The 144179-nt window shown below is 43.8% G+C and overlaps 1 protein-coding gene and 1 long non-coding RNA gene across 3 annotated transcripts; one reads left to right on the forward strand and one right to left on the reverse strand.

The window, feature by feature from the left end:
- Nucleotides 1-72566: 72566 nt before the first annotated feature.
- Nucleotides 72567-113570, reverse strand: wnt5a (wingless-type MMTV integration site family, member 5a). 2 transcript variants are annotated; one of them, XM_041191891.1, is made up of 5 exons: nucleotides 113552-113570; nucleotides 102719-102849; nucleotides 101146-101393; nucleotides 97616-97908; nucleotides 72567-74877 (listed from the first exon to the last, which is right to left on the reverse strand). In XM_041191891.1, exons 2-5 carry the CDS (start codon nucleotides 102796-102798, stop codon nucleotides 74419-74421), a joined length of 1080 nt encoding a protein of 359 aa, XP_041047825.1. In that variant the 5' UTR covers nucleotides 102799-102849; nucleotides 113552-113570; the 3' UTR covers nucleotides 72567-74418. The 2 variants fall into 2 exon arrangements, with proteins under 2 accessions (XP_041047825.1, XP_041047824.1); XM_041191890.1 differs by lacking the exon at nucleotides 113552-113570 and adding an exon at nucleotides 112539-113003.
- A 221-nt stretch (nucleotides 113571-113791) lies between these two features.
- On the forward strand, nucleotides 113792-115717 carry LOC121280267. The gene is made up of 2 exons (XR_005943579.1): nucleotides 113792-113974; nucleotides 114744-115717. It is a non-coding gene; the product is annotated as an uncharacterized LOC121280267 (long non-coding RNA).
- The last annotated feature ends 28462 nt before the right edge of the window (nucleotides 115718-144179 follow it).

Genomic DNA, 144179 nt, shown 5'->3' on the forward strand with positions numbered 1-144179 from the left:
TCATGGTAGGTCTCTACCTACCAGCTCAGCCATTTGTTGGTGGCTTTTCAATGGCTGCAGGGCTAGGGCTTGCTTGGAAAAGCGGGAGGAGTGGCCCCTGGCAAGGGAAGAGGCCGCAGGATGAGGGCTGTACTGGGGAAGAAGGGTATCCCAGGGTGTGTGTGGGGACACATGTTGATCTGTGCACCAGGAATTTTGTTTTAGAACAAGGAGAAAAGAAATAAAACTAATAAGAGAAAACAAAAGGCAGGGGTAGGGGGAGGACAATTTTGGCTTTAAAAAAGTTATGCACGATAAGCCATGGCATTTTACATTTTTACTGCCTTTTCATATAAATGCAAAAGTATTCTGCAGGCAAAACTTAATTGCCCCTTGGAGCAGGCTGGGAGGCAGGGCACCACTTAATGCATGTTGTGGAAAGCCTGTCACCTTCCCAACTCCCACCCCGCTCTGATTAAGTCTCTCCTATCATAAAGAGTGTTAGTCACCCCTCTTGTACAGCAGTGGAAGAAAACTGGGAGATATTACAGATGTTGCCTAATCCAACCTGGAAGGATCCCGCCACATAAGCTCATGGCTGCAGTTAGCTTCGCAGCCACTGGCAGTGCCAGCTTCATCCTGCTCTGAGGCTGCAGGTCTGCCTGCATGATTTTAGTGAGTATCTCCTTTGTAAAATGCACAGATTAATCCTTGCTGAGGCTAAAATAATGCAAGTAAAGTTGAGCGAGAGGGAGATGTGTTTAACCGAGTCTTCGGTCACAAGGGAATATGAAGAGCTTGACTGAAACCTACATGTGTGCATAAAATAACACTTTAACAAAGTACTTTAAAAACTCAGATTTTCATATTTATATAATGTATTATTATATGTTGATCTATAATTTGCAAACCTTATAAACTGAATGTTACTATGCAGCTTTATTGCTGTTTTGTTTTTGCTGGTATCAGGAGTCATGTTAATTTTCAAGCGTTAAAATGGGGCCATTTTGGAAAATAGTTTGGGAAGCAGTGCACTGAGAAGCTTTTGCTAGTACTGGACTTTTGGCTGCCTTCAATGCTGTTTTATTGCAATCATTTCTTGGAGGAGTGGAAGCAGCCAAGATAGTAGGATTCTGCACGAGCAGCTGGGAAACAAGGCAGGGGAAGAGCACTGCACATGAGGCCATACTCACAGCAGGTTTTCAAGGAACCCTTCTCAAACCTCATCTTCACTGAGCACTAATCTGTGAGATAACTTCACTACACAAGGAGACCGTTGCAAAGCTATGAAACCTGCTGCTGCTATGTCTGGAGCCCAAACCTGAGCATAAACAATTCTACATGTGGCTGTCAAAGTGGATGTAATTTTTATGCAACTGGTTGCAACAAATGACATCAGTTTGTTTTTCATCATTGTATCAGGGAGGCCACTGAGACCACCAATGAAAGTAGGAGAAGCTACATGTCTTTCACATTGTGCAAAGTAAAGGAGAGAGTACTTGGCTTTATCCACAGTGTTAACTTTTCTAGGTTGCAATGTGTCATAAGCTGCATACACATAGCCTTGTATGCTCCCCACCACCACTCCTTCACCATCCAGCTTGTTTGTGACCACAGGCAATGCATTATGCAGGGCTGTGTCAAGTTTTCTGGCAGTAAACATGATTCATTATACCAACACCAGTTGTCTATGTCATCTTTATTCTAACAAAGCTATCAGGTCACAGGGTAGCTATCAGGGGTATCCCTTATAGGTATGGCTAATGACTCCTGTCAGGAATTCAGGCCCAACAGCAGAGGTGGCCTGCAACAACCATGCCGTCACCAGAAAGCAGATAGCCAGAATGCTCAAGCAAAGTTCCCATTACCTCATCCATTCAGGAATAGCTTTAGAGTACAGCACTGAGTGGGCAGGCAGACATGTGGCTGTCTGCTGCACATTGCAAAGCTTTGGCACAATGAGGAACCACCCTTATCACATGGGCAGCAAGAAGTGCAGAAAGAAGTGGAAGTCTAACTTAAAGCAAAAGAAGAGCATGAGCTGCATTGACTGCTAAAGCCCCCAGCTGTAGGAGCTCTCAGAGAGCAGCTCATCCAAGCTCGCTTCATGTGAACCAGCTCTTCCAATTCAACAACAAAATGTTCATCACCACCATCCTTATGTGCACTATCCAATTGCATTCTTTGAGTTCAGCCTTCTAGGTCTTGTCCTCATTTCACTGTCAATATTAAGCACAACCAAACTCAGAACAAAAAAAAATCCAACAACTCAATTCCATCTGTGTGTAATATTTAATGGGAATAATTAAACACTAACCTTGTGCAACCTTTTTTGTTTTCTGTGCTCATTTCCTTGTGCTCTTACACAATGTATCCCCAGGGTCTGCAGTTTGGGAGGTTGAAGGCTGCTAACCTTCCACTGAGGATACTTCAGATGGTTCTTGTGGTTGACCTCGAGTAGCTCTAGGCATTTAAGCTAAAAGCTATAGCATCTTGTTATGAGTCAGGTTTTATTCAAAAAGGGAGGGTGACAGAAAACTTAACAGGCCAGTTAGCTTAATATCTGTCATAGGGAAAATGTTATTAAAGATGTAGGGCACTTAGAAAAATTCAAGACAATCAGGCAGAGTCAACATGGTTTCGTGAAAGGGAAATCATGTTTAACCAATTTATTGGAGTCCTTTGAAGGATTTACATATACTGTAGATAAAGGGGAACCAGTGGATGTGCTGTCCTTAGATTTCCAGAAGGCATTTGATGAGTCAATACATCAAAGGTAATTATGGAAAATAACAGCTTATGGTGTAGGGAGTAGCATATTGGTATGGATAGAAGATTGGCCGGCTAACAAGAAGCAGAAACTAGGCATAAATGAGTGTTTTTCTGGTTTGTGGGATGTAATGACTGGTGTGCTGACAACACAAAGATAGGTAGGAAAGTAAGTTGTGAAGAGGACGTATGGAGGATACAAAGGGACATAGATAGGCTAAGTGAGTGGGCAAAGATCTGGCAAATGGAGTACAATGTGGGCAAATATGAAATTGTCCATTTTGGCAGGAAGAATAAAAAAGCTTATTATCTAAATGGTGGGAGATTGCAGAGCTCTGATATTCAGGGGGATCTAGGTGTCCTAGTGTCTAAATTGCAAAACATTAGTATGCAGATATAACAAGTAATTAGGAAAGCTAATATAATGTTATTGTTTATTGCGAGGGCAATTGAATACAAAAGTAGGGAGTTTATGCTTTAGTTGTACAGGGCACTGGTGAGACCACATCTGGAGTATTGTGCACAGTATTGGTCTACTTATTTAAAGAAAGATGTAAATGCTTTAGAAGCAGTTCAGAGAAGGTTTACTAGCGTGGGTTGTCTTATGAGGAAAGGCTGGACAGGTTATGCTTGTATTCACTGGAGTTTAGGATCGAACATTTAAAATCCTGAGAGGTCTTGACAAGGTGGATGTGGAGAGGAAGTTTCCTCTTGTGGGAAAATCTAAAACTAGGAGTCATGGTTTAAAAATAAAGGGTCACTCATTTAAGATGGAGAGGAGGAGAAATTTTTTCTCTCGGAGGGTCATGTGTCTTTGGAACTCTCTTACTCGAAAGGCAGTAGAAGCAGAGTCTTTGAATATTTTTAAAGCAGAGCTAGAATAGATTCTAGGGGCAGGATTTCCCCTCATCAGGCAGGTGCGGGGGGCAGACCTGGGAGCGGCCGCCATCCATGATAGGACCCCCACCGCAATTTCACACTGGTAGGCCGTGGGTGACCGGGGGCAGAGACCTGTCGGACGCGGGTCCGATGGTGACCCGGCGGCCAGTTTAAGAATGGCCCAGGCAGCCCCAGAAAGGCTGCCAGGGGAGGACTTCTGCCTGATTTTCTAATGATGGTTTCGAGTGCGGCTGCAAACACCAGGTGGGAGGGCAGGTCGGGTGGGGCAGTCGCCCCGTCCCACCCCTTCCCCCCAGCCCCCACCTGTCTGATGAATGCCTCGCTGTCCTCCTGGACCAGGTGGCAGCCAGGAGGGACACCCTTATTCCCAGGGATGGGAGGAGGAAGTCACCGCACCTCACCAAGAGGGCATGGGAGGAGGTGGCAGCGCTGGTCAACAGCTGTGACGTGGTGCGGCGCCCCTGGGTGCAGTGCCGGAAGAGGTTCAATGACCTGCTGTGCTCAGGAAGGGTGAGTACCGTGTTGGCATGGGTCAGTGTGCAGAAGTGTTAAGGTTTGGCCGTCCCACCGTGGACCTCAGGGGTGCTAGAGTCTGAGTGCCAACTGTCAATGACGCCGGAGCTGGACAAGGGAGTGAGTCCTGGCTGCTTGTACTGAGTGCCTTGCAGCTTGAAGGCCACTACTTGGTGTGCCCTGCGAGGTGTTCCTCAGCTGGGGTTGGCCAGGCTGCAATGGCGCTGCAGGCAGAGAGTGAACTAATCAAAGCTCCTCTGTCCTTTCAGGAGAAGATGAACCATAGCCAATCATAGAGGGCCCATACAGGCGGAGGCCCGCCCAGCCTGCTGCTGCTCTCTCAGTTCGACCAGGACACCCTTGAGCTGGAGAGATGGTACACTCCCCATGCAACTGGGCATGGAGAAGCATGGGTGCCGGACAATGGTCAGAGCGTAGTGCACAGAGGTAAGACTTTCGGATTGTGGAACTATTCTAGTGTAGTCTCTACACTGATGTGAGCCTCGAACCTGGAGTCCCTATTGATCATTGAAAGACGATGGCACCATGATGCTAATCTCCAATGTCTCAGCAGGATGCCTGGGATGCACAGTGACAGTGTGATGATTGAAACTAATGACATGTCCTTGTTCTCCCTTTTAGTTTCACCAGCACGAACTCGCTCTCTGTGCCCCGGAGGGCCACCCCTGACACCAGGGGATCACCGGGCATCATTTGCACCTGCTTCACACCAGCTCTCTGAAGCAGGCACCAGTGCAAATACCAGCACCTCTGTGGGCATTAGAGCAGTGGCTAGTATCTCGGTGCACGTTGGTGAGGGTACTTCACACTCGCTTGCGGTGCAGGCGGAGGCAGAGAGTGCCCAGGGCGACATCAGCCAGAGGACTGCTGGAGACCAGGATGATGCTCAGTCGAAGGTAGATGATGAGCCTCTGGAGTCATCCATTAGGCAGCAAATGCTGGATGTCCAGCGAAATGTGCGGAAGGATCTGGCAGAGATCCACGAGGGTCTGCATGCCATGGTCTCCATAATGGAAGAGTCCATGAGAAGCGTCATTGGTGAGTGCACTGCCTGCTCCATTGAGAGAGTGGTGACTCTCATGCAGAGGCAGCTCCCGGGACAGAATCAGGAGTTCCTGGGGTTGCGCTCAGACCTACAAGCCCTCACACAGGCACTGACCTTAAGTGGTCAGTGTCAGAGTGGGAGATGGATGAGGCACCCAATATCCCAGCTAGGTGCCCAACCATCATTGGTGAGCAGGAAGATCCAGAGAGAACTCACATTGGTGCATGACCTGCCTGTCGTCTCTGCGGTTCCTCTCAGGGTGCTCTGGATGATGGCAGCAGCTCCCCCGTCCCTCTGCCAGTGACCATGGCATCTGATGAGGCTGAGGCAACTGGGGAGGCAACTCCCTCCCAGGCAGGCCCAGCACAGGTTCCACTGGCCAGAGGACGCCTGCCAAGATCATAAAGGCCATCAAAGCAGCAGGGTCAGCAGGCTGGCTCCAATGCCAGTGCCAGCGAAGGGGAAGCACCTTGACATAGCACTCGTAAACATAAGTGAAAGGCACCATGAGCACAAGAGGAATAGGTCACAGGTGATTTTATGTTCATTTCTGTTTACTTTACCTATACAGGTCTGGGATTGAAGACCAGAAAAATTTATTTAAATAGTTTTGAACTGTCACAAGGAGATCAATTTTGTTTTTGTCATCATGGCCTGTGTATGCTTCACCTTTTTATGTTATTAGTGCAGGGAACGCCAATATGTAACGCTGAACGTAAGTGGCTCTGATCTTTATTGCACAGGCAACAAGTGTTCTTTGTGTTCAAATGAAAGGGTCCTTTCAGACATCTGGGATGAAGGAGGCAACCCTGGCATACTTTTGAAGCTTATTTTTGGTATCCTAGCTGAAGGAGCGTTGGATCAAGGCGTCCCTGACTCCCTGCAGGTTACCGAGGTCTGGCTCCACACCCTCAGTGTTCTCCTCACCGTGCTCATTTTCGGACTCACTACTGGACATCATCTGTGACCTATGCAGCTTTGTCAAGATCCTCGTCCTCCAGTGGGTCCCCCTTCTTGCCAGTGCCAGATTGTGGAGAGTGCAGTCTGCAACCAAGATCATTGACACCGGCTCTGGGGGGGTATTGTAGTGCACCCCCTGAATGGTCCAAGCATTGGAAGCCCTCTCCACCATTGCCCTTGTGGAGGCATGACTCATATTGTAATGATTTTCTGCCTCTGTTCTTGGATGGCAGAGAGGCATCATGAGCCACCTCTTCAACGGATAGACCTTGTCACCCAGCAGTTATCCATCCAGCACCTGGGCGTGCCTCAAGATATAGGCATCATGGGAGCTGCCTGGGTACCTTGCACAGACTTGCAGAATCTGCATCCTGTGATCACACAGTATCTGCACATTCATGGAGTGGAATCCCTTCCTGTTGACAAAGTCACCCGGCTGACCTGCTGGCACCGTGATGGCCATATGCCAATGGCACCCTGGATGCGGGGGAACCCAGCAATCGCTGCAAAGCCTCTGGCTCGCTCAGCCTGGCTGGCCTCGCCCATACGGAAATGAATAAATGTCAGTACCTGCCTGAACAGAGCTTCTGTCACCAGCTTCACGCAACTGTGGACGGCTGATTGGAGACTCCACACAGATCCCCCACTGACCCCTGGAAAGAGCCGGAGGCATAGAAGTTGAAGGCCGCTGTGACCTTCAGAGCCACCGGCATGGGGTGTCCACTCACACAGTCGGAGCTGATCTCAGGCCCAATCATCTGGAAAATGGAGGTCACGCTCTCCCTGGAGAGGCAGAGCCTCGTTCGGCATTGCACCTTAGACATATTGAGGCAGCTGCATCGCTGCCTGTAAACCTTGGCAGCAGGATAGGAGCATCTTCTGCGGCCACTTCCGCCTTGGACTACCTGCTGTCCCTGCGCCCATTGTGCCTGTGGCTCTCTTCCCACAGGTCCCTCCCCTGGAAGCTGCATAGGGACATTTGGCCCCCCATCTCTGCTGCCCCTCTCTTCCTCCTCAGAGACCACAATCCCCATTACCGGGGTAACAGAAGGCTGTCTGATACCTGGAAGGGTCCACACAGTCTGAATCCTCTGGGGGCCTGGCAGACAGCAATGAGTCCTGAAATGAGGCCTGGAAATACTTAGAATGAAGTCCCGAACAGAAATGAAGCTTTCAAGTTCCAATAAGCAACCAGCAGCAAACTATCTCCAAAACTCCTCAATACTCACACTGGCAATACTGCTGACCCTTTTTATCCCACCCTTGGATGAGGTTTATGAAAATATCAGCTGGCCGCCTGCTCATTTTGCCCATGCTCATCCAGGTACTTTTTAAATGATATGAGGCAACCCACCTCCACCACCCTCCCAGGCAGCGCATTCCAGACAGTCACCACCCTCTGAGTAAAAAAGTTTTTCCTCACATCCCCCCTAAACCTCCTGCCCCTCACCTTGACCTTTTGTCCCCTTGTGACTGACCCATCAACTAAGGGGAACAGCTGCTCCCTATCCACCCTGCCCATGCCCTTCATAATCTTGTATACATCGATCAGGTCGCTCCTCAGTCTTCTCTGCTCCAACGAAAACAACCCATGTCTATCCATCCTCTCTTCATAACTTAAATGTTTCATCCCAGGCAACATCCTAGTGAATCTCCTCTGCACCCCCTCCAGTGCAATCACATCCTTCCTATAATGTGGCGACCAGAACTGCACACAGTACTCCAGCTGTGGCCTCACCAAGGTTCTATACAACTCCAACATGACCTCCCTACTTCTGTAATCTATGCCTCGACTGATAAAGGCAAGTGTCCCATATGCGTTTTTCACCACCCCGCTAACATGCTCCTCCGCCTTCAGAGATCTAGGGACACACGCGCCAAGTTCCCTTTGCTCCTCAGAACTTCCTAGTGTCATGCCGTTCATTGAATACTTCCTTGTCAAATTATTCCTTCCAAGTGTATCACCTCACACTTTCCAGGGTTAAATTCCATCTGCCACTTATCTGCCCATTTGACCATCCCGTCTATATCTTCCTGTAGCCCAAGACACTCAACCTCACTGTTAACCACCCGTCCAATCTTTGTTTCATCCGCAAACTTGCTAATCCTACCCCCCACATAGTCACCTATGTCATTGATATAAATGACGAATAATAGGGGACGTAGCACAGATCCCTGTGGTATGCCACTGGACACTGGCTCCCAGTCACTAAAGCATCCTTCTGTCATCACACTCTGTCCCCTACAACTAAGCCAATTTTGAATCCACCTTATCAAATTCCCCTGTATCCCATGTGCATTTGCCTTCTTTACAAGTCTCCCATGTGGGACCATGTCAAAGGCTTTGCTGAAATCCATATAAACTACATCAACTGCACTAGCTTCATCTACACACCTGATCACCTCCTCAAAAATTCAATCAAATTTGTTAGGCATGACCTCCCTCTGACAAAGTTATGCTGACTATCCCTGATCAAACCTCGCCTCTCCAAGTGGAGATAGATTCTCTCCTTCAGAATTTTCTCCAATAGTTTCCCTACCACTGACCATGGCCTGTAGTTCCCTGGCTTATCTCTACAACCCTTCTTAAATAGCAGAACCACATTAGCTGTTCTCCAGTCCTCTGGCACCTCCCCCGTGGCCAAAGAGGAATTAAAAATTTGGGTCAGAGCCCCTGCAATCTCCTCCCTTGCTTCCCTCAGCAGTCTGGGACACAATTGATCCAGACCTGGAGATTTGTCCACGTTTAAGCCTGCCAACACATTGTCACTCTCTATATCAATTTTCTCAAGAACCTCACAGTCTCTCTCCCTGAGTTCGATACCTTCATCCTCATTCTCTGGGGTGAAGAGGGATGTGAAGTATTCATTCAACACTCTACTGATGTCCTCTGGCTCCACCCATAGATTGCTCCCTTGGTCCCTAATGGGCCCTACTCTTTCCCTGGTTATCTTCTTCCCATTGATATACTTATAGAATATCTTGGGATTTTCCCTACTTCTACCAGCCAGAGCTTTCTCGTATCCCCTCTTTGCTCTTCTAATTGCTTTCTTAAGCTCCACCCTGCACTTTCTGGACTCTACTAATACCTCTGCTAATTTGCTCCCCTTGTACGTGCTAAAAGCCTCTCTTTTCCTTCTCATCGTAACCTGAATATCTCTGGTCATCCATGGTTCTCTGGGCTTGTTACTCCTTCCTATCATCCTAGAGGGAACATGTTGAGCCTGTACTCCCATCCCAAGATAAGGTTAGGCACAACATTAAACATGAATTTCAAAATAAAAATCAATGTCAAAGCAATAAACTGATAATTTTTTTAAAAAGAGTAATTAATGAAAATGACCATTAAAAAGTATTAAAGCAGCAGAGTTAACCAATAAAACCTTCATGCCTTTTTGCTTAAGAAGCAGAGCTAGAGAGAGACAGACTAGGCCCCAAGTCCTGGTCACCAGGGAAAGGGTGGGAACCAGGGCCAAGTTAAGGAGTTGGGTTTAACTAACACTGACGTTGCATTTGCCTCTGGTGGCACACATCCCTGCTGGCCTCAGTGGAATTCATGCGAAATTGGGGGTCAAAGCAAATTGCCTTTCAGTCTGGGTTTTCCTCCTCTCCTGGCCTATTTTGTGGATAAGTTTTTGGGGTGGGAAGAGGAGGAGAGCAGGGTATGTTTCCCTGGTTCACTCCCAGTCTTAGGGTTCTCGCTCTCACCCACTCATTCACCCAAACTCACTAACTCACTCACTGACTCAGACTCAATCACACACAAACTCACTCACTCACTCACACAGACTCACTCACTCAAACTCACTCACTCACTCAGGTTCACTCTGTCAGACAGACTCACTGACTCAGGGTCACTTACTTACTCAACAGACTCACTCACTCACTTAGGCTCGCTCACTCACAGACTCACTCACTTAGGCTCGCTCACGCACAGACTCACTCACTTAGACTCATTCACTCAAACAGACTCACTCACTTAGACTCACACACAATTAGGCTCACTCACTCACACAGACTCACTCACTCATTCAGACTCACTTGCTCATACAGGTTCATTCACACTCAGACTCACTCATTCACACAGACTCACTCACTCACTCAGACTCACTCGCTCATACAGACTCACTCACTTATATAGATTCATTCACACTCAGACTCGCTCACTCACACAGGCTCACTCACTCCTCACCCGGGCCTGGGAGATTTGGACATCCTACCACCGAGGAGGTATTCGGTTGCTGTGAAGGGATGGGCTTTTTCACTCTGCCCTGTCGGAGACCCCAGAAGCCCCAGGCGGACGGGGGGGTGGGGGGTGGTGCAGGGCCTGGCACTGTTGCTGTGACTCAGCTGTTCCTCATGGCCTTCCCAGCCCGTTATGCCATCCTGATCCCTGTGCTCCTTTAGCAGACCAGCGCTTGTGGAAAGAGCAGGAGAGAGGGAGCATGAACAAAGGCGGAGAGAGCATGCATTTTGGAAGCAGAGAAGCCGCTCATCCTCCCATTGCTCTCTGCTTCTCCAATCAGAGATTGTTTTTCTCTGGAATTTTCTGCTGATAGGCTCACCAGCAGCAAACGTGGGAAAGAAATGGCCTTTGATTGGACCAGCAGCTCCTTGCAGCATCTCTCATTGAACTTACCCATAGTTTGAACAGTGGCTCCTTGGCCCTGATACAGAGGCTTGGCGGGTTGGATCTGGCCCAAAGATGGGATTTCGACAAGCCTGACCTAGAAGGGTAAGGAAAGCACATGCACGAGACATCACCACCTGGAAATTTCCCTCAGCCACACACCATCTTGATTTGGAAATACATCGCCGTTCCTTCACTGTCGCTGGGTCAAAATCCTGGAACTCCCCCCCTAACAGCATTGTGGGTGTACCTACACCACATGGACTGCAGCAGTTCAAGAGGACAGCTCCCCATCACCTTCTAATGGGCAATTAGGGAAGGGCAATAAATGCTGGCCCAGCCAGCAATTCCCATGTCCTGTGAAAGAATGAAGAAAAGGTTTAGCTTTTCATATGAAGAAAAAGCAGAAAGAGAAATGGGTGGTGAATGCAACTGTAATTTTTCATATAGAGTGTGAAAAAACCTGATACAATGGGTGGTAATTTATGGCTGCATCATGGCAGGGATGGGGCCGTAAAATGCCGCAAACCATCCAACAGTCCATTGGGCAGGATTTTCTGCTGTCGGGATCGTCCCGCTAAGATGGACTTTTGGCTGGGCTGCCAAATCTCCCACAACGGGTCCCACCACGACAGGGCCGAAAAATCCTGGTCATTGACTTTGGCGGGACCGTTAAATCCCGCTGGCGCAAAATTCTGCCCAATGTCTCCTCTGCTGTTAGTAGTCGTCATAACCATGACTGTCCCCCTAACCTGACGGTTAGTATGCTTTCTTCCACAGCTGACAGAATATGGCTCAGCCTTCTTGGGTTGCAGCCTTCTGGCACAAGTTTTGTATGACTTTCTACTGCAAGACTAAATATAAATAATAATATAGTATAATAAATATAGTATTGATAATAATTGTTATATCATGAAAGATCCAGAAGAAATGTGACAAGGCCACTGGGAAGGCAAATAAGGCTTTAGGTTGTGTAGTTAGGACAAAATAATGCAACAAGACTAAAACGACACTTAGGCTGCATAAGCCTTTGCTATAACTGGGGTATTGAGTCCTGTTTGAACCATATATACAGAGTTGCTCCTGAGAAGATTAGAGGAAGGCTGAATGAAAGGTGCTATAAGTTTCTGGATGGGTGAAATCTAAAATGCTATTGCATCCTCAAAGTAATGAAGCTGTTACCTGGATTTGTTAAATGGCATCCGCAGCATCAGATAAACCTATCTAGATATAACAGTCAATAGAGTCTAGAGGTTTTTACCTGTGAGGGCTTGTTAAGAAAAGATTCTTTCAGCACTTTTAAAAGTTGAAACATCTGGAGCCAAGGCTGGTGGATAGAGTTAAGATACAGGTCAGCCATGGCCTCATTTAATGCTGGAACAGAATCAAGGGACTGAATGGCCTACTCCTGTTCCTATGTTCCTATACTGCTTCTTCCTCACAAAACTTTCTGCTTCTTCCAGTCTTTCTCTTACTTTCTTCTTCCTTTCTTGCATTATGTCCCATGAACCAGTTCATAGGCTTCAGCCAATTTTAGTTTAGAGCAAAACATTGGAACAGGCCCAAGAGCAAGTTTAATTGACTTGCCTTCCTGTCTTCCCTGCTACCTCCCCCCTTCTGTGAGGTGAGGAATGCATCCCAACTTCATTTCAGCCACTCTAAATTAATTAATTTCAACATGAGAAAATATGAAACTATTGCTGTTGCTGATATTTAATGAGGATATCTAATTGCTATACTGAATGAATAAATGCGCACAGGTGTGATGGTTCATGGAGTTGTTGATTCATGGATAAGTCAATTATTAATGCTTCTATGTGCTTTCTATTACTAATGATATAGGCACACAGGTCCCATTGATGAGAAGTACAGTAGTCTAATTGTATTTTCCATTATAAAAAGTTCTTTAATTAGGAGCACAATACAGATTAATAAAGAAAAATGTTCCATTAATCCGGTTTGAAACATCCATCAGACCAAAGCGTATCAGCCTTCTATTATATAGTAATAATTTCTTGAAAAAAACTGTACAGCAAAATATTTAGAATAATTTGAAAAATGGACGGTTGAATGGGCTGAAGAACAAACCCAACATCTCCCTATAAACAGTTTAAATTAATCCTAATCTGGCCTGCAAAATATTTCTTGCCAACATGGTTGCTTCCATCAACATTCAACAAATATCAATACATAGGAGTCGATTTTAACCCTACCTGCTTGCTGAAAACCAGACTGGTAGGCAATTAAAATCAAGCAGGTAACTTACCTGCCTATATCTCACCTGGACCCTGCCACCTTCTATTTTAAACTGTTCTTCAGAGCAGATAACATCTAATGCTGACAGAGTTTTTCTTTAAATATACAGATTGGATTTAATGATGTTATCAGAACTCGATTACATGACCTGAGCTTACATGACCTGGGAACCCACTGCATCTTTCCAAACAGGTAAAGTCATGTGAGAAAATGATCAGAAGCAGAAGACGATGCTCAAGGTGAATGTTGTATTTTCTTTCATGAGGCTAGAAAGGCACCTCCAGGTCCCACAAAGAATGTTTGGACTCCGCTGCCCAGGTCAGCTACCCCTCTATGACCACCAATATCCTCCATCCTCCCCGAACCTCTGTGCTGGCTGGCTGCCAAGGTCCACCCAAATTTCTGCTGGTTGGCAGCCACTTCAGCCGGCAGTATCTTAAAAGAACCTTGCGGTCAAAAGCACCTCTGCCACAAATAGGCAACAATCCATAGAAACCAGTGTTTTCTGTCATAAGCCCTATGGCAATTAAAATCCTACCCAAACAGTAAGCATTTTCTGTATTGTTGCTCTGCATAAGAATAAAATAGGAAAATTATACTTGTTGTCTAGCCATATAAAAGATCATTTTCCAACTCTGCGTTCCTGGCAGCCTCTCTCACCAAAGGTCCATAATCAGAAAAAAAGAACACAAAACTCATGGGTGCAGGAGAGCTGAAAGAGAGATAGAAATTGCTAAAAAAAAAATACTCAGCAGGTCAGGCAACATTTATGGAGAGAGAAACAGAGTTAACATTTCAGGTTAATGACTTTTCATCAGAACTGATGAGCAGAATGCGTGGGCAGGGTGTGGAAAGTTACCCAAATAAGAGTTCTTCACACAAATGCATGTACATAAGTGTAGTAATAATGGTTTTATTTAGTGTGTAATGTACCTTTAAGAATAATATTTGTTAAACAAGATCAGATGATCTGTAGTAATCAACAGGAAAGTAGCGTGGGCTACCTCAGCAGACAGTCTAGAAATAGAGTTAGTATAATGTGAATAAACTAAGTGTTTCCACCCAAGAAGTGTCTGCAGATCAACTCTATCATTAATAGTACACCTTGGCCACCCTGCAACAAACTGGCGATGAGGATAAAACAGGATTGAACAGAAGAAATCAAGTCAGAAAGAAATCAGCCCTGTACCTCGCCCAGTTATTGTAAGAAGCAAGCTCTGTTAGAACTGAAGAAGTTATCTCCTCTCAAAATGCAACAATTTGGGAAAATTGATCCTTTTGAACCCGCCACAGATGATTGGTCTCAATACATAGAATGACTCATGTTCTTTTTTCAAGCGAACGAGATTAGGGGGGATGAGAAGAGGTGAGTGCTCCTCTTGAGTACTTGTGGGAGCAAAACCTACAGTTTTATTTGAAGCTTGATGGCACCCAGTGCCCCAGATTCAAAGAATCTCAATGAATTGGTGGGCCTCATGAAGGATCACTTCCAACACAAGCCGTCAGTCACAATGCAGAGGTTCAGGTTTAATTCACGAAACAGAGCCCCGGGTGAGGCAATTGCATGCTACGTGGAAAATTTGAAGAAACTAATAGAACATTGTGAGTTCGGTATGACTCTGAACAAAATGCTCAGAGGTGGTTTAGCGTGTGGTGTGAAAGAGGACACTATTCAGAAAAGATTATTGTCCAAAGTGAATCTGGATTTCAAGAAAACGCTAGAGATAGCTTTGACCATGGAAACCGCAGTAACAGATTCAAAAAGCAATACAGAGTGAGCATAAATGACGCCGACTTCCACATCGGGTGGGAAACATTAGCCATAAGAGGCGCGAAACGGCACAACTCCACCGAGAAGCGGGAAACAGCCACCGCTAGCTGAAGAATAAAGAAAAATAACTTAGCAGTGAAATTGAAGAATAATTTTAATAGAGGTGGAAACAATCAACCTTTTAGTGATTGGCAATTTAAAAAAATCAAATGCTTCTATTGTCATAGAAATGGACATATGATGAGGCAATGTAAGGAAAGATTCAAGCAGGCTTGTAAACAAAAGAAGAAGCCCAATGAAATCTACAATGTAGTAGAGCCTGAAACAACAAATTCAGACAGTTCTCGTTGTTTAATCTGAAAGTTGGAAAGAAAGAACCAATATATGTCACAGTGAAAGTAAATGGCAGATCTGTTAGAATGGAAGTGGACACAGGAGCTTCCACTACAGTAATTGGGGAACATACTTTCGGATATTTGAATAATGGTGAACATCAATTAAGTTTAGGAGAAACAGATGCCAAGCTAAAAATAAATACAGGTGAAAACATTCAAGTAAAAGGCATAAGCAGAATAACTGTCCATTATGGAAGCCAATTGGCAAAGCTACCAGTGTTAGTATTGAGAGGCAGAGGACCAAGCTTTCTCAGACAAAATTGGCTAAGGGAAATCCACTTGATTGGCCACTGGGATTCCAAAAGGAAGCTGGAAGCTTTCCTGTTTTGAAAAAGAAGTGTTTAAGGACTCAACAATCTGAAGAAATGCAGGCTATCTTAAGCCAAAACATAGGAGAACAGCAGAAGGAACTGGAAGAGACTCTGCTTGATGACAGAGTTCAAGATGAGATGAACAACTTTCAAAAGGGAAAAGAAAACCTGTTGAAAGAGCTTCACATACTCCAAGATTCCGTCAGGTCAAAGTTTGTACCTCTGGAAAAATATGAAGAGAAATAGAAAGAATTCAGCACTTCTCTAAACAAACTAAAGAATGAGTTGGCAGAGAAGGCACAACAATGCTCAATTTTCCATAAGGCAGCAAACAAACACAAAAAAGAGATGGAAGAGCTGAAGAATCAACTAAATGAAGCCAAAAAGGCTTTGGAAGCAAAAGTCACAGAATTTTCCAAGAAGCAGAAAGATAATGAAATTTTGGGAGACTCAGTCACTGAGCTCAGACAAGTTGAGCTAGCATCTGAGAGAAGTCTGGCCAATATTAAAATCAAAAAGACGGCCGAGATTAAAGTCTGCACTAGAAAGAAGGTACAGAAATACTAATAGGGCTTTAATTCTAGCAGCATATGAATACACTTTCAAACATAGGCCAGGTAATCAAATTGCAAATGCCGTGCCATTAGTCATTTGCCTTTACAAGAAAATGATGAGCATATCCCAGCTCCACAGGAACTTGTTTTACTGTTAAATTTCTTAGATTCCTCACTGGTATGTGCTCGACAGAGACTGGACAAATCAGGACCCAGTCCTATCTCAAGTACGAGAACAAATGCTACATGGTTGGTCACAGGAGCCCGTATCTAATGAAATTAAACTGTACTTCAACAAAAGGCATGAAATAATCAGCCAGGATTATTGTGGGGAGCGCGAGTGATGGTTCCTCCAAAGGGAAGGAAGCAACTTTTAATTGAACTACACAGTGCCCATCCAAGAATTTCCCGAATGAAAACCACAGCATCCAGCTATCTATGGTGGCCTGGAGTGGATGGCGAAATAGAGAGCTTAGTAAAGCACTGTGTGCAATGTCAGCAACTGCAAATATTGCCAATGACAGCTCCGTTACACCCATGGGAGTAGCTAGGTAGACTCTGGGTGCAATTACACATTGACTACGTCGGACCTTTCCTGGGAACAATGTTTCTGCTCATTGTCGATGCCCATTCAAAATGGTTGGACATATATGAGATGAAGTCACCAACGTCGGCCGCTACAATTGAGAAAATACGTAAGAGTTTTGCCATTAATGGGCTATCAGAAGTAGTCATTTCCAATAACGGCACAGCATTTACGAGTGCTAAGTTTCAACGGTTTATCAGCCTGAATGGTATCACTCATGTGAAAGCTGCACTATACACCCTTCCTCAAAAGGACTGGCCAAAACAGTGGATCAAACATTCATGGCAGGCATGAAAAAGCTAACTGGCAATTTCTTAGCAACCAAAGTAGTATTTCTTTTTCATTACAGGACTCCCCCTCACACAACAACCAATATCACACCTGCGGAGTTATTGTTGAAACACCGTCTCAAGACGAGATTGAGCTTAATAATGCCGAATTTAGAGGAGAAGGTGGAAAGGAGTCAGAGAAGCCAGAAAACTAGACACGACTGGCGTAGTTGCAAGAGGAAATTTACAGTGGGAGAGCCGGTATATGTGAATAACTTCGGGGAAGAACCAAAGTGGTTACCAGGTGAAATAAGTGCGGTGTTGGACCTCTATCTTACTACATGGAGGTGAAAGGATGGATCATCTGTAAACATGTGGATCATTTAAGGAAGAGAGAGATAAATCATCAAGATATGTTTCCACCAATGATCATGACCTGGTCTATGTTTCCTATTGAGGATACTCAACCCAAGGCTGACAAGTCTGATGTTCCTGTAAGAGTTGAGGATACAAAATTGCAAGTGCCCACCAAAGCACCTGATGTTCAGGCAGCTCTGGAAAAGGAGCTACCTGATAAAGAATCTGAAGCTGTAGAGCTGCAATGTTCCACATGTACCAGGAAACCACCTGAAAGACTGAACCTGTAAATTCTTTACCCAGTGTAAATATCATGTCTCCTGAAAAATAAGTGCTTGTAAATATAATATGTATAGCTGAGCTAAAGGGGGAGGACTGCAGTAATTATGGTTTTATTTAGTGTGTAATATACCTTTAAGAATAATACCTGTTAGGCAAGATCACATGATCTGTAATAACCAATAGGAGAGTAGCGCGGACTACTTGAGCAGTTAGTGTAGAGATAGAGTTGAAAGCATGTGTGTAGTTGCTGCTGACTATATTGTAAATAAACTTAATATTTCCACCCAAGAAGTGTCTGCAGATCAATTCTATCATTAATAGCACAACTTGGCCATCCTACAACAAAAGGAAAAAGCAAATGTGCTGGAAGCACAAATTCAACTTAAAGGGCCTGATGCAATAACCATTACTGAGATCTGGGCATATTTAGAAACTAATTATTTCAGGCTATAAGATCTTTAGAAAGGACAGAGAAATTAGGAAAGGAGAAAAGATAATAAAAGCAGTAGACAAAATGGATTTCAATCCTGGGAGGGGATACACTATAAATAGAATTAAGGAGCAGTAAAGGATTTGCAAGACACTGGTAGGAATCTACTAACTACACACCTGATGGTATTGAGTCAGTTGGGAGTTTATATATACAGAAATCAGGAAAGCATGTAGCAGGCATAAGATGGTTATAATGGGAGATTGCAATTTTCACAGGCTTGGAGCTGAATCTTCTCAGCCCATTGGTGAGATGCTGGAAGGCAGGAGGGCTAACAAAATGGTAGGGGGAGGTATCAGAAGAGGAGCCAAATGTCTTCTGGCCACAATGCCATATTGCCAGTGGCAAGAAAGTTGGTGACTTGGCTGCCCATTGAGTGGTGAAATGAGTCACATTAGTGGCCAATTAGGGGCCACTGTCCACCTCAATGGGCATTTTGCCCATGTCAGGAGGGCCCACCACTGTGTGGGGAGGCTGCTGGGTAAAACATGGTGGCCACCTAGCAGGTTCCAGGATACCCTCCTTCCTTCCTTCCTTTATGGGCACTCCACAACCCATAGAGAGTCCCACCCCCACCCTGCAAATGGCAATGGCCATCCTCTCAGCAATAGTACTCAACAACCACCACCCCCAATTCCCCCAAATCACTGAGGCCTGTCTGCTTATGTGTCTTTGAGGGCATCTTGCTATTGAGGTTCCCTCATCATGATTGGGCTGGCAGCTTTGGAGGTGGGAGGGGGTGCCACTGCCCTTAATCGGACGGAAGTTCCAGCAAGGCTGCTTAATTGGCCTGCACTGCAATATGCCGCCCCGGGTCCTGCCACCAGCCAAAGCAGGGTCACCTCCAGCTTGTGGCCCCAGCAGTGGGACTTCAAGGTAAGAGACAAAATTCAGCTCTTGGAGGAAGTGAAGCAGCTCAAGCAGTAAAGGCAATGAATGTAAACAGTGCAGATGGGACAGTTTTCAATAATGGGGTAAAAATTCACATTGTTGTGCCTGATTTGCAGGTATAAAATAGGTATCATAACAAATCAAGCAAGGGTAAGCCACACCTGGTTTGCATATGTGCCCAGGCCAGTACTAAATTGGACAGGGCCTTTGTTTCAAACAGCAATCATGGCTACTTGAAAGGCCTTACTTAGTGAGCACCTGCATCCATTTCCAAACCCTTTCTCGAAATTGGCTAAAAGTAGTCAGAGCTTGTGCTGGATAAGCTCTGACTTCTTTTTTTCAGGCTCTACAGCAGCCTAAAGTTAAGGTAAGCTTTGAAAAAGAATTACCACACTTTTCTTCCGCAGCCTCCGGCCTTCCCTTTAAGTAGTCTGCATTTTACAAAGGAAGCAATCAATGAGTTTTGTCACATTACTACGGGGCACATTTAGGGAAGCTGTTACACATTCATAGTGTTTCTCTCATGCTCCATCACTCTCTTTTAGCTCATTTCAAGTAACACGTTTTCTTCTGAAAGAGCTACATATTCAAATTTTCATAAAATTATAATACTCACTTCATTTACAATGACAGAGCTGCTAGTTAAAAAATGTTACAATAATTCTTTGTACATTTTTCTAGCAAGCATAATTAATTGATGGAATCCCTGGGCCACCCAAAGGTTTCAAACATTTGCTACAGTATTATCTACAGAAAGTCTGGCATTTGCATTAATAAGAATTTAGAAAAAGGCTGTTATTTTCTCAAATTGTACTGCACAAGAAAAATATATAGATTCTTAACCCTTTCTTAGGCAATTGCTTCCGCAAGAACATGTATTACAATCTTGCCTTTGGAACGAATTGTACAGTTACCACAGAATACCAAGTCAACGTTCCACTTCAAACTACTCAGCAGGACATTTTTCATAAATTTACAACTACTGACTGTGAAAATTATTCCCCCATGTTCACCCTGGCAGTTCTTACACAGATTATTTTACTGTCAGTACACTTAATAGTTTCCATCTTGCAATACTAAGCTTACAATATTCATCATGGACTGGACACTGTGCAGAGTGCACATCTTTTCTTTTAATACCCCTGTAATTCAAGCACCTTTATGTTCAAAACTGAGAGTATGTGAAAGAACATTGTTCCTTAAGAATTTTATCTCTCGTTGAGAGTGAACCAAGTCTGTCTCATTCATCAGCCCAGGAATTGGAGAACCAATTAATAACAGTATAGATATAGGTTCCTGCCAAGCAAATAAGCGATTGAACACAATCTCATAACTCATATTCATGGCTGCACATTGAGATGTTAAAAGGCTGTTTAACAGCATAAATTTTGTTAAAGCAGTACCTAAAAGTTTTAGAAAAAGATATGTAACATCCTAAAAGGAGCTTCCACATGCAGAAAATCAGATACCTTTTGGCTCTGTAGGAAATGATACAGAATATTAATAAGCATAATTTCAATTTTATACATGATAATTATATGAACTATACAAAAAGTGATTAGTAATCAAGAACCACCACAGTAGCTCCACATATGGAATGGCTTTGCTTTTAGAGTTCTTTTATGGTATAGTGAAACTCCTTTGTGCTCAGTAGAACTGCAAGTCATTAGTTAAGCAGTCCTGAATGAGTGCATGAAAAGGTTTTAAATCTACAATCTCTGCTCAAAGAATTTCCTCTAATAAAGGTTATAGGTTTAGTAGAAATACTGCAGTTAACTTTTCCCTTCTCACTCTGACTTAGATCTGCAAAGTTACATTAACTATTACTGTACCTACAGACTTAGTAGTCAAATGTAACAATGTTAAATCAAAATAGCTGGTTGCCAGAGGACAAATTTGTGCTACCATTTCTGTACTTGGATGGTGATTAGCAAAAGATTTAACATGATATGTGAAAGACCAGAGGCAACATGAGGAAACCTTTTTTACACAAGTGGTTAGGATTTGGAATGCACTGCCTGAAAGGGTGGTGGGTACAGATTGAATTGTAGCCTTCAAAGGAAATTTGATTAATATTTGAAGGGGAAAAAATTGCAGGAATATGGGGAAAGAGTAGCAAAGTGGAACTAACTATATTGCTCTTCAAAAGAGCTGGCACATATCTGATGGACTGAATGGTCCCCTTCTATGCTGTACTATTCTATGATTCTATAATGTGCAGGACCCCATTTCTACCTGGCATCAACAAAATTCACTATTGATTGGTTACTTATAATTACTTAAGAATGATAGTCTCTTTACTCTGATACTACTTAGCAAAAAGTATTATAAACACGTAGAGAAACTACAAAAACTGCCAGTCCTAAGCAATTATCTTAAACTATTCCTGGTGTTGGCTGAGATATAGCCTACTCGCTAAGAAGTTTAATTTGCTCTGTGCATTAGAGCTAGCATATTTGCTAATAGGGCATTATGGGATAATAATTTTATGATTTGGCATTAAATATTCCCCACATTCCTAAGACTGCACTGGCTGTAAATATCTCTAAAGCAGATTAACGCACAGATCCAGTGGAATTTGTACATTATGTTCATTCTTCCCACTTCAAGCTGGCACATAGCAACTTTTAGCTGAGGGGAATTGAGAGGAGCAGAAGATGCTTCGCAAAGGGGACATCTTTCAAGGATCTGCACAGTGTAGGTGTCACGTCAAGCATGTTGAGCTAAACCTTTCACTAAGAATTACTTAGATATTATGACAGATCAGATCTAAGCTCTGCAGTCTTACCACATCCAGTCGTGAATGCGGTTGACAATTACCACCTCACTGGAGGAGGAGGCTCTACAAATATCCCCATCCTCAATGATGGGGGAGCCCAACACATCAGTGCACAAGATAAGGCTAAAGCATTTGCTACAGTCTTCAACCAGAAGTGCCAAGTGGATGATCCATCTCGGCCTCCTCCGGAGGTCCCCAGCATCACTGATGCCAGTCTTCAGCCAATTGAATTCACTCCATGTGATATCAAGAAACGGCTGAAGGCACTGGATACTGCAAAGGCTATGCACCCTGACAATATTCTGGCAACAGTACTGAAGACCTGTGCTCCAAAACTTGCCATGCCCCAAGCCAAGCTGTTCCAGCTACAACACTGGCATTTAGCCAGCTATGTGGAAAATTGCCCAGGTATGTCCAGTACACAAAAAGCAGGACAAATCCAACCTGGCTAATTACCACCCCATCAGACTACACTCGATCACCAGTAAAGTAATGGAAGCAGTCATCAACAATGCCATCAAATGGCACTTGCTCAGTAATAAACTGCTCAAAGATGCCCAGGACCACTCAGCTCCTGACTGCATTACAGCCTTGGTTCAAACATGGTTCAAACAAAATAGCTGAACTCCAAAAGGTGAGGTGAGAGTGACTGCCCTTGACATCAAGGCCACATTTGACCAAGTGTGGCATCAATGAGCCCCAGCAAAGCTGAAGTCAATGGGAATCAGGGGAAAAACTCTCTGCTGGTTGGAGTCACACCTAGCACAAAGGAAGATGGCTGCGGTTGTTGGAGGTCAGTCATCTCAGCTCCAGGACATCACTGCAGGAGTTCCTCAGGGTAGTGTTCTTAGCCCAACCATCTTCAGCTACTTCATTAATGACCTTCCTTCCACCATAAGATCAGAAATGGGGAGTTAGCCGATGATTGCACAATGTTCAGCACCATTCACGACCCCTCAGATGCTGAAGTGACCCCTGTCCATTTACAGCAAGACCTGGACAATATCCAGGTTTGGGCTGACAAGTGGCAAGTAACATTCGCACAACACAAATATCAGGCAATGACCATCTCCAACAAGAGATATTCCAACCATCGACCCTTGATGTTCAATGGCATTATCATCACTGAATCTCCCACCATCAACATTCTGAGGGTTACCATTGACCAGAAACTGAACTGAACTAGCCATATAAATATTGTGGCTACAAGAGCAGGTCAGAGGCTAGGAATCGTGCGATGAGTAACTCACCTCCTGACTCCCCAAAGCCTGTCCGCCATCTACAAGGCAGTGTGATGGAATATTCCCCACTTGCCTGGATGAGTGCAGCTCCACAATACTCAAGAAGTTTGACACCTTCCACGACAAAGCAGTCCGCTTGATTGGCCCCACATTCACAAACATTCACTCCCTCCACCATCAACGCACAGTAGCTGCAGTGTACACCATCTGCAAGATGCATGGCAGGAATTTACCAAGGCTCCTTCGACAGCATCCTCCAAATCCACAACCACTACCGCCTAGAAGGACAAGGGCAGCAGATAGATGGGGACACCATCACTTGGAAGTTCCCCTCCAAGTCACTCACCATCCTGACTTGGAAATATATTGCCATTTCTTCACTGTCACTGGTCAAAATCCTGGAACTCCCTTCCTAACAGCACTATGGGTGTACCTACACCACATGCACTGCAGCAGTTCAAACGGCAGCTCATGCCCACTTGCCAAGGGCAACTAGGGATGGGCAATAAATGCTGGTCCAGCCAGCAGAGCCCACATCCTGTGTATGAATAAAAAAATGATAATGAAATGCATCATTTGGCCCACCAGTTGCTGGTGCAACATTGGCACTTATCTTCTGCAAAAGCAGTAGTCCTAATCCCACGTATCTGTAATATTTCCATATTCTTTTTATTCCCTTTTGCATGAATCACATATCTAACCTATTCTTAAATGTCAACATAGTATATACTTTAATCACTAACTTTGGTGATGCGTTCCACAGCCTCACAATTTTCTGAATCAAAAAAGCTATTCTTGTTCTCTGTCCTGGATCTCTTACATTTAATCTTATATCTAATCTCCCTTGCAGTTGATCTTTCAGCTGCTGGAAATAGTTTGTTTCTATCATTTGCAGGAGGAGGAAGGGCATCAACAAGAGCATACAGTGGTCCAGGAGATTCTCAGCCATCAGAGAAGGACTTATGGAACCTCCAGCCGTTGACACGGTATGAGTGTCACCCATCTGGTTCTCAATGGCTCCTGAAACCAGTGAAAGCGAAAAAGCAACATTCCAACAGCCCTCTCAGTGAATGTAACCATGGTAATTCAACTTCCATTCTACTGATTGCTTCCATACACCAATAAGAGATCAGCCAGCATGCAATTTAGCAAAGTATCATTAAGGTAACAGATTTTATCTGCTTTGTCTTCAAGAAATTCTTATCTTCCAGGCACAAAACAGGGGAAAAGTGGATGAAAAAGTAATTACTCAGTGAACAGGCAAAGGATTTGGAATCCCATGCTAAAGAGGTGGCAGCAATGTCATATTGCCTCCTGTCGTATTGGTTTCTGCTGAGCGAGGCCCAAATGTACATCTTCTTATTTCCAACCAGCCCTCTTGGATCAGAGATCTGAGAAAAGCACCGGTGCAAGATTTTTGGAGCCAACCATCTGGTAAATGTTTTCCTTCCACAGGCCAGTAGGATGGACACAGGAGGTACAAGCTTTCTGACTGCTGATTATCATCACCGCAGGCCTCTCCTCTCCCAGAACTAGGCACAAGTCTCTGCCAGAGGGCATTCCTTCAGTCAGCCACCTCAGGCCTATGGTAATCACCTGAACCCAGAAATGTGGGCATATAGAAGAGATGAAAATAAGTCCTGTGCCCTTGTACCATGTACAGTTCAACAATGGCAGATGCACCAGCTGCTGTGGTAGACCCAGTTTACTAGTTGTATGACCTTTGCTTGAATACAAGGAACCACTAACTGCACTCATCACCTTTTGCTCAGCTGCAAATAACATCCACCTTTTGATTCGGCCAATAAAGTTCTGGATCAAGAGTCCCATAACTGTTCAAGGGTAGGACAGGATGCAAGTTGGCTTCTGGCAGAATGCTAAACACAAGCTGGTTTAGGGTAGGTATCAGAGCAAAAATGGCCATTTAACTTGTGAGTCAAGTCTCAATCTGACTCCCCAAGTGTGGTGAAACCAAGTACTGTGAGTCACCTTTAACTGTACCATTTCAACTGGTTTTTAATGAAAGGAGAAAACAGATGATGTTTAAACTCTGAAGCCACATTCACTGCAGGCCAGAGAATCATGGCTACAAGGTTGTAGCCTTTTCTTTGACCCACAGGTCCTTCAAGAGCCACTTCCTTACTGGCGGCATGGGATCACAGAGTTAACTTGTGTAACACCAGTCTTGTCAGCTGCACTTCACACCCGCAGCTACCAGACTTAGACTAGTATAACATAACTGCAATATGAGCCAATAGGAGATATTTAGAACCAGTTAACGAGTGAAAATATCAGCAGCTGGAGCTGTTCCAGTTAGCAAAAAGCTGAAAAACATTTAGCTTATCATGCTGACTGTTAATTGGAGTGACTAAAGCTGCCAACTTCACTTTTAAGCCCTCTGAGCAAGAAATGCTTTGTAATTTTCAAAGCAATCACTTGTTTCTGGCATAGATGGACAAAAATTAAATCCTGCATAACACCCCAATGCTGAACATTTTCAGGATTATGTTGTGGAATGTAATATTTATAAAATTACCAGACTTCCCTCCTACTCGTGAACAGTACTGGGAGTCTAAGCCATTATGAATAAAGTATATTGCTTCAATGCTCAAATCTTAAAGTTCTGGTTATCATTGTATTCATCATCTCCTTGAGTCTCAGATTGATTATTCAGTATTCTGATCAAGTTAAGTTAATTGAGCAAAAGTTAAAAATATTAGTATAATATTATATAGCATGCAGAGGTACTGACAGACTGTGAAGGGAATCCATTTGATGAATCAAATCACCTTTTGTCATTCCTTATGTCTTAATATTCTTATTATAAGCTACATTTTTCACTTTGATCAGGTGTGTTCTGCCTATTACCCTCCCACAATTCAAGCAAAAACCATCCCAGCCCAATCATTTAAAATCTCTCTATATCATCATAACATTCAACAACATTCTTAACTAGATATCTACCCAACTTTTCATAAAAATAAAAGTTAGCAAAGAATTGATAACCTGCTGCATATTTCATATATGTACTTAACTGTGAGAAACCTCTTCTCACCTGTAGTCTTGTGAGTGTTGTACTCATGTCCTCTAATTCTACAATCATAGTGCAACTCATTTTGATATTCAATAATGACCTGGACTTGGACAGGGCATAACTTGCAGGTGAGATGAAACTCAGAAATGTAGTAAACTAGTAGTAAATGTAGAAAATAGTAATAGACTTAATTGAGAAAGTCATAGACAAGACTGGAAAATGGGTTGACAGATGACAGATGAAATTTGATGCAAAGAAGTGTAAAGTGACTCATTTTGGCATGCGGCGATATAATATAAATTACTGGTATAACTTTAAAGGGGGTTCTGGGACAGAGATTTCTGGGGATTTACAAACATAAATATTTAAATGTGACAGGACAAGTTAGGAAAGCTGTTAAAGAGGCACTTTAAAAAGAGAGGTATAGACTATAAAAGCAAGGAAATTATGCTAAACCTTTACCACGCTGGTTAGGGCTTAGATTTTTTAATGTATTCATTCATGGGATGCAGACATTGTTGGCTAGGCCAGCATTTATTGCTCATCCCTAATTGGCCTTGCTCAGGGGGCAGTTAAGAGTCAACCACATTGCTGTGGTCTGTGGTCACATGTAAAGATGGCAGATTTCCTTTCCTAAAGGACATTAGTGAACCAGATGGGTTTTTACAACAATCAACAACACTTTCATGGTCATCATTAGACTTTTCATTCCACCATCTGCTGTGGCAGGATTCAAACCCAGGTCCCCAGAACATTACCCTGGGTCTCTGGATTATTAGTCCAGCAACAATGCCACTATGCCACCACCTCCCTGGGCAGAATCTTCAGGTCGGCATGCAGGGGCAAGCCCAACACATCAACAGGTAAAATGAGACACAATGACATTGGGCATGCATCCCAATGTCATCACATGTATCGCAATGGTTCGTTTGCGCACCCACTGAAATGTTAAGGGCCCATTAAGGGATTAATTAAAGTACGTAAGAAAGCTGCCCGTCCAACCTTAAGGTTGACGGGCAGGCAAAATGCCCAAGTGGCCTTCACATTTTTCAGGAAAGCTCATCCATGGGCGGGAAGAGGTTTCCTGAAGCTTTTATAAAATAAATAAACAAAATTTCCAACCTTAACAAACATGTCCCAACTCATGTGACACTGTCACATGAGGGAACATGTTTAAATAATTTTTTACATCATTTACTGAACTGTTTTATTATCTATTCAATATTCCTGAGGCAGCTCCGTGCCTCAGGGAGATTGCTGTGCTCTTTTGTGCGCATGCGTGAAAAAGCGCAGTCCCCGACTCTCCATCCTCCCCCCACCCGCGCAGGTAGCGCTGAGTGCTACCAGCCGCAAGTTACGCTGAGCAGGCCTTAATTGGCCTGCCCGCGTAAAATGGCGGCACCCAGCCGATCACGGGTGGTAATCAGCTTTACGCCCACCCCACCCACTCCCACCCAGCCCGCCCGCCATAGGAAAAATCCAGGCCCCTGTAATGATGGAGTACTGTGGCCAGTTCTGGGCAGTACTGTTTAGGTAGGCTGTCAAAGCTTTAGAGAATGTGCAGAGTTACCAAAATGGTAACAGGGATGAAAGACTTCAGCTACTGGGAGAAGAAAAGAAACTGTGGTTGTTCATCTTTGAGCAGGAAAGGTTAAGGGGGGACCTTTTGGGGTGTTCAAAATCTTAAAATGTTTTGATAGAATAAATAAACAGAAATGACAGAAGGGTCAGTAGCCAGTAGACATGGATTTAAGGTAATTGACAAAAGAACCAGAGGTGAAATGAAGAAAACATTTCCGCGGTGAGTTGTCGTGATCTGCAACGCACTGGTGGGTGGTGGAAGCAAAGGCAACTTTCAAAAGGGAATTGATAAATTGAAACAGAAAAAAAATTGCTGGGCTATGGGGAAAGAATAAGGGAGTGAGACTAATTGGATAATTCTTTCAAAGAGCTTGATACACCAAATAGCCTCCTTCTCTACTGTATCATTCTATGATCCTTTGATTCCATAAACTTAAATTACCAGCATATCCTTACACTAACACCACCTTTCAACATTTTAAAGACTTGGATAATGACCCCTCTCCACATAATATTACTGAAAGGAAATAAGTTCGGTTCTACAAATATTTTTTATCATTTAGCAGCTATTGCACTTCTCCAATGTTCTCAAATTGTATTCGCAAAGGATGAAATAATATTGGAAACAATAGGATGGATTTCCCACCAGAGAGCTTTGCAGGATTAAACAAGTGGGGATCAGGGAGTTGCAATCTTGTCAGGCTGTTACAATGCACCACCCGGCAATCATTCCCATTTCCCTTGAGCAAGAACCATTATTTAGGAAAAGCAAAATACTGCGAGTGCTGGCTGAAATAAGAACAGATGATGCTGGAAATGCTCAGCAGGTCAGGGAGCATCTGTGAAGCAAGAAGCAAGGCTAATGTTTCAGGTCATTGGGGGAGGGGTAGAAAGCAAAAGATAAGGTCTGTGGAAGGCCGAAGAGATTAAATGACAAATATCTGTCATTTTAATTTTCTGCCCTGCCTCCACTCTGACCCCTCCATTCACAGCTGCCTACAATGTTCCGATGAAGCACAACAAATGCTTGCAGAACACCTCCTCGCCTTTTGATTAGGCACTTTACAGACTCCTAGATTCAACACTGAGTTCAACATTTAGAGATGGTAACCTCTATCCTCACTTTTCAAGCAGTGGCTGTTGGTATTGATTCTGCTATTCCCATTTACACCCTCCTTTAAGCCAATCTTTTGTTTCTTCACTTGTCCCATTACCATCTCTTTTTGCCTTACACCATCTTCCCTTTCATTATTTAATCTCTCGCTGTAATGGGTGCTGTTTTCGGCCCTCTAAATGCTTTGGTTCTTAATTTGGATACAAAGTCTCATCATAATTTTATTTTTTTGGAAGTCTCGCATTTTTATTCAGCACTTTACAGGCTTCTAGATTCAACACTGAGTTCAACAATTAGAGATGGTAACCTCTGTCCTCACTTTTCAGACAGTGGCTGTTGGTATTGATCCTGCTATTCCCATTTACACCCTCCTTTAGCACCCTCCCACCAAAGCATTTAGAGGGATGAAAATAGCACCCATTACAGCAAAAGGGATTAAATGACAAAGGGGATGATGGTGCAAGGCAAAAAAAGAGATGGCAATGGGACAAGTGAAGAAACAAAAGACGGCCTTAAAGGAGGGTGTAAGTGGGAATAGCAGAATCAATAGCAGTTATTACTATCTTACCAGAAAGATCCCAAATCTCAGTTTTTACAGCTCGTTACTTTGTGCAGCATCATATCCTAAAATTAGAGCTTTAGTTAAGCAAGATGTATTCAGGGCTCTAAACTGACCCTATTAACCTAGTCTAAGGACAATAGTTTTACAAACAGGTGCTCACACTGCAAAAAGGATAAATCTGATTTGCGCATATAGTACAAATAGACCATATACACAATAGCTGCTGTCCAAAGACTTCCCAACACATGTCAGGGCTTCCTCGCAGTTACTGAGACTCCCATGTGCTCACTGTTTGCAGTGTATGCTTCTAAGTGGTCGCTGAAATCTCACACACACCAGCCACTAATCTTTGAGAACTGACCCCTATTGAAATTAGAAATTACATTCTCACCAGGAGATCATTTACTGCTGTGGATTTCGAACAAAGAATTGAAATGTTTTTGTTCAGTGAAACAACAGCTAAGCTTTGCGTCCATATGGTAGTATAATGAAAGTTTCATATGTTAAACATGTGCAGCTAAGGGAAATGGATTTGAGACTTGGATACCAGCTGTCAGATTTAAAGTGTGAGAGGCATATTTTTATTTTCATTTTGTAAGTGGAGAAGAGGCTTTCTTTATGTGATATGATGGAACATCTGAAGAATTTAATGTGGAAAGATGTGCTTTTGGATAGGAAAATCTCTGTACAGTTTTATTTTATTTTCTCAAAATAAGATTCCACTTCATTATCATGTTGACGGATTAAATCCAAAACACCCTCATTAATTTTTAAATTCTAGGTGGTCTTCTGAATGTCGTTATGGGCCAGTGTAATTTATCACCTACTGTCCTGCTGTCTCGTACTCTGGAAAGTTTAACTTCAAGCTTGAATATAGGATATATGCACTATGGACAATTTCCTGTTATTAATCTGTTAAAAGAAAACTTCAATTTAAGTCACATGAAATAATCGTGGTTTCTTGTCATTCATCATTGTTCAGCTCAATTACCTCCTTAATTATAGAGTCAACTGCGGTTTAGTGGTAGTACTCCTGCCTCTGAACTAAAAGGTCCTGGGTTCAAATCCCACTCCAGAGGTTTTAACATGTAATCCAGGCTGGCACTAAGGTACACTGTTGGAAGAGTTGTCTTTCAAATGAGACTTTAAGCCAAGGCACTCACAGGTAAAGGATCCCACAGAGAAGAGCAGGGGAATTTTCAAGTCAATATTTGTCCCTAAAACTGACGATCACATAGTTTATTTAATTGCTTTGCACAAAGTAGCTGCCACGTTTCCTACGTTACAAGAGCGGTTGTAAAACGTTTTGGAATAGCCTGAGGTTGTGAAAATATTTGAGAAATGCAAGTTTCTCTTTCTCTACAAAAAGTTCTGATGAGATTCTTTAAAGAAAAAATCCATATTACAAAGTATCAAAACATGTAAAATTGAAGTTAAAGTAATCAGAAATCTCTAAATTCAGCTGTTCTCCATAACTTGCTAAACTGTTGCACTACAGTCTTATAACAACCTCCTCAGAATCTATATTAGTTAATGAGCTAGTTACATGAAACAATTAAATTATAATAGATTTCAGGATTCTGAAGTTGCCTCCTTTGGACAACTTGGCCTAAAATACTCAGGTCTTTGAGACTGTGTAAGATTTTATTGGGCTAGATTTTGCAGTCAGCAGTGAACACTGACCTTGAAGAAAGCTGCCCTTAAAGATCTAGCAATCCCTGTGACACAGACTTGCTCGTTGCCTAACATATAAAATGGGATCTTCAGGCGTGTGTTGCAGTGATGTAAGGAAACAAGGTATGCAGCTAATCACATTGAAGTATTCTCACAGACAGCAAATCAGGAAGTTAAAAGCACTGAATCCCTTCACTTTTAATTTAAATTTTCAGATAGCAAATTAAATGATCATGATTAAATTTAGAATGCCAGTATATTTAACAAATATATTTTAAAATTATGTGGATTTTTGTCATAATAGAAAAATTGCACAAATTCCACAAGTATGAAATGAGGGTGTTTAGCAATAATTATGAAGTTAGTACAGCATTAAAAACTCATTCAATATGTTGTAATTTTTTCAAGGATTTTTACAACTAGATTAATAGCGTAAAATTGGAAGTTCACACCTATTCACTCGTTGCTTAGAGGTTGAACTTTGAGGGGACCTCAACAGCACACACCTTGGAGGAGTGTGGAATCATTACAGCCGCTTCTGGATTTCTGTGTTATTTTGTGCATGTGCAGACTCACAAAGTTGCTGTCAGTTTCAGTGGAGGCACGATGCCGAACACTGACAGTTTTGGCATCATTAAAGACACAAAATCCCTGCTATTATGTACAACCTTTAGTTGGCTAATATGTGTTATATTATTTAGGACCAATTAAAGTAAGAAGAATTTCCTGGAGATGTCAAGAAAAATGTGTAATCAGAACTTAAAGCAAATGACTAGCATAAAAAGTTACAGAATCTCAGGCATAAATGTGATACACACATAATTTATGCCAAGCTTGAATTTTCTCGTTTTTTTTAGATATGTATCAATCGCTGCCCTGAACTAATCTCAGCTCATTATAATAGTTCCACCCTCAGAATAAGGGATCATACAGATTAATTTCCTACGCACTGGTTTAAAATCGTTTCAAAATTAAGCTCCGAATCTAAGGTGCAGCAGAAAATAACATCATTTTTCTTGTGTTGTTTTGCTACTTTTGAGCATTTTTTTATCCTCGCTGATCTTTGCATTGGATTTTCTATTTCTTTGAATATATTTTTATGGCACCACCAGAAGTCCCATTAAAAATGAAAAAGCTACAGCACTACAAATAAAGAACAATAACATTTTATTTTAATTCATTGTGTCAAAATGCATCTCGTAGGATACAGAAAGACCAGTATTACTGTACCCTAGCAGACAGTGTCATTAACAGACATGGTGTCAACCACCTCCCCTTCATGTGGGCACTATAGTGCCGCATCACAGTGAAGAGCACCTGATCTGTCACTGAACCACAATTTTGTTTCAGCTTCATTCAGAGCAAGCATCAGCATTGTTACAGGCAGTTATTAAAAAAACTTTACACAAGACTTTCCATTTTGTGGGACACTGGCATCAGTATTGGAACAGGAGGGATCTGTACCGTTGGGATGGTCTCTACCTGAACCAATCTGGGACCAATGTTCTAGCGAAAAGTGTAAATCGGGTGGTCAACAGGACTTTAAACTAGAAAGTGGGGCGGGGGGGATCTCCAAGAAGTATGACAAATGGGAAACAAAGCAGTAGGTTAGCGTCTGGGGGGAGTGGATTCAACTTCATAGAAAATTATGAAAAAACTGAAAAGAAAGGAGAGCCCAGGAGAGGCTTTTAATGTCCCCAGAACACAAAATAGGACAGAGTGTTTGGAAAGGGCTAGGAATCTAACTTCAAGCACATCAGATAAAGGGACGACAATAGGAAATACAGGACTGAGGTGTTGTATCTGAAAGCATGCAATATACGAAATAAGGTAAATGAGCTTGTGGCACAGGTTGAAATTGGCAGGTATGATGTGGTGGGCATCACGGAGACATGGCTGCAAGGGGATCAGTTCTGGGAGCTAAATATCCAAGGATATACATCCTATCGAAAAGATAAGCAGTTTGGCAAAGGGGGTGGGGTTGCTTTGTTAGTAAGAAATGAAATTAAATCGGTAGCAAGAAATGATGTAGGGTCAGATGATGTAGAATCTGTGTGGGTAGAGTTGAGGATCCGCAAAGATAAAAAAAACCATAATGGGAGTTATGTACAGGCCTCCGAACAGTAGTCAGGATGTGGGGCACAAAATACACCAGGTGATAGAAAAGGCGTGTAAGAAAGGCAAGGTTACAGTGATCATGGGGGATTTCAATAAGCAGGTAGACTGGGAAAATCAGGTTGGTAGTGGATCCCAAGAAAAGGAATTTGTAGAATGTCTACGAGATGGCTTTTTGGAGCAGCTTGTGGTGGAGCCCACTAGGGAACAGGCAATTCTAGATTCAGTGATGTGTAATGAGGCAGATTTGATAAGGGAGCTTAAGGTGAAGGAACCCTTAGGAGGAAGTGACCATAATATGATAGAATTTACCCTGCAATTTGAGAGGAAAAAGCTGGAATCAGATGTAACGGTATTACAGTTGAATAAAGGCAACTACAGAGGCATGAGGGAGGAGCTGGCCAGAATTGACTGGGAGATGCGCCTAGCAGGAAAGACAGTGGAACAGCAATGGCAGGAGTTTCTGGGAGTAATTTGGGAGATACAGCAAAAATTCATCCCTAGGAAGAAGAAGCATACTAAAGGGAGGACGAGGCAACCATGGCTGACAAGGGAAGTCAGGGACAGCATAAAAGCTAAAGAGAAAGCATACAATGCAGTGAAGAACAGTGGGAAACCAGGGGATTGGGAAGCCTGCAAAGACCAACAGAGGACAAATAAAAAACAAATAAGGAGGGAGAAGATTAAATATGAGGGTAAACTAGTCAGTAATATAAAAGAAGATTGCAAGAGTTTTTTTTTTTAGATATATAAAGGGTAAGAGAGAGGCAGATGTGGACATTGGGCCACTGAAAATGATGCTGGAGAAGTAGTAGTGGGGAACAAAGAAATGGCGGAGGAACTGAATAGGTACTTTGTGTCAGTCTTCACAGTAGAAGACATGAGTAACATCCCCAAAGTTCAAGAGTGTCGGGGGGCAGAGGTGAGTATGGTGGCCATTACCAAGGAGAAGGTGCTAGGAAAGCTGAAAGTTCTGAAGGTGGATAAATCACCTGGGCCAGATGGATTACAGCCCAGAGTTCTGAGGGAGATAGCTGAAGAGATAGTGGAGGCGTTAGTGGTGATCTTTCAGGAATCACTGGAGTCAGGGAGGGTCCCAGAGGACTGGAAAATTGCTAATGTAACCGCTCCCCCCACCGCCCCCTCCAACACCCCTGTTTAAGAAGGGAGTGAGGCAAAAGACAGGAAATTACAGGCTGATTAGCCTGACCTCGGTCATTGGTAAGATTTTAGAATCCATTATGAAGGATGAGATTTCAGAATACTTGGAAGTTCATGATAAAATTGGGCAAAGTCAGCATGGTTTCATCAAGGGGAGGTCATGCCTGACAAATCTGCTAGAATTCTTTGAGTAGGTTAGACAAAGGAGAGCCAATGTATGTTATCTACTTGGACTGCCAGAAGGCCTTTGACAAGGTGCCACAGAAGAGGCTGCTCAGTAAGATAAGAGCCCATGGTGTTAGAGGCAAGGTACTAGCATGGATAGAAGATTGGCTGTCTGGCAGGAGGCAGAGAGTGGGGATAAGGGGGTCCTTCTCAGGATGGCGGCTGGTGACTAGTGGAGTTCCGCAGGGGTCAGTGTTGGGACCACAACATTTTACTTTATACATTAATGATCTTGATGAAGGAACTGAGGGCATCCTTGCTAAGTTTGCAGATGATACAAAGTTAGCTGGAGAGACAGGTAGTATTGAGGAGGCAGGGAGGCTGCAGAAGGATCTGGACAGGTTAGGAGAATGGGCAAAGAAGTGGCAGATGAAATACAACATGGAGAAGTGTGAGGTCATGCACTTTGGTCAGAAGAATAGAGGCATAGACTATTATCTACATGGGGAGAGAATTCAGAAATCTGGAGGGCAAAGGGACTTGGGAGTCCTAGTCCAGGATTCTCTTAAGGTTAACTTGCAAGTTGAGTCGGTAGTTAGGAAGGCAAATGTAATGTTGGCATTTATTTCGAGAGCACTAGAATATAAAAGCAGAGGTTTTATAAGGCTCTGGTCAGACCACATTTAGAATATTGTGAGCAATTTTGGGCCCCATATCTCAGGAAGGATGTGCTGGCCCTGGAGAGGGTCCAGAGGAGGTTCACGAGAATGATCCCAGGAATGAAAGGCTTAACATATGAGGAACGTTTGAGAACTCTGGGTCCATACTCGATGGAGTTTAGAAGGATGAGGGGGGATGTGATTGAAACTAACAGAATAATGAAAGGCCTGGATAGAGTGGACGTGGGGAAGATGTTTCCATTAGTAGGAGAGACTAGGACCCGAGGGCACAGCCTCAGAGTAAAGGAAAGACCTTTCAGAACAGAGATGAGGAGAAACTTCTTTAGCCAGAGAGTGGTGTATCTATGGAATTCATTGCCACAGAAGGCTGTGGAGGCCAGGTCATTGAGTGTATTTAAGACTGAGATAGATAGGTTCTTGATTGGTAAGGGGATCAAAGGTTACGGGGAGAAGGCGGGAGAATGGGGTTGAAAAACTTATCAGCCATGATTGAATGGCGGAGCAGACTCGATGGGCCAAATGGCCTAATTTCCGCTCCTATGTCTGATGGTCTTATAGTTATTTAGAGGGTCAGGCACCCCATGTGCGGATAAGGTAATTTTGAAAAACTTCTGCTATTGCAAAATTTCCAAAACAATGGTGGAGTGTTTTTGGAGGTGCTGTGGTGAGTTGCTAGATTTGGCAAAACGTTGCTTCATTTTCACAGGGAGGGCAGAGTGTTTTGTCCCCACAAAGGCTGCAATTATATGGGGGCCGCAGTTGTAGTCTCACTGAATCTGCAACACAACAGGGCAGAGGCTGCAGACAAAGGAAGCTCTGAGCAATTTCCTCTGCGAACATTGAGCAGGACTCCTCCATGCTTCCTGACAGTGACAGAAGGCTGTTTGGTAGGCCAGCCAGTATAGTCAGCATCTTGATGTGCATGCCCATCAGTATTGCCCTGTAAAACACCCATCAAGGTCTTCATCTGAATCACCTCAGCTGAACTCATCTGTAACCACACAATGTATGCTTTTGCTTTGGTCTTACTGCAGCCCATATGTCCATATGATAGACAAGGTAGTCAAAGGTTATGAGGGGCAGATGTCAAAATGGAATTGAGACCACAGTCAGATTAGTCATGATCTTATTGAATGGTGGAGCAGGCTCGAAGGGTTGAATGACATACTCCTGCTTCTACGTCCTATGTTCTGATGAATCACAGAATCACAGAATTGTTAGTGCAGAAACAGGCCATTTGGCCCATCGTGTCTGCACTGGTTCTCCAAATGAGCAACTCACCTAGTACCATTTCCCTACCCTCTCCCCATAACCCTGCACATTCTACCTTTGCAGATAACAGTCTAACTCCCTTTTGAGTGCATCAGTTGAACCTGCCTCCACCACACTCTCAGTCAATGCATTCCAAACCTTAAATACTCGCTGTGTAAAATAGTTTCTTCTCAAATCACTTTTGCTTCTTTTACTATAGGTAATTACTTTAAATCTGTGCCCTCTCATTTCCGATCTTTTCATATTCCTGTGTATAATCGTAACCCAGTCATGCCCACTGACTCAACATATGCAGATCCCAACTCTACACTAGCCTCTAGCCTCTAAGGTACATGTAGTGCCAGCATCTGAGCTAGTGGCTACAGGTGTCAGATCAATTAATGTACCCTTTTCATCAGTTGTTCTCTCTCACTTTCTCTCTGTCTTCCTCCTGGAGCTGTAGGGGATGATCAAACAGCAATTCTTGGTGTCTGAAAGCAGAAAATCAAAAAGGAGAAGGTTGGATGGGGAAAGTAAGATTGGATGGAAAGCAAAGGTCTACGGCCAGCGGTTTGTAGATGATGCCACTTAACAGGTTAAGATAAGCTGGAAGTTGAGAAGGGGCATAAGGCAGGAACATACCATCATCCTCAATGTTGTCAGTGATGTCAGATGCCAAAGGCTGTGCACAGTTAGCCCCATCATGTAGAGAACTGTCTGCTCCATTGGGCTCAGGAGATGCAGGTGTCATTTGTGCACCAAAGGTTCTGCTTTGCTCATGGTGGTTATGAGCCATTTTGTCCTGCAAGAGAGAGGGCAGAATGACAGTGATTGTGTTGTACTAACTTTAGGTTATATGCATGCCACAGATGAATAACTGGAGGTTTGCTGAGGCATTGGGATCTCTTTGTGGAGCTTCCATCTTTGGAATGTGTGTGAAGTTGGAGTGTCTGGATATTAGCCAGGAACTGCTGATGGGTGTGTAATGGGATGTGACACACTGAGCAGCATGACAGGTTGGTGGTGAGGTGGGTATGAGGCCCTTTGCTGCTACAGTCACGGCCTTGACTACCTGTGTGAGATTATTAAATTTCTTTGGCACTACTGCCAGGTTCTTGGGCTGAACTCATTGTATTGACCTCTGTTCTCATTCCCTTCAGAGGGTGGTCCTTGAGAGCCTCCTGCCTCCCACAGAAATATGGCCTGCATCCACCTGTCCACCTCCACGACCAAGGCCTTCAGGTCCATATCTGTGAACCCTCGAACCCTCTCTCTTCCCTAGTGCTCCATTTGTGCAGTTCCTGCATGCAACTAGTGCCTTTCCACTCAGGGCCTCATTTAGGAGGGGCAGAGTGCCTTTAATAGGAACAGGCCGACATTGACATCAGTGTACACTGCTTGACTCAAGCAGCCAGCAGTGTAGGCCTCATTTAGACCAACACTATGACTAGGTAAATGAAGAGGAAGCACCAAGTTGTGTGCTGTCTGCCTCAAATGTAGTAGTTGCACGTAGGTCGTAAACTGCAGACCCTGAGACCAAAAATGGGCAAAGCCAATTTTTAACACTTGGCGTTTGCACATGCACAGCTAAGTATGGAAATTTGGAAGTTACTGTCAGCGATACCATGCTCCTCCACGGGATGTGCTGTTGCAGTCTTCACCAGTGGAATCACTACAAAAATTATTGTTAATACATGTACAAATCTTATTACTCACTACAACTACACTAAAGGATAATCAGGAATAAACAAATTTTTAACAGCTTAGTAAGTTATAATTATTGCTGAATAATCCCTCTGGCCCTGAAGCAATGGCCAGAATTTCCCGGTCGGCAGGTGGGGGAGGGACCTGCATGCTGACACTTAAAATGACGCGGGATGATGTCAGGCTTGTGTCCCGACGTCACCCCACGTCATTTAGATTTCCAGTTCAGTGGGCAGGCAGCCGATTCACCTGCATGCCCGCTGAACTGTCAAAGCCCTATTAAGGCATGTTAATTACATAATTGAGGTCATTGTCAGGGCTGCCCATCCAACCATACAGTGGGCGAGCAGTCTGGAAGCCCAGGCAGGCTTCCGAAAAAACATGAAACCTCATCCACGGGCGGGTTGAGGTTTCATGAGGGTTTTAAAAATGTTTATTAACTTTTAATATTCAAGTAATTGACATGTTCCAGCTCATGTGACAGTGTCTTTCGTGCATGCATGAAACAGTGCACAGACCTGATCAGGGGATCGCGCCCCCCACCCCCCAACCCCATCCACACAGGGAGCGCACAGCGCTTCAGGGTGGACGTCACGCTGGGCGGGCCTTAATTGGCCCACCCACATTAAATGGCAGCGTGCCCCCAACCAGGGGGGCACCAATCAGGAACCCGACCGCCCATAAACACGCCGGCACAAACCCCCCCCCCCCCCCACCCCCCTCCCCCCCACCCCCCAACAGGCAGAAAATTCTGCCCAATGATTTAAATGTAAGTTATATTTCCTGCTTTCTACTTCTGGCTTTGCCATCAGTGAGGATCCTTCAATCTGATTGATTGATCAGTTTCCCTGCTATCTTTCCTGTTCCCAGACAGCACAGGTGCCCTTTAGTAGATGCCAACTTTAAACTAACATCAAGAAGGAGAAATACTGTGCTCCAGAGTTTGTTAATTTGGGGGGCAGCTTTTATTGAGGTGAATGGTGAGGACCAATCCTCCACTGCTGACAGCAAACTCCAGGCCAACAAGTTATAATAGTTTATTCTCAAGAATACTGCAATTATAATGATGTACATATTAGCACATGAATCTACAAAGACAAGTAAGCTGTAATATAAACAATATTACACAAATATGAGAATATATAATAAAATGTTAGTACATAGAGTGAAACATTTTCTCTGATATTTCCATCTATTACTGAAGTGAAAAGAGTTGTACTATGGGCCGAACAGACTTCAGGCAAGAATGGTTACTCTTGTTACGTTGTTCCTGTATACTGATAATATGGCCCATGTGTTTTTGAGGAAAACCTTATACTTTGTGTTGGGGTAATGGTCTCTTTCCAAGAACTAGATTTCTCTGGGAAATGATTTCTGGTTAAGCACCTTGCTTCCAATAACTGATCATGTGGCCAAGTTGCCTGAAGATAAACAATAGCAAAAAGGTGAACAAGAAGTTAATTATGGGGGAGTAGATTATGTGTGCGGTTCTGTTTTAAGCAGGTTTTTAGCTTTAGTTTAGAACAATTTGGCTGCAGAACAGAAGGTACCTTTTTCCAGCAGAATTCATTAGAAGTTCTGGATGCTTGCTAAAAAAGTTTAAAACTCTAGTTAACTAAAGGACCCCTAACAACGAGTTGGACTTCTAGGCTAGCCAAGTTGAGAAGAGAGAGAGAGAGTTTTAAATGCAAAACTCCAGAGTTAAATATGAGAACCAGGAGAGTTCTGACCTGAGGTAGCTACGCTTAAGATGTTAGTGATTGTGTTGAACTGAAAGTGTACAACCGTGGACCTTGCCAGAAGTAAGCAGAAGGCCCAAGAAATCTCAACACTTATACAAATCTTCAAAGCAGTACTCAGGCCAAGTGAGTCTTCCAATTTTTGATAAGTATCTGACTTGAGTTTTGGAGGTGTAAGTCAAGTGGCTTTTAGAAGGAAATTTGAGTTAAGAAGTTTGATTTAGAGAAGTGTGTACATTTTACTCTTATTATCTTTAATGTAACTGACTATTTGAGATAGAGTGTAGTGATTAGTATTCATGTTCTTTAATTTTTGTTTAGTAAGATTCTTTTGCTTAAACCGTGAATCGTCACTCTTTTAGTAAATACCTGAGTTTTTGAATTTCCAAACACAAAAACGGTTACTGGTCTCTACTGAGATCATATCATGATATAGAATTAAACAGCATCTTTACCTTTTGCATGATTTTATGAATGTAACAACCTATGTAAGGTTGCACGTTATAACTTCTCAAATATTTAGCTTTAATGATTGATGGAATTATTTGGCCATAAAGTTTTCTGCTTGGTATTTATCAATGATTTGTTTTCGCAGATTTCATGAAGTTCTCAACTGTTAATCAAAAATGAGTATTAAAAATCCCTTGCATATCTTGTTAACTAAAATGCCATATTGAAAGAAATTTTTTTAAAAACTTACAATACTCTTTTATAAAAATTGCTGGCTCTCAGCAGCTGCTTCTGAATAAACAATAAGCTATTCCCTTGTGAAAACAGAAATGAACCACTATTCAAACCACCATAATAAAGTCTGGCATTTCAATTAAAATACACACAAGGTCACAGTTGGGAGCGGAAGCTGCCGTTTGCAACCCTATCCATACAATATCTGCCATTTGCTGATCTTAAACTTCTTCCTGCAATAAAATTTCATCCAATAACAAAGTTGATTTTAATCGTCAGAGAAGGGGGTTAGTTTCTACTTTAAAACACCTTCGAGACTTTTTTACCCAATCTCCGCAATGGTGAAATCCTAACAAAACTGGTCCTGCCATTGTCCATAGCCTTTAACTCTAGAGTGACAGAGTAATTGAACCTCTGTCTCACATTTTATAGAGAGACAAATTCAATGGACAGAATTTTACGCCTTGCATGCAGACACATGCCCGACCCAATCGGGTGTAAAATAGCGCGAGAAGACGTCAGGCGAGAGTCCAAACGTCATCCTGCACACATGCAGTCTTCAGGTCAGCAGATGTGCGCAGGTGTTGAAGCCATGCCCACCATCAATTAAGACCATTAAGGCCATTAAAAACACAATTGAACCCAATTTTACGTTCCTTGTGCAATTTTGCACTCGTCGCATGGGCAAAATGGGCAGATGGGCAACCCACATTTTGCAAAACCTCATCCAAGGGCAGGATAAAAAGGGTCTGCAGCATTGCCAGTGTGAGTATTGAGGAGTTTAGGAGATAGTTTCTGCTGGTTGCTTATTTGAACTTGACAGCTTCATCTCCATTCTGAGCTTCCTCCTTACCACTTCTAGGCTTCACTTCGGGACTCATTGGTGTCTCCAAAGCCCCTGGAGGATTTTAACTGTGTGAACCCTTCCAGGTATCAGACAGCCTTCCCTTACTCTGGTAATGGGGATTGCTAGTGGCACCTCCCCTGAGGAAGAAGAGAGGGCCAGAAGGGGGAGGAGGCCAAGTGTCCCTATTCAGCCTCCAGGGAAGCGACCTGTGGGAGGAGAGGCGAAGACACAAGGGGTGCAGGGCCAGCAGGTAGTCTAAGGCAGAAGGGGCTGCAGAAGATGTCACTATCCTGCTGCCAGGGTTTACAGGCGACGATGCAGCTACCTCGATATGTCTGAGGTGCAATGCCGAAGGAGGCTCCACCTCTCAAGGGAGACCTGCATTTGCCAGAGGATTGGCCCTGAGATCAGTTTCCACTGTGTGGGTGGATATCCCATGCCATTGGCTCTGAAGGTCACAGTGGCCCTCAACTTCTATGCCTCCGGCTCTTTCCAGGGGTCAAAGGGGGATCTTTGTGGAATGTCCCAATCAGCTGCCCACAGTTGCGTCAAGCTAGTGACAGAAGCTCTGTTCAGGTGAGTAATGACATTTATTTATTTCTGTACAGACAGGCCAGCCAGGCTGAGTGATCCAGAAGCTTTGCAGCGATTGCTGGGTTCCCTCGTATCCAGGGTGCAATCGACTGCAAACATGTAACCATCAAGGCAGCACTGGGTCAGTCGAGTGCCTTCATCAACAGGAAGGGTTTCCACTCCATGAACGTGTAGATGGTGTGTGACCACAGGATGCTGATTATGCAAGTCTGTGCAAGATACCCTGGCAGTTCCCATGACACCTATATTCTGAGACACTCCCAGGGTCTCTTCAGTGCTTCAGCCCGACTGGATGGATGACTGCTGGGTGACAAGGACTATCCATTGAAAAGGTGGCTTATGACGCCTCTCCACCACCCAGAACCATAGGTCTTCTGAAGATGCGCTTCCAATGCTTGGACCGCTTAGGGGGTGCACTACAATACCCCCTAGAGCAGGTGCACTGATAGTGGTTGCATGCTGCACTCTTCACAATCTGGCACTGACAAGGGGGGACCCAATGGAGGAAGGGGATCTTGACGAAGCTCCACAGGCTACAGAGGATGAATCCAGTAGTGAGTCAGAAGAGGAGCACGGTGAGGAGAACACTGGAGGGTGTGGAGGCAGACTTCTGGATCCTTCAGGGAGACAGGTACACCAAGGGCGCCTTGATCCAACACTCCTTCAGCTAGGCCAAAGATCTGCTTTCGCTTCATGTTAGGGCTACCGCCTCTATCCAGGATGCCTGAAATTACCCTTTCATTTGAACGCAAAGTCCACTCAATGCTTGTGCAACAAGGTTTAGAGCCACTCAGGTCCAGCCTTACGTACTGGCATACTCTGCACCAAAAAAATACAAATTTGAAGGATACTCAGGCCATTATGACAAAAACAAAATTTATCTCATTTTGACAATCCAGAAAAATTAACATCACCTTCTCTGGTCTTCATTTCAGAGCAGTAAACATAAACAAGACATTACACAACAGAAGATCACCTGTGACCAATCCCTCTTGTGCTCATGGTACCTTAAACCTTTGTTTGCAAGTGTTTGTAAGTCTTGATGACCACCTCCCCCCACCCCTCATTGGCAGCGGCATTGGGGGCCGCCTGCTGACTCTGGTGTCTTGTTGGTCTTGATGACCTTGATGGTTGTCCTCTGGCCAGTGGAGCCCATGCTGGCCTGCCTGGCAAGGAGCTGGCATCTCCCCAGTCATCGCAGCCTCATCAGATCTCACAGTCAGCAGCAGAGGAGTGGAGGAGCTGCTGCCCTCATCCAAAGCACATTGGGAAGAGCCCGCAGAGACGACAAGCAGCTCGTACGCTAACATGAGTTTGCTCTGGACCTCCCTGCTCACCACTGATGGACGGGCACCTAGCTGGGATATTCGGTGCCTCATCCATCTCCAGCACTGGCACCACCTGAAGTCAGTGCCTGTGTGAGGGCTTGCAGGTCCAAGCGCAACCCCAGGAACCCCTGATTCTGTTCCTGGAGCTGCCTTTCTATGAGAGTCGCCACTCTCTCAGTGGAGGAGGCAGTGCGCTTGGCCGTGAGGGTCAATGCAATGCTCATGCTCCACATGAACTCCTCCACAAGAGACCATGGCACTCAGACCTTTATGGATCTCTGCCAGATCTTCCCACATGTCCTGCTGGACATTTAGCATCTGCCGCCTAATGGGCGACTCCAGAGGCTCATGACCTGCCTTCAACTGAGCATCATCCTGGTCTCCAGCAGCCCACCAAATGCCGGCGCCCTGGGCACTTTCTGCCTCCGCCTGCTCCTGAAGTGAATGTGAACTGCCCTCACCGCTGTGCTCCAACATGCTAGCTGAGGATCTAATGCCCACCTTGATGCTGGTATCTGCACTGGTGTCTGGTTCAGAGACCGGGTGTGACGCAGGTTCATGTGAAGCTTGGCAGTCCTCTGGCATCAGGGGTGGCTCTTCAGGGTCCTGCGATTGAGTGCATGCTGGTGAATCTAAGTGAGAACAACAACATGTCATTAATTTAAATCATCACACTGTCACTGTGCATGCCAGGCACCCCGGTGAGGCAATGGAGATCTGCATCACGGTGCCATCGACTTCAATGATCAATGGGGACTCCAGTTTTGAGGCTCCGTCAATGGTGAGACTACACAAGAATGTTTGCACCATCTGAAACTCTCACCTCTGTGCACTGCACTCTCACCTTCACCTGACACCCTAGCGTCTCCATGGCCAGTTGACCAAGGTGTGTGGGTGCCTTTCCATCTCCAAGGCGTCCTGCTTGAATCTGGATAGGATTAGGAGATTTGGGGGGCCTCCTCCTGTTCGCAATCTTTCAATGTTGTTATAGGTCAGCTTTTCCTGAAAGGATAGAAGAGCATGCAGATTCCACTCTGTACCTGCAGTACCATTGTAGCCTGGCCAACCCCAGCTGAGAAGCACCTTGCAGGGCACATCCAAGTCATGGCCCTCGAGCCGCAAGGCACTCAGTCCAAGCAGCCTGGGCTCATCCCCTTGGCCAGCTCCAGCATCATTGACAGTTGGCACTCAGACTCTAACACCCCTGAGCTCCACGGGGGTCAGCCAGGCCTTAACACTTCAACACACTGATCCACGCCAACACGGCACTCACCCATACCGACCTTGCAGGTCATCAGACCTTTTGCAGTGCTAGACCTATGCGCGCCGCACAACATTGTGGCTGCTGACCTGCGCTGCCACCTCCTCCCTAGCTCTTTTTGTCAGGAGCAGAGTCCTCCTCCTTCCATCTCTGGAGACAAGGGTGTCCCTCCTGGCAGCCACCTCCTCCAGGAAGGACCGCAGGGGGGAGCCGAGTGTGCACCCGACCTGCCCTCCCACCTGGCATCTCCAGCCGCACTTGATGCCATAACTTCAGCGTTCACAGCACAGGAGATATGTTCTTCACTGGCAGCCTTCGAGAAGCTGCCTGTACCATTTGTAAAGCAGCTGCTGGGTCGCTATTGAACCTGGCTACCGACAGGCCCCCACCCCCACCCACACCGGCCCGACCACTGGGAGGACACGTTTCAAGCTGGGCAGCCCTTAGTTGGCCAGCCAGCATGAAATCACAGTCGGAGGCCGATCTCAAGTGGCGGCCCATTTCCCAACCGGTCACAGGCCCACCAATCGTGCCTGCCCGCCGAGGGTAAAATTCAGGCCAATGTTTCATTCAATCTAAAGATACATTTGGGATAGCTAATCTATTGTGATATTCCTAACTAAACACAATTTATCCAGAAATTGCACTGTAAATAGCTGGGGGTATCTTCCCTACTGAAGGTCTCCTCCAATGCAAGGAAGAGGTGTCAACCTAGTGAAGCTACAACACAGGACTCCTTGCGTGCCAAACAGCACAAGCAGCAAGTGATAGACAGGGCTAAGCTATCCCACAACCAATGGATCAGATCTAAGCTCTGCAGTCCTGCCACATCCAGTTGTGAATGGCGGTGGACAATTAAACAACTCACTGGAGGAGGAGGCTTCACAAATATCCCCATCCTTAATGATGGAGGAGCCCAGCACATCAGTGCAAATGATCAGACTGAAGCATTTGCAACAGTCTTCAGCCAGAAGTGCCGAGTGGATGATCCACCTCTGTCTCCTCCAAGGTCCCCAGCATCACAGATGCCAGTCTTCAGCCAATTCGATTCACTCCACGTAAATGGCTGAAGGCACTGGATGCTGCAAAGGCCCTGACAATATTCCGGCAATAGTACTGAAGACTTGTGCTCCAGAACTTGCCACGCCCCTAGCCAAGCTGTTCCAGTACAGCTACAACACTGGCATCTAACCGGCTGTGTGGAAAATTGCCCAGGTATGTCCTGTATACAAAAAGCAGGACAAATCCAACCCGGCCAATTACCGTCCCATCAGTCTACTCTCGATCATCAGTAAAGTAATGGAAGGGGTCATTAACAGTGCTATCAAGTGGCACTTGCTTAGCAATAACCCGGTCACTGATGCCCAGTTTGGGTTCCACCAGGGTCACTCAGCTCCTGACCTCATTACAGCCTTGATTCAAACATGGACAAACGAGCTGAATTCCTGAGGTGAGGTGAGAGTGACTGCCCTTGACATCAAGGCTGCATTTGACTGAGTGTGGCATCAAGGAGCCCTAGCAAAACTAGAGTCAATAGGAATTAGGGGGAAAACTCTCCGCTGATTGGAGTCATACTTAGCACAAAGGTAGATGGTTGTTGTTGTTGGACGTCACTCATCTCAGCTCCAGGATATCATTGCAGGAGTTCCTCTGGGTAATGTCCTAGGCCTAATCATCTTCAGCTGTTTCATCAATGACTTTCCTTCCATCATAAAGTCAGAAGTAGGGATGTTCACTGAGGATTGCACAATGTTCAGCACCATTCACGACTCCTCAGATACTGAAGCAGTCCATGTCCAAATACAGCAAGACCTGGACAATATCCAGGCTTGGGCTGACAAGTAGCAAGTAACATTCGTGCCACACAAGTGTCATGCAATCACCATCTCCAACAAGGGACATCCAACCATCGCCCTTGACATTCAATGGCATTACCATCATGGAATCCCCCACTATCAACATCCTGGGGGTTACCATTGACCAGAAGCTGAACCGGACTAGCCATATAAATAATGTGGCTACAAGAGCAGGTCAGAGGCTAGGGGTCATGCGATGAGTAACTCACCTCCTGACTCCCCAAAGCCTGTCCACCACCTACAAGGCGCAAGTCAGGAATGTGATGGAATACCCTCCACTTGCCTGGATGAGCGCAGCTCTTACAACACTCAAGAAGCTGGACACTGTCCAGGACAATTTACTGAACAATTTCTTCTTCAACTCCTCTCACTTTCTCCAAATAAAAGGTGTGGCTATGGGTACCCGCATGGGCCCCAGCTATGCCTGTCTCTTTATGGGGTATGTGAAACATTCCTTGTTCCAGTCCTACTCCGGCCCCCTTCCACAACTCTTTCTCTGGTACATCGATGATTACTTTGGGGCTGCTTCATGCTCTTGTCGGGACTTGGAAAAATTTATTAATTTTGCTTCCAATCTCGACCCCTCCATCATTTTCACGTGGTCCATCTCCGACACTTCCCTTCCCTTCCTTGACCTCTCTGTCTCAATCTCTGGTGATAGACTGTCCACCAATATCCATTACAAACCTACCAATTCCCACAGCTACCTCGACTACAGCTCCTCACACCCCGCTTTCTGTAAGGACTCCATCCCATTCTCTCAGTTCCTTCGCTTCCGTCGCATCTGTTCCGATGATGCTACCTTCAAAAACAGTTCCTCTGACATGTCCTCCTTCTTCCTTAACCGAGGTTTTCCACCCACGGTCGTTGACAGTATCCTCAACCGTGTCCGGCCCATCTCCCACGCATCCGCCCTCACGCCTTCTCCTCCCTCCCAGAAACATGATAGGCTCCCCCTTATCCTCACTTATCACCCCACCAGCCTCCGCATTCAAAGGATCATCCTCCGCCATTTCCGCCAACTCCAGCATGATACCACCACCAAACACATCTTCCCTTCACCCTCCCCTGTCGGCATTCTGTAGGGATTGTTCCCTCCGGGACACCCTGGTCCACTCCTCCATCACCCCCTACTCCTCAACCCCCACCTATGGCACCACCCCATGCCCACGCAAAAGATGTAACACCTGCCCCTTCACTTCCTCTCTCCTCACCGTCCAAGGGCCCAAACACTCCTTTCAAGTGAAGCAGCATTTCACTTGCATTTCCCCCAACTTAGCCTACTGCATTCGTTGCTCCCAATGTGGTCTCCTCTACATTGGAGAGACCAAACGTAAACTGGGCGACCGCTTTGCAGAACACCTGCGGTCTGTCCGCAAGAATGACCCAAACCTCCCTGTCGCTTGCCATTTTAACACTCCACCCTGCTCTCTTATCCACATGTCTGTGCTTGGCTTGCTGCATTGTTCCAGTGAAGCCCAACACAAACAACACCTCATCTTCTGACTAGGCACTTTACAGCCTTCCGGACTGAATATTGAATTCAACAACTTTAGGTCTTGAACTCCCTCCTCCATCCCCACCCCCTTTTTGTTTCTTCCCCCTTCCTTTTGTTTTTTCCAATAAATTATAAAGATTTTTCTTTTCCCAACTATTTCCATTATTTTTAAATATTTTTAAATCTTTTATGCTCCCCCCACCCCCACTAGAGCTACACCTTGAGTGCCCTACCATCCATTCTTAATTAGCACATTCATTTAGATAATATCACCAATTTCAATACCTATGTGTTCTTTTGTTCTGTTGTCTGTGACATCTTTTGATGATCTGCTTCTATCACTGCTTGTTTGTCCCTACAACCACACCATCCCCCTCCACTTCTCTCCCCCCACCCAAACCCCCACCCCACACACACACCTTAAACCAGCTTATATTTCACCCCTTCCTTGGATTCACCTAGTTCTGTTGAAGGGTCATGAGGACTTGAAACGTCAACTCTTTTCTTCTCTGCCGATGCTGCCAGACCTGCTGAGTTTTTCCAGGTAATTCTGTTTTTGTCCAGGACAAAGCAGCCTGCTTGATTGGCACCCCATTCACATTCACTCCCTCCACCGCCGATGCACAGTAGCAGCAGTGTGTACCATCTACAAGATGCACTGCAGGCTCCTTAGACAGCACCCTCCAAATCCACAACCACTACCACCTAGAAGGACAAGGGCAGCAAATAGATGGGAAAACCACCACCTGCAAGTTCCCCTCCAAGTCACTCACCATCCTGACTTGGAAATATATCGCTGTTCCTTCACTGTCATTGGGTCAAAATCCTGGAACTCCGTTTCTAACAGCACTGTGGGTGTACCTACACCACATGGACTGCAGCGGTTCAAGAAGGCAGCTCACCACCACCTTCTCAAGGGCAACTAGGGATGGGCAATAAAGCTGGCGAAGCCCACATCCCATGAATGAATTTTTAAAAAGGCTTTATGACAGTATCTTATCAAAATCAATACAGGAAACACTAATCAAATTACAGAAACTTTGGAAATATATATGGAGACTTTCACATGATAAGCAAGACAACTATCTTACAATTTCCAAAGAAAATTAACAGGAACTAGGAGTTCCAAAAACACTGGAAAAAAAATCCCAGAATCCCTTGAAAAATAGCGGAATTTGATTATTCAGTCACCTTATTCCGGGCCATAATTTTAAAAGGATAGATTAGCCAAGTGCGATGACAAAGAAATATGTGTAAAAATCCTGAAATTTTCTGTAATAAAAATGCAATTTGGCTTTTTCTAGTCACTTCAAATGAGTTTCACCATTGATAGGCAATGACATTTGTTGGTGAGTTGGAACCTGTGAGGAAAAGGTAATTGCAACTTTTACAACAGATTTGGATAACAACAGTGTAGCACCCCTCGTGTAGGAGAACACCTCAAGATGCCTAACAATGAAAAGAAAGACCTGGGACAAGAGACATTAAGGGAGGAATCAAATGCAAGATAAAAGAATTCTGAAGGGAGTGAAAGAAGTGGTGAGGAAGGGCAATTAAATGGAAAGGAGCACAGTACATGAAAGTTCACCAGTATGTAGAAGAGAATTCCATTCCATGTAAATAATAGAGTTTATTAGCAGGAGAAACTTGAGAACCACCTTCCAATACCAATCTAGTAAACAATAGTCAACACGCAATTTGAAAGTGAAAACACAGCCTGACCAAGCTCTTTGACATCTTTCAGAAAGCTACAACTCAAGTGAGCTGTGGTAAGCCCTGTAATACCGTGTATCTTGATTCCATAAGACTATTGCCGAAGTTCCACATGAAAGACTATTAATTAAACTGAAAGCTATAGAGATTCATCATAAACCAGGGAATAAACTCAATACAATTGAAAGGTAGCAAATGAGAACTCATTAGAACAGTTATGTTAGAATGGGAAGAAATACAGACTGGTATGCCTCAGGGTTTAATGCTTGCACCATGACTGTTCCCAATTTACATTAATGATCTCGTTTTTTTTTTAAATCAATGGTGAAATTTGCAATCGTTATCAAACCAGATGAGCGGCATAACTCAGAAATTACAGGATAGTAGAACATAAGTCAGAAGAGATAATGAACAAACTTAATACTGCTCTAGTCAGACCACATCACAAATACTGCATCCAACTCTGGTCACCAAGAAACAAGAGCAACATTCAAATATGGGAGGCGGTGCAGGCAAGAGACATGAGGACAGAAGTGTGAATAATGAACAAGGAATGGGGAAATTTGGGATTTTCAGCCTGTGGAGGGGTCAGTTGAGAAGTGGTCTCATAGACTTACAGATAAGATTGTCAAGGGTATACAAAAAATTATTCTGGAATATTACTTTAATTAAAACCATGGGAGTAGAACTAGGGAACACAATCAAACTAGGGAAGGATATTTTTAAGACAACTATCAGAAAATTCTTCACACAAAGAACATACAAATATACGAATTAGAAGCACAAGTAGCCCATTCAACCCCTGAAGCCTGATCCTCCATTCAAGAACAGATGGAGGCCCCAACTCCACATTCCCGCCTACCTCCAATAGAATGATTGACATATTGAACAAGTGGTGTGTATTGGAGGTATAAACTGCAGAATAAACAACTGGATTCAACAATGAATGTGGGGGGCAGGGACATTAGGGTTTTTCTGGATGGAAGAATCAAATGCGCCAATTGGTGTTTCTCACCCATAATTATCCTGTGAGCAGAGGAAATGAGAAATAATCAATAATTCGGAGTCAGAGTGGTACCAAGTGTATGCCCAACCTTATCCTTGGAGAAGATCAGACAAGAGCAAATAAACAAAGATGTGGAGAGGTTTAAAAACAAGAACAAGGACCTTGAAATTTATATGATGAGGAACAAATGTTCATGGACATGCATAATGGGAAATAGTGAGCAAGTGTCCATAATGACTCAAGATGGAGGATTTTGATTAAGTGGTTTCTAAAGGGTGAAGGAATGGAGACAAGTGAGGAGGATATTCAGGGAGTCAACCTTTAACATGATGAAGGCATGTATTAATAGTGGAAGAAGAGAGGTTATAACTTGGGAATGTTCCACTGCTAGAAAAATACATTGAGAAATTGTCCAAATATAGGGTATTCCTCCTTCCCTGCACTGTCACCCACCCACCCCCAGCCCTCTATTCACATAGATCATAAATTGTTACAGAAATATTGCACCATAAGGTTAATCACTTGTTGCTATCTCAACTTCTGACAGTTCTGACATTTATCCACACCAGCCTCCGATCAGTGAGAATAAACAAATTATGGCAGATTTTCCTCATAATACAGAATGTGTTGGAACTACCCACAGGAACAATTTGAAAGCACAATTCAAAAGCTCCTTTGACCAGAGTACTTCTGAATCTGAGTAAAGTCATTTGGAAAACTGATTATAGTCTAACATCGACTGGTAATTTCATTTTTTACTGACTGAATTCAGTCTAGATGAATCATTCTCCTGATGAGGAATTTAATTTGTCATCACTCGAATGGGCTTGGAACAGAAAAATATAGCAGTTGCAAATGGCATCACACAGCTTGGATGTGGGAAGGCTATTAACTGCCTTGTCCCAGCAGTGGCGATCCAATGGAACAGGGTTTTCACCCATACCTCCCACACCCTTCACACCCCCCACACCCCTCACACCCCCCCACACCTCCCACACCCCCTACACCTCCCACACAACTGCAACCTATTGTCTGGATATTGACTCATCCATTACAGACAGTGTTCCCCAGCATGATTCCCTTTACCAAGAGCGAGCCTGAGATGAATGGCAAGGATACAACCAATGGCTCCTCTTCCTTTACTGTCACTCTCCCCATCGGAGCCCCAAGAAGCAAAGGAAACATTGTGAATCTGGACACCACTTTAATTTGCATATGGTGGACAGGGATGGAACGATCAGCAGCAGTGCTGGTGGGCCAGCAACAGGAGGCTGAAAGTCAGGTGTTGAGACAGCAGTGGTCCTGCCACTCAAATATTCTATCAGTGTTGGGTAGGATTATGGAGAAGAATCCAGCCCCAAGAAGCATCAGCATTTAAGCCAGATTTATGTCAGCAAATCAAAGTCATGTAATACAGTAACATCATAACACTGTACATTATAACACCAGCAGCAAGCTGTGATTCTTTGTCCTGTGGAATTTTCTCCAGATAATATGACCGAGCACTTTGTTCCAGATATGTACAAGTTCACGTACATATCTGTTCACATACAAGGTTAGTCAATTGCTAAATCAAGAGTGTCAAATAATGCGCCAACCTGTAGGAAATAGCTGACTTTTCCACTGACACCCAATAGAATTTCTCCAGAGCTTTCCATCTAACCAACAGCCACAGAGATCAAACAGCGTCACTCAATTTTACTACATCAGCACGTGTCACTGACCATATAAGTTCCTTAGTCTTCACTATTGTATCTCTACACACCTTATTATTTTTCTATAACTTTAGCCAACTTCTGGACCACGGTGGAGAGAACGGCCGGCTGTTTTTGTCTATAGTCTTATGGGACGGGTTATTGTTCCTGTCGGTCATTGTCCTAAGAAAGATTATCTGTAGGTTAAACTGTAGGTATCTCCAAATCAGATGGTGGGGCAATATGGTCTGCCTGCATCTCGTGAATGAATTTTTTTTTTAAATTGGCATGTCCAGACATGGATTTCTGAGAGAAAGTTAAATCTAGTAAAATGCTGCTTGGTAGGTTACTGGCGTTTGGTTCATTCTCTGATAGGACAGTGATTGGTTAGAAGACAAATTGAATAGTCTCAATCAGAGTTGCAAAAAGAGAGAAAATCACCAAGAGGAAAGAATGGCAAATGTATGCAAGTTGACCCCCTATAAGGGGATGCACTCAGTGTCATAGGATGTCTGGTGGAGGTATTGTTGTTTCAACAAAGACAAATTAGAAGACAAATTGAATAGTCTCAATCAGAGTTGTAAATCCCCAGTCTATGCTCCTCTCAATGCAGATGCTCAAAGTCTCCCTGGCAGTCATGTGAGCTAACTTTGAGAAAGCAAACAAAGCGTCAGTGATTTAATTCACGAGCATCCTCTGCTGGCCTTCCCTGAGTTCTCCATGGATTGCTGCAGGGGGAAGACCCTCTCACCAGACATGTTGCATCATGCTGGTGATGAATTCCTCCAACAGGCCAGATATGTGCAACACATTTTTGGGAGAGTAGCTGCAATGCCTCCACTTTTAAGTTCACTGCTCCATTCGCATCCTTTATCTGAAAGTAGTGCCAATGAAATCTGTGTCCTGAAGCTCCTCAACCAAGTTTTGACACCTTTAGAGCCTGTGATCAGAAATGTTATCATCTTTCTTCATCCCTCATTCCTTCTGGCAACCAGTGCAGGTCCTTCCTCATGACTTGTCTGAGGCTGTTGGTTCTTGCCCCTGGCTTGGTTCTTGGAAGTGCTGAAATGAATGATAATATGGGTGATGGTGTGCAGGAAAAGCAGCAACCAGAGTAGGAGAAGTCCTCTTCCTTGATGTTGTCATGTTCTGTAGGCTTCATTGTGTTTGGGTGGAGGACAAATTAACAGAAATTAATATAAGATCATTCAACAATGAACTGCAATTAATCATCCAAAGTGCAATGCAATCACGATAGGCTAGACTGAGAAGTCAGCAATATTTCATCCAGTCTTCCCCCTGCAGCAATCCATGGAGAACTCTGGGAAGACCAGCAGAGAATGCTCGTGAATTAAATCACTGACGCTTTGTTTGCTTTCTCAAAGTTAGCTCACATGACTGCCAGGGAGACTTTGAGCATCTGCATTGAGAGGAGCATAGACTGGGGATTTACAACTCTGATTGAGACTATTCAATTTGTCTTCTAATTTGTCTTTGTTGAAACAACAATACCTCCACCAGACATCCTATGACACTGAGTGCATCCCCTTATAGGGGGTCAACTTGCATACATTTGCCATTCTTTCCTCTTGGTGATTTTCTCTCTTTTTGCAATATGCATCATCTTTTCCTGCAGCATAAATGCAGCATTGTTATTACATTAGTCTCATTCTGCTCATTTGGGAATTCAGAAGAGCACCCAGTGACTGTTTCCTAACTGGAAAACTCAGAACTGACAGGGGTAGTGGTGATGCTTTCAGTAAAGGCACACAAATGTGAACATGGGTATTCTGAGACACCATAAAGACTCACCTGATCTCCTTCCTGTTAAAGCCAACAAAACCAATGGCTGTGAAAGTGACCGCGGCACTCAATTTCTATGCTAGTGGCTCCTTTCAGGGCTCCACAGGTAACCTCTGTGGGATTTAACAATCCTCCAGCCACAAATGCATCCATGAGGTCATGGATGCCATCTTCTCCATGGCACACAACTTTGTGCATTTCACCCAGGACCAAGACAACCAGATGCAAAGACCATTGGATTCGACCTGATCTCCCACAGGTGCAGGGTCTGATTGACTGCACTCATGTGGCGCTCAGGTCTCCATCACTACACCCAGTGGACTTCATCAACTGCAAGGGCTTCCACTCACTGAACGTGCAGCTGGTATGCAACCACCAGAAACACATCCTGCAGGTGTGCGCACGGTTTCCAGGGAGTGTGCACAACGCCTACATCCTGAGTTCCTGCAGTCTTCCAGAGTCCACAGAGGCTGCAGGGTTGACTCCTCAGGGACAAGGGCTACCCACAGAGGCCGTGGCTGATGACACCCGTGCAGCGGCCTCAGACTGCAGCAGAGCGACGCTATAATGAGGCTCATGCAGCAGCTCGCAACTTGGTGGAGCAGACCATCAGGATGCTGAAGATGTGGTTCCGGTGTCTGGACTGGTCTGATGGAGCTCTGCAATACAGTGTGCAGAGGGTGCCATGCATCGTCATCGTCTGCTGCACTGCAATGGGGTGAGGAGCTGGCTGAGGAGGAGATGGAGGAGCTTCACGTCTCCTCCGATAAGGAGAATGCCGACGGGGATGAGGGTGAGGGGGTCCTCGGTGGTGACGACGACAGGGATGAGGCTCTCACACTGGCTAGACAAGGCAGGTGCACTCGGGAGGCCCTCATAGCTGACAGATTTGTGGAGGATGATGATGACATGTTGTGAGGTGCCCCCATAGATCCTCACATTGCAGTTGCGAACATTTAACTGTGAGAATGCTCCTGTCATGCGGTGCAGTGGAGGCCCTAATAGTCGCTCGATCGCAGGAGGATGATGACAACATCGGTGTGTGTGACAGTGTGAATGGTGATTTATCTTGCACTGGTAGTGAGTGAGGGCCATGCAGATGTGTGATGGGTTTGTGAGAGTGTGAGTTGGGAGTGATGAAAAGAATGGCTTACTCTGGCAGAACGGAGATCATTCATCCTTTTGAGGCACTGGGTGGCTGTCCTCTTCTGCAGGGCGTTGGCACTGACCACCACTGCCACCACCTCCCAAGCTGGGTTGGTGACATTGCTACCCATCCTGCGACCAGTGCACATCCCAGCGGGCCTCCACGGCATCAGCAGTCGTTTGAGGGACCTGTCGTTGAAGCGGGGAGCTGCAGACTTTTTTGCCTTTGCTGGCCATGTCTCCCAGGCAGCGATGGTGAGCTGATGGCAATGAGCACTTTGCTGGCAGCTGCCTTTTAAAGATGGTGGCTGGCATGATGCAAAAGTGGGGTGATGGCAAGCTGACGAATGAAAGCCCACCTGCCATGGAAACGGCGTGTTTCGCGGGAGTGAATATATAATGAGGCAGGCTTGGGAAGATACGGCGTGAAAAGCCGCCATTTTCATCAGCAGGTAGGACTTCATTTTACCCACCCGCTACCGCACTTAGTGCAATTCTGGGAAAATTCTGCCCAACATTTGGGGCTCCCAGCCGAGGTGGAGCAGCCTCTACTGATCCCTTTTACTGCGGAGTTGTTTACACCTACAGTATTACTTCTAATCTTCTTTGTTTCCTTTGTCCCTTGAACAGTCACCCATTCATGATTACCATGTACTGTGGTTCTAAGTTTGTCCATTTTCAGTGTTTTTAACAGATTGAATAATTCTGCAGTTCCCTTTACTTTAGTCTACATTTTTACAAATCTACAGTTAGTTAATATTTACCCTGCTGTCATGCTCACTCACTTTCTTATTACTGACAATTCCAAGGGAACTAGCCAGGGCCTAGGAGAGGGAGAGCAGCTATAGGCAGAAAGGCACTGGTTCACCATGCAGTAATGCATGTGGGAGCTTGCATTCGGTTTAGAAACATAGAAATATAGAAAAATAGGAGCAGGGGTAGGTCATTCGCCCTTTGAACCTGCTCCACCATCCAATATGATCATGGCTGATCCTCTATCTCAACACCATACTCCCATTCTGTCCCCAGACCCCTTGATGCTTTTAGAGTCTACAAATCTATCTATTTCCTTCTTAAATATATTCAGTGACTTAGCCTCCACAGTCCTCTGTGGTAGAGAATTCCATAGGTTCACCACCCTCCGAGTGAAGAAGTTTCTCCTCATCTCAGTCCTGAATGGCCTACCCTATATCCTGAGACTGTGACCCCTTGTTCTAGACAACCTCAGCCAGAAGAAACATCATCCCTGCATCCAGTCTGCCCAGCCCTGTCAGAATTTTATACTTTTCAATGAGATCCCCTCACATTCTTCTAAACTCCAATGAATACAGGCCTAGTCAACCCAATCTCTTCTCATACAACAATCCTGCCAGCCCAGAAATCAGTCTGGTGAACCTTCGCTGCACTCCCTCTGTGGCAAGTATATCCTTTCTTAGGTAAGGAGACCAAAGCTGCACACAATACTCCAGGTGTGGTCTCACCAATGCCCTGTATAGCTGCAGTAGGACATCCTTGCTCCTGTACTCAAGTCCTCTCACAATGAAGGCCAACATGCCATTTGCCTTCTTAACTGCTTGCTGCACCTGCATGCTTGCTTTCAGTGATTGGTGTACACGGGCACCCAGGTCCCTTTGTACATCAACATTTCCCAATCTACCACTTCACCATTTAAATAATACTCTGCCATTCTGTTTTTCCTACCAAAATGGATGACTTCACAATTATCCAATTATACTGCATCTGCCATGTATTTTCCCACTAACTCAACTTATCTAAATCACCTTGAAGCCTCTTTTTTTTAATTCATTCACAGGATGTGGGCTTCGCTGGCTGGGCCGGCATTTATTGCCCATCCTGGTAGCCCTAGAGAAGATGGTGGTGAGCTGGCTTCTTGAACTGCTGCGGTCTATGTGGTGTAGGTACATCCACAGTGCTGTTAGGAAGAGTTCCAGAATTTTGACCAAGTGACAATGAAGGAACAGTGAAATAGTTCCAAGTCAGGATGGTGAGTGACTTGGAAGGGAACTTCCAGGTGGTGGTGTTCCCATCTATCTGCTGCACTTGTCCTTATAGATGTTAGTGGTCGTGGGTTTGAAAGGTGCTGTTGAAGGAGCCTTGGTGAATTCCTACTGTGCATCTTGTAGATGGTACACACTGCTGCTACTGTGCGTCGGTGGTGGAGGGAGTGAAGTTTTGTGGATCTGGTGCCAATCAAGCAGACTGCTTTGTCCTGGACAAGCTTCTTGACTGTTTTGGGAGCTGCACTCATCCAGGCAAGTGGGGAGTAATCCATTACACTCCTGACTTTTGCCTTGTAGATGGTGGACAGACTCTGGGGAGTCAGGAGGTGAGTTACTCATTGCACGATCCCTAGCCTCTGACCTGTTCTTGTAGCCACACTATTTATATGGCCAGTCCAGTTCAGTTTCTGGTCAATGGTAACCCCCAGGGTGTTGGCAGTAGGGGATTCAGTGATGGTAATGCCATTGAACATAAAGGGGCAATGGTTAGATTCTCTCTTGTTGGGGATGGTCATTGTCGAGCACTTGTGTGGCACAAATGCTACTTGCTACTTGTCAGCCCAAGCCTGGGTATTGTCCAGGTCCTGCTGCATTTAGACATGGACTGCCTCAGTATCTGAGGGGTCACAAATAGTGCTGAACATCAGTGAACATTCCCACTTCTGACCTTATGATGGAAGGAAGGTCATCTTCCTCACCCCTCACATTCCCACCTAGCTTTGTGTTGTCAGGAAACTTGGAAATATTATATTTGGTTTCCTCATCCAAATCATTGATATATATTGTGACTTGCTCAGGCCCAAGCACAGATCCCTGCGGTACCCTACTCGTCACCGCCGCCCACTCCGAAAAAGACCCATTTATTCTTACTCTCTGTTTCCTGTCTGCTAACCAATTCTCAGTCCATGCCAATGTATTACCCCCAATTCCATGTGCTTTAATTTTTCACACTAACCTCTTATTTGGGATTTTATCAAAAGCTTTCTGAAAATCCAAATACACCACATCCACTGGTTCTCCCACATCTATTCTGCTAGTTACATCCTCAAAAAACTCCAGTAGGTTTGTCAAACATGACTTCCCTTTCGTAAATCCATGTTGACTTTGTCTAAGATAAAAGCAAAGAACTGCGGATGCTGGAACTCAAAAACCAAAACAAAAATACCTGGAAAAACTCAGCAGGTCTGGCAGCATCTGTGGAAGGGAGCATAGTTAACGTTTCGAGTCCGCATGACTCTTCAACAGAACTAAGGAAAAATAGAAAAGGGGTGAAATATAAGCTGGTTTAAGCGGGGGGGTTGGTTGGGACAAGAGAGCTGGATAAAGGGCCAGTGATAGGTGGAGATAACCAAAAGATGTCACAGACAAAAGGACAAAGAGGTGTTGAAGGTGGTGATATTATCTAAGGAATGTGCTAATTAAGGGTAGAAAGCAGGACAAGCAAGGTACAGATAGCCCTAGTGGGGGTGGGGTGGGGGGAAGGAATCGAAAAAGGCCAAAAGGTAGAGATAAAACAATGCATGGAAATACATTTAAAAATAATGGAAATAGGTGGGAAAAGAAAAATCTATATAAATTATTCGAAAAAAACAAAAAGGAGGGGAAAAAATCAGAAAGGGGGTGGGGATGGAGGACAGAGTTCATGATCTAAAATTAGATTTTGTCTTAATTTGGGGTTTAATTAGACTTTGTCTAATCCCATTAATGGGCCAAATTTTGACCTGGGCAGGCAGGCTCGGCGGGGGAGGGTAGTAACGCTCAGAAAGCTGCCGTGATCGAGGCCGGAAGGCGATTTCGCACTGGGGGCCAATTAAGGCCCACCCAGCATGGAACACAAACGGCAGCGTTCAGCACTGCCCATGCCGGGGGGTGGAGGAGGGTGAGCGCTAACTTCACGTATGCGCGCAAATGTGCTCTTGAAAATCTCCCTGAGGCACAGAGCTGCCTCAGGGAAATGAAGAGTTTTCAAAAAATAAAATAAAAATTAGAAAGTTGTAAAACATGTCCTCTCATGTGACTCTGCCACATGAGTGAGGACAGGTTATAAGTGAAATCTAAAAATGTTATTTTATTGTTTATTTGATGTTGGAAACCTCATCCCACCTGTGGATGAGGTTTCCAAAAAAAATGCAAAGGCCGCTTGGCCTTTTTGCCTACCCGCCAACCGTTAGGTTGGACAGACAGCAAAAAGTTTAAGTTAATAGGCCTTTTAATTGTCAACGTGCCTGCCCCTCGAACTATTGCACAAATGCACATTGACACCAGGACGCTAGCCTGACATCGACGCATGTTATTTGACGCTCAAGCAGGTCAGCCCACCGAGGTCAATATTCTGTCTGATATTTTCTAAGTGTCTTGTTGTCACATCCTTTATAATGGACTCTAGCATTTCCCTATTGCTGACGTCAGACTAACCGGTCTGTAATTCCCTGTTTCTTCCTCCCTCCTTTTTTAAATAGTGGGGTTACATTTGCCACCCTCCAATCTACCGGGACTGTTCCAGAATCTATAGAATTTTGGAAGATGACAACCAACGCATCCAATATTTCAATGGCTAGCTCCTTTAGTACTCTTGGATGTAGATTATCAGGCCCTGGGGATTTATTGGCTTTCAGTCCCATTAATTTCTCCAGTACTGCTTTTTCAGTAATATTAATTTCCTTCAATTCCTCCTTCTCACTAGAACTTTGGTTCCCTAGTATTTCTGGGAAATTATTTGTGTCTTCCTCCGTGAAAACAGAGCTAAAGTAGTTGTGTAATTGCTCTGCCATATCCTTGTTCTCTGTTATAAATTCTCCCGTTTTGGACTATAAGGGACCTACATTTGTCTCCACCAATCTTTTTCTTCTTACATCCTTATAGAAGCTTTTACAGTCCTCTTTTATGTTCCTTGCAAGTTTAATCTCATACTCTATTTTTTCCCTCTTAATCAATATCTTGGTCCTCCTTTGCTGAATTTTAAACTGCTCCCAATCCTCAGACTTGCTACTTGTTCTAGCAACTTTATATGACTCCTCTTTGGATCTAATACTATCCTTAATTTCTTTTGTTAGTCATAGTTGGGCCACTTTTCCAATGCATATATTCATTCCTTAAATATTAGCCATTGCCTATCCACCATCATGCCTTTTAATGAAGTTCCCCAATCTATCTTAGCCAACTTATGCCTCATGTCTTCGTAGTTTTCTTTGATTAGATTTAGGACCCTAGTTTCTGATTGGACTACTTCACTTTCCATCCTATTGAAGAATTCTATCATTTTATGGTCACTGTTCCCTAAAGGTCCCCACACATCAAGATTATTAATTAACCCCTTCTCATTGCACAAAACCAAACCTAGGATAGCCTGTTCCCCAGTTGGTTCCTCAATGTACTGGTCTAAAAAAAACAATTCATTCACACTCCAGGAATTCACCCGCCACAGAATTATTGCTAATTTGGTTTGCTCAGTCTACATGTAGATTAAAGTCATCCATGGTTACTTGTAGCACCCTTGTTACATGCATCTCTAATTTCCTGTTTAGTACTGTCCCCCACCTTACCACTGCAGTTTGGAGGCTGATATAAACTCCCACTAATATTTTCCGTCCCTTGGTGCTTCTTAGCTCCAGACTAATTCTATATCTAGATTTTCTGAACCAGTATCCTCTCTCACACCCTCTCTCACTGATTTCACCCTTAACTAACAATGCCATGCCACCTCCTTTTCCTTTTTGCCTGTCCTTCCTAAATATCAAATACCATTGGATATTCAGTTCCCAGCCTTGGTCACCCTGCAGCCATGTCTCTGTAACGCAATCAAATTGTACCTGTTACGTCAATTTGCACTGCTAATTCACCTACCTTATTGTGAAAGTTCTGTGCGTTCAAATACCGTGCACTTAGGCTTGTCTTTTTACAAATTTTTTGTACTATGGTCCTATTTACTGCTAGCCCCTGTTTCCTCTGCCTTCCACTTTTGCTTTTTACTTTTTTGTCTTTCATTTCTATCTTTGTTTCCCTCTCTGTGTCTCCCCACTCAGGTTCCCATCCCCCTGCCAGTCTAGTTTAAACCTTCCCCCAAGGTAATAGCGAACACCCCTGTGAAGTTATTGGTCCCAGTCCTGCTGGGACGCAACCCATCCAGCTTGTACTGGTCCGATCTTCCCCAGAATCAGACCCAATGCCTCAGGAATCTAAATCCCGAATCCGTGAGGAGTCAAATCCATAAGGAGTTAAAACATGGCTGGAAGCTTTAGCTGGAGGGAGAAAACTCCAGAAAAGCTTGCACCATGAAAGACAGTTCTGTAGTTAAAAGTTTCCAGACTAGGAAAGGAAAAGATCTGAAGTAAACCCTTGGGAGCTAGGCATCATTTTGGACTGATTCTGGGAGAATTGAATGGCTCCTCAAATGACAGTGTAACGCATACCTGATAGTGGGTTTTTCCATTGTGATTTCTTTCTATAGTTTAAAGCATAAGTTGCCTAGAAAAATAGTGTTTAGTCAATAGTGCTTTGAGTCTGTTTGTTACAGTAAACATCTTAAAACGTGAAATCCTGTCGTGTCATCTGTTCAGCTATTAACTGAAAGTTTAAATTTATTTTTAAAACTTATCGGTCTCTAAGGGGATCATAACAGTATGTGACAAAGAGTGACTGCAGTTTTCTTTCTAAATGTACCTTCAAGGAATAACTTCTCCCCAGTGCTAATTCCTTATATTTACTCCCTTAAATAAGAAAATTACTTTTTTATTTGCCAAAAACTCATTCTGCTATAAGTCTCCAAACATATTGACAAATATAAAAGTTTTGACTCAAAATATGCAGTAATTATTTGTTAGTTGAATTTGAATTTTTAAAGCTGAACTACTTAAAGCTGTCTTACATACTTAATGGAAGCATCTTAGCTTTTATTCTATGACTATATTTTGTATGATCACAGCCTTGCAAATGTGGTTATGTAATGTTTCAAGAGCACTATTTCTAAAGATTCTTCTAAACTATCCATGTTCTCTTTGCAGCAGCACCAGTGCAAAGAAAATAGGATTGAGGTCACCCTCAGCACAATGGACAGAGCAGAAAACATAAAAGAATAAGCAGGTCTTGTACACAGCAATTAAAAAGCGCAGCAATCTTGTCAGTTATGCAGTTTATGAATCATAAAATCATTATGGCACAGCAGTAGATCACTCTGTCCATCAAATCCATGCTGGATCTCTGCAAAGGATCCAATCAGTCCCATTCATCCGCTCTATCCCCTTAGCCCTATAAGTTTATTTCCCTCAAGTGCTCATTCAATTTCCTTTTGAAATCATTCATAAGCTCTGCTTCCACCACCCTTGTAAGCAGTTGCTATGAGACATTAAGATACCATGGGCGGGATTTTCCACACCCATCCGCTGCCGGGATTTTCCAGTCCTACAGCAAGTCAAAGGACTTCTGGCTGGGGTGCCACCTCGCCCGTGGTGGGTCCCGCCCATGACAGGAGCAGAAAATCCCGGCCTATGTAAATGAAAGTCTTTCTCCATAATCTGTAATCTGTAAACTGATTTTCTGACATTTCGACTTGATTATCTAGAGGCAGTCAGGAAGAGAAAATCTCAGTTTCCATGGTTTTAATCTTTTCAGAAGTTATTCAATTTACCCACATTATATAAATTCAAAACAATCCATGAAATCAGAGAGTGCCAGCCACCAGTTTCAATACAGTTACTTTTTCCAGGTTTCCAAAGCAGAATATCTACCAAATGTCTACCACAATCTGACCAACTGGAAACAGGACTTCACTGGATTGTTCCATTTTCTAACTATTTGCCTAACAATGGGATAAAATACCACATAACCCTCTGAAGAATGTATTTTTGTCTTGGCTCATCACTTCACTGTGTTTCCTTAATTAACAGGCTAAATCACTGTCCTTTTAGTTTCCAGTTGCTTTGGAAAGCAGCTTATTTTTGAGGCAGGCCTTTTACCTCACCTCAAATCCAGCCAAACTGGTGGGATTGAAAACCTCTCCCTCCTTCTGGCTATAAAGAATTTATCCAAATTGAGTTTTGGCAATTTCAACCCCCAAAGTTGGCGACGAAATAGAAAAATGGGAATGTGCCTATGAAATTGGTGCTGAGGGTACATTGTAACAGAACAGTTAGGACATTACTGTACAGCTAACCTAGCTCATTAGTGTTTTAATGGTGACACTGGGTGGCTAAAATGGAAACTGTTCTATTTCCTCGCACCCACATCCTTTATCTTCATGAGCACAAAATTCAAATTTTAAAAAAATTACTTTGAAGTTATTAGTACATATATTACATGTGGGAAATCACTAAAAAAAATCACATCCTTGATCTGTTTTTCTTTCAAATCCTCTGGACACCGGAATTCAATGAACTATGTATTTCTACTTCCATTAGTCTGAGTTTTGCTGCTGACTATATCAGAAGACATGGAAAAGTACTTACATTAAGTTACTGCTTAATACAGTTTGTAAATAACACCAAACACAGATTTTGGATTCAGTATTAAATTATTCTGCTAAAACAATTTCAAAATTATCCAATCATATCAAATAATCATATTTTATGAAGCTATGGTAATGCAGATGCAAATAAAAATTAGGCAGCAAAAAGGCTGAGACTTAAAAAAATTAAGATGTTAACATGTAAACTCTTCAAACCCCAGTAATTCTATGACAATTGGATAAGTCATCTTAACTTTAGTTCGTATAAAACAATATAGATTTAATTAGATTAAGTTTATCAATATTCATTAACATTATTGATTAAAATTATAGTAACAATTTTACTATAATACTATTAGTATTAAAAATGAGAGTAACTAGTCAAATCCCAAAGTTATATCTCATTCTGATTATGTTTCATTACAAGCTTCTCAGACCTGGGGTATTCAGAAATTCTTGCTCTTAAAACTCTTAACTTAAGGCAAGCACCTACCATCACTAAATTTAATTTTCATTTTGCTTCTATTAGTAGTAATAAATGTTAATGGAATTCAATAAATAGTGCTACTACCACTTCACAGCTTACTACAAAAGCACCTTTATATTACTGTACAACTGCCGTTAGGCATCTTCCAGCACTTATCATCTGTTCCTTTGGAGAAAAGCATAATAGGTGGAATTCAATCCTTCCACCTCTGGTAAGTAGGCACCCAAAAACTTTTATATGATCAATGTTCAATGGAAGGTCTAGAGTGTTTCCATATGACAACATTAGCTAACATAGGTAAGCACTCACTGACAGGAAACTATTGTGGCTAGAATTGACACAGATGCTTCTGCAATGTGCTGGTATTTATAAGGAATAGATTCTATTTATATATTAAATCTAATCATCAAGTCAGCACAGCCCTCCCTAGAATTCCAAATCTAATATTATACTTTTAAACATGCTGCTCATGACCAACCATTTTCAGAACATTCAATTGTTTTCTTTGTTGGTTAAGTTGCAGTGGCCCAAATTTATTTTAAACAACTAAATAATTTTTGTTAAAATCGTTAGCCCATTCCATAGAGATTACCATCTTTAATGAGCCTACTTGTTAAATCTAAAAAATGTTCAATTTTTCACTAATTGACCCTACCATTAGTTCTATTGACTTCTTATCTCAAAATCTAGAAATCATTCATAATGTCCTTGGATTAAGTTACCACGCTACAGCACATTTTTGAAGAACATCCAACCGTTAATTGCTGCTGATTCCGTATGTACAGGATATGTTTTTCACTCTCTGCCCCCATTAAGTTTGGAGCAGCAATACATTTTTAAAAATAAATTCACATTCACTAGCATGGAGGTGCAATGCATTTGCACTTCAAAGATATCACGTTGAAGTCAATTATCATCTATGGGGTGAGCCTCAATCTTAGCCATGGCAAGAAGAGAAGAATTAAACCTAAAACCAATCTGAACAGATTATAGAATAGCATTGGAAGAGCTCTGAAATGGCCAGAGCTTTCAGGCTGAAAATGATACATGATAGAGAAGTAGAAGACCAAGGAGACAAAATGGAAACGCACAACTATGGACCAAAAGGAATTAAAAATCGATTTGAATGATGTAACTAAATGAACATTATCTGAAGTTTTATCTGAAGATAAATTAGCACCTATCGGTTACAAACATGAAATAAATGTACAATAAGCCATTAGCCATGAGACAATAACGCTGGTAGCTTTGGATGTTGTCAGATCCAAAGTGTACCCCTACAACCCTCATCAAGAATCCCCTGTAAATTTATATGAGAAAACTGATCAGATTTCTAAAATATGCTTGTGCCTTATGGTAAAACTTATTATTGGACTGATTATCCAGGGGCAGTTCCTGCTTGGTTGCATTTCGGTACAATAGTGTGTTCAAGAATTATATGGAATGGTAATAAATGGTGAATTTAGAATGCATTTATCCAGAAGCACACTGTATTACAGACTTGGCTGAGTCTGGTTACCTATACTAAGTAGGGAAACAAGGGTCTAGTGAGAAGGAGGAATTGAAGAAAATTAGGATTACTAAAACAATAGTGCTGGAGAAATTACTAGGACTGAAAGCTGATAAATCCCCAGGACCTGATAATCGACATCCCAAGGTACTAAAGGAGGTCACTAAGGAAATAGTGGATGCCTTGGTTGTTATTTTCAAAAATTCTGTACATTCTGGAACAGTTCCAGCAGATTGGAGGGTAGCAAATGTAACCCCACTATTTAATAAAGGAGGGAGGGAGAAATAGCATATTACAGACCGGTTAGCCTAACATCAGTGGTCAGGAAAATACTAGAGTCTATTATAAAGGATGTGTTAACAGGACACTTGGAAAATATCAATTGGATTTGACAAAGTCATCATGGATTTATGAAAGGGAAATCATGTTTGACAAACCTACTGGAGTTTTTTGAGGATGTAACTAGCAGAATATATAAGGGAGAGCCAGTGGAAGTGGTGTATTTGGATTTTCAGAAAACTTTTGATAAAATCCCATAAAAGAGGTTAGTGTGTAAAATTAAAGCACATGGAATTGGGGGTAATATATTGGCCTGGACTGAGAATTGGTTAGCCAGCAGGAAACAGAGAGTAAGAATAAATGGGTCTTTTTCGGAGTGGCAGGCGGTGACGAATGGGGTACTGAAAGCAAACATGCAGGTACAGCAAGCAGTTAAGAAGGCAAATGGTATGTTAGCCTTCATTGCCAGAGGACTTGAATACAGGAGCAAGGATGTCTTACTGCAGCTGTACAGAGCCTTGGTGAGAGGTTTGTTCTCCTTACCTAAGAAAGGATATACTTGCCATGGAGGGAGTGCAGCAAAGGTTCACCAATCCCTGAGATAGCAGGACTGTCATATGGGGAGAGATTGGGTCGGCCAGGCCTATATTCACTGGAGTTTAGAAAAATGAGAGGGGATCTCATTGAAACATATAAAATTCTGACAGGACTGGACAGACTGGATACAGGGGTGTTGTTTCCTCTGGCTTGGGGCTCTAAAACAAGTAGTCACTGTCTCAGGATACGGGATAGACCATTTAGGACTCAGACGGTGGTGAACCTGTGGAATTCTCTACCACAGAGGGCTGTGGAGGCCAAGTCACTGAATATATTTAAGAAGGAAATAGATAAATTTCTGGACTCTAAAAGCATCAAGGGATATAGGGAGAGGGCAGGGGTATGGCATTGAGATAGAGGATCAGCCATGATCGTATTAAATGGCTGAAGAGGCTCAAGGGGTCGAGTGACCTACTCCTGCTCCTATTTTCTAAGTTTCTATGTTTCTAAAGCATGTCCAGCTGAGATTTGAAACTGGTTAATGTTAATAGTTTATTTCTTTATTCTCTCCCCAATGACTTATTAAAGCAGAAATTGGGATTTTTGTGAGAAATCTGGAAAAATATCAGCAACCTGTGGAAACTGAAATTTGGCAAGCACTTCGAACTCATTGCTGTAATCGCCATACCCTGGAACTATGTTATTTTCCAGAACAAGATAAACATCCTTGACAATGGTGATTATATTTCCTAGTGACAGATTGTCTTGGAACACAACTTGAAAAGTGGTTAGCCATAGGCATTTTACATCTGTGTTTTTGTAGATTCTTCTTTCATTTTTGCTGCAGATTGTGACTTTTATGTATAAATTTGTTCATTCTTTTTATTAATGATAATTACTAGTTTATAGCCTTATACTAGTATGCTGCTAGTTTTTACTTCATTTAAGGTTAACCAAAGTATTTAGGGTGTATCCATAATAGCTGCAGTAGAATAAAAGCACCAATGTTTGTAATCAGGAAAACTAGCGTCCAACTTCCAAAAACTTGATAAAGATCCATTAATGGCACATGTTTGCTCATTGTGATAATTTAGAGCATATTCACAAAGTGATTAATGTTAAAACAACAATCAAATTTGGAACAGTAATAGATGAGTATCGTCCTTTCCCTGCAATTGTAATAGAAATGTTAAATGGTTCACTGGAGCTATTAGTCCCAGTTTTATTGACTCTATCTCATTCATCTCTATTAAGGTAAAATAACTGACATTAATGGCTTGACTGGATGAGCCCACTTGTACAGCAAAAATCAAAATGAGAAAACATTCACTTCCCTGACATATGGACATAGAACTTTGTAAATGATGGTCACTGAACAGTAAAACTTATCAATTGCTAACTTCTCCACCAAGATACTAGTGTTGCTCAGAACTTGTATCTTTATCAGCTCTTTGGGAGTATGAGATTAGTTTCCTGATTACAAGCATTGATGTTTTAATTCTACTGCAGCTAATTATGGTGCACCCTGGAGTACCCTTATGTGAAAAAAAACAGCAAACTGTAAACTGTGACTTATCATCGATCCATCCTCCAATAAAGACATACAACTGATTTTTAAAAGGTCAAACCAATAATCTGCTTTGTCGATATAACTAAACAAATAGAGAAGTTGTACATAATTTGAGAAACAACCTTTAAACATTCCATCAAGGATATGGAATTGCATCAGATAGAAAAAATAATTAAACCACAAACCACCTTTTCATTACACCTAGGTGATAGTGTTTTAGTCCTATCCCAAACACAAATTGTCACTTAAACCAATAGAACCACTCCCACACAGAATCATAGAATTTTACCGCATTGGAGGCCATTTGACCCATTGTCCCAATGTTGACTAGCTAAAAGAGTTATCCACTTATTCTCCTGCTCATCCCTCATTTAAAAAAAATTATCTACTTTCCTTTTAAAGGTTATTTTGAATCCTGACTCCACATTGTTTCAGATGGAGCATTCCATGTCCTAATGACTGATCTTCTAGTTCATCAAATCCCCATAATTTGCTCCTTTCATTCTTTTAGTGATGATCTCAAATGTATGTCCTCCAGTAAATGACTCCCCAAAGAGTAGAAATAGTTTTCCTATACTGTACCATATTGAAATCCTTCATAATTTTTGAATACTTGTACCAGATTTCCTCTTAACTTTCTCTGTTCAACTAAAAAGAGGTCCAGGTTCTCTACTCTGATATCCATAACGAACCTCTCTTCCCTGGTAACATCTTAGTGAATCATTTCTATACTCTTTCCATGTCCTTGACATAATTTCTGAAGTAGGGCACACAGTGTAATCATTTACTTATTTTAGGTCAGCATTTCCTCTTTCTCTGTGAATTTGGAATCTATGATCCAAATACCTTTGTTACAGTATTATCAACTATCCCTCCCATTTTTAAAGATTTTGCACCTGAACCCATAAGTCACTCTGCTCTTTTGCTCCTTTTAAAGTTTAATCAGTTAACGCATGTTTCCCTTCCTCATTCTTCCTCCCAAAATGTACCACCTCATGTTCTCCTCATTAAATTTCATCCAACATCCATCCACCTGAAATCACATAAAGTCCTGTTCACAATTAATCGCACCCATATTTCTCTGTCATCTGCAAATTTGGACAAGGTGTCTCCTACATTCAACACCAAATGATTTAAAACAAAAACAGAATTACCTGGAAAAACTCAGCAGGCCTGGCAGCATTGGCGGAGAAGAAAAGAGTTGACGTTTCGAGTCCTCTTGACCCTTCAACAGAACTAGATGAATCCAAGGAGAGCGATGAAATATAAGCTGGTTTAAGGTGGGGGGGGGGTATTGTGTGGGGGGAGAGAAGATTAGTTATGTTGAAAATACCAGTGGCTTAGATGCCACTGTTTACACCTCTTCAATCCAAAAAAATGACCACTAATCAATGTTCTCTGTCCTCTGACCAGTTTGTTATCCATGTTGCCTTTTTCCTACAATACCACAAGTCTTCATTTACCAACATGTCTGCTTTGCAGCTTTCCTTTTAATCAAACACTTTTGTTTTTCGATATACACAACTTTCACTACATTTCCTTTTCAATACAATTACTTTCTCAAAGAATTTTATTGAGTTTTAAAGATCCAAGTTGCCTTTTGCTAATGTGTGCTAGCTATCTTTAAAAACCCTTGATTTTCTAAGAACTGTATTAAAGAGCCCACACTCTGGCTAGTAGACACATATCCATTACTAGTATCTACAGTTACAAGATTTCTGCCCTCCTCCCGCTTTGAATAAAGTGTTACTTTGGCAACCCTCCTGTAGTCAGCCACAACTGTTACTTTCAAAAACATTTGAACGATTGTGGTCAGGGTCTCTGCTGTTTCCTCTCTGAATCCCTTTACATTTTAGGATGCGTTTCATCTGAACCGAATGTCAGTTCCATCGTTTTTGAGTGTTTTTTTAGATAAACACTTACAATAACTCTTGAGGTTTTGTGTTTATATTCAACAAGCATTATCCTATTTTAATATAACAGTATTTATATAAAATACATGCGCTACCCGCAAAGCTGTCCCGTTCGTTGTGAATAGGCAAAGAAATAAATATGTCACCAAGGTTGGCTGGAGCTCTCTCAATTCCACTATACCGACTGTGAAGTATTGTTTCCATTATTTACCAATACATCACGCCTCTGTTAAAAAAAAAGAAACGATATTTGGCTACAGCAACGTTTAGTGGCAAACGGACCTCATTCGCGCATTTGTCTCCGTGAAAAGGACTGTCAGTAACCAAACTTCCGACACAGGTACATCATTTCCCAGAAAGAAAGGGGTAGAGAATTGCATTTGTGTAGCGCTTTTCACGACCTCGGGCGCTTTGCAGCCACACTGAAGTCTTTCTGGAGTGTAACCACCGCTGGCAAGCGCAGCAAGTCCCTGAAACAACTTCCCCCGGCGTCTTCCCCAGAGCTGAAGCATGCCAATCATCGCCAGTTTAGAATAGTCAAACCCCAGGCTTACTGCCCATCCGCCAACTTCTGCTCTCTGAGACTGAAGGTGGAGTGCAAAAACTAACCAAAACACCTTAACTGTTCGTGACAAGGTTGATCATTTGAATTTGGCGGTAATTGTAGTGGAAGTTTAACGATTCCATTTTCAACAATACTGTATGGTAATGTAATGCAAGTCATGGGGGGTGGGGGGGGAGGGAGGGGGGGGCTTGTTTTTCAATGTAAATGAATTCGAGCTTTCTGGGAAATAACTTGACCCACGGAATTCATGAGAACGGAGTCTTTTAGAAACCTCCGAGGTATGCCGATCGACCAGTTGCACGGATCGAGCCCATTTACTGCCCGGATCTCGGTCTAGTGGTCTGGATTTCGACCCGCAAACCCAGTGATGGGAAGAACTCATGGACTGACAGCAACCACATGATACAATTCGTCATCATTTCACGAACATGATTTCAAAGTTTTGCCATTTGTGGCAATATCCTTCCTGAAAATTGGAACATTTTAATAATTATAGTTAGCGAAGCAATTCGCTGAGTGAAAGATTGCCTTTGATTTGAAGGAATGTTTATAAGAGAGCTATTTGGAAGACCAAAGCTCTGCTGTTGGCAGTGATGTCGGCCCTTTATTCTATAAACCGGCCATCTGAACAGATGCAGCAGAAAAGCGCTGACATGTTTTAAAACTGTTTGCACAATTTCCCAAACAAAAGCGCAGTGATCAATAATATGATGGGTGGGGGGGAGAACTGAAACAGATGTTCACTGTCCAAATACCGCAAGTTATTTTTTTGCTTCTAATGTTTGTAATGATGCTTTTTGTGGTCCATTCTCCAGCATGGCATGTTTCCAGAATGCCAGTGCTTACTGTCATCAACTGAATGTTCGGTAAACCTCACAAAATGTCAAAAACTTGACCTGTTTGGTAAAGGGAAGTAGTTTATCGACGTTATACATACAGCAAATAAAATGAGAGTCTCGGGCGTTTTATTCGATTAAGTCAAGTTAAGGAGTCATGTTCTGGGGTCTGATGGAAGATGAGGATATTCGAATTGTGGTTGCTATAGAAGGAAAGCTGTTCGATTTACAAATAAATCGAAATTGTTAAAGTGTCCAGCGCGAATGCTCCTGTATTTTGTCCCCATCCAGATCGTATTCTGAAAGTCAGATTCTGAGGGGCTTTGAAGTCGCTATAAACCCGGACCATGAGCTGCAAACTAATTTTACAATTTTCTTTCAGAATGCGGCGGATCAAGCTGCTAATATAACAAATTATGCTTACAATGCATGATGGAAATATTTCAGCTTAAAAGACCGTTACGACTCCCAATAAAGGAAGAGCCAGCTCGTTCAGATTTATAATCTCAGGGTGTTTTAGGAGATGGGGCTTTACTCTTGATCGGTTTGATTTCGGTGAATACTAAGTTCGAATAAGGCAAGGAATAAAAACCATGTGCTCATTTTGGAAGGTTTGGAAACAGATGGAGTGAATGAAGTGTCATTCCAGACCCCTGCACCCCTACGCCGTTCTATTTCGAAGCATCGGAACTTGAAGAAGACTTATATTTAACGGGGTTATCCCTCATTCGGTTAATGTCTCCTGACTCCAAATCAATGAAGAGGAAGTAACTCTCAAATATAACCGCGTCCCATTTCTTCCGTAAAATTGGTGAAGATCAGTTAAAACAAACAAGTGCGACTGCTCGTGAGGTTCTGTGGAACAGAGGCTTAGCCTTGCATCTGCTCTTGTCTCTCCAACAACGACAGAAAGCGTGAACCCACCTCCAAACCAGTTTATCAAAACGGTTAACACCGGGACCTTCAACTAATGGCATTTCCAATCAATGAGAGAAGGACATTGTTTCCCTCTTTAAGTATCCAATGTTAAACAAATAATTTAACTGGAGATGTGAACTCAATAACATAAACCGCGATTGAAGGTGAATCTGAGGGCTCGGTTATCCTTATTAAACAGTTGAGAACAATACTGAATTCATGGAAGCACTTCCAGAAACAAAACACGATTTGACAAGTTGATATTCAAACAATAATAACACATTTCAAACTATAGCAGTTTTATTTCCAACATTGAAAATAACTCTCCTTATAAATAGCCATTAAACATGAAGGGGTGGTCTAAAGATTAAAGTTACTCAATGAACCCTGGTCAAGTACGGTTCCATAATCAGACCACCAAAAGCATACAACACAATACACTAGGTTAAAGTTATCCACGGTTAAATTAATTGCAATGACATTTTTACTGGCCTGGGTTATATCTATTTTTTTTTTGCAACATTGTACCTTTATAATAAAAAAAATCCACTTTGAAATGTACAACACTTTAAGACATGTCGAACGTGTTGCAATGATGAAATGCTACCAAAAACTTGAGTTGGTGCAGTAGCACAGAGACAAATATTGCCTGATAAAATAGTCACCAAGTGTAGTTACCATATTTCTCATGTATGCAAGTTCTGTGCTAACCCCACATGAAAGCTCTCCTGTTTCTTCGCAACAAACGCAACACAAATTATAAACCAATTCAAACCCAAAATATGTCCCAAACCTTTTAATACATGGGAATGATATGGTGCACAAGTGCTGTTTGTAACAATTTTACAACTTAGGTCAGTGCAACATTCCGATGGAACTGAGTGTCCCCAAAACTGCTTCGGGGTTGGAAAAAAAACACATCCTACCAACATTAGCAATGTCCACTTAGCGGACATTTCCACGGATTTTAAAAAGAGAACCAATTGGAAGTGATAGATGACTACAAATGCAGCAAATCCGTTAAAAGGCAGAAAGGTAGACAATCTAATCTAGATATAACTTGTAAATAAATACAATTTAAATCGCTGATTGTAGACGTATATACAAAGTTGTAATATGAGACACCAATAAACCTTAGTTTGCCCGTAATATATAGTTTACCATCCCAGCAAGTCCTCCCGTTTTCCACCTGCAGTTATATATCTATTATTTTGGAAACTAAAATATTGCAGTCAGGGATGATCCCTAAATTAATGTCCATCTGTGCTGCAGCTCTCCCAGTCTGTTCATTAATGTTGGGTTAATTGGTTTAAATACGCAAAGACCAAATTGCTAGCACAGCGAATATTTTCTGCAAAATAAATACATGACAAGCGATGAATGAAACCATGCTTTTAAACATTAGAAAGCCACATCAGAATGGATTTCTCAGTCAAATGACATGAATCCGGGCAAGTTCCTGTACGTTCAAGTCTCGGGGCGGTCAATGGGCGATCGTCAGCAAAGTTGGCATTTTAGAGAATTTTCTGAAATATATCTAAGGAATATATTCGAGATTCATTTCCAGGTTGTCGGCGTGCCGTCGTTTTCGTTAAAGAGCAAGTTAGTTAAGAGCGTTCAGTCAAATGCTTTCCATACCCATAAAAAAAGGATGTTCAGAATTCAGTCATTTATCCTCCCAACGAGTCAATGCCAATCATTGCACTGGGCCAGTCTGCACTTGGTTAGAGACAGGATCGGGCGACTGCAGGGGAGGCCGCTCCTCCGAGTGCAGTCATAGCCCTGCTCGTTTGCATTTCTATCCGACCACACTGACTGCTGGTCACAGTCTCTGGATGTTCAAAAGGTTCAGATCACTGTTGCTGCTTTCTACTTCCATGTTTACCGTTAGATCTATTTTTAATGGGTTTTCGGTAAGATTGGGGTCTACGTAGTATTCAATTTTGCTTTTGGTTTGTTCAATTTGCTTTCCATTCGCTCAAATGTTAAGAGGCAGTTCGAGTATTGCAACTACGGCCGAATCCTCCTTGGAGTCTCTTAAGTTCTCAAAGGCCTCTCTCTTTTCCTCTGTAGTTACAGGTTTTTTGGGGGGTGGAGGGGCTGAGGGGTGGAGGGTGGGGGTGGGGGAGAGGTGTTATTTGCAGACGAACTGATCGACCACCTCTGTGCACTTTTTGCACTTGACATAGCAGCACCAGTGGAATTTGCAGTGACAGCGCTCGGTGCGAACTGTTTTGAACTGGTCGTAGCCGCGCCCGCAACACATGAGCGCGCAGCCGTCCATCCCCTCCGAGGTCTTGTTGCAAAGGCGACCTTGGGTACCCAGGGAGCCGGTGCTTTCGTTCCGGACACAGTAGTCGGGGCTCTGGTCGACATAGACCAGGTCCAGGGTGGTGGGTGGGTTGAAGCGGCTGTTGACCTGAACCAGTTTACCCCGGCTGTTCAGTTTCATGGCAGTGGCGCTGTCGTATTTCTCCTTGAGTGCATCGCCAACCTTGCGGAAATCCGCTAACTGTAACCAGCAAGTCTTCAAGCTGCAGGAACCCGAGACCCCGTGACATTTACAGGCCACATCCGCCAGGTTATAAACCATCTGTAAGGAATATTAGACAGAAAGGTGTTAAAGAGTCTCCTGTAGGGGACGGTTCATTTCAACATCTTCACACTCAAAGACAAAACCGCCCCAACACCGCCCAACCGCCCCCCCCTCCCCCCCACACACACACACACACACACACACTCACCCCACACACTCACCCCCCCCCACACCCCCCCACACACTCACCCTCCCCACACACACACCCCAACTTACCCCCACACACTCACCCCCCACACCCCCCCCCACACCCCCCCACAAACACTCACCCTCCCCACACACACACACACCCCAACTTACCCCCACACACTCACCCCCCACACCCCCCCAACACACACCCACCCCACACCCACACCCCAACTTACCCCCACACACTCACCCCCCGCACACTCACCCCCCACACCCCCCCCACACACACTCACCCTCCCCACACACACCCCCCAACTTACCCCCACACACTCACCCCCCACACCCCCCCCACACACACTCACCCTCCCCACACACACACCCCAACTTACCCCCACACACTCACCCCCCGCACACTCACCCCCCACACCCCCCCCACACACACTCACCCTCCCCACACACACCCCCCAACTTACCCCCACACACTCACCCCCCACACCCCCCACAACACACACACACCCTCCCCACACACACCCCCCAACTTACCCCCACACACTCACCCCCCACCCCCCCCACACACACTCACCCTCCCCACACACACACCCCAACTTACCCCCACACACACCCCCCGCACACTCACCCCCCCACACACTCACCCCCCAACACAAACCCTCGCACACACACACCCCTGCACACACAAATACCTCCTACACATACTCACCCCCCATTCACCCTCCACACACTCAGCCCCCCAGACACTCACCCCCCTCTCACACACTCACCCCCCAGACACTCACCGCCCCCACACACTCACCCCCCCTACACACACCCCACACACACACACACTCACCCTCCCCACACACACACCCAACTTACCGCCACACACACACACCCCCCGCACACTCACCCCCCCACATACCCCCACACACACTCACCCTCACCACACACACCCCCCACTTACCCCCCCCACTCACCCTCCCCACACACTCACCCCCCCAACACACACACCCCACACACTCACTCCCTACACAAACACACCCCCTACACATACTCACCCCCTACATACACTCACCCCCCACTCACTCTCCCCACATACACACCCTCCCCACACACATACCCCCAACCTACCCCCACACACTCACCCCCCGCACTCAACCCCCACACACTCACCCCTCACACACTCACCCCTCGCACACTCACCCCCACACACACACCCACACATACTCACCCTCCCCCCACACTCTCCCCCGCACACTCACCCCCTACACACACACACCCCCTACACATACTCACCCCCTACACACACTCACCCCTCACTCATCCCCCAAACACTCACCCCCCCACACACTCAATCCCTACACATACCCCCACACACTCAACCCCCCCCACACACACCACACTCACCCCCCAGTCACCCCCCTAGACACTCACACCCCCCACACACTCCCCCCCCCCACACTCAGCCCCCCACACACACTCAGCCCCCCACTCACCCCCCCCACTCACACACCCACACACACTCACCCCCCCACTCACACACCCCCACACACTCACTCAACCACGCTCATCCCCCACACACACCCCCTACACACACTCACCCCCTACACACACACACACCCCCTATACATACTCACCCCTACACACACTCACCCACTGAAATTCACCTCCCCCAAACTCATTCCCCAAAACTCATCTCCCCCAAACTCTCACCCCAATCCCACCCTCCCAAACTCAGTTCCCAAACTCACCCACATTTAACCCCCAATCTCACCGCCCAAACTCATGCCTCCAAACCACCCCCCAAACTCACCCCTGCAAAACTCACCCTGCAAGCTAACCCCCAAATCTCACCTCACCATCAAACTCACCCCCCAAACTCTCAAACCCACTCTATCCCCACCATACACACCGCCCAAACTCATGCACCCAAACTAACACTCCCATTCTCCCTCTAAACTCATTCCCCCAAACTAACCCCCCCAAACTCAACTCCCCTAAAGTCTCCCCCAACACTCAACCCCACATTCAACCCCCAAACTCATCTCCCCAAACTGCCCCCAAACTTGCACCCCCAAACTAACCCTCAAACTCACCCCCGCAAAACTCACCTCCCCCAAACTCACCATCCCAAACTGTTGCCTCCATTCTCAGCCCCCCAAACTCACTGCCTAATCTCATGCCCGCAAACTAACCCCCCGAACTCACCCCCTCAAACTCAACGCCCAAACTCACCCCGCCAAACTCAACCCACCAAACTCAACCCCCAAACTCAACCCCCCAAACTCAACCTCCCAAACTCACCCTCACCAAAATCATCCCCACAAGATTCACCCTGCCACAATCATACCACCACACTCAACCCACCCACACACACTCACTCCCCACACTCATTACCCCCATACACACACACCCCCCCACACATTCACCCCACCCCATGGCTCCAAACCACCCCCATAACTAACCCCTGAGACTCACGTCCCCCAAATTCGCCACCCCAAACTCTTACCCCCATTCTCATCCCCCGAACATACCCTCTCCCGAACACACACCTCCAAACACACCCCTCCTAAACTCACCAGTCCAAACTCACCCCTTCAACCTCAAGCCCCAAACTCACCTCCCCCAACTCACCACCCCCAAAACTCACCCCCCCAAACTAGCCCCCTGAAACTCACTACCCCAAATTCTCACCCGACTCTCACCCTGTCAGAAACTCACCAGCCTAAACTCATACATGCAAATTAAACCCTCATGCTCACCTCACAAACTCACCCCCTAAACTCAGCCCCCCAAGCTCACCCCTGCAAGGTTCACACCACCACACTCACCCCACCCCACACTCACCCCTCTCCCACACACCCTAAAAATTCACACCCCAAACTAACCTCCCCATACTCACCCCCAGACTCACCCCAAAACTTACTCCCAAAATTAACCCCCACAAACTCATCTCCCCTAAACTCACCTCCCCCAGACTCACCTCCCCCAATCTCACCTGCGCTAAACTCACCCCCACTAACCCACCTCCTCAAACTCACCTCCCCAAACTCACCCCCAATCTCACCTCCCATACTCAACCCCCAAACCCATGACCTAAACTCACCCCTCACCCCCAAACGAACCCCCCAAACGAACCCCCCAAATGAACCCCCCAAACTCATGGCTCCAAACCACCCCTGTAACAAACCCCCTGAGACTCACCTCCCCCAAATTCACCAACCCAAACTCTTACCCCCACTCTCAATCGCCGAAAATCCCCCTCCCGATTACACACCTCCAAACACACCCCCCCTAAACTCACCAGCCCAAACTCACCAGCCCAAACTCACCCCCTCAACCTCAAGCCCCAAAGTCACCTCCCCCAACTCACCACCCCCAACTCTCACCCCCAACTCTCACCCCCCCAAAACCCATCCCCCCAAACTAGCCCCCTGAAACTCACTACCCCAAATTCTCACCTGACTCTCACCCTGTCAGAAACTCACCAGCCTAAACTCATACATGCAAATTAAACCCCCATGCTCACCTCACAAACTCACCCCCTAAACTCAGCCCCCCAAGCTCACCCCTGCAAGGTTCACACCACCACACTCACCCCACCCCCACTAACCCCTCTCCCACACACCCTAAAAATTCACACCCCAAACTAACCCACCCAAACTCGCCTCCCCCAAATTCACCACCCCAAACTCTCAAGATCACTCTCAAGCCCCCAAATTCACCTCCTTAAACTCACTACTCAAACTCACCTCTCCAAACTAACCACCCCAAACGCACCCCCGCAAGCTCATCCTCATATTTATCCGCCATACTCATTGCCCAAACACAACCCCCAAACTCACCCTCACCCCCCCGAAATTCAACCACCCCAAACTAACCTCCTGAAATTCACCCTCAAACTCACCCCCCAAACTCACCCTCCCCCACACTCAGCCCCCCACACTCAGCACCCCCACACTCAGCCCCCACCGCACTCAGCACCCCCCGCACTCAGCACACCCAAACTCAGCCCCCCGACACTCAGCCCCCCACATGCAGCCCCCCCACACGCAGCCCCCGCACACGCAGATCCCCCACACGCAGCCCTCCCCACACTCAGCCCTCCCCACACTCAACCCTCCCCACATTCAGCCCCCCCACACTCAGCTTCCCCACACTCAGCCCCCCTACACTCAGCCTCCCCCACAGTACACTCAGCCCACCCCACACTACACTCAGCCTCCCCCACAGTACACTCAGCCCACCCCACACTACACTCAGCCTGCCCCACACTCAGCACCCCCCCCACACAATTCACCCACTACAATCACACCACCACACTCACATCAACCCTCACATACACCTCCACACGCAGCCCCCAAATTCACCACCCAACTCACACCCCCAAACTACCCCCCTATACCCACACCCCAAACTCACCCCATAAACTATCTGCCACAAACTCACCTCCTCCAAATTCACCCCCACTCTCACCTCCCCAAGCTCACCCTACCAAACTCACCCTACCAAACTCACCCTACCAAACTCACCCCCACCCCACCCCCCAAATTCACCGCCCCAAACTCACCACCCAAAGTCAACCCCCCCAAACCTGCCCATCAAACCCACCCCCTCAAACTCAGCCCCAGACTTACCCCCCAACCAATCCCCAAAACACTCTCACCTCTCATCCCCACTCTCATCCCCCAAAACTCACCCCCCAAACTCACTCCTCACAAAACTCACTCCTCACAAAACTTATCCCCAACAAAACTCACCCCCCCAAACTAATCCCCTCAAACTCACCAGCCTAAACTCACCCCTCCCACACTCACCCCCCCACGCTCACCCCCCACACGCTCACCCCCCACATGCTCACCCCTGCAAGGTTCACAACCACACTCACACCCTCCACACCCCCCCAACCCACTACCCCCACACTAATGCCCTACACTCACCCCACCCAACACTCACTCCCCCCACACTCACCCCACCCCTTACTCACCCCCACACACAAATCCTAAGAATTCACACCCCAAACTAACCTACCCAAACTCACTGCCCCAAACTCTCAAGCACACTCTCAACCCCCAAACTCACCATCCCCAACTCTCCCCCAACTCTCACACCCACCCTCACCCTCACTCTCATCCCTCAAAACCCACCACTCAAACTCATTTCCCCAAACTCACACCTGCAAGCACACCCCAAACTCACCTCCCAAACTCATCCCCTACACACAACCCCCAAACTGACCTCACACCCCAAATACATCCCCCTAAACTCACCCCCACACTCAGCCCCCAAAGTAAGCCCCCAACCTAACCCCCCCACATGCCCTTCCCCCAAACTCACCGCCCCAAACTCTCACCCCCAACTCTCACCCCCCCAAATTTACCACCATAACTCACTTCCCCAAACTAATGCCCGCAAACTAACCCCCCCAAACTCACTTCCCCCAAACTCACCACCCGCCCCAAACCCTTTCCCCCAGCTCTCACCCCCAAAACTCACCTCCCGATCTCATGCTCCCGCACTCACCCCCCAAACACACCTCACCCACACTCACCCCCCAAATTCACCCCCCACCCCAACACATAAACTCACCCCCCGAAACTCACCCGCCCACAGTCACACCCCACACACACCCCTCTACACTCAACCCCCTGCACTCACTCTCCCCATACTCACCCCAGCAAGACTTACCCCACCACACTCTCATGCCCCACAACCCTACACTCCCTCCAGACTCACCCCCTACACTCAACACCCCCCCACACACACACCCTAAAATCTCAGGCCCCCAAACTCACCCTCCCCACTCTCACCCCTCCTCACTCAACCCCCACACTCTAACCCCAAACTCACCCCTCAAATGCACTCTCCCCACACACCCCACAAACTCAACCCCCATCCACAGCCGCCATACACTCAACCACCCCCCACACAGCACTCCCACTCTCACCCCACCCACCTACTCCCACACATTCACCCCTTCCCACACTCACCCCCCCAAACCCACCCCCTCACACTTACCTGCCCCATACTCACCCACCCACAATTACCCTCACACCTACCCACAGTATTCACCCCCCACACATTCACCCCCACACACTCACCCCTGAAACTCTCTCAACCCCTCCCACCCTCACCTGCCCCTCACTCATCCGCCCACTCTCACCCCCCCCCCACACGCATCCCCCCACACGCATCTCCCCCGACATCTTCCCCTTCCACACTATCTCACCCCCTCACACTCTCACCCCCGCAGACACATCCCCACACAGCCTTTCAACCCCCACACTCTCTTACCCACCACACACACATCTCCCCACACACTCACCCCTCATTCTCACCCCCAGCCTGACACACTCTCACCCACTGCCAACCCCCCAACCCATCTCTGCAAACTCTCAACCCCAAGCCTTATAGATTCTCTCACCCACCTATCCCTCCCCACCACACAAACTCTATCTGCACCACATGTTAAGTACTTCAATGCATGAAAAAAAATACTTCCCAACTGTCCCTACAAAACAATTCCAAATCAAAGGGTGCAGGAGATCTGGACATAGATATTGTTCTCTGATGGCTGCAACCTGTTTCCTGCTTCTTGGACTCTTAAACCAGTGCAGTATAAACTCTTGCCTTACACTGTCACTTTGAAAATTAGGTTCAACTTTTGAGAGGCATGAAAATAAATACGAGCTAGGGACAAGATTAAAGGTAGAAACAGCATTCAAGTAGGTATGGTGGAAACAAGGCATCATTTTCTGCTGCCAATTAATGTGGACATCTCTGGCTAAAGAGGCTATACCATCATTCTTACACCCTAGCTCTACAGAGTCTGACACCTCAGCCCTACTGACTCTCTGACACCCAGTGTTACGGACTCTCTGACACCTCAGCCCAATGGACTCTAACACCCAGTGCTACAGACTCTCTATCACCCAGTCCTACGGACTCTCTGACACCTCCGCCCCATGGACTCTCTGTCACCTCAGCCGTACTGACTCTCTGACACCCAGTCCTGCAAACTCTCTGACACCCCCAGTCCTTCAGACTCTCTGACACACAGTCCTACAGACTCCCTGACACCCAGTGCTACAGACTCTCAGACACCCAGCGCTACAGACTGTCAGACACCCAGTCCTGCAGACCCTCTGACACCCAGTCCTTCAGACTCTCTGACACACAGTCCTACAGATTCCCTGGCACTCAGTACTACAGACTCTCTGACACCCAGCCCTATGACTCTCTGACACCCAGTGCTACAGACTCTCAGACACCCAGCGCTACAGACTCTCAGACACCCAGCGCTACAGACTCTCAGACACCCAGCACTACAGACTCTCTGACACCCAGCGCTATGGACTCTCAGACACCCAGCGCTACAGACTCTCTGACACCCAGCACTACAGACTCTCTGACACCCAGCGCTATGGACTCTCAGACGCCCAGCGCTACAGACTCTCTGACACCCAGCACTACAGATTCTCTGACACCCAGCGCTATGGACTCTTGGACACCCAGCGCTACAGACTCTCTGACACTCCCAGGTGTACAGACTCTCTGACACTCCCAGGTGTACAGACTCTCTCACAATCCCAGGTGTACAGACTATCTCACAATCCCAAATCTACAGACTTTCACACACAGCTCACAAGTATACAAAATTCCCAGAATCTTCTGCAAACTCAACCAAAGCTCTGCACTTCTGACCACCCTAAGAGTCATACCATCATATGTTTATTATACTGCTCCAACATTTAGCTGCCTCTGAATGTCTAATACCCCATTCACACTTGTTTAATGCAATTATACTGCTTTTGTGCTTTTATAAATATTTTGCTTAATATTCCAGATACTTGACTGAACCTATTTAGTAACAGGGCATAATTATTGCTATAAATATAAAATAGATCATGTACAAACTTGAAAATGTCCTCCTAGATAATAATGCACAATCCTTCAGAAGGGAGGAAAATCTATTAATACTATGAAGCTTTTCAAATAAAAGTTAGTTGATCAATGTCTCTATTGATCCCTCTAGATCCTCAACATGTTTTAGACAAAATCTATTTTGGCTGGGTTGGTCATTTCTGCACATGAACAACAATTCAAGATTCTTGTAGGACCAAGTCTGAGGATTACTGAAAGACACTGCAGGTAGCAATAGGTAGTTTGAGATCTGGATAGAATCAGAAATGCACAGTCTAAGGTCTTCCAATCTGTCTTAAGATTGTACAAGAATTTTGGGTCAATAGAACAAGTAAGGTATTCCGCGCACCTAGATGCTTGTCAAATAGCATTAGTGGATAAACCTGCAGTTGCATGGAACTAGTTCTGTGTTAATTCCATGGCCACTTCCATTATTATAATACTTCTGTCAAATTCACCTCCAACAGGGTTACAGGGGGAGGAGTGCCAAAGCATGAGCAAACATATATATCAAATGGGGGCAATAGAGAGATGTCATCAATGTTTTGTTACCAGAAGCCTGGTCAACCAACCAGTTAGTGACAAATTCCAAAGGGAACTGAAAATGGCACTTTCAGTTTGGCAACAATACTGCCTTGAAACTGCAAACACTGCTGGAGGGAAAGGCAACTGGAAAATAAATAGTTGCCAAAGAGCTAAATAACTAAAACACTCTTGCCTATCTCTTTATAGTGAATGCAGCAGTTTTGTTTCCACTGACACACATGAACCTTTCTCAACCTTTCCCAACGAATGTGAAAAGTACTTGCCATAAAAGTGTTGTTCAAGCAACAACTTTAAAACACTTGCGCATTGATGCACAATTATGTACATTTATTATATAAAAAACAAACCCTGCAATGCAAATAAGGCAACTTCTATGATCAATTTACATAACTAAGTTCTCATGGGACTATTTGGAAAGCAGAGGATTCTGTTGTTGTTCCGGTCAACATACCTCCCACAACCAATGGCATGAAAAAACAAACTCTTTCATTTGCTGATTGGATCTGCCGATCTGTGAGATGGTTGTTTACTATGATTACACATCAAAAGTAATTTATTTGTCGTGAAATGCTTTGCAGCATGCTCACAGACATGTTAAGGTGCTCTATAAATGCAAGTTCTTTCTTTCAACAGCAAGGGAAGCATGAGTCAGCACTGGAGAACAACAAGCAGTTCTCGAACAGAAATGGACCATAAAGTTTCAGAACCCACCGGATTGAAACATTTCATGAAAATAAAATCAGTGGTACCATGATAATTGCATTTTCCTCCATCTTTTGAAGAAAATGTAGTTTGGTTAGCAACCCGGCTGTAATCCTCTTGGATGGATCACAGGACATCACAGCACAATCAATGATTTTCAGTGCAGTCACTTCTGCTTTCAGCCAAATCACCTGGTGCATGAGGAGTCAAATATAATCTCAGAACCAAGATTTATAAATTAAGGAAATTGTTAAACTTTGCTCTCATTTATTCTGTACTTCCTCTAAGTTCTGCATGCTTGTCGTACTAAGGTAATGAAGACCCTGATAAGTTCAGTAGCAAAGAATGAAAATTTTCCTTCAGTATTTTGTACCAGGACATAGTGTCTATGAGGAAAGAGTAAACGATGGAATTTGCTCTTGATCAGTTATACCTGCAAAGCTGTAAAGTTTGAGGAATCTCCTCCATTCCACAAACCCTGAACAAACAAAATCCTCTTGTTTTATCCCCTTGTTATCAATTTCATGGAGTATAAATAAACATAAATAGGTAACATTTATGCTAAAATTATATTTGACTTCTGCACCAGCTAATTTGGTTAAAAGCAGAAGTGACTCCAGGAGAACTGGACAGTAAACCATCAGGTTAATCTATAATTCTTCCCCTTTATCTAATGCTTTAAGTGTGGCTCATTTCAAAATGATATGTTATTCTTAACGTGGAAGGGAAAATTATGAAGGAACATAGACTAAGTTGGCAGATGGAGTTCAACGTGGGGAAGTGTGAGGCTATCCACTTCAGATTGAGAACGACAAATCAAAATATTTTCTTAAGGATCAGACATTATGATTTGTGGAGGAGCAAAGGGAGTTCAGTGTCCATACGCACAAATCATGAAAGCTAGTGCACAAGTCCAAAAAGGCAAATGAAGTATTGACTTTTACCTCAAGGGGATTGGAATATAAAAGTAAGTGAGTGGTGCTTCAATTGTACAGAACTTTGTCAGACCCCCACCTGATTTGAGTTTTGATCATCAAATCTCAGGAGGGAGATATTCAGCCAGACTTTGCTGGAGTGAGGCATCTCACGGAATGCCCAATTAGTTGGACTTGTTCGTGCATGTTTAGTTTTTTTTATCTTTTGCCCACAAATTTATTAGAAGGATGAGCTGATAACAGGGCAATGAGGGAGCCAGGTACCTTGGTAAATAATAGGATGAACACTGAACCTCCTAAATCAATGAGATTTAAGGACTGGGGACTAAACAGAGGAAGGACTGAGAAGGAGGATGAATTGGGGTGGAGGAATTCAATCCGATGTCCAATCAGATACACACAGAGAAACTAAGGGAAAGAAAAATTGGATTAAGAGAGACAGAAAAAAAGATAGAAAGGAAATATAAGAAAAAAATTAAAATGTAAAATTTGACATTTTTAAAATCTCTAAAAACAAATCACAACTTGAATAAATGAGACTCCACACTTATAATTGCTTATTTCCTTGGTAAGAGAGGCTGACTGGCAATCGTTAACAATTATCACACCACTATAAGGGTGATTTGCTATTAATTACTGGATTTAACTTTCTCTGATAAGTTTCATGGGCAATTAATGTACAAATGCAGCAAATTTATCAAAACCACCATCAAAAAGATGCTGTTTTGTGAAGCTAACAGATCAGCAGCGCAAATTGTCCAACAACTGACGGTACTTCTCAATTCCCCAGGAATTGCTTATTAACTGCAATTTGTTGACTGATTTGCACAATAATATTGACTTGTGGAGTTCAGCCACCATTATTTTTCAGCAAAATCTGACCTATTGGTTTTGGAGGAGATATAGCACAAATTCGCTGGAGTGAAGACAAGGCTTAAAAAGGGTTAAATTATGAGGGCAGGTTGCATTAACTTGGTTTGTAGCCCCTTAAGTTTTGACTGTTGAATTGTGGCCTCAACAAAGTTTTTAAACGATAAACAAATTTGATAAGTGTATATGTTGAGTGAGGAATGGTGATAATTTATTACTATATATTATTACCTATGTTAGCAATGTAACAAAAAATTGAAGAACAAAATCTAAATTAACCCTTCCTGAACTTTAAACAGGTTCTCATCAAGGCATGACAGACCTGCTTGTATTATAGGCAGTTCTCACCTTGCCCTTTCTAACATAAAAATATAAAGATCGACCTGGCTGTGCCTATGATGCAACCATGCAACCATGTCACTCCTAACTTATGTTACTCATTAGGCTTCAAAAGCTTTTTCTCAGGGCTATTTTACTAGATATAAGCCCTAATTCCAAAACGTATGGAGATGAATGAAAAAGATTAAATATAACATGGCGTTTAGACAAAAAGACTTTGCACTCAACAGATGTTATTATAATGTCTAAATATTTATTCCATTTGTCTAAAGTCCAAATCTCAATAAAAAATACTCTTCAGGTTCAAGAATTCAAGCATCAGAAGGTGAACTGGATTTCTTTCTTAAATGGCTGGCCTCTGTAGACTGGAATGTCCTTGGATCTACTGACAGTTTAAAGGTTAACACTTTACAAATAACATCTTGCCCAGTTTTTGTAATGAGCACGGTGTAATTACTAGCAGTACAATTGTGACTTAAACATCTAATCAAGCTGCAATTGTTTCTCTTCGGAAATTTTCTAAATACCCGAGCTGCCTCCCACACCTTCCAAAATGTCTGTAGGCCTCTCTGGGGACACAATTAATACTGCTTCACAATCAGTCATGAGAAGCTGTGCTTCTGTAGAGGTGCAACAGAACTTAATCATTTTTTTTTACTCTAAAATCCCAGATAAGAATTGCACCCTATTTGTCAAATGGGGCTAGATGTCTGCAAATGATGATTTAGGCTAACATTTGAACTTAGTACTTTTTCTTTGCTAGGCCAACACAACTGTTGTAACTACTAAGCTTGCAAGTTTAATCATTTCCAATGGGTACAAATTATTGCATCTCATAAAAAAGAACTGCACATAGGGCATTTGTGTCCTTGTGCTTGGTTAGTTGATGAGAATGGATTCCAAATGCTTGATTTATGAACACTGCAATACAGCCCTATGAGTACTACAGAGAATTAAAAAGAAGCAGATTGTTTCTATTGATGGCAGAGTTCACATTTACTATGCTAGCATGGCATCCATTTGTCATGGAAAGTTTCACTAAAATAAGTTTTGGATCCAGATAAAGCACATTACTTTGATCAAACTACAGCGTATGACAATTACTGTGTGTAAATGCAGTATCCATGGTGTGTGTTAATCATTAGAAAATTAGCCCCTCAAAATATCCACATTAACAGAGGGCAGATCTGTGCAATTATATTGCCCTCTATAGTTTATCACAGTTGTAAGCATTTCCATGTACTCGATATAGTAGGCAGGAATTTGGTGTAAGTACAAGTATTTAGTTGGATTTAAAAGTACAATAATAGGTCCCAAATATCTAACTGGGTAAATGCAAGTGTGGTATGTCACAATGGATTCACAATCAACCTTGGTTCTCCAGGATTTGGGGAGGAGCTGAAGAAAGAAAAACAAATCAGCTAATGTTCCCCATTGGAAGCCAATGACCCTTGCTGAAGTACTTATGGGGATGCTGTTGAAGAGAAAATTGGATATAGGTGTAATACATCCCCACAGTTGAATTAATTGCTGAGATTCATTATCTAAGATCACACATTAAGAATGATCAATTGGGTAAAGTGCTGGACACGTGCCAGCATCCATTGGCCTCTAATCGAACACGAGTCACTGGACGGAATTTTCCATGCCCAGTGGCATTGGGCGTGATCGGTGGTGTGACTGGACAATATGGCGCGATCGGTTTTACGATGGCGGGAAACCAGTTCGCGATCGTCAGCTCAGCCCGCCACGGCGGGCCACGTTTCCCGCCGTCGGAAGTCGGGAACCTCATTGTAATACATCAGTGTATCATTATCAGGCCTGCCCACCGGAATCATCAGCTACCGGATGGATCGTCCGTCCATGTCAGCATGGGAAAGCATGTTGATGTGTTTCACAACAGCACAAAAGCAATATGCACACGGCGGCCTTCACTTTGAGGGGAACTCGGAGGTGAGTGAACAGTAACGTTGTGCAGCACTCACCCGGGTTACCTGTTGGACTTCAAGCTTCATGGGCGTGGTGGGGGGGGGGGGGGCGGGGGTCGGGGTTAAGGGGAGCCCAGCCATTGAGGTGAGTTGAGGGGGGTGGTGGTTAAGGGCAGACCTGCCGTTGAGGCAACCTGGCGGGTGTTAAGGGCAGCTCAGCCATTGAATATAGCGCACGTGCAGTCAAGGTGGGGTGTAGGGTGGGCGAGCCAAGCATTAGGGAAATCTGTATAAAGTGACCATTCTTCTGAAACTGAGACAGTTCAGGCGCAGCCACATTGATATGATTGGAGTCAGGCTTCTAGTTAATCTACCCACGCAAGCAATGCAGAGGCATCAAAGTACCACCAAGTGCTCCAAAGCTTTTCACACCACCCACCACCATGACCCCCCACAAAGTAATGAGCGTTTTAGTCGACTGCAGAACAGTTGGACAACTGGGCACATAGTACAATCTCCTTGCTAAAGCTGGCCATGGAGCAGTCACTGGTGGAGGCGCTCACAGCCCCTTGCAATGTCATCATCCCGGTTTGGACCAGACCATGGTTCAAGCTAGCAGGGCAGCCTTGCAGTGTGGGTTAGGAGAATGTCTGCGCCTGAGCTGAGAGCACAGCATATCGTCCAATGGGAAAAGCTGCTGCCAATCGGTCGGGTGGAGTGGGGCGGAGGTGAGTAGGGTTTCGGGCATCCATGCAGCACACTGAACTCTGGCCATCCAATTGGTGGCCAGCACTCTCCGGGATGCGTTAAGGGGCTGTCACACTTAAATAGGTCAGGTCCTTAATACACCCATGCTAACCTCGTGTCCCTCTCTTTTATTCTGCAGGAGGAGTACATCAGGATCCCAGTGACCGAGCTGCATGCCTGATGGCCTACAGAGCGCGAAGATGATGGATGACAGAGTGACTGAGGCACCTGGCTGTGCAGAGGTAGGAGCAGCACCCTCAAGAAGAAGGGGCGGCTGAGGCTCCCGCACACACTGTTAAAGAGCCACAGCGAGCCATCACAGGCCAGCACCTAGTGACACCCATGATCAATAGGCTTTCATTTCTGCAGATGACAGAGAACCAGTGTCGCCGAAGACTGCACATGTCTAGGGGACTGGTCTGTCACATCTGCCAGCTGCTGCAGGATTTGGCGACACAGGGACATGGAGGGCATCCATTGCCAGGGGTCGTGAAAGCAACTGCGGCACTCAATTTCTACCAGTGGCTCCATTCAGGACTCCACAGGTGTTCTCTGTGGGATATCACAAGCCTCCATCCACAAATGCATCCACAAGGTCACAGATGTCAACTTTACGAGGGCACACAGCTTTGTGTGTTTCGCCCAGGACCAGGACAGCCAGGCTGCAGGAGCGATTGGAGTTGCCCAGATCCTGGGTTTCCCACAGGTGTGGGGTGCAATCGACTGCACTCATGTGGCACTCAGATCTCCGTCGCAACACACAGCAGATGAGATCAACTGAAAGGGAATTCGCTGTATGTGCAGCTGGTGTGAGACCACCAGAAACAGGGAGTGTGCACGGTGCCTATATCCTTAGTCAGTCACAGATCCCTGGAGTCTTCCAGGGTCCACAGAAGCTGCAGCAATGGCTCCTCGGGGGCAAAGGCCATGGCTGATGACACCCGTGAGGTGGCCTCAGACTGCAGCAGGGCGGCGCTAAAATGACGCTCACAACTTGGTGGAGCAGACCATTGGGATGCTGAAAATGAGGTGCCTGGAACAGTCTGCTGGAGCCCTGCAATATTGTCCACAAAGGGTGTCACTCATCATCATCGTGTGCTGCGCCCTTTATAGCCTGGCACTGCAATGGGGAGACGAGCTGGCTGAGGAGGAGATGGAGGAGCTGGTGGTCTCCTCCGATGAGGAGGAAGCCGAAGAGGATGAGGGTGAGGAGCTCCTTGGAAGTGACAATGATGGACATGAGGCCCTGGACTGAGACACCTACCTTTATCTTGTGCAGAAAGATTTCACATCTGAGTGACAAGAACACTGCTCATCAGAGCAAGGAGCAGTAGTCAGGGGGACATAATTGGAAGTTTACTTACAATAGTAAACAGTACGTACACGTGACTAACACCCACGCCCAGGCCGTAAACTAATTCTCCTTAACTTTCCCAACCCTGCCGCTACATCTTGCTGCTCCCCGGACATCCACAGCAGAGGTGGAGGCAGCCTGCTGACTGCAACGCCCTGTCTGTGATGACCTTGGCAAGCGTCCTCCGGAGGGCCGAGACCAGGAGGGCCCCGGCCTGCTTTTAGGGTGCTGTTATGTGGCAGTGGCACCCTCCTCGCCTGTGGAGCTGGAGCTGCTGAGGTTACAGGAAAAGGGGAGTCAGATGGGCCGGACACCTGGATGGATTTGCCTGGAGTGTGCACCTGCTGATCCTCCTCCCTATGGGTGCCCAGGGGCCCCAGGCTGACTTCTCAAAGAGCAAGGGTAGCTGGAGTGAGATCGAGCTGCCCAGCACCACTCTCGAGTACACACTCTTGGAGGCCAACTATGGCATCAGAGATGGAATTCAGCCTATGCAGCAGTACAGGAGCGATGTCCTGGATCAAGGTCTCCATGGCGGCCGCCATCCTACCAGTGTTGGTCTTGGTGCATTGGCATGCCGACGCTATCACGTAAGCCTGAATGCAGACAGGCTCCTCCATCGTGCCTTGCAATCTGAGGAGTGCAGCGCACATCCCTTCCTGATGTTCCCGAGCTTGCCTTTGCAGCTCCAGCAACTGTGACATGACCGAGTTCAGAGGTTCGTCATCTGACTCGGATTCAGCAAATTTCTAGCCTCTAGCAGTCAGAGTGCCGGACACCTGGAAAGTCCCTGCTGCCGCCAGCAGTGGATCAGACAGTGTGATGTGCTCATCAGGTTGTGACCCTGAGGCTACTCTAAAGCTAGGTCCCACTGAGGTGTGTGTCTCTGTGCTGGTGGAGAGTGTGGGTGAGCGCTGTGATGGGACTTCAAGGAGGGTGCTTCCAGATTCCTCTCCAGAGGCTACTCTAGGGCATGATTGGAGGCCCTGGGTCATGGACTCTGTCGGCTGTTTAGCAGATGTGCCTTTGAAAGCACGGGGAGATAATTAGTGCGTGGCAGTGGCCAGTGAAACAGGACACATCGCTCACAGCATGGTGTATGATGGATCTTGCCTTGCTGAATCCTCACTTGACAGAGCACTGTCGGCCTCATCACTAGCACAGGACTGGCCCAGATCCTCACTGGCCAGCTGGATGGCTCTGTTTTCAAAGTCCGTGAGGACCCTGATTTTGGGCATTCCTCCACCAGTCTGCGACCTCTCCCTGTTGTTGTATGCCAGCTTGGCCTGCATGAATAGAGATGGAGAAAGTGTAAGCAGGACACCTGTCAGGCCAGATGATAAGTATAAAAACAAAAAACTGCGGATGCTGGAAATCCAAAACAAAAACAGAATTACCTGGAAAAACTCAGCAGGTCTGGCAGCATCGGCGGAGAAGAAAAGAGTTGACGTTTCAAGTCCTCATAACCCTTCAACAGAACTGAGTGAGTATTAGGAGAGGGGTGAAATATAAGCTGGTTTAAGGTGGGGGGGGAGAGAGGTTGGGGGGTTGTGGTTGTAGGGACAAGCAAGCAGTGATAGGAGCAGATAATCAAAAGATGTCACAGAACAAAGAGGTGTTGAAGGTGGTGATATTATCTAAACGAATGTGCTAATTAAGAATGGATGGCAGGACACTCAAGGTACAGCTCTAGTGGGGGTGGGGTGGAAAGACTAGCAGGGCAGAAAAGATATAGATTTAAAAATAATGGAAATAGGTGGGAAAAGAAAAATCTATATAAATTATTGGAAAAAACAAAAGGAAGGGGGAAGAAACGGAAAGGGGGTGGGGATGGAGGAGGGAGTTCAAGATCTAAAGTTGTTGAATTCAATATTCAGTCCAGAAGGCTGTAAAGTGCCTAGTCGAAAGATGAGGTGCTGTTCCTCCAGTTTGCGTTGGACTTCACTGGAACAATGCAGCAAGCCAAGGATAGACAGGTGGGCAAGAGAGCAGGGTGGAGTGTTAAAATGGCAAACGACAGGGAGGTTTGGGTCTTTCTTGCGGACAGACCGCAGGTGTTCTGCAAAGCGGTCGCCCAGTTTACGTTTGGTCTCTCCAATGTAGAGCAGACTGCATTGTTGCTAAATCTATATCTTTTATGCCCTGCTAGTCTTTCCACCCCGCCCCTACTAGAGCTGTAACTTGAGTGTCCTGCCATCTGTTCTTAATTAGCACATCAGTTTAGATAATATCACCACCTTCAACACCTCTTTGTTCTTCTGTCTGTGACATCATTTGATTATCTGCTCCTATCACTGCTTGCTTGTCCCTACAGCCACAGCGGCCCCCCCAACTTCTCTCCCCCCAAGCACCAGCCCCCCCCACTCCACCCCCCACCTTAAACCAGCTTATATTTCACCCCTCTCCTAATACTCACTCAGTTCTATTGAAGGGTCATGAGGACTCAAAACATCAACTCTTTTCTTCTCTGCTGATGCTGTCAGACCTGCTGAGTTTTTCCAGATGATAAGTATGCCTGGCATGTGTAGGTGGTGAATGGTCATATGGATAGGATAAGGACAATGACAGTGAGTGGGAGAGAGTGAATGGTGATGTCCCTTGAACCAACAGTGAGTGAGGACTCTATGGATATGTGATAGATTTGTGAGTGTGTGAGTTGAGAGTGATGAGAAGAGTGATTTACCCTGCTGGAACAGAGATCATTCATCCTCTTGTGGCACTGGGTGGCTGTCCTCTTTTGAAGGGCATTGCCACTGACCACCTCTGCCACCACCTCTCAAACCTGGGTTAGTGCTGTTGCTGCCCATCCTGCGGCCAGAACGGAGGTAGAGAACATCCCAGCGGGCCTCCAAGGCATCCAAAAGATGCTCGAGGGACATGTTGCTGAAGGGGCTGCAGTCTTTTTCAGTTTCAGGGCCATGTCTTCCATGCAGCAGTGGTGGTCTGGAAGTACTGAGATGTGTGCTTGCAGCTAGACTTTAAATATGGCATCTGGCGTGATGCAGTGGTGGGGCGATGGTGGGAAGGCAAATGAGAGCCCGCCTGCCATGGAAACCACATTTAGTGCAAATCTGGGAAAATTTCACCCACTGCCTTTAGGAAAGGAGACAATTGGAGAGGGGGCTAGAGATAAAATATTAATTTATATTTTATGCATATATATTAGCCAGCTTGGAATTATTTTTAAAGCAATAAATGCTTCGAGAGCAGCACTCAACATTACACACATTCTGCATTTTTGAAGGAGCAAGATACTGGGCATGAATTTGAATTTATCATTTATGCCTGAAGTGGTGATCACATAAAAAGTAAGTTATTCAGGTTTTCTTCATTACTTCGAGGTGTTTGGGAATACAACTATGTTTCTTTTGAGGGTTTCCATTTTATTTAAGGGATACCTATAGAACTTTGAGATTCTTTTGTGAGTTGGCCATGTTTCAATAATCAGGGATTCTATCTCCCTTACAGTCACACCAGGGTGCTCATACAGCAACGAGAAAGGAATTGCCATATTTGCTGTTGTATATTCATTGATCGGAAGAGTATGCAAAAAGCTCTTCACTATATCCTATAGCTCATGGAAAAGTAGTTCAAGTCAGGTTATTTCAGGTGCATTGAAATCTCTCTATATTTCACATACTTGAGATTAAAAACACGTATCTTATGATGTTTGATTCACATGCATTGTATAAAAGCTACTATTAGAACCTGCTCCATCCAGTATGGATGAGATCTCTCCTGTACCATATATAAAGTTACAACATTGATTCAACTTTGCTGCACACAAAGCCTGTACTGAATAGAGAATAAATGGAACTCAAAGAAGTTAAGACCATAATCCAATCAAGAGGTTCAGATAACCTAAACCATGAAAACAAAACTCAAACCATTTTAGTCCTCTCAAGCAATATTAAATCTTAACTCTTACAACGCCACAGCAGAGTTTACTTATTTACATGCCATCAAATGACTAGGGCTGCCAACAAGTTTATCTGCCAGTAACAAACACCTCTTGGTTTTAATGCCATTTCATGGCAAGATTGATTTGATTGTATCTACAATGCAACTAATGTAATATACACAATCTAAGCTGTTCATTGGCTGGAAAAACAGCTTTCAACTGGCTTAGCATCTCCATTAAAGTATTGGACAAAGAAATTTCACATAAACTTTAATATTAATATGCTATCATACAGTGCAATTTCACCCTCAAAGTGTTTAAAACAAAATATCAACTTTAGCAATAATAACCTATTGTTTTGCTGAATACACCAGAAAGCAATGGCTGCCTTGAAAGAGATACTGGAAATCATTTAGTCTGAAAGCCTAAATCATAAAAATATTGAAAGTGTCAAGGCACTAGTAAACATTTGTGTCAATTGTTATTTAATAGACAAGCGCTTTGCCATTTAATGTTAGTTTCTAAACAGATCTACATATTTTGCACATGGGGATTAATCTTACTGATGTTTACTTCAAGCAGGAATCTTCAACAGTTTCAGGATGTGAGCATCACTGACAGACATCTATTGCCCTTCCTCACATATCCTGAGAGGGTGGGTGGTGGGCTGCTTTCTTTAACCTCTGCATCAGTGTGGTGAAAAAGTATTCTTTGTAGTGGTTTGCTACAACTGAGTGGCTTGCTAGACCACGTGAGAGGATAGTAAAGAGTCAAACACATTGGTGAGGGACTGAAATCAAGGCCCAAAAAGGGTAAAGATGGTAGGTTTTCTTCCTTAAAGGATATTGGTGAATCAGCTGCATATTTACAACATTCTGACAGCTTTGTGGGAATCTTAACTGATTTTACTGATATCTTTTTTTTATTTCCAGATTTTAAAAATGCATAATTCAAATTCTCAGACTGTCATGTTGGAATTTGAACTCATATTCTTTAGATCATTAGTCCAGGAACTCCTGCAGGAGCACATATTAGGAAACCTTATGTATGTTGTCCATGATTTCCATCCAGAATGGACAGGAAATAGTTGAGCTTGTATCTGTAGCTTCCCAATATATGTTCCTGATAGTCAAGGCTCCCTATTGATATCCACAATTTTGTACAATTGACCCTTTACACTTATTTTAATTTTAAATATATTAATATGTTCAGCATTGCATCATTCAACCAATAAGAAATTTGAGACCTAGGAATTTGAGATGTGGTACAGTGACACAAATGGACATAGAAATAAGAAGCTCTAACCTTTTGTCCCAATGACAACTTTCCAATCGCCAGTATAATTAAAGTTTGAATGGGTACAAGTACAGAAAAAAAATGATGTCTACGAATACAGTTTAAAAAACTACTATTATGACAACTCACTCAAGTAAGCCTTGAGTTTACTTTGTTAGCATTGGCCCATAACTCACCACCAAGGATTATGCCTGTCATTGTCAGTTTCAGCCTTCGTTTTTAGATTGCAAGCTATATGCATTAGTACCCATGGAGACAAACTATAAACTATTTGGAATGGATGACAGGAAAATGTAAAAATAATTGTAATGTTCCATATGTTTAAATTTGAGCAAGTTCTGCTCCTGCCAAAATCAATTCAAGTTTGTCCACGTTTAAATGCAATCAGAGCAGGTAGCTCAAGTCAATAAAGAAGCTATGTTGCATTATTACAATTTACTACTCTTTAATACTCTTTTGGTAATTGGAAATCTGCAACATACAGGACTATTATTAGTTTCTATGGTCTTGGAATACATAGAATACTGCTAGATGCGCAGATTTGTTTTACAATTTATGCTGCTGAACAGTTTCTCCCCTTATTCCAACCCTATGTTGTACAAGAACCATTATATGAATAGCTGAATTGGAATTCTGAATAAAAGAATGTAGATAAAATAATATACTTAGTGAAATTATATAAATCTCTCACCGAATATTGAAATTGGCATTATTTAATCTCAAACTGCCAGCAACTCAGGCAGGGAAATTAAATATTTCCAATTTAGCATATGACTTGCATTCTCAAATAGGCAAAAACATTCAATTAAACAAAAGGGCAGCCTGAAAATTAGGATGTTGAAAACCAAAAAATTTCCGCAAATCCTTTTACTTTCATAAAAGACTCTGGTCCCAACACAAAAGAAAATTCAAGGATGCAGGGTAGAGTAGGGGCAGTGTAGATGGAGTCTTACTCTACATTTGACCGAGAAGCAAAGTGAATGCTAATGAACTAGTAATCTAGAGGACTAATGATCCCGAGACATGCATTCAAATCCTAACATGGCAGCTGGGGAATTTAAATTCAATTGAATAAACCCAGAGTAAAAAACTAATATGATGAGCATGAGCATGGAACATCCAAATTGTTGTAAAAACACATCTAGTTCACTTACATCTTGTAGGGAAAGAAATCTGCCGTCCTTACCTGGTTGGTCTTATATGTGACTCCAGGCCCAACAAATTGGTTGACTCTTAAATGAGTCAATCTGAAATGACCAATCAAGTCATTCAGTTGTATTCAAGAAGGTGGGTCACTGCCACCTTCTTAAGAGCAATTAGGGAATATATTTACACAAATTCTGCTGCTTCATAAACCAATATAGATAATACAACAATAGAAAGCCAATGATGCATGGTTTATTAAAAGAATTTGCCACATTATGGACATAAAGCATATATGTAACATTTTTAATTAACAACGTTTGTTATTTTTCTCCCACTTTACATACATTCCTCAACTTAAAAGGAGAAACCTCTACCTAATATTAAGATGCAGTTACTATTATGGAGCAAACGTGGCAACAAATTTGCACAGAGCAAGATGTCACAATCTGACAATGTGATGAATAGCCAAATCAACCATTTCGGATGATGCTCCTGGGGAAGTTTTCAGCAAAAGAAATGGAGAAATCCCTGCTTTTTGATTAATGACATTAGATCTCCTGCACCACCAAAATGTCTACAATTAACAAGCAGACTATGTTTAACATCTCACCTGAAGGGCCAAACTTCTGACAATATAGTATTCCCTCCATACCACACTGAGGTCTCAACTCTATAGAGTGGGGCTTCAACCTCTCAATTTCTTGACTTAGAGGCTACCCACTGAGTGGAACTGATACTTTAGGACATTCTAAAATTGGTCACAAGTATTTGTGAAAAAAACAATTATTCGCAGCTAATTTTAAAAATGAACTATCAAAGGATAGGAAAAAATTAAATTAATGGATATCTCTTCAATCTATTACAGTAGATGCACGTTAGGTCTTTATATCATAAATAAACTCAAAAGTATGAAAGATCAATTTACCCTTCTTCCAGCCTCATTGTTATGCAGATTCATGAATGTCCTGGCGCTATCATATGTTCCTTTCTGATAGATCTTCTCCCTCTCCCTGGCATCCACAAACTCCTTTGCAAACCGGTAGCCATACTCTACATTATCTCCACAGCCACCCCATAGCCAGTCACGTGGTAAATCCTTGGGCCGTGCAGCACGACTACAGCCACATGTGGCCAGCTCCCCTTCACGACAAGCCCGGCTGATAGCATGCACCACTCCAGCAGCAGAGATCCCATAGGTGAAAGCAGTCTCTCGGCTTCCTAATGGAAAACATAAATGGTATCAATGCAGAAGAGTAAATCAAACATTCTGTGTTTTAAAAACACACATTCAAAATCAGTTTGATAACCTAGTTCCTACATATAATCATGGCTATTTATGCAAGACCCAGAAGGCTCTCAGTAGTTGGAAAGATGAAATAATTGTACACATCACATGATAACCAAAGGAGGGAGAAGATGCTACCCTGCTAAAGTAACACTACATGCCTCATTCTCTCAAATAAATTGCAGTAGGGCTCTGGAATACATTTAAGAACGTGTACATTATTGCTAGAGTATTATCAAGTAACGCTCTAACCTAGATCTTCTTGGGGAATTAAGACCAGAAATAATGGAAAATAGAATCTAACAGAGCTATTTGCAATCTTGTTCTGAAAATCCTTTGAAAAAGTAACAAGCATTGCTTTTGTAGGATAGAGCCATGTCATTGTCAGTCAACTTAACCAAGACTTACCGCTTCAAGTATAATTTGAGATTCAGATGCAAATTGCGCTCAAAACTGTACCACTTTTAAGACTTTTTTGCTCAAGTTCCCACTCAAACTTATTTGCATATCACCATATGTACAATCAGCCCAATTAGGGAATGTTTTAGAACATTTTTTAAAAATTTCTTTGCATCAATAAATATTGCTTATGTATTTAAGAGTAGTAACCTAGTGCAGTTTTATTAATGCAGCTGAAAATGGACACATTACAAAAAGTGACCATTTTTAATCAGAGTGCTTAGTCCATTACCTATGAGTAACCCAATTTTAAAAGACTTTAAAAATCTACACAGAACCAGTTACGAGTTAGGTTGGTGGGACAGTAGTCAGTTTCTTATTAAGTTAACATAAATAAACTTTTAAAAGGTGCCTTAATTTTGAAAGCCTCTTCGTAAGTCTTCAAAGAGGAGCAATTAGCAGAAATCCACAATGGTGATTAATTTGATCTGGGGCGTGGCCAATTTTGTGAGTTAGGGCCGCCTCCCAGTAGGGTGTTTCTAAATCTAGTGCAGAACATTACAAAAACTTGACTTGCACTAGACATAATTTGAGCTTGAAATTCCTCAATCTTCCAGCCAATTTCAAACAAATTGCACTGGAAAAACAGTGCAAACTAGCAGAAACTCCTGCTGCCTATTCAACTATACCAAAATTCAAAATTCAATAAACATTCAATAAGAGAAAAATACACACAAGTAACTCCAGTTAAGATTGGTACAGGGTTTAGTGCCATTATTTGATAAAAGAAGTTTGTAAAGATTACTTGCCATTTGGGAATAATAAAAATCTAGATTAACTTTTCACTTGTCATTTTAAGAAGTAAAATTGAATAAAATATTGCTTAGGTATGGACACGGAGCTTGACTGGTGGTTATAGAAGTGCTACAAGAAGCCACATAAGTATCAGATGCAGAAGAAATGCAAAGAGATCACAAAGGATTCCACGTGGATGCATGCAGCTTGAAAACAAACTGGTTCCTTTGCTTTTCAGTTAGCCAAACCTACAAAGTAATTAGCCCCGAGGCACTTTGCCAGTGGTGCCATGCAATAGCTAAGGCTAAAGTGAAAGAGGAAAGTAATAAAACAGTAACATCATAAATTATACAGAAACAGATATAAAATGATTCTGAGTCATTATATCAGCTCGTGCGCATGAGAAATGGGCAATATTTGTTCAGATTTATCATCAGATTATGGCTTTTAACTGGTCTCCAATTTATAGTAACAGGAATTGAAGTTATTGCAGTTCCCAATACATCAAAAAAACTAAATCTATGGTGTCACTGGACACTGGCCAAAACTGGATACATGAACTACAACTGAAGGTGTAAAGAACACAATCCCCGCCCATGACTAAAGGTGCAGCTAAACTATAATTTTTCATAGGCTTGATTATGCTGAGGTTAATTAGGATGAAAGTTGCCTTGAACATACAACTTGGTTCCATGACACTTCTTTGAGACTAGAATTCAAGCTTCTCATAGCTTATAAAAGAAAGACATGCATTTATTTAATGCCTTTCGTGACCTCGGGACATCCCAAAGCAATTTATAGTCAATGAGTTACTCTTTTTGAAGTGTTGTCACAGTATTAATATAGGAAATGCAGCAGCCAATTTGCTCACAACAAAGTCCAACAAATAGCAATGTGATAATGACCAGATAATCTGCTTTTAGTGATGTTGATTTAGGGATAATATTGAATTGAATTATAGAATCAAGTTAGCAAACATTAAGAGTAAATAAATGCATATGTTTGCATGAAGGATTCAAAACATCCAATTTCAAACATAAATAGTCTAAAACCCTGGCAGTTTGAGCATGGCTCTTTTCCTGGTGTGATCTGCCAAAGGCCAACCCAAAACCAGATGAAGCCTTAACTGTCATCAAACCACATTCTTTATCTAATGCAACTGTGCTGCTCCAAGAGATGTGATATGTCCCCATCAAGTTGTGAAAGACATGTAGAATCCACATGTTTGATGAAGTCAATTATAGTGAATGGATGAGTTTTAAAAAACTAAATTAAATAATGAAGTGTAAATCTCTATTTGTTTTAGCTAATATATGCCTTTAACCAGTAACCAACTATGAGTAAAATTGGCATATCAATCCTGACTCTGTAGACGTTAATACTTCTACCATCAAGGAGCTGAACTCTGCACATGCACATACAAAGATTTCTCCCGATTTTGGAAGTGTTATTTGGAAACCAACAATGTAACATGGGTCTTGCTGGCTACTTTGCACATATTGGTCTTAGAGTGGTAGCACAAAGTAACTGCAATTTATGTTTGGTCAAGTCTGTCACTGAGTGGAATATATGAAATTACCTAATTTGTTTTCCTTTAAGTATGAGTGGCCATTACTTGTACCTGTTTTTACCTGTTCTGCAGTTGTTGTCATTAAGATTTTTTTCTCATACAGGACTTTGTGGAAAAGTGAAAAAATATTAGTCATTGCTGATACAGATGCATCAGATGCATTAAAAGGAAAAAATAAAAGGCGAGCTATTCAATAAGAACAGAAGGGCTTCAGGAAATTCAAGCAGGAAAATAGCAAGGAAGTCTGCAACAGGAGCTGTGCGAACAAACACACATATAAGATGAGTAAATTTGTATATTTCTTGTAGTGCAATGAAAGAAGTGAAAATATAATTACGTAAATACACACACAGGCATGCACAAACTACAATTTCTAACGCAACATGATTCTTTTGGGGAAATGTACCTATCTGCATGACCCTGCCGAAGACAGAAGTGTTATCAACAGTGCTGCAGTTCCACCGTCGATGTCTGAATTGATGTTGGCATTCCTTGATGCCAGTTTTGGCACCCTCTCCAATATATTGCATGTGATCCCGGTACAACTGGCAAAGCTTCTTCTGGCCTTGCGAAAGCCCAGCCAACTGGCTACACAAAGGCTGGGCTCCGATAATGTACACCTCTGGTATTTGAATGGGATTCATGGCTAAAGACCTGAAGTGGAAAAAAAAAGTTTGGCAAAAGATGTCATCTCCATTCACATCATTTCAATAGTTTCAAAGGAAGACCACTAAGCATTTTATAATTTTGGCCAGGGAGCTAAAAAAAAGAAATATAATCTATGAGCTCTACAAGGGAGAGATTGCAAATGGTGAAGACAAAGTACTAAAATCATTCAGGATATAGACTTTTGGTGTTTGTGAAAATTGACTCACTTAGCATACATTTGGAATAAAACATTAAACATTTGAAAATTAAATCTGTTTTAATAATTAGGAAGTGTTGTCAAACCATTTTTATTCCTCAAATATCCTTGTCTAAATCCATTCGAGTGGGAAAACGACAGTTATAATGTTCAAAAGTTGGTTGGATGCAACAGCGAAAGGCATTAATTAACATAGAAAAAAACTCAGCAGTTTTTTCACAGATCGAAATGAATCACTTAAATTTACTCAACTTATATCCACTTTTTTGCAGCCAATAATAGTTTTCCCGGCGTTCTGCTTTAACAGTAACATTTAACATTGCCAAGTGATGTGCAATAGAAATAATTATCAGAATATTTCAGGCGATTGTGCAAATCAGCTCTTTCGGAACATGCTGCAAGTGGGTTACGAGCTGTGTTAAGTAACAAAGCTATGTTCACTTTTATTAGTTAACTAGTACATATTTCGACAAAAATGGTTGTGAGGAAGGACATGGTGAAATTTGAAATTGAATGACTATCCAGGCACAGGTTTTTTTTAAAAAAACTCTACCGTAAAGTTACAGGAGGGGTAGGAATTTCTTTTCTTTCAAGAGGAATTCACTTTCCTGATGTGGCAGAATTCCTAAAAAAAAGACAGCCGAGGAAACATTCACCTGCACAAGGGAAGTCTTTCATTCTGTCAATTACTTTGAAGTTCCCCGAACCTTCATTTCTTATCTCAGGACATTTCAATAATGCCACGAGTCCGCCACATCGCATAAAGCAACTCAAACGGCAGCATCCGCCTCACCGCAGACAGTCCGATTTCCAAATTTTCTATCTGGATAAGCACTTTGGGGGAATGGACCCTGGATTCCGCAAATTGAAGCATAGATATCAGGGCATGAATTTCCTTTGCTAGTGAAAACCCACTAAACGGAAGACTACACTGAGATAAGTATACACGGACGGAGTTGTACTGGGGTGATGTCTACAAGTGTACACATCGATAACACCAGTGTGTTTTAACGGCTTTGCCCCATAATGATGCAGCTCAGACACAAAATATGAACCGATGACGTTTATAATGAACGCATATTCGCGCGTTAGATTTTAAAAACGTGGAACTCACCACCACGAGCTTGCTTCTACTAGGATCTGTTTGCAGCCCGATAAGAGAGTGGCAGTAACCAGCAGGTACTTCCAGGCCATGGCACTTTTTAAAGCTGTGTAAACCGCTCCTTGCACTGTCTCTCCTCCACTCTGCACAACATAAATCATAACCCATGCACATCAAGGAAGCCGGGGAGGATAGACAAACGTCCACAAGAATTATGACTAGTAATACAATAATGTTAACACGTAACTTTAGATGAAAAGGTGGCTCCTTGTGTTCAAGGACCATCTCTAATCTCCCATTGGCTGACCATCAATTACACTAGCTCACACACATCTGGAATAATTTACCAGATGTGTTTGAATCACTGTAATTGGCCAACAATTGCAGTCCAGACAAGATAGTCTTAAAAAGGAACATTTGGTTACAAAGCTGCTGTAACGACTCGATGAGGTAAAGAAAGGCGCAATATTCTGTACAGAAAAGAATATTAAAATGTGACCTGATCACCTACTTGGGACAAGTACCAGCAGTAACATTAGCTTAGATTGATCCTTAATACATCATAGTTAGGCAAAACTCTTGTCACTTTGGAGAGTTGCTGTCATTTTGAGAAGTCTATGTAAGTGTACATTTCAAGCCTCTCAACATCCCCAGCCCCGTTTGCTAAGACTGAATTCAACTGATCCTGCACGGGGTTGTCTTTGATAGTTTTGAAATATAGCCAAAGTAACCAAGCGAAAAGGGAGAAGTCTTCTTAATTATTCTCAAAGGGGGTGATAATTTATGTGTAAATATTTGCCAAGAGGTGGTAACTCCTAGTTTGAGTCGGGAGCATAAAAACACCATGAGAAGATCATCGGAAGAGATTTGTCCATATACTGAAATGAGATTCTTCCAAATACACTCAATCATTCTAATCTTCGTGAAACAATACATATTGTGCTTTAAAGTCGCCGGTACTGTCCTTCAGCCGACCTTTTTACAAGTTGGTCGTTACAAATTAGATCGGCTATGTAGAAGCGATCCAAAATGAGATGGGAGCCCTGACGTCTAGAGAAGTTTATATTCACGAGGGCCGAAACCATTAGCCCGTTTAGTACAAGAAGCCGAAATGTAATAAGAAATAAGCCGCTGGATTTCATAGCAAGAGATTAAATAGGTGGTTCTTGTAAAAAAAAATGTTCTTATTTGCTCCAGTAATTGTGTCGTTCCTTAAATTTATAAGAAGGACTTGTAACAATATTTGCACTATTGGATGGGAATGCAGCCTCTACTTAAGATTTCACAAACGAATTCTGATAGTCAATTTAAAGATCTAATCAGATTTTTTTTGAAAAGCGAAGGTCGACGAATTACAGTGAAATTCTGTAAGGCTTTTATTCCATTTGCACAGGCAGTTTTGGCTAACTAAGTAGGACGGAAGACTTGAGTTCATGCCTCAACTGATGCGGGATGTTTCCCCCGGGAAGAAACACTTCACTAGCAGGTGGCAACTACTTAGAAAATCTTAAAACATTTTCCCGAACGATTTAAAACAACTTAAATATAGGAAAAGTCAGCCAGCGTCACTTTCCAACACAGATAAGATTTACGTATGAAAAAAGAGTCTATAATGATGCGACGTCACTTTAAAGTGCAGCAATAGGGAGACTGAAAGAAAGTTATACAAAAAAACAGCACAGCAAGCAATTTTATTAACTTTCTATTGTGCACACACGTCACATCCTAAACAAATCTCTGTGATGTACAGGGAGAATGCTGGTAATTGAGAACATGTCGAACCACGGGCCATCCTAGAGAACATACTGCCGCGTTTCTGGTGGAGGGACATTACATTAAACCTCAAATTCAACCCCCTTTCCCTGCAGACCCACAACTAGCGCACAGCCTCGTGCACAAACGTTACGGTTGCGAATTAGAATTACGCATACACTTTCTGAAATACAATCTGCCGTGCCTCACACAGAAAATAATTTATGTTAACAAACCCCAAATCTATCAGTCGAATATAATAGAAATCAACTCAATATATCCGCCACAGCTAAACTAGGCGGTTACAATCCAAATCGCACACCGCATCCAAAACACAAACGCTACTTAAATCAACCCTCTGGCAACGTTGGAACAAAGTAAATTTACTGACGAAGTACTCACCCAAAATGTATTTAGTTAGTGCGAAGTTAAGCCAAAACTTGAAGGGGTTTGGTTTATTCCATAATTAGTTTATTCCCTGCACTTTGTCGACCCCGAATTAACTGTCAAAGTATGAAATTTCTAAAGTATTTTATTTTCTACAACGCCATATAAATGCTTCCGTCACCAATGTTTAATCAAATTCGACCATAGAAACATCTGTTCTCTATGTTACCAGACTGCAGTGCAGCTAACTTTTTTTAATCCTAAATAGAACTGCACCGCGCCCATAAATTAAAGACCCTTTCAATTTCCAGCCGAGCTGGGCTCATGTTTCCAATTTCAGACTGTAGTTCTACAGGAGTTGCACAACTCCTCTTGCTGGTTTCTATTGGTGAAGCATGATATCAAATTGTTAGACATAAGTTTTCATCAGCAATTTACATATTCTAACATCTCATTCTACTTTTGGCAGGCAGCGGGCAAACGACGTTTGTAGTTCGTCCCATCTTAGGGCTGTACAACATCAAATACGTTTTGCAAGCATATTAAAATATAAAGCAAAGGGCTTTCTCGAATATCTAGGTGACATTTAAAATGTTTGGGTTTCAACTAAAACCCTCCCACTAAGCAAACAAATGGACAGAACAGGCAGTGAATTGCGGATCCACTTGCAAAGTAAAATATTTAGCCTGCTTGCCAGAACTGTGCATGCTGATATGATTGCATTGATTCACAAGTTGTACTTCTGACGTGAAAATGTATGAGAACTTGCTGCCAACCGACCCATAATGCTGAACAATCATGACAATGTGGCAGGGCAATGCGGAGCGAGTACAGCAAGAAGGAGCCCGTTAACTGGGAAGAAAATTAATGCAGAGCTTCTATTGAACTAAAGCACCAACACAAAGGCGTCGCTTTCAGATTAAAAGTTCCTAGTAGCCTTTCTTCTTATGGCCTGTAATAGATACCTGCAAGTTATAGGATTTTGAATAATGAAATTGGTTGCACTCATCTCGCCCATTTATTAACATAACATCTCTCTTAGTATAGTAAAGGTAATACAGCTTTCCACAAACTTAAAACGGAACAGTATTTTGCCAATAGATTAATTAATGGCGAATAATTAACCTCGTCTGTTTGAAATATACCCACATGTGGTGTAATACTGAATATTGAGGTACTGCATCAGTGCCTCTCCTCTAGAAAATGATCTTTCAGTTTCAAGCATCTCGCGAAACACCCGCCCTGCAAATCAGCTTTCGGTTAACCCAAGAAGAATACTGGATGCAAGAAATATTTTTTTTACCATTGGTAACAGGGAGCACTCCAAGAATTATAAAGAGAACGTCATGCCTCATATCATTTTACAATACCGTCTGGTTTAGTTCAGTCTGAAAATAAATGTATTGCAGCAAATAGGTCCGCTGCTCTCAACAGGTACTCTCTCTAAATATTGCTAAGCATTAAAGAAAGTTATTTAAGAATGGAAATTAGATATTTTATTCCCTCCATTTACCGGCAGAGTTTAATAGAGTCCATTTTCAGGCAGCTTTAATTTTGGACCAAAAAGCAATCTATGGTGTCACAAGAGATTAGAATAACACTGTTATAAATATCTCTGACTTCCTCAAGGTAAACTTAAAGAAAGTCGTTTGCGCCCAAAATTCATTGGAATTTCCCCACCCACTTTTCAGGTATTATTTGCAGGCCAATGAAAGGTCTGCAACAGCGCATGAACCTCGTTTCTTGATTATGAGGGGCAGGTGTTCCTGTCCTCCTCTGTGCAAAAACTATAATACAAATGAACACGGAAAGGTTAAAAATCTGTCAGCAGTTTTTTCTTACGTAGCCTTCACTTATCGCCCATATTCACTCATGAGAAAATAAGTGGAAGAAGAATTTGAAATATTTGAATGTTAATATCATTACTTCAAACTGCTGAAAGCGAAGTACTGCGTTTTGTATAGGTGTTAAAATATTGCATTGGATCAAATATTTAAAAGTTTATTAGGAGAGAAATCTGGGACATTGATTTTCGCAACAACCGACCTAGTGTAGACTAATTTGAGACAAAGGGCATGTTACAGGGCGTTTACAAGCGACTAGATAGCAAGGTGTAAACATTTAATCAACCAGTACTGAAAATAGTTTGAAACAGAAAGGTAAACTTCTCTAATCTTGAGCGCATCTTCGTTTTGAGAAGCAGATTCTATGCACCAACATGTGCCACAAACTACCGACTAATTGACTACAATAAAGCTCCAAACGCTAGCTCTGCCTTCCAAACTTTCTAAAGATAATTGAAACCTCTCGAAATAATTTCCGAAATTAAGTGTGAACTTTAAACCAAGAGGTTGTGATAGTATTGAACTAATTGACAGATGCTAGTCAATGTAAACTTAGTTTATATTGCAACACAAAAGCCCCTTTTAAATGGTGAGAGGAAAGTAAACGGTGTGATCACACAGTTGTACTATTAAAATTATAGAATTTATTAGCTACTACATACAGGAGTGTTCAAATACACTTTTTAAAAAGGTATATAATATCTGCCTTTGATCACAATGATGAAGATCAATGTAATCATTTGAAACATTAAGAGTAAAATTGGCCTGACGCAACTGAGGTAACGTTTTTACTTTGCCTCGAGAAAACATCTGCGTATAGCCGAATATTTTAAGGACTACTTCTAACAAACGAACTCACCCTGAAGAGAACCAAAGAAGTTGTTTTGTGGAAAACTGACCTTATGGTTAAAAAAAGAAATATAAACATAAAATCATCAAGCATGAAATATTTGTCTCTGTGCCCAGAGGCAGTTTACGGTAACGGAGGTTCCAGATAGAGATATAAAAATAAATTCAATTTCACCGGGGTCCCTAATATTTTAGTGAGCAGTACGGCTCACGTTAAATTCCAGTGTTTAGGCCGATAGATAACATGTTCTGTGGGCTCTGTACTGCTTTTTATGTTTTATCACTGAAATACTCAGACTGCAACCTGATACATTAACAGATGATAGGATTGTACGGAGTCAACCGTCCTTCCCTGGCTGTTTGATGATAATCAATGCTAGATAAGTGCACTACCGCTAGTCACAATATTTGTTTATATAAAATGTACTAAGTGCACTTAGTACATGTTAGAAGAGCATCAAAAAGTTATGTAAATATCTTCTTAAGCAGAAATATTTAAACAGGAAACTGATTCAATCACATCAGCTGGGTGGAGGTTACAGAACACACTCCAATGCATCTCTAAAGTCCTGATTTCCAAATTACAACCAGTGACAGAGGGAAATGGGGATAATGATTGACAAGTAAGACACCGAACGAAGAATTATTTACACCTATATGGTTCAGTAGTGCCCTACACTCATCAGTTCTGGAACAGGAACCATTTATTACTACAGGCCCGCGGACAACCATTGGACTTGGTGGCCTCTTTATGCCGCTTCTACCGTTCAAATGGAGCTATCTGCACATCCCATTCCTGTGACCTTTCTGTTAGCTTTTAATATTCTTAAAATGCTAGTAGTATCAGTTTTTCACGACCAATTTAAGGATGCCTTTTTTTAGAAGTGGGAAGAGGGGAAGGAGATAACAGACTGCCGGCCAAACATCTTTACCGAGTTTGTTCCTGTCCAGTTCCCAAACATGATGGAGCACAGATCAACTTCACCTTATATCCGTATCCCGATATCAATCACCAAGATGCCACAGCCTATTCATTTATCACTAAACCTGTCTCCAGTTACACTTACTTATCTGAAAATTCCAATGTCCAAAGCCAAATTGAAAAGCAATATCGAAACCATCGCCTATGTACACGAGGTGCTGGTGCCGGAAAACTAGGGGCGTTCAGCTGTCAATTTATAGAGAAGGACTCAATGAGGTTTCCAGCCAGCGACCACTTTGTACAGCTCGGGCAGACGGCTGCACCGCAACTCGCAGAAAGTGGATGGATGAGGTTTCCTTACGATACAAACTTTACTTCCGTAATACGATTATATGATAACGATCAAAATGAGAGACGCGAATTCAACCGTATTCATTTGGGGTTTTCATGCAGGAGCTTTTCAAAGGATATCCTGAGGGTATTTATTTACATTTTCTACAGCCATTTCTTTCATTATTTCGCTGTTTTGAAATCGGCGATTATTTGAAAATCACAACGCTGAAAAGGGAACTACCAGAGTAAGGTTAACTCGGAGAAAGGAGAATCGTAGAGGATGTGTGTTCAGTCTGAATCTATTTAATATGTTAAACAAATGCGGAGGATTTGTATGAAAAATCGGTGGCTGTAAGAAATTTAGTTTCAAAGTGTGGAACCTAACCTCCCCCGAACTTCCCGTCAAAGTGGTGAAGACCGACCGAATTTTCAAAATCAGCTTCGGGCTGGGTTCCAAACGTCCCGTGTTCAACACACGGGGGCTCCCTTTCCCCTTGAATGATCGAACGGGAGGGAGGGAGTCCACCCCCGAACACAAAGCATCTCTGAATGCCAATGGAGCCCAGTGAGGACACTGCTCACTTCCCGGCTGTGTAACTCCAGAATACTTCCCACTCTCTTTTTCACCAACATTAATCGAAAAGAGACCTTCGCCAAAATTGTGAATTAAATGCAATTGCTGCACTCCCCCCAAAATTTAACTACTTTCAAATTCAACTTATTTTTTTAATGTTGGGGAGTAGATTGCATTGGTTCAAATGGACATGTCACACGGCTTAAACTGAAATATGGGTTTTAAATATATAGTATACTTGTTACATTGCATTCTTTCAATCGTACAGGGTCCGTTTCAACATATGCAGCGCTAATCATTTTAATAAGCAATTTAGAAATACCGTTTTAACTGTTTTATAAGCGAAAATGTTTCGCTCAGATAAATTTCTACAAAGTTACTGGCATTGTAACTTTGACTGTCCAGTTAAAATGTAAACAAAACCAGTTAAGGAGGCAGGAGTAGTTAGTGGGATGTGATGTCCTTACATTTACAAAAAATAAACAAGTCTCAAGCATTGTCGGGACAATAATCATTATTAAAATTAATATGCAAAGCTGTTGAATTTTGGAAGTAGTGATTATCTAGCAGGAAACAGAAAACTAAGCTTTTTTTTTGTTTGAAAGCATCTTTTGGAGAAATTAGTCTCAATTATTCAACAGCTACTAAAAAAAGTCTCTTTTTGGCGATTCACTTGGGGCTTGTTTTGCAGTTTATAAAGGTGGGGGGGAGGTGTGTGGTATGGCGGGGGGAGACAAGATAGCCATCACTAGTAACACAAGTCCCGAAGACAGGGTTCACCGCGCCCACTAACATCCACTCTCCAACCCTCTTCCAACAGCAGAACCTGCCACCCATACTCCACAGCACGTAGTTATTGACATTCACCCGCTTGCAATGGCAGGGATCTTATACTGTGCTCTTATCTGTCTCCCCTTCGCTCCCCCCCACCCCCATGCTAGTGCCTCCTTCTCTTTGAGGGATTCAGAAACACCAGCCAATTATAGCACGTTATTCCTACTATATTTCTACTCACAGCAGATAGCCTATCGATTCCATTGACAACCATCACCACCTCCTTCCTCGCCCCCCCCCCCCCCCCCCCAACCCACCAATCAACAGTAACAATAGCTTACTATTTCAGAGACTCGGGATTGCTATTCGGTTATAAATTACTTCTGTTAACAAGACCCCTTCTTCCTCCACCCGAGCGCAAGCAACTCACTGCTTCTTAAGACATGTCCCCCATTAATGCCTAAACCCCTCTAATTTGAGATATGTGGGATTCGTTTATACATGTACAACCCCATTAAAAGTGAGTCGGCCAATTTTACGAATCAAGGCCATTGTAAAGATTAAGGTCCGACTGAAATAATAATAATGCAAGTATTTTTATTTTAAACTCGTCCTGCGTCTGTAAATAAAGCTTGGGGAGTGGGAGCGAAAAGCTGCTTCATTCGACTATTTTATTATGTTTTGCTTAAGTCATTAGCGTTTAATTCGTGATCATCCGGAAGCCTTAAAAGACAAACAACCTCAATGTCCTACAGGCAAAGTATTTCAATCGTTCTGGAAAGTACTGTTGCGCTTTTTTATAGTGCGAATGATCAGTTCAGTCAAGCCCTTCATTCCGCTTGGTTCAATCGACTGAGCAGCTAGTGTTTTAGACATTGTGGTTTCCTGATAAATGTGGAATTCCAGCCATGCGATCTCTGCAAACTAAGAATATCTTGCATTTTAATCGTTGCTTTCTTTCTAAATGATTATGTTTCCGCGTAGATATGTGAATGTCGTTTCCACGGCACTCAGAATGCACTAACTTCAAATGCACCAATTTCATTTTTATTTGAAGCTGTTAGAAAATCCAGGCCTTGCCTTTGTCCACTCGGCCAAACTTTGATTTTGTTTGAAATGCCGTGGTTTCTGAACACATACATTTTATCTGTCATTCTTTGCCAAACTCCAAATCACAATCTTTCCGAAGTCCAGCGTACCCGGGGTCAGCAAGCACTGGCTGGGGTTAACAAGTACTTCAACTCACTGGTCATCTGAGACTAGTGGACGGCTCAATTTTCTTTGGCACTTAATTAAAATCGTGAAATTAACAGGTTGTAAACCAAATCATATTCGTTCTAGTCACGGGTTGTTGCTCTTTCGGCAGCAGTGGGCATGTTGAAAAATTAGGAATCATGGCATGGGAGCAGCTTGGTGTAGTTATAGTTTTCCACTTTTTCCAAACTGACAGGGGCCCCTTAAGTGGGATTTAAAATCACCACTTGGTTTTCAACCTGATGTCTGATGGGGAAGTAAAGCGTTTGTTTGCATCAGATCCGCCTTGTTAGTATACAATCCCTTGGCGTTATGGTGCTTTCTGTGACATTTTTAAAATAGTCTTTTGAGCTTTCTGTGGCTTTTTAGCTGTAACTGTGCGTGCTTAAAAAGATTTAACCTGAGAGGGGTTTTTTTGGAGAGAAACTATCGCACAAAGAGAACTCCACACTAGATGGAGCTGCACACCGTTTGGCAACACAGGTTACTACCCACTCAGAATGAAAAATATATTTGTAACATTTCAAATATTTAAAATGTAATTAAGCACACACTCCGTGTTTTCACGTCATGAGTAAGTACTGTACATCCTAGAAAGGAAGTGGAACATTTATACGCTGCGTGGACTGCAATACCTGCTCTACCATTTGAAACAATGTGCATGTTTATCCAAGTTGAAACGAGTTCTCTGCTGGACTTCAAATCATGGTATTGTTATTACATCCTGTCGTATAAAAGTAGGCGCAATAATTAAAACTAAAGAACCCTTGAGATGGTGTTAGTGAGCGCTTCAAAGTTATATCAAGCTCTCAGATGGCGTATCAATCGCAATCTGCCCGTATGCAACTTCTAAAAGCCACTTAAGTGTCAGCAAAAGGCTCTGTAATTTTTATACAGTACTGAAGCAAGAAGCAAGGTTCCCGACTAAAGTTAGAGCCAGCACACACTTGTAGTGCCTGATGTTAGTTTACTGTTACACCCGATGTTAGAAATGGTCACTATTCACACAGCTCCTACACGCTTATACAAAAGGCTGCGCAGAGCATAGTTGCAAGAGTCCCTTCATAACAGAACAATAACAAAATGTACATCTCCGCCTAAAAAAGAGCCACGAACGATGCTGCAGTCTCAAGGCAGACCTACCCCCATATTTCTTTGGCAAAGCGGTCACCAAGTAATCCAAGATTACAGTATCAAGCAGGTAATTCCTCTGCGCTGATCTTGTGCTTAACGTCTTGATCCCTATCACCAAAGCATGAAACGGGTTAAGCACGGGATGTCCTTGGCGTAAGGGCTCCGAGGATCAACACGATGAAAATTGCCTTTCAGATCGAATGATTTAAACCCGGATCAATGAATTAAGCGTCTCAACCGCAGTCCTTTTTTAACTGGTGCAAACGGAGAATACCGCCACTTAGTTCTCTTCCAAGGAATGAAGGTTATTTACAACAATGTCCATCTGCAATAGAAATAATTAGTGCTCCTAACAAACTGTGGGCGTGATGTGCGGAAACACTTTGGAAGAAATAAAATATTCAGGAACAAAATGCCTTTGGCCAGATCGTCAGCAATAAACTTCTAGCGCTTTACCCCAGCTTCCCCCCACCTCCCCCCCGCCCCCCCCCCCCCCCCCCCCTTTCCAAGCCCCCGCACACACACAACACATACACACACACACTCTTGATCTCCGCTGGCACAGGTTTCAAATAGGCAAGCTTCGGGAAGGTTTCCTTTTTCCAGTCCAAGTGAAGTTTTTTTGTGTGTGTGTGTGTGCTCGGATTTTGCAGCCGTTAAAAAACCCAAATCGCTGATAGCAAAGTGCCTCGCAAGCATGGTCCAGAAGTCCTTCCTGACATTCTGAGGCTGTGCTCAGAAGGCAGTGCTCCGGAGTTTGGAGATTCTTCCACCCCCAACCTCCTCCCCCCCCCCCCCCCACCCCAAACCACCTCCCCACCCCCTGATTGCAGCCACGAAAGTATTTGCTGAGCTCCTCTGTGCGGCTCTCACCCTCCGGACCTGCTCCAGGAGCCCCAAGCCCAGCACATTAATCCACTCGCGTCTGCAGCAAGGGGCAGCTCAGGCAAAGGCTGCGCGCTTCCCACAAGGATCGTTCTCCGCCACTGGCTTCTCGGCGCTTCGGTCCCTCTCGCCCTCACCTGTCCGCTCTGATTCTCACTCGGGCTCCTTCTCCTCTCCAACTCGGAAGCTCTGGCTCCTCCCGCGGGCGAGCGGGGCGCATGCGCGCCTCCCTCCCCGCCCGCCAGCTCAGCCCGCCCGCCCGTCAGCCCAGCCCGCCCGCCCGCCACCCGGGCTCTGGGCAGAGCCGAGGCTTCAAGCTGGGCTGCCCCCTGTGCCCGGCACCACACAAAGACGGGGTGGGGGGGGGGGGGGCGGTGGGCAGCTGGAGAAAGCGCCCCTCCGGCGTCGGGAGAGCGACGGTCGATTTCTCAATTAGCGTTGAGCATTTTTTTCAAACAAAACGAGAAGTTATTCTAAAAGTGAGCGATTGAAAACCACAGCAATGCTGCATGGAGCTGACAATTTCACTCACATTACAATGGGGAGTAAGCTGTAACCAGGTAATTATAGTGTTTGTTACAAACTTGCGCAATAAGGAATGTGTGTTATCGATGATTTTTTTAAAATCATGCAACCATGGGTTCATGTTTCTGGGGCATTTTTTTGTATTCGTACACGGGATGTGGGCTTCGCTGGCTGGGCCGGCATTTATTGCCCATCCCTAATTGCCCAATTACAACGGAAGGAACCCCCACCACCCCCATTACAATCTATAGGCAATGCAGGGTGAAGCCATGGGAAGATATGAAAAGGCCCAGTAGATGGGAGGTACCCAAACTTGGTTCTTGCTTACATACTCGGGTAACACGGAGCTTGGTGATGTACTTTAGTTTGATATCATTAATTTACCCATGTATCAAGTTGCTGGCAGTTAGAGATGCTAGTGATCTGATTTATCGATCAGCGAGACAATTACATGAGCAAAGAGCCTTCTCCAAAACTCCAGGCGCAGAAAATTCGAACAAACTGAAGCAGTGAGCGAGAAATGTAAACACAAATCAGACCAAGGTTGCTTTGGGCTTTGGAGGACAAGAGCTCGTGGGCCGCATGCTGGACATCCTTGACTTTAGATGTCATATCATATATGACCTAGATCAAGGTTCACAACTGATTAGCATGTTAAAATTGCTCAAAAAAAAAACATTGTGTCTCTCCGCAAACCTCCTCCACCCACCCCCAACTCCCCATAGTTTGTTCCAATGTTACTTTGGGACAAACAGTAAGGCAACATAACGAACCCCTGTGTTTATTCTGGGCATCTTATTTTAGGGAACTGGAAAAGCTTCATTTCACGGTTCAAGGCTGCATGAGAGAACAAGCGAAGGCTGCTACCCCACAGTCAGCGACTCTGATCACTGAACTTTCCAACATCCAGGAAGTTGCAAATGAAGTTAGTGGAAAATAGTCCAACTCGGGCTGCGTTCAGAGAAATGTCGTCTCATCATTGAATTACATCACATCAAGGTCGGCAGTTTCAACACACAACTGCTACAAGAAGATAAATTAGAATCGTTTCATACGACCGACTTCAGTATCAAAGCCACAGGATCGTTGGATTTCTTATCATCTTTTATTGGCAGAGCCTATGCCTCATACTCTGGTCTCCTTCGGTGTCGTTCAGTTCCTAATGCAGCTCCAATGCTGTAATTACAGACGGCCTTATTTCCGGAAAGGGTGGGAGACAGAGGGAGGGAGAAATCGCTGTGGTATCTTGTCCCCTAAGGCTAAGGTTTTCGGGTTTACAGCAATAGCATATTACAAGGGTGATATTTTACACTAAATAGAGGTTTCTAATCAAACTAACTGTTTTAATGGCTGTTGGAAGGCGGTCCACCTTAGGAAAACAAAAGGGAACACTGCTCAGTTTATAGTCGTATCTCTAAACAGGATGTAACTCCTTTAATTATTTGTTTGTCAATTGCAGTTTTCATGACGTTTTGACTTTTCTGAGGGATCAGCTGAAAGCAGCCGAGATCTGCAAACCGCCGCCAGAATTCATATCAAATGTGCACAATGTTTGGAAACAAAACTTTCAGAATTGCAGAAATGTCGCTGTATTGATGCTAGGAGCGGCTGATCAAAACATTTCTCGTTGTTTAACCACAGGAGAGTGAAAACCAGATAATCACTCAGCAAAAAAAAATTCTCAAGAGAAACACACACAATATATTAAAGCTTTCAGTTGCTGCTAGACAATTTACCTAATCACAAACACTATGTAATAAAGCAAAGTCATAATGGCTCGCCAGACAACATTTTGGTTTAATTTTTGTAATTGGAAAATTGAGTGAAATGCTCGATTCAGGAGAGTTATGCAGTGTTTGTCTTTTTAATCGCGGATGTCAGGGTTTGTTAGATCTATGAATAACATTTGTAATGTTGTGACATGGTGTAAAGTTGGGCTGGATTTAATGTAGCCTGTTTCAGCGGGAATCATGGCGGCCGGGTCCATTTAATCTCAGGAGAGGCACCGCTTCAGTCTCCCGGCGGCGCGAAAACCTCCCATGATTAAGTGGGAGGGCGGAAGGGGCTGATGCAGGATCCCCGGCAAGACAGAATTAGACTCATTAATGAAGCAATTGGCACTAAGCTTACTGCAACCTTGTGGTGCCTCAAGGATTAAGTGGAGGCTGCATGGCAATCAGGTTTGTCAGAGGCTTCCCTGGCGTCCTTCATAGTCAGGAACTCTATGCCCGATCAAGGGACTTGGCCTCGAGCGAGGGTTATTAGCTGAAAGCCACCCGCTACCCTTTCCTCTGTCTCCCTTGCCGTGCGACCACAATCATACAAGCCCCATCCCGTCTTCACTCACCTTCAACCTGGGCCTCTGGTGAATGCAATGCTGGCACCAGCCACCACTCCTGCTAGAGCATTTGATTGGCCAGCAGATCTCTGCGGTTGGGACTTGTGCTGCGAGGGAACTCAGTTGCTGGTAAGGTCTGACCATGGCCACTTAAGTGCCTGAAGGGCATTTGATTCCATCGGGCCTCCCCCACAAAACACATGAAATAGGAGCAATAGACCTTATGGCCTGTCGAGCCTGCTCACCTTTCAATGCAATCATGGCTGATCCTGGACTTCAACTCCATTTTCCTACCGGCCCCATATCCCTTAATACCTGAGAGACCAAATATCTGTCTATCCCAGCCTTATATAGCTTTCAATGAAGGAGCATCCACAACCCTCTGGGATAGACAATTCCAAAGATTCACAAACCTTCGAGTGAAGTAATTTCTCCTCATCTCAATCCTAAATCATCTTTACCCTGAGACTGTGCCCCCGTGCTTTAGATTCCCCAAGCAGTGGAAACAATCTCTCAGCATCTATCCTATCAAGACCCTTCAGTATTCTGTATATTTCAGTGAGTTCACCTCTCATTCTGCTAAATTCCAGAGAATATAAACCCAATTTATTCACAGCCCCCTCATCCCAGGGACCAATTTAGTGAACCTTCACTGTACCACCCCAGTGCAAGTATATCCTTTCTTAAAATGTGGAGACCAAAACTACGCACAGTATCCCAGAGGTGGCCTCACCAAAACCCTGTACAATTGTAGCACGAAGTCTTTATTCTTGTACTTCAATCCCCTTGTAATAAAGGCCAACATGCCATTTGCCTTCCTAATTGCTTGCTGCACCTGCATGCTAACTATCTGTGTTTCTTCTATTAGCACACCCAAGTCTCTTTGAACATCAACATTTACAAAGTTCACACCTTTCAAAAGACATTCTGCTTTTCTAGGACCAAGCGAATAACATCACACTTCCCTACGTTATAACCAACCTCTCAGCATCTACCTTTTCAAGCCTCTTCAGAATTTTGCAGGTTTCAATGAAACCACTTCTCATTCTTCTAAACACCAGAGTATATAAGCCCAATTTATTTAGACTCCCATCATAGGATAACCCCTCATCTCAACCTGCAAGTATATCCTTTCTAAATGTGGAGACCAAAACAGCACAGAGTATTCCAGATGCGGAACTGATGGAGATTCACCACCTGTTCTTTGAATGGTGGCTGAGGTCCCCGTCAGCCTGACAAAATTCCGGCCTTTAATATTACTCATCTTAGAAATGGAATTTTCTACAGGATAAAATAGCAACTTGAATCTATTCATATACCTATTGTTGAGAGATAAATTATTCACAATAGCATGCTTACTGATCAGTCTTCAATGGTAATATATTTTGGGACAAGGTTACCAGAGTTTTCCACCAGAAGATTGTGGTACAAGTATATGGAGATAGAATATGCAGCACAATCTAAAATACAGTATCTGCATTAACTAATAAAAGGCTTGAGGCCTTTTCATGCTCTGTGGAAAAACACCATCAACAACTTATATTTATATAGCGACTTTAACGCAACAAAATATACCAAGGCATTTCACAGAGCATTACAAAACTAAATATGACACCAATCCACATAAGGGGTTATTAGGTCAGATTGTTAAAAGCTTGGTTAAAGAGGTAGGTAGTGTCCTAAAGGGGAAAAGCGAGGTAGATAGGCAGAGGGGTGTAGGGTGGGGAATTCCAGAGCTTGAGGCTTAGTCAACTGAAGGCACAGCCACCAGTTGTGGAGTAATTATAATTGGGATTGTGCAAGAGGCCAGCAATGGTATCTTGAATAGCTCTTGGTGTTTATAAAGCAATTTCCTAACAATAGAAAGTGCAAGGAAAACTACATCGGGATTACATATAAGCAGGCATTATAAAAAGATGTCCATAAATTATTATAATACATTGTTACTCATTCTGAAATTTTCTTTTGAGCAACTCAAATTGCTTTAAACCCAGTCAAATCAGAGGTATAGAGAAACAGGAACTTGCACAGAGGTATAATGAATCTACTACACCTTCAATGTTTATTCAAAATTCCAGACAGAAAAGATGTTAAAATAATGCTCACATAAAATGTGAGCTCAGTCCAGGTATAGCCCCACAAATGCTTTCTATTGTAATTGATTTTAATTTAACCTTTGAAGAGGAAAATAGATTGGCAGCTGAGTGGCTTTCTACTTTATCATTGGTTTTGCAATGCTAACTGGAAGATGTGGGGAATGCATTCCATTGGCAACCCAGCACTTCTTTCCCTAATGTGGCTTTGTCCAAAGTTTTCCTTTCATAGGATCCAATTATTTTTTGTACCTGTCCACTAGCTTTCAGTGATTTCTGTACTTGGACTCTTAAATGTCTCTGCTCAACCATAGTTTCTTGTTTCTCATCAGTTAGAAAATACATTGATCTACCTTCACATGCCCAAAGTGGATGACCTCATTCTTTGCCACATTGAGCTCCATGTGTCACAGTTTTGTCCACTATACCTGGACTGAGCTCACATTCTATGCGAGCATTATTTTAACATCTTTTCTGTCTGGAATTTTGAATAAACCTTGAAGGTGTAGTGGTTTCATTATATATCTGTGCAAGTTCCTATTTCCATCTACTATAGTTACTAGGCAACTTAACTTAGTGTAACCAGTTAACAAAGATAACGGCTCTCTATTCCTTTATCCAAGTCACATATGATAATTGCCCCAGTACAGACCCTTGGGAATATCACTTGTCACATTCTGCCATTTAAGTCTCCTCCCTAAACATCCACTGTTATTTTTTTTTGACTGATTAGCATTCTAGTTGCAGTGGAAGAGAATGCTCATGGCAATAATGAACTTACCATTTAGAAAACAATGTCTCTTATAATAACCAATTTTTATTTGTAAATAGGATGCTGCAGAATCAAAACTCTTTTCCTCTCTGGGAAGTGTCCCATACAATAAGGACAGAGAAAACATGTCCAGTTGTTAGTGGCAGTTTGAAAGCCATGCATTCAATGAGCAAAGGTCCATGGTGCTATTCAAAAAGAGCAAGAAGTTCGCTCAGTGTCCTGGCCAGAATCCTTCCCTTAACTACATCTGCAAAAACAGATGAATTAGTCCCATGTCTAATTGCCATTTGTGGGATCTTGCTGCATACAAAATTACTTGCCAAATTTCCCTTGTGAAGAACAATCACCTCAATTTCAATACAATCCATTGCATGTGAAGAAAGTTGGAATATTTTGGAGAGGTTAATATGCACTAAATAAATGAAGGCCTTACTGGTCTATGAAATCAATGGAAAGAAAAGAAGGATGGAACTGTTTTTTAATATCTTATTCATAGACCTTTGAGGGATGACTCTGTTGGCTTTATTCCTGGAGCTGAAGCTGCTCAGTTTCCTATTTTCTTTCACGACGAAGTGACCTATCTGTCTGCAATACCATTTCTTGACTATCTGCTTTGCCACTCCCTGATGAGCCCACTAGCAAGGTTGTGCTGTTTTAATTTTCAGAAAAGTAGTCAATTCTCTGCTCTTGTCAAATGTTGGACCAATAAAGATATATTTTCAGATATTGTAGTGACACACAATGTTCAGAGTATTTTGCCATCCAACTCTTATTTGATCACTTTGTGCTATCAGTCAACCAACTGTTTGACCTTATATTTGAAGATGGAAAAATCAAGAGCCAGCCAAACTATTGTTAAATGCAATCTATCTGTTTGCTGTTTGAAAAAGAACATGTTCTCTTTGCTCATCTGTTCCACACATGTGTTGCCTAGTTAGTCAGGAAGGAATCTGGCAAATATCAAACCAGGCAATGAATGTCAAACGCTGACACCTGCCATAACTGTGTCCCTTTTCTCTGACCACTGAGAACCCTTTACAGATGCAATATCCATCCACACTAGGTAAGATGTAGGAGAGCCTTTGGCTTGGCATGTAATCTGTTGAGAATTTTGCAAAATATTTATGGACGTTCAGATTGCATTCTTTTTGCAGCGAGATTAATCCAAAGATAATACGGAATCTGGCACCAAGGAAGTTAATTGCCTTGAAGTTTTTCACTTGAAGAATCATGGAAACTAAAGTACAGAGGGGGGCCATTCAGCCCACATCTGCCACCATCAGCTCTTTAAATGGATCAATCAACTCTAGTTCAATTTCCCTGCCCTTACTCACATCCATGTTCTTTTAAAGATGCTGGAATTGTCTGAATACCTGCTGTATTTCCTTTATCAATATTCTCGAATAATTAAGTCGCTTTCATTAGTCAAGCACAAACTGTCCTTTAGAAATTCATGTTCACTGTGCCTAATCACCCTATGCCATTCTAAGTATTCATTATCTTCATCCCATATTATAGACTCTGTCTCTAAATGACTATTATATAAATGTTCATTAGTGGTAGGGAGTCTGACCTATAAACAATGTACATCAGGAAATTGTGGATTGGCTGCTCATGATTTTCTGTCCATTCAAATGATTTGATGAATGCATGCTGCCCTTCCTATAATTGGCATTCAGAAAATTGTCCCTTAGAAGTTTGCTTATAAAATATGGTCAGGCAAAATGGCTTCTTTTTTGAACATGGTATCATATCTTTCACCTTCAATCCTTAAGCACAGAATAATTTTGGAAAAAATTTGATTACTTAAAATCAAGTTATAAAGAATATACAACAGAGAACAAAAATAGGGCAGTCCTGTGAGGGGAGGCAGTGGCATACTGGCAATGTCACCAGGTTAACAATCCAGGGGCCAAGGCTAATGCCCTGTGGACAAGGATTCAAATCCCACCATGATAGCTGGTGGAGTTTAAATTAAATTAATAAATCTGGAATTAAAAGCTAGTCTCCATAATGATGACCATAAAATATTGTGATTGTCACAAAAACCCATTTGGTTCATTAATGCCCCTTTAGGAAAATCTACTGTCTTTACCTGGTCTGAGCTACATGTGACTTCTGACCTACAGCAATGTGGTTGACTCTTAAGTGCCCTCTGAAATTTCCTAGTGAACTACTCAGTTGTATCAAACTGCTATGTAGCCTAAAAGGATGGTTCAACTTAGGCACCAGAAATGACAATGGCAAACCCAGCTCTGTTGACCCTGCAAAGTCCTCCTTACTAACAAGTGGGGGCTTGTGCCAAAATTAGAAAAGCTGATCCACAGACAGATCAAGCAACAGCTTGACATAGTTATACTCACGGAAGCATACCTGACAATGTCCAAGACACCACCATCACCTGGGTATGACCTGCCCCACAGACAGGACAGACCCAGCAGAGGTGGCTGCACAGTGGTATACAGTTGGGAGGGAGTTGTTCTAGGGGTAGAATTCTCCCCCCATCAGGGGAGGTTATGCAGGGGCTGGTGCAGGCAGACGCGGACCCAATCCGCGCCCTCAATCGGGTCCGCTCCACCATTTTACGTGAGCAGGCCAATTAAGGCCCAGCCAGCATGATGCACACCCGAAAGCGCTCCCTGTGTGGGCGGGGGAGAGGGGAGAGTTCCCTGAGTCAGGGCCTGCACTCTTTTGCGCATGCACATGAATGAACGCAGAAATCTCCCTGAGGCACAGAGTCTCCTCAGGGAGATTAGTTTAAGTTCCAAAAATTTTAAATGAAAGACATGTTCCATCATGTGACAGTATCATATGAGCTGGGACATGTCAATGAACTTTAGTGAAAAAATTGATTTAATTTATAAACCATTCATGAAACCTCACCCAGCCCGTGGATGAGTTTCCATGAAAAATGCAAAGGCCGCCTGGGCTCTTTGCCTGCCCACCAACCTTAAGGTTGGATGGGCAGCTTTCTCAAGAGGCTTAATTAGTACATTAACGGCCTTAACAGGCTTTTGGCAGTTCAGCAGGCGCACAGCTGAGTCGGCTGCATGCCCGCCGAACTGAAAATCTAAATGACACCCCGTCCCCGCTCGCCGAGCCAAAGATTCAGCCCTAGGAGTCTTCAACATTGACTCCAGGCCCCATGAAGTCTTATGGCATCAGATCAAACATGGGCAAAGAAACCTTCTGATGATTACCACCTATCAGACATGAATCAATAGTCCTCCATGTTGAACACCACTTGGAGAAAGCACTGAGGGTGGCAAAGGCACAGTGTTTACTCTGGGTGGGGGACTTCAACATTCATCATCAAGGGCAGAATTTTACCGTCCCATGCTGCAGGGGTGGGGCCGTAAAATGTGGCAAACGTTCAAAAGTCCATTGACTTTGGCAGGACATGAAAATGCCGCCAGTAGGAGTGGCTGTAAAATTCTGCTGCAAGAGTTGTTCAGTAGCACCAATGCTGACCGAGCTGGCTAAGTTCTAACTGCTCAGCTGGGTCTGTGTGAGGTGGTGAGGGAACTAACAAGAGGGAAAAACCTACTTGACATCACCCTCATTAATCTACCTATCACAGATGCATCTGACCATGGCAGTGTTGGTAGAAGTGACCACCACACAGTCCTTTGGAGATGAAGTCCTGTCTTCATGAGGATACCCTCCACCATGTCGTGTGGTGCTACCACTGTGCTGAATGGGATAAATTTCAAAAAGATCTAGCAACTCAAAACTGGGCATCTTTGGCTGTGCGCCATGAGCAGTAGCAGAATTGTACTCGATCACAATTTCTAACCTCATGGCTCAGCATATCCCCCACTCTACCATTACCATCAAGATGGGGGAATCAATGCTGGTTCAACAAAACTGCAGGAGGGCATGCCAGGAACAGCACCAGGTATACCTAAAAATGAGGTGTCAACCTGGTGAAGCTAAACACAGGACTACTTGCATGCCAAATAGCAGAAGCAGCAAGTGATAGACAGAGCTAAGCAATCACACAATCAACAGATCACATCCAAGCTCTGCAGTCCTGTCACATCCAGTCATGAATGGTGGTGGACAATTAAACAACTAATTGGAGGAGGAGGTTCTACAAATTTCGCTATCTACAATGATGGGGGAGCCTAGCACATCAGTGCAAAAGATAAGCCTGGAGCATTTGCTACAATCCTCAACCAGAAGTGCCAAGTGGATGATCCATCTCGGCCTCCTCCTGTGATTCCAGCATCACAAATGCCAGTCTTCAGCCAATTCAATTCACTTTATATGTTATCAAGAAACAGCTGAAAGTGCTGGATACTGCAAGGCGATGGGCTCTGACAATATTCCGGCAATAGTACTGAAGACTTGTGCTCCAGAATCAGCTGTGCCCCTAGCCAAGCTGCTCCAGTACAGCTACAACACTGGCATCTACCCAGCTTTGTGGAAAATTGGCCAAGTATGTCCTGTCCACAAAAATCAGGACAAATCCAACTCGGCCAATTACCACCCTATCTATCTACTCTCGATCAGCAGCAAGTGATGGAAGGCCTCATCAACAGTGCTATCAAACAGCACTTAATCAGCTCACTGACACTCAGTTTGGGTTCAACCAGGGCCACTCAGCTCCTGACCTCATTACAGATTTGGTCCAAAACGGTCAAAAGAGCTGAACTCCAGAGGTGAGGTGAGAGTGACTTCCCTTGATATCAAGGCAGCATTTGACTGTGTAGCATCAGGGAGCCCTAGCAAAACTGGAGTCTACAGGAATCGGGGGGAAACGCTCCACTGGTTGGAGTCATACCTAGCACCAAGGGAGATGGTTATGGTTGTTGGAGGTCAATCATCTCAGTCCCAAGATATCACTGCAGGAGTTCCTCAGGGTAGTGTCCTAGGCCCATCCATCTTCAGCTGCTTCATCAATGACCTTTCTCCAGCACAAGTTTAGAAATGGGGGTGTTCACTGATTGCACAATGCTCGGTAGCATTTGCACCTCCTCAGATACTGAAGCTGTCTGTGTCCATATGCAGCAAGACCTGGACACAATTCAGGCCTGGGCTGATGAGTAGCAAGTAACATTCGTGCCACACAAATGTCAGGCAATCACCATCTCCAACAAGAGAGAATCCAACCATTTCCCCTTGACCTCCAATGGCATTACAATTGCTGAATCCCCCACTATCAACTTCTTGGGAGTTACCATTGACTAGAAACTGAACTGGACTAGCCATGTAAATACTGTGGCTACAAAAGCAGGTCAGAGGCCAGGAATCATGTGACAAGTAACTCACCTCCTGACTCCCCAAAGCCTGTCCACCATCTACAAGGCACAAGCCAGGAGTGTGATGGAATACTTGCCTGGAATAGTGCAGCTCCAACAACACTCAAGAAGCTCGACACCATCCAGGACAAAGCAACTCACTTGATTGACACACCACTATCTTCAACATTCACTCCCTACACCACTGATGCACTGCAGCAACTCACCAAGGCTTCTTCAACAGCACCTTCCAAACCCACAACTGTTACCACCTAGAAGGACAGTGGCAACAGATGTATAGGAACACCACCACCTGCAAGATTCCCCAAGCCGCACATCATTCTGACTTGGAACTATATCGCTGTTCCTCACTATTGCTGGGTCAAAATCCTGGAACTCCCTTCCTAACAGCACTGTGGGTGTATCTACATCACATGGACTGCAGCGGTTCAAGAACACAGCCCACATAATGAATCCCATCAACGCTCACATCCGTTGAAAGAAAGAATAAAAAAAAATGAGTCCAACTAGTCTGTGCTGGTGTGTTTAACTCCACATGAGCCTCCTTGACACATCTACCTCATCTCAGCCTTGTAGTATACTTTTCTACTCCATTAGCTCTCGCATACTTGCCTGATTTCCTTCTGAAAGAATCTAAGCTACTTTCCTGAACCACCTTTTGTGGTCGCAAGATCCACATTCTAGCTACTTTCTGAGTGAGGTCTGTTCACCTGTATCACCAAATCCCTTTGCTCTTCTACCCTATTCAGTTTCTTATTTTCTCAGATGTAAGTGATACTTATATTTTTCCAACCAAAGTTATCTATGCTAAAGTTCATTAGAGAAGACAATGCTACTAAAGTAGCAGTAAAGGAGGACACAGGATATTGGATAGGGTAAAAATGGATATGAAGGAGGTGCTTAAAAGGTTGGCCATGTTCAAAGTAGAAAAGTCACCTGCTTAAGGTAAGATGCATGCTAAGTTACTGAGGAAAGAAAGAGGGGATATTGGGGAGGCTCTGGCCACAATCTTCCCATCCTTGTTGGATATGGGTATGGGGGTTATTTCAGAGGACTAGAGGATTGCAAATATTACAACCCTGTTTAAAGGCTGGGGGAGAGATAAATCTGACAACTACCGACCGGCCTGTCAACTTAATGCTGTGGATTGGAGGGGGCAGGCATTTAGAGACAGTAGTCCAGGACAAAATTAATTGACATTTGGAAGTGTATGGACTAATTAATGAAAGTCAGCACAGGTTTGTTAAAGACAAATTGTATTTGACTAACTTGATTGCGTTCTTTGATAAAGTAAAAGAAAGGGTTAATGAGGGTAGTACAGTTGATCTGTATAAACTTTCAAAAGGTGTTTAACAAATTGTCACATAATAGACTTGTTAGCAAAATTAAAGCCCATGGGATTAAATATACAGTGGAAGTATGGGTACAAAATTGCTTTTCAGACAAGAGGCAAGTGGTGTATTAGGAACATGGCTTTCATTTTAATGACCTAGACTTGGGTATACAGGACATCATTTCAAAGTATGCAGATGATACTAAACTCAGAATATTCTAAACAATTGGAGGATGATAACAGACTTTAGGAGGACATAGACAGACTGCTAAAATTGACATATGACAAATGAAATTTAACAAAGAGATGTGTGAAGTGATCCAATTTGGCGCCAAAAATGAGGGGAGATATTGTGAACTAAATGATACAATTTTGAAGGGGTACAGGAGCAGAGAGACTTTGGGCAAATTTTTGAAGGTGGGAGGACAAATTGAGAAGTACTGTTAAAAATATATATGGGAAGTTTTGCTTTATTAATAGAGGAACCAAGTACCTAAGCAAGGAAGTTATGCCAAACCTTTATAAAACACTAATTAGTCTTCAGGTGGAGTATTGTGTTTAATCCTGGGCATCACACTTGAAGAGGATGTCAAGGCTTTGATGGGAGTGCACAGGAGATCAACAATTACGGCACTAGGTATGCGGAACTTCAGTTATGTGGAGAAACTAGAAAAGGTGGCATTGTTCTGTTTAAAAAAAGAGAAGCTTTAGAGAAGATTCAATAGAAGTGTTAAAAATCCTGAATGGTTTGACAGAGTAAAGAAAAAAACTGTTTGCGGTAGCAAAGTAATGGTGACCAGAAGGCACAAGTTTAAGATAATTGGCAGTGGTAACATAAGGAAAAGATTTTTTTACATAGTGAGTTGTTGTAATTTGGAGCACACTGCCTGAAGCAGATTTAATTGTAATATTCAAAAGAGAATTGGAGGGTGGGACTAATTATTTCGATCCACCAAATAGCCATCACAGGCACAATGGGCTGAATAGCCTCCTTCTGTGCTGTATTATTGTATGATTCAATGATGCTATGATTCATTTGCTACTCAATTGTCCAGTCTACAAGTTTTCTGATACCATCTTGTCCCATTTTGCATGCTTCCTCAGCATTAATTATACTTCTCAGTTTGGCATTATCTGCAAATTTTGATATTGAGCTACTTATTCCTAAGTTCAAACCATGATTATAAATTATGAATACTAGCAGTCCCAACACTGATCCTAGTGGATCACAGTTTTCTACCTTCCTTCAATCTGAATAACTAGCCTTTACCCTCATTCTCTGCTTGCTTTTTTTAATTGATATGCCATCCATTCAGGTACTTATCCTATAACTCCACATCCCTAATCGTCATGAACATAACATATGGTACCTAACTGAAGATTAGTGTCTCCACCCCAACTTCTTTCAATATTCTGGGTTGTATGTCATCTGGACGTGGTGGCTTCTTAATTTTTAGTCATATTATTTCCTTGTATGTATTCAATGTATTTCCTTTTGAACATTTAGTTCCAATAAGGGCTATGTCACATCCTCCTCAGTGCTCCTGCAATCTCATTTACACATTCCTCTGTAAAGACTGAGGCATCTCTGCCATTCACTCACTCCCAAGTGCAAGTTGCCCCTTTCATCTCAAATTGGTCCCTCCAATTCTTTGACCATATATACTTATTAAAAAGACTTGTTATTTTTGTTTCATGTTGGCTGCTAATCTTCTTTCACGCTTCTGTTTAGGTTTCCTACTCTCTGGGCAGAATTTTAGGTCCCACAGGTGGGCACATGCCCGACCCGGTTGAGAGTAAAATTGCATATGATGATGCCAGGCGAGTGTCCCAACATCATCGCAGACTCGCCAATATTTCATTCGGCAGGCTTACACAGGTGCCAGAGCAGCAGCCACCATTAATTAAGCAGCCACTTAAAGCCCTTCACAGTCCAATTGACTGTAATTTTTCCTTGTCTGTGTGATTTTCTGCTCATTGCACGGGCAAAATGGGCAGACGGCCAGCCAACATTTTCACAAACCTCATCCGCAAGTGGGATAAAAAGGATCAGCAGCATTGCCAGTGTGAGAAGTGATGAGTTTTGGAGATAGTTTGCAGTTGGTTGCTTAATGGTACTTGGCAGCTTCATATCTGTTCAGAGCTTCATTCCTAGCATTTCTAGACTTCATTTCAGGACTCCTTGCTGTCTGCCAGGCCCCTGGAAGATTCAGACTGTGTAGGCCCTTCCAAGTATCAGACAGCCTTCTGTTACCCTGGTAATGGGGATTGCTGGAGGCACCTCCTCTGAGGAGGAGGAAGAGAGGACAGAAGGGAGAGGAGGCCAGGTGTCCCAATGCGGCTTCCAGGGGAGGGACCTGTGGGAGAAAAGGCACAGGCACAAAGGGCACAGGGTAGCAGGTAATCCAAGGCAGAAGGGGCCATAGAGGATGCCAATATCCTGCTGCCAGGATGCAGCTACCTCAATATGTCCCAGTTGCAATGCCAAAGGAGGCTCCGCCTCTCAAGGGAGACCGTAACCTCCATTTGCCGGATGATTGGTCCTGAGATCAGCTCTGACTGTGTGGCCCCTTGCCAGTGACTCTGAAGGCCACAATGGCCCTTAACTTCTATGCATCCGGCTCTTTCCAGGATTCAGTGGAGGATCTGTCTGGAGTCTCCCAATCAACTGTCCACAATTGCATCAAGCTGGTGACAGAAGCTCTGTTCAGCCGGGTACTGACCTTTATTCTTTACCGTACGGAGGAGGCCAGACAGGTTGAGGGAACCAGAGGCTTTGCATCAATTGTTGGGTTCCCCATGTCCAGGGTGCTATAGACTGCACACACGTGGCCATCAAGGTGCCAGCAGGTCAGCCGGGTGCCTTTGTCAACAGGAAGGGCTTCCACTTTATGAACGTGCAGATAGTGTGTGATCACAGGATGCAGATTCTGCAAGTCTGTACAAAGTACCCTGGCAGCTCCCATGACACATACATCCTGAGACTCTCCCAGGTGCAAAGGCTCTTCCGTGCCCCAGCCTGACTGGATGGATAGATGGCTGCTGGGTCAAAAGGGCTATCCATTGAAGACGTGGCTCACGACACCTCTTCGCCACCCAAGAACAGAGGCAGATAAGCGTTACAATATGAGTCATGTCTCCACAAGGGCGGTGATAGAGAGGACCATTGGTCTTCTCAAGATGTGCTTCTGATGCCTAGACCATTCAAGGGGAGCACTACAATACCATCCAGACTGATCATGGTTGCATGCTGTGCTCTCCACAATCTGGCTGTGGCAAGGGGGGACCCACTGGAGGAAGAGGATCTTGACGCAGTTCCACAGGCCACAGATGATGAGTCCAGTAGTGAGTCAGAAGAGGAGCACAGTGAGGAGAATGCTGAAGTTGTGGAGCCAGAGTTTGGTAACCTGCAGGGAGATCAGGGACGCCTTGATCCAACGCTCCTTCAGCTAGGTGACCGAAGATCACCTTCAGAAGCATGCCAAGGCTGTCGCCTCTATCCCAGATGTCTGAAAGGACCCTTTCATTTGAACCTAAAGAACACTCATTGCCTGTGCAACAAAGTTCAGAGACATTTACATCCAGCATTACATACTGGCATTCCCTGGACCAATGAAATAAAAAGGTGAAGCATACTCAGGCCATGATGACAAAAGCACAATTTATGTCATTCTGACAATTCAATAATCTTATCAGAAACATTTCTGGCATTAACGTCAGACCAGTATACATAAAGTAAACAAAAATAAACATAACATCACCTGTGAACTGTCCCTCTTGTGCTCATGGTGCCTTTAACTTACGTTTGTGAATGCTACGTCTAGGTGATCCCTCCTCGCTGACATGACATTGGAGACAGGCTGCTGACTCTGCTGTCTTGCTGGCCTTGATGACCTTGACGGTCGTCCTCTGGCTAGTGGAGCCTGTGCTGGCCCAGACTCGGAGGGAGCGGCCAGTGCCATGGCTGGCATCTCTCCAGTTGCCTTAGCCTCATCAAATGCCATGGTCACTGGCAGAGGTGTGGGGGAGCTGCTGCTGTCATCCAGAGCACCCTGTGAGGAGCCTGCAGAGACAACAGGCAGCTTGTGTGCCAATGTCCGGTCACTCTGAACCTCCCTGCTCAACATTGATGGACGGGCACCTAGCTGGGGTACTGGGTGCCTCATCCATCTCCCACACTGACACTGACCACCTGAGGTCAGTGACTGTGTGAGGGCTTGCAGGTCTGAGCACAATGCCAGGAACCCCTTATTCTGTCCCGGGAGCTGCCTCTCCATGAGAGTCGCCACTCTTTCAGTGGAGCAGGCAGTGCGCTCAGCCATGATGGTCAATGCAGTGCTCACGTTCAGCACGGACTCCTCCATCACGGAGACCATGGCATACAGACCCACATGGATCTCCGTCAGATCCTTCTGCACATCTCGCTGGACATCCAGCATCTGCCACCTAATAGACAACGCCAGAGGCTCATCAACTGCCTTCGACTGAGCATCGTCCTGGTCCTCAGCAGTCCTCTGGCTGATGTCGCCCTGGACACTCTCTGCCTCTGCCTGCACCTCAAGTGATTGTGGAGTGCCCTCACCAATGTGCACCGAGATACAAACCACTGCTCTAATGCCCACAGAGGTGCTGGTACCTGCGCTGGTGCCTGCTTCAGAGAGCGGGTGTGATGCAGGTGCAAATGATGCCCAGTGGTCCCCTGGTGTCAGGACTGGCCTTTGGGGTCCAGAGAGCAAATTCGTGCTGGTGAACCTAAAAGGGAGAACAAGGACATGTCATTAGTTGAAGTCATCACACTGTCACAGTGCATGCCAGGCACCCATGAGACCTTGGAGATCTGCATCACGGTGCCCTCATCTTTCAATGATCAATGGGAACTCCAGGTTCAAGGCTCACAGCAATAAAGAGACTACACTGGAATGGTTGCACAAGCTGAGAGTCTCACTTCAAGTGCTCTGGGCTCTGACCTTCGTCTGGCACCTCTGCCTCTCCATGCCCAGTTGCACGTGGAATGTGCTGGCTCTCAAGCTCCAGGACATCTTGTTCATATCTCGAGAGGATTAGGAGGCTAGCAGGGCCACTGCCGGTCCATGACCTTTCTATATTGTTGTGGGCAGTCTTCTCCTGAAACAACAGAGGAGCACTGATTAGTCCACCCTGTACCTGCAGCGCCATTGCAGTCTGGCCAACCCCAGCTGAGGAGCACCAGGTAGGGCACTTCCGAATCATGGCCCTTGAGCTGTAAGGCACTCAGTCCAAGCAGCCAGGGTTCACCCCCTTGGCCAGAGTCGGCGTCATTGACAGTTGGCACTCAGAATCTAGCACCTCTGATCTCCACAAGGAGGTCAGCCAGACCTTAACACATCTGCATACTGACCCATGCTAACATTGTACTCACCCTTCCCAAGCATAGCAGGTCATTGAAGTGTTTCCGGGACTGCACCCAGGGGTGCCACACCACGTCATGGCTGCTGACCAGCGCTGCCACCTCCTCCCATGGCCTCCTGGTGAGGTGCGATGGCCACCTCCTCCCATCCCTGGGGACAAGGGTATCCCTCCTGGCAGCCACCTCCTCCAGAAAGATGGTGAGGCACTCATCAGAAAAGCAGAGGCCCGAGTGCCCACCCAACCTGCCCTCCTGCCTGCCATGTCTAGCTACACTTGGGTCCATAGTATCGGTTCAGGGGATGGCCGCTGTAGCAGCACAGGACGCTTTTAAACTGGCCGCTGGTTTGCCATTGGACCCAGCGGCCGACAGGTCCTGGCCCCTGCTCGGCTCTTCCCGTCCAGTGCCGAGATGCATCATGGCAGCAGTCCATTTCATGGCCGCCCCCGGGTGCAGCTGCTTCCAGGCCCGCCCACCGCGCCCACATGACCACCAGAAAATCCTGCCCTATGATTTTCTTGCCTCGTACATTTTTTTTAATATAGTTTCCTTCTGTCTATTTTTATCATATGCCTCTGTTTCAAATTTAATTAGAAACTAGCTTTGCAGTTTATCCAAGGAATCTGAGCCTTTTCTCATCTATTTTCTCCTGGGCATGTATTTAACCTGGACTTTATCCATCTTGTATGTGTTAACTCTCTACTGCCAGATCACTGCTTCATCTGTATATTTTCTCTTGAACTAGTTAATGTGAGCTAAATCCACTTTTATCCCATTAATATTATCTAATTCTAAAATTTTACCATTGACTCATCCTTTTTCTCAACCTATTTCAACTTTAATCTAATAAAATAATGGGAATAAAATTGGTTAGATTCAGAGAACAATCCCTGCACTGGAATAGGTGGGCCTGAGGCACACCAATATTGGGCCTTGGACCTCATTTAATTTACAGTAGTGAGCTGCAGATGCACTTGGCTTAAATAGCCAAGTGGTTATGGTACTGGGTTTGTAACCCCAAGATCAAGAGTTCAAATCTCACAATGGCAAACTATGAAACAATGTAACTTCATCTGAATAGGAACAGATGGAAATGTGTTTGTACTCAAAAGAGTTACAATATATCCTTCATGCATTTAAAATTCAATGGTCCTGCATATCACCAGGCAGTTCCTAAGCAAGGCAGATTTATATTTTGAGCTGCTACATCGCTGGTAGTGGCCCTCATACAAGTCCTGGGGTGGTGGAGGTGATTGGGTGTTGAGGGATGGGGAGATGATCAGGTAGGGTGTAGGTGATTGGGAAAATGAGAAGGAGATCCGGAGGGGGCAGGTGATTAGGATGATTGGAGGTGAGTGGGATAAGCCCAGATTGGGCTGGCAATGCTCACCTGATATTGCCAAAGAGCTGGGAAGAGCACTCTTGCTGGTTCCGGTTTCACATTCAGGTAAGCATATATTTTTAAAACTTACCTTTTCAGTTGCAGCCACTAGGACTCTCTTTAAGGATTGTTGGTTAGGCCACATATAGACATGATTATCCTGAACATAACTATTTTGGCACCTGAAACATTCATCACAGCCCAATTTCAGGAACATGGGCCTCAAACAGATGTTAGGCTCCCTTTTTTGCATATACGAAGGGTTTAGTAGCTGACTCAGATGCTAGTCCTTGTCACTATACTTCAGCTTTTACCACTATGTCATGTGGCACACTTCCAGTGTGGACTGCATGCACCCAACAAGCTGGAAGCTTATGCACCTGTTTTAAGTCTATAAAATGGGTGCAACATCAACTAATTTTTAGGCATGGTCAATACTCCTACCTTCATGCCATTATATACCCTGTTTCATCACCCAGAACCAAATTTGCCAATGCATTTTTCTTTGTAAGACATGCAACATATCAATTAAGAATATTATTATTATCAATTAAGAACTGCAGTCTAAGAACCCCTCCTTGTTTTTATCACAAACATTTGTGTCATCCCAATTAGCCATATAATGGTTAAAGGTCCCACTGTTACAAGTCTGGTACTACTGCAAACTTCTCCATATTGCCTACAAATCTCAATTTCTTTCCCATTATTTAGTGGTCTATAACATACTCCGAATATGGTAACCAGATCCCTTGTTAATTTTAACTCAACCCAGACAGGCTCCATCTGAATACCATCAGCAATGAAAACTTTTCTTTCTACAGCTGTGAACATGTGCTTCTCCTTTTTTTTATTCTTGTCTCTGCTGAATGACAATCAGATTGCTACACATTCATGGCTACCCTTGTTCCTTTTCTGAGAAATTGGTCTCATGAACCAGTCATCTAGATGTGGTTGCTCTTTTCAGTCACATGTGTATCAATGTTAGGCATCAAGTGTAGAATCTGGACTGAAGCAAGGCCAAAGGAAATGTGTTGTATTGGTACCATGTGCCTGCCTTTTTTATACTGTTCTTAAATTCTAAGTTGTTGTACGTACTACATCTTCTCTGAGAATGTTGAATTCTAAAGCAGATTTAAAACGCAATACTAATCAGCTGCAGGCAAGGATAAAAGTCTCTGGAGAGATTGTTTATGAACTTCTGCTTGCTGATTTCAGTGCCCTAATGGCCCAGTCAGAACATAACTTTTAAAACATCACGGACTATTTTGGATCTGCAGATATATGCTTCAAGCTTGCCAGAAGACAAAAACAGAAGCAATGTTTCATCCAACCCCTGACAACCAGATAGTGGCAGCAGCTGTAAACAGTCTTCAATTTGAGAAAAGGAGAAAAAACTTGCATTGATATAGTGCCTTTCAATACCTTAGGACAACCTAAAACCCTTTTTAACCAATGATGTACTTTTGAAGTTTAGTCACTGTTGTAATATAAGAAAACTCAGCAGTTTGTGTACAGCAAGGACCCACAAATAGCACTGAGGTAAATGACCATTAGAATTGTTGCTTTAATGTTGGTTGAGGGATACATATTCACCAGGACACCTACCTTAACAGCATATTTTGTCTAAACTAATGTTATCAGGACATGAGAACTGATGATGAGGGTATACCTTTAATGGCCAGGGCATGTCTTGCAGGCAGATGTCATGAGTTTGGCAAAACACACTTTCTACAGTAAAAAGCATGGTGGTGCCTGCAACTTTCTCAATCATTGAAAGTGCTACAAAGATATTGTGAGATAGCTCTGAAAGTTTGCAAAATACCACTAAGGAATTAGAAAGAAGCAGATTAGTCAAGTTAGTGAAATCACCACTGACATCAGAGGAAATTTGCACAGGCAGTAAACTATTAGAAACTTGTCCAAATTCTTAAGGATGCCTGCAATGTCCATGGGCATTTATGGTCAATTTCTTCAAAATATGAGAAATTTGTACAATATTTGTACAATTACAAATATCATTAGAAATTTGCACAAAAGCCTGCTTAAATGATTACTTATATCCATTTCCTAACACATTGCCTGCTTTGAGATTAAAGAATGTATGCAGGCAGAGGAACAAACACATTTCTACTTGATTAGGGCCAGATCATTGTTTTCATCATCATGGCACTGGTGAGGTTTTTCAAGAATCTGCTTATTGTCACATTGAATAGCACAAATAAGTAGTTGTGGAGGTAGGTCTTTTGTCGGTCAGATTTCTTTAGTTGAGAAGAAACAAGAGAGGGAAATTCAGAGGGAAACTGGCCATTGCAATCTTGACAAAATAGCAAAATACAGGAAGATTATAATGGAGAAGGAGAGCGAGAGATTTAAAGCCTGTTGAATGACATGCTGTTTCTTACTTCTATCCAAGAGTAGGGGAGAAATGTTGGACAGACCTCCCCATTGAGCAATGTTCAAGTCTTGGATAAAACTGTTTTGCAAGAATTATTGAAGGAAAATATGTTTTTCACGGAAAATAAGCCTCTTGAAAGCTATTTTTAAAAAATGAAGATGTCAGAGTTCCATTTGAGATTACCAGATACGAAGTAAACAAAGTAACAGATGAAGTACTAATGGTGGAACTAATAGATGATTTCTGCTCATCAAACTTATGAAAGAAACCATGGGGCAGGATTTTCATTGCTGCGGCAGGGAATGGAGGGTACGGAAGTCAGGATCTTCTCTGGGTCCCAAACCCAACCGAGTGAAGAAACAGACATTGACACTGAATTTCACAGGAGCATCCCTTTAATTGGCTTGGAGATAGGATTTGGCAGCCGCATGGTTGGAGGGAGGGGGGGGTGCAGGGTCAGAGTCGGCCTTCAAGTGCAGATCATGGCTGCCATTAATGTGGTTGCCTTTTTAGTACTGTAGCTTCCGTTTAGAAGATATTAGAGTGAAAGCAATTTGAAATGACTCGGGAGAGCCAGAGGCCTAGGATCAGGGGTAGGATAACCCCTTGATTCTCTGATGTGGACCTGGAGTAACTCACCTCCTGACTCCCCAAAGCCTGCCCACCATCTACAAGGCACAAGTCAGGAGTGTGATGGAATACACCCCGCTTGCCTGGATGAGTTCAGCTCCAACAACGTTGAAGAAGCTTGACATTGTCCAGGACAAAGCAGCCCGCTTGATTGGCACGACATCCACAAACATTCACCCCCTCCACCATCAACGCACAGTAGCAGCAGTGTGTACCATCTACAAAATGCATGGGAGCAACTCACCGAGGCTCCTTTGACAGCACCTTCCAAACCCATAACCATTACCATCTAGAAGGACAAAGACAACAGATACATGGAAACACCATCTGCAAGTTCCTCTCCAAGCCACACACCATCCTGACTTGGAAATATATCACCATTCATTCACTGATGTTGGGTGAAAATCTTGGAACTCTCTCCCTAACAACACTATGGGTATACCTACACCACAGGGACTGCAGCGGTTGAAGAAAGCAGCTCATCACCACCTTCTCAAGGGCAATTAGGGATGAGCAATAAATGCTGGCTCAGCCAACGATGCCCAGATCCTGTGAATGAATAAATGGGAAATAATGTCCTCCTAGGGACTGTAAAGGATTGGAGAGGTCCTCATCCTGGAGGATAGAAGCAGGAGAGCACACAGCCTGACTAAGCAGGCATGCATGAACAATCAGCAGAAGAAATGTGGTCCAAAAAAGTTGAATCCAATGTCGGAAGATGGTCAATGATCTGATACACTCTGGCAAGGTGAATGCTACTCCCAACCCTCAGGGAAGGACAGACCTCTTGGTATTCAACTTCCGGCAGACACACAAGCTGTGGAGTCTCAGGGTGCATAGGCTAATTACTTACTAACCCCTCAAAAGTGCTCAGAACGACAGTGCCGCTGTAACCATGTGCAGCTTCTAATGAATATGAGCAGTTGGCATTGGCCATGGCGGTCAGCAGTGCCTATCACACTCTCTTTTTGTTGCCATAATGGGTTTATAATACCTGGGAGAGGGCCCAGGTTGTTGGAGTGGCTCCCGACCTTCACATGATCACAGCCACCCAAGAGGGAGCCATGGAAATAGCCAGGATCAGAGGCTATAAGGAGGTTGGCCATGGTGTGATCAGCACGCATGGTGGAGCTAGTGATTAGAGAGGGCAATGAGTTTATCAATGGGCTGCATTCTGCTCCACCCTATCTGACAGCAGGCCAGATGCTGAGTTGCATTGGGAAGCCTCAGCACTGAAGAGATTCTGCTCTCCAAAGTTATTTCTCATGATCTCTTCTTGTGTCTCCCACAGGCACAGAAGTCAAGCTGAGGTCAATCTCTTTCACCAACATCAGGCCAAGAGGAACAGCAAAGCTCTGAAGGAGCAGTGTCATGCCTTACAAATGCACTGCCCATCAGTGTAGATACACTCACCTCAGTGGTTCCTTGTACATAGATAGGGTGGCACTGAGTAAGTGCATGGCACAGGTTTGCAGGTGGAAGTGCCAGAGGCAGAGGCAATTTTGGGCAGCTCCCCTTGGAGAAGGGATGGCAGACACAGCTCTGCTCAGCTGGGTATAGATACAGGGCTTCAGACCAGCAGCAGAAGATATGTACCCACATGTCAGAGTTCCCTGAGGCAGTGTGAGGTCATGGACAAAGGCTGAAGGAGTCAATCTAGTGCATGTGCACCATAATGGCTCAGGGCCTTGAGCGCATAAGCTCATCCATTGAGAGAATGGTTAACTTCATGGAGAACCCTATGTAGCAGCACTGGGGAGCATGCAGGAACTGGATATGCAGGATGCCTGCCACACTATGTCATCTGGCCTGGTCAGTGGCATTGGTGGCAAAGGGATGTTTGGGATGCCAGTTGTACCCCAACTGGTGCTCCCCACCAGTCATCCAGAGCCCCAGGCAAGGGCTGAGGATCTCACCAAGGAGGGTGAAGGGGGCACCCCTGGCATGGTGTCATCATCATCGGTTTTCATGCCCCTGCTGACTGAGAGAGCAGCTGAGCAGTAAGTGGAGGTGCCAGAGACAGAGGAAACTTTGGGGAGCTCCCCTCGGAGAAGGGTGGGCAGACACAGCCTTGCTCAGCTAGGCTTCATACAGGACTTCAGGAATCATTGCTGACTGAGAGAGCAGCTGGGCAGCATGGCCCAGTGATGGAGACTGCCCTTGCTTTGATTCAGGTGCAGGCAGTCTCTGGATATCCCCTGACAGGCATCTCTATGACTAGGACGTCAGCTATGTGCATCTCAGCTGCAGACAAAGTCAAGTGAGCAGGCTGCATCCACCTTCTCCAAGGCCACAAGAAGAACACTGTGTAGAAGTGGCCCAAGTGCAGAGGCCACCACGTTGCACGGAAGACTGAGTGGGCCACAAGGGGGTCGTCTTCATGTAACTGTGCACTGCTTCCCTTTATGAGCACTGTGTAAATATTAACACCTGAAGCCAGATGTGTGAGCATCATTTTATTAATGGTGGAACAAGGAAAGAAGTATGAGGTGATGAAGAAGAGCAAGGATTTCCTCAGTTCCTTGGCCAGCTTTGGGATGGCAGCTAACCAATCCTGGCTCCGCTTAACTAAGACTGGATCCATCCATAATTCAAAGTGCTGAGGATGAAGAAAGATAATGGAGGAATGCTCACGAAGGGGTTAGGATTTTTTACTTAAGTGTTATAATTGGATCAGAATGAAACAGAAAATGGTTTGTACATTGGAATTTTCCAATCTTTGGGCAGATGTTCATCCTTCAGTAAGTGTTTACATGTTCCAGCTGCATTCTCAATGAAAGTGTTAGCACAGGCGTCTCAGTGTGACTTCCAGACTACACTGTTCATTTGTCAGTGGGACTTATTCGATACATGCCTGTATCAGCCAATCCCTAACATTGATGATATCCTGATGAAACCCTTGAGCCCAGCACCAGTCCAGACATCTCCCTGTGCATTCAGTACACCTTGGTGTTCTGTATCCTCCCCCTCTGCCTCCTCTTCTATGTCCTTCTCCTCCTCTTCCTCCAAGGAGCTGTATACTTCCAGGGTCTCACCATCCTCCAGGCCCATACTTCCCTAAAGGGCCTTGCAGGAGTGCATTGCAGGGTGCCACCCAATCTGCCCAGGCATTGGAACCACATCTTTAGAAGTCCAATGGCCTGCTCAATGGTTGCCCTATTGAGCAAATGGCTCCATTGTAGCACCTCTGTGCCTTTGCCTGAGGCTCACATAGAGGAGTGAGTAATCTCTTCAATGGGTAACCTTTGCCCCTTCGAGTCCATCCATGCAGTTTGATTGATGACATGAAGAACTGTTGCAGCCTGGACTGCCAGAGGATGAGGGAGTCATGGCAGTTTTGAGGAAATTGAGTGCAGACACAGAAAAAGCTCTTGTGAAGCAGCTGGATGTTGAAGCACTAAAAGTCCTTCCAGTAGTTAAATCTCGCTGGGCACTCAGTCAGCATCCTGATGGCCACATGGGTGTAGTCAATCCTAGGAAGGAGCCAGAAGTGAAGAAGTTCAAGGCCACTGGCAGGCCACGGTGAGCAGTGCTGTGAGGTGTGAGGGCTTCAGTGACAAGGGCACAGAACTCTGTGATCGGCAGCTTGGAGCGTCACAGTCTCCTGTGACACTGGTTCTGTGCAGACAAGTTTGTCTTCAGCAGTAGATTCTCTGCTGAGGATTTGGCATCTGTGCCTTTCCTGCCCCTTATCCCTCTCCTCTGCCCTCCTGATGCCTGGGCTTCTGCCCTTCCTGTGGAGGGTGTTACTTCTGAGTGCCACTGGGATCCAAATCCGAGAGTCATGTCCCCATTGCCAGCTGCAGCCTTCCTCATGCTCTTTTGTTTGGCAGCCTTGCCACAATTCTAGGAGGGCAACGATCCCTAGCATTCCTCAAGCACGTAATGCCCACTCTCTCCATCACTGTGCTGAGCCGATGGCACCTGTTTCCAAATGGCTGAGACCATTTTGCACTATTCACCCTTTAATGGGCTCCAAGTAACTCCCAGGTCTGGCCATGATTGGCTACCTGCTATGTGTCTGCCTCCTTTCGGCTGGTCGGTCCCAGACAGTGTAATATGTGGAAATCACAACGTGCCCATTAATGAGCTCTAAACGAGTTCTTTAAAAAATGTTAACTGGCCTTTGCAATGGATTGGACGAATCTTGGGGCCACCCTCAATCCCCACCGCGTGAAATTCTCAGTATCAGAAACAGCATTGGGAAACCAACACACCAGCTGGTACCAGCTCCATTCATGCCCCCAGCAGGACCCGAAGATTCAGCTTGTGTCATTGAAGGACTAAAGTAAATTTCCAATGCTTTAAATAAGTCATGAGCAGATCAAAATGTAGGCTCGACAATGTAGCATCCTGCTGATTCATACATTCTCAGTGTGACATTCATCCCAATGCATTACATGCAGATTTATCAGTACAGGTCACAATGATAAAGTCATAGCTGCACTCCCCTAACCATGGCTACACAAGGGTTAATCTCATCATTCATATTGATTTACAGTGGCTCAAGACAGACTGAGAAATAACAGCCTAAACCATCACATGTGGTACAAAATATAATAAAATAGCCAAACTTTGCACAAGCACTTGGTTGCCAGTGACATATTTGGCTTATAGTCTAAACATAGTGATCTCTATACTGCTATTCTCTCAACCTTATTAACACGCTAAACATATTACATAATTGTAGAGCAGTTTTCTGGAATATTGACACAGGCTACCAGAGGTATGCTGTTGCCCTGAGGAAGCTTTCGAATTGTAACGTCAGACAAAGGAGCAACATACTCCCTGTACTGAGGGGAGGTGAACTCTGCGGCTCCGTTAATGACCCAACCCAACTTTTTGTTGGCTTGAAGAATGGAGGCCTGGATACTCTGTGAAAAATAAATCTATTTTCCCCCACTGGACTTCAAACAACAAGGGCCCACATTCATCTTCAACATGCTGCTGCAAGTTAAAAGGGAGGGTAGTGCTTGGAGCTTGCAGGTCTCTGCTTGAGCATCACTGTCCTGCAACCTGAGCAAAAAATATAGTACTTTTTACATTTTCACCACTTGCTGGAGAGCATTGGGGTGGGCAGGGGACAGGTTGGGGGTAGATGGGGGTTGGGAGGGGGTCAGTGTTAATCTCAAAGGCAGTAGAACATTCCAGCTCAAGATCATCAATTGCTCAGAACAATAGGATTCACTGTCTCCTTAATACCCATTTCTATCTCTAAAGATTTTTTCTTTTGTTTTGTCAGATCAGCTAACTGCCCTATTTGGCTCACTTCACAGTTTCTTTATTAGTCTCTTCTAGCAGGAGAGGAAGTTTAATGACACAACACTTCTACTTTTTTATTTGTATTTATTTGTCTGACTATATGACTACAATAGTTATAACATAAAACAAAGGCCGCCATTCCGTTAGCAGAAGTCCACTACCATCCCATTTTGCTAAAGCATCTCACTGTATAAACAGACTACTTTAAATTCATTGTCAGGTTAAGAGGTAAAATGCTTTCAGATAAGAGATGTTTTTATTTTCATTTGAAACCTGGCAGGAGCCTTGCATTCCTCAGAAAGTAAATATGGTGGTGGTTTGAACTTTCCTGGCAGTCTGTTTCTGCTATGGGTTTGGGCAACGATAGTGAAACCAGTGGTAGCTATAGTATAGGTAGCTTCTGTACTGGCTTTTGGGTGGCATTCTTCTAGGTCAGATTCAGAGAAGACAGGAACAAAAGTAGAATAAAGAGAGACACTCACTGTAAATTCAGGGCAGACACCATAGAATATCGACAGGAGAACTTGTCAAATTACAGCCACCTCCGTATAACAAAGAAAATGATCCCATCACAAAATTCCAATGTACAAACCATTTTCTGTTTCATTCTGATCCAACTATAACACTTAGGTAAAAAATCCTAACCCCTTCGTGAGCATTCCTCCATTATCTTTCTTCATCCTCAGCACTTTGAATTATGGATGGATCCAGTCTTAGTTAAGCAGAGCCAGGATTGGTTAGCTGCCATCCCAAAGCTAGCCAAGGAACTGAGGTCAGTTCATATGCATTATCCAGAATTCATATCATGTTTTTGGCCTTGGGTTTAAAGCCAGCCTAATGGCAGATGTGAAAAAAATGTCTAGCATGCAACTCTTAAAAGGCAGCAGCTCAAACATGAGAGACTGCAGCTGCTTAATGGCAAATGGCTGCATCTAAAGACAAATATTGTTTCAATTCTGTTAAATATTTGTCAGACTTTGCAAAGGCTGGAGGGGAAGAAGGAGAAATCAAAGGAAACCCAGTTTTGAGGCATGAATCTGACTTCCTGGACAAGCGTTGGAGTCGCACAGTAGACGTGTTTGATGGCTGGTGAGGTGGACATGGTGCTGCATGAGATGGGTTACAGCACCTGAGGAGTGTTACCCTGTTTGACGCTCCAGGGAAGACACGTCAGAGGACAGCAGTGCACCATTCCTGTCAGGAGGTGGCAGCCAGACTCAAAAGTCTACACATGATCTGCTGCACCTGGGAACACATGCAAGAGGTGATGGTATATTTTAAGTAGCATGACGAGGTAACATTTCCTAATTGTACCATTTACAAAGCCAAGAGTCCAAGATATTACCAAAGCCATGGGGTCACTAGAGCCAACACTGAGCACAGCATTCAACTGTTCAAACCAGCCTGGGCTGGTTTGGGGATTCTAAGCAGTAAAGCCCCACAAAGAATCTTCTGCCTTGTAGCTATGCACTGCATCTTGCACAATTTTGGTGTGCAATAGGGACTATATATGGAACCCACATAGCAAAAAAACCGCAGGATATATTGATGAAGATCCAGTTGATGGTGAGGATGGTGCAGAATCAGAAGGGTGCTGTCTTGGCAGGTGTCCCATCTTCCATGATTCTTATACTTAAGCTCATCCAAAATCCTGCCGTTCATACCCCAGCTCACAACAAGTCGCATTTACCCATCATCTCTGTGTTTGCTGACATGCATTGGTCCACCAATTCCTTGATTTTAAAATGCTCATCCTCATATTCAAGTTTTTGCTCTTCCCTATTGGAGTAACCTTCTTCAGCCCTACCAATGCCCAAGAACTCATCATTCTTCCTAGTCTGGCTTCTTGTGCATCCCCCACTACCTTCATTACACCACTGGTGGCCATTCCTACAGCCATCTAGGCCCTAATCTCTGAAATTCTCCCCTAAGCCTATTTGCATCTCTGCTTCTCTCTCCTCCTTCAAAACTTACTTCATTGACCAATTTTTTGGTTATCAGTCCTCATGTCCCTTTCCTTGGCTTCATGTTAATTTTGGTCTGGTCAAACTCCTGTGAAGTGCTTTGGGAGGTGTTATTATATTAAAAGCACTGTATGAGTGCAAGTCATTGTTTTCAAAATTTCAGCTGATCTACTCCTTCCGCTCACTTTACCATGCTCTTCTACAATATAGTATCACTATTCAATATTCTCTCACCCCGCAATAATACTGTATAAAAACCATCTATAAAATTAAACATGTATATTTTTTCACTTATTTAATGTGAAACTTGTTGCTGATGCTGAGCAACAATTCTGCCAAGACATGGAGACATCATCAACAAGCACTCACACACATCATGCTCAATGTTCAAGCTAGCTCAGTTTTGCTTACTTTGGTAGACTGCTGTTGAGGCTGGTAGACTGTCACTGTGAGATTGGTAATGCGTCAGAGGTTGGACTGTCACTGTGAGATTGGTAGTGAGTCACGGAGGTTGGACAGTCACTGTGAGATTGGTAGGCACTCAATAAGATTGGACTGTCATTGTGAGGTTGGTAGACAGTCGCTGAGGTTGGACTGTCGCTGTGGGATTGGTGGACAGTCACTGAGGTTGGACTGTTATTGTGAGATTGGTGGACAGTCACTGAGGTTGGACTGTCATTGTGAGGTTGGTAGACAGTTGCTGAGGTTGGACTGTCATTGTGAGGTTGGTAGACAGTCACTGAGGTTGGACTGTTACTGTGATGTTGGTAAACTATTGCTGTGAGATTGGGGGACTGTCACTGTGAGGTTGATAGACAATCACTGAGGTTGGTAAACTGTCACTGTCAGGTTGGTAGACTGCCCATTTCTGGTATTAGTCTAGTAAACTTTCCCTGAACTGTTTCTAATGCATTTACATCCCTCCTTAAATAAGGAGACCAATACTGTACACAGTACTCTAGCTGTGATCTCACCACTGCCCTGTTCAACTGAAGGCTAACTTCTTTACTTTTGTAATCAATTCCTGTCACAATAAACAAATAACTTTCTATTAGCTTTCCTAATTACCTGCTGTACCTGCATTCTAGCCTTTTGTGATTCATACACTAGATTCTCCTGAATTTCACAGCTCTACAATCTCTCACCATTTAGATAATAAGCTGCTTTTTTATCCTTCCTGCCAAAATGGACAATTTCATATTTTCCCACATTATACTCCATTTGTCAGATCTTTAGCCACTCATTTAACCTATCAATATCCCTTTGTAGACTCCTTATGTCCTCTTTTCCTACCTATATTTGTGTCATCAGCAAATTTAGTATCCATACCCTCAGTCCCATCATCCAAGTCATTTATATAAATTGTAAAAAGTTGAGGTCCCAGGGTGGGAGACTTCCACTGTGAGGGTGGTAAACTATCAA

Source organism: Carcharodon carcharias, chromosome 7 (assembly GCF_017639515.1).
Source record: "Carcharodon carcharias isolate sCarCar2 chromosome 7, sCarCar2.pri, whole genome shotgun sequence".
Lineage (NCBI taxonomy): Eukaryota > Metazoa > Chordata > Chondrichthyes > Lamniformes > Lamnidae > Carcharodon > Carcharodon carcharias.

Bases quoted from the DNA above. Each gene is read 5' to 3' on its own strand.
- wnt5a (XM_041191890.1), bottom strand. The intron at 101,394-102,718 runs GTGAGTTCCACG...TTTCCACTTCAG, and splicing joins GTAGAAGCAAGCTCGTGGTG to GTCTTTAGCCATGAATCCCA. The intron at 74,878-97,615 runs GTAAATTGATCT...TATTCCTTACAG, and splicing joins ACAATGAGGCTGGAAGAAGG to ATGGTTTATAACCTGGCGGA.